The 139,806-nt window shown below is 57.3% G+C and overlaps 2 protein-coding genes across 6 annotated transcripts; both read left to right on the top strand.

Annotated features, from left to right (window-relative positions):
* The first annotated feature begins 26,855 nt into the window (after positions 1-26,855).
* SEMA6B (semaphorin 6B) lies at positions 26,856-115,209 on the top strand. Of its 3 annotated transcripts, none has more exons than XM_073324600.1 (17): positions 26,857-27,455; positions 79,579-79,712; positions 80,494-80,623; positions 88,436-88,496; positions 89,003-89,065; positions 92,325-92,426; positions 94,050-94,140; positions 95,231-95,350; positions 95,648-95,736; positions 96,712-96,929; positions 99,471-99,602; positions 100,359-100,508; positions 105,628-105,822; positions 107,332-107,472; positions 108,703-108,780; positions 110,103-110,161; positions 110,478-115,209. In XM_073324600.1, the coding sequence occupies exons 1-17, from the start codon at positions 27,190-27,192 to the stop codon at positions 111,485-111,487; spliced, it is 3,039 nt and encodes a 1,012-aa protein (XP_073180701.1). In that variant the 5' UTR covers positions 26,857-27,189; the 3' UTR covers positions 111,488-115,209. The 3 variants fall into 3 exon arrangements, with proteins under 3 accessions (XP_073180702.1, XP_073180701.1, XP_073180703.1); XM_073324602.1 differs by having other exon boundaries at positions 27,360-27,451; XM_073324601.1 differs by lacking the exon at positions 92,325-92,426 and having other exon boundaries at positions 26,856-27,455.
* Positions 115,210-131,898: 16,689 nt separating this feature from the next.
* Positions 131,899-137,163, top strand: LRG1 (leucine rich alpha-2-glycoprotein 1). 3 transcript variants are annotated; one of them, XM_073323853.1, is made up of 2 exons: positions 131,899-131,928; positions 134,711-137,163. In XM_073323853.1, the coding sequence occupies exon 2, from the start codon at positions 134,712-134,714 to the stop codon at positions 135,819-135,821; it is 1,110 nt and encodes a 369-aa protein (XP_073179954.1). In that variant the 5' UTR covers positions 131,899-131,928; position 134,711; the 3' UTR covers positions 135,822-137,163. The 3 variants fall into 3 exon arrangements, with proteins under 3 accessions (XP_073179954.1, XP_073179953.1, XP_073179955.1); XM_073323852.1 differs by lacking the exon at positions 131,899-131,928 and adding an exon at positions 133,679-133,843; XM_073323854.1 differs by lacking the exon at positions 131,899-131,928 and adding an exon at positions 134,184-134,436.
* The last annotated feature ends 2,643 nt before the right edge of the window (positions 137,164-139,806 follow it).

The raw sequence follows: 139,806 nt of genomic DNA, 5'->3' as shown, positions 1-139,806 counted from the left end.
GATTCCTTCGCCTGACGGCAGTGCGGGGTAACAGCTGTAGAGGAACGGCGCCGTTTATTAGTGGCCTATTAATCTGTTAATCATTCAGTGCAAATGAAATGAGTGTGTCTATGCAAATGCCAGGTCCTTTGCATACGCCTGTGAATGCCTTTTCCATTCATTAATGCCGGGGAACCATAGGCCTGATGTCTAGGAAAACACAGCAGAAATGTACATTAAACAGCCAATTAAAAAATTAACAGATTCAAACTGAGCCTGATTTGCATGTGTAAATTAACTTAATTACCACCATTTCTCCCAGCCTTCCAAAGCGCAGCTATGGAAAGGGGCTCCCCACGGCATCTCGAGCGGGCAGGTATCTCCTTTAATGTTATTAACCCATTGCAACAAACAGCTAGTGTGCCCTCCACTGCACGGAACGGGAATTGAAGGAGCATTTGTCTCAGCCCCTGTACTGCGATGCCGGGGTGGCGATTCTCCAGCACTTCAGCTGGTTGGGGCCTGTGCGTTTGGTGCGCGAGAGGGAGAATCTGTACTGCAGCTCCTGGGAGGACCAGCGCCTGACGGTGGGGGACAAGAGAGGTGGCGTGGGGCAGGGAATAACCCCCTGGTGTAGGGTAGCGAGCAGCCGCGATGTAATAAATTGGTTAGTCTGTAAGGTGCCACAAGTCCTCCTTTTCTTTTTGCGAATACAGACTAACACGGCTGCTACTCTGAAAGATGTAATCCAGCTATGCTGAACTCTGGCAGTGGGGGGAACTCTCCCCTGAGAATCCCTGAACCTCCCTAGCTAATGCAAGGGTCTCCTCTGCCCCTGCTCCCAGCCCCAGTGTTGTGAGCATGAGGGGGTTGTCCCGATTGCACTGTACTGTGGCTATTTGCTACATCCCCAGGGTCTGTGGGGGACCGTGGGCACAAGAGAGGCAGCTTGTGCAGCAGGAGCTGGGTAGCTCCTTGTGCTGCCCCAGGATATGGGGAGCTGCCTTCAAGCCACCTCCCTGCATCCCCGTCCCCCATGCAAGTGCAGGGCCGGGGTGACCAAGGCTCAGGCCAGGAGAAGAAATTCCCCCCGGCATTTAAAAATCTCCCTCTCACCCTTTCCCCTCCCCGTCTCCCAGACACAGGTGCCTCCCATGAGCCTTTGCAATCAGCCATGTCAAGGCTCCAAAGGGAGCATGGGGGTGGAGGTACCTGGCTGGGCCAGGTACCCTGGAAAGGAAGCAGCCAGCCCAGCCTTCCAGCTGCAGCAGTCGTTTCCAGCTAGAAGAGGAGCAGGGGTGAGGGCGGCAGAGCCCGGGGCCAGCTCAGGAAGAGAAGGGGGGTGGAGAGGGAGATGATGACACCTGATGCTCTGGAGATGGCCTAGCTCCTTCCAAAGCTGTTCCCCACATTTCAGACGCAGAAAGGGGAAGAGATTTGAATGCTGGATTTGTCCAGCCTTTCTGAGCCTTGGTATTAAGGGTAAGGGGCCTTCTGAAGACTCAGGCCTTGGATTGGTAGGTCACTCTTATTATTATCCCCATTTTACAGATGGGGAAACTGAGGCACAGAGCAAGGCAACGACCAAGGATCTACAGAGATTCAGTGGCAGAGTTGGGGACTGAACCCAAGAGTCCTGACTCCTAGCTCCATGCTCTGATTACTAGACCACACTCCCTACTAGTGCTGGGGATGGAACCCAGGAGTCTTGATTGCCACTCCCATGCTCTGGCCACTAGCCCACAATCCCCATCTTTTAATGGCAGCAGAGCTGAGCCCTATATAACTTCAGGAACCCCAAGAAGGAGTGAGACGGGCTCCTTCCCTGTGCCTCCCCCTACACTGAATAGGGGTTCAAACACATTTACTCTGCTAATTTGATCATCACAGTGTTGCCAACTCTCATGATAATTACTGTTTTCCTTAAAGCCCCAGCTCAAGGAGTCAGGTGGATCTGTGATGCTTTCAGCCTTCGTTCTCAAAGAAAAAGTAAGTTTCTAACCCTCGTGGCTGTGCAGAAAGCATCAAAATGTGAACTGGAAAGGCCCCAAAAGCAGGAGGCCAATAAAAAGAACACCATGGCTAGTGTTTTTAGAAAATCTCATGATTTTAGGTGAGCCTGATTCCTGATTTCTGAACATTTGGGGTTGGCAATGCTGTCCTCCCCTCCTCATGCACGAACCAGCCAGAGCCCTGCTCCCTGCCCGACCCTGCCTGGACATCTCCCCTCTGCGCGGCTTGGCAGCTGAGCCCACGGCGTGCCCCCCCCGCCCCGGGCCTTGCGCCATGGAGATCTCTCTCGTCACAGCCTGGCTTCAGCCACAGGAACTAATTAGGAGCGAAGCTAGGAGATGGGGAGGGGAGTAGCGGAGCGTGGGAGCCTCTCGCGGGTGCTGCTCCCTGCACTTGGACAGATCCCGGCCCCATTTCATCTCCATCCACCCCTGGGCTTGGCATTAGACTGTGAATCACCAGGCCGATGCACTAGGGGGGAGGCTGGGCACCAAGGACTGCACCCAACCTTCCCCCGGCTGACACCCCCTGCTGCCCCCGGCACAGCATCTCGATCCAGCGTGAAGCCCGGTTCCCCTCCAGCCGCTCAGCTGCAATGCACAATGATTTTGGCAGCCATGCGGTGGAAGAGCGGAGCTGGAAAGGGGAAGAAGCTGGAGGGGCACCTTGCGAGCTCCCCCTAGATATCCCCAGCCTGCCCCAGGCTCTCTCTCCCCTGCCCGACACTTCCGCCTGTAGACGCTTTGTCCCAGCCTCACCTTACCCTGGCTGGGCTCTGTTCCCTCCCCTAGTTCGAATTGTGGGGCCAGAGCTGTTTTATCTGTCCGCTGGAGAGACGCCTTCCTCCTCTCTGAGCCAGGCTCCCCCACCCCATCAAACACATGCAGGCCCCCGTTCAAACACCACGGTCCACATGGGGTCCGACCTGGTGATTTAATGATCCCTTCTGGCCTTTGAATCCATGGCTTCATGGGAACACACCCACCCCCCCAGGTGTGCTAACCCGCTGGCACCTTCAGCCTCACGCCTGCACGCAGGTACGCCCGCTTCCATATCACACACTGACGTCCCCCCGGCGAACACAGCCACCAGCGAAACACCCACACTGTGCCCCCCAGACACACACTGGCCCGTTCTGAAAACACCACAAGTGCACAACCCCAAAGGGACGCTCACAGGCACGCCCAAGCATGCCCACGCACCTACCGCTCTGCACACGCGCACAGACGGGAACTCCCAAGTGCACACACACGCCGCCCTGCACACACATGTGCACTCCCCGACATACACGCACCCTCTGCATACACATGCCATGCACTCCCCAGCAGCCCCAGGGTGCCATGGGTGCCAGCAGGGACCCTTTGTGCCACCCAGCCTGCCTCGGCGTTTGAAGTGAGTGGGCTGGTTCCCTGCCCAGGGCCGAGCCCCAGGTGGGTGGCTCTGGCACGGCAGTCCCAGGATGAAAGGCACCGAGCCCGGGGAGGCTGAGAGGAAAGGCAGGCCTGACTCACACACACGCAAATTCACACTCGCGGATGCCAGCCCGGCCCCCTTTGGCTGATCTGCCTTGGATGCGGGCAGCGGAGTGCCACCGGCGACGGGCAAAGGGGCTGCGTGCCAGGGCCAAGCTGCGTTTCCCACGACGGTGCCGGGGACCTCGTTTTTTCCCAGCTTCTCTTCCCTGCTCCCAGCTGTGGCAGCAACCACTGATATTAGCGGCTCCCCCCCAACCCCCCCGGGACTCCCCCCTATTGCTTTACAGACCCTGTCACCCTGCTGTGCTTCACCATGGAGATTAAAGGTAGCTGCTTCTCTCCTCAGCTGAGCCATGCTCCGCCATTTCGTTAGGGAGGCTTCCCTGACAGCCGGGCTTTGGAGATGGGGGACTAGAAAGGAGAGCGGCTCTGGCAGCCTCTGGGAAGGCAAGGGAGGCGAGGGACGCTCAGCGTGAAAATTAATCAGCACAGAGACATAGCGGGGCTGAGCCACAAGAAATCCCAGGTTTCAGAGTAACAGCCGTGTTAGTCTGTATTTGCAAAAAGAAAAGGAGGACTAGTGGCACCTTAGAGACTAACCAATTTATTTGAGCATAAATTAAAGAACTAAGAATTAAAATTAAGAAATCGCAGCTAATGGGCCGGTGTCCCAGCCCCCAGCCTGGCACCGCGGATGGGTTTCTTCACCCTCCTCTAGCCCCTGCCATCCAAGGATCTCGAAGCACTTCACAAGCAGCCATGAATGCAGCGACCTGGCAATAGGAAAGTGTCGTTATCCTTCTTTTCCCCGGGGGGGGACTGAGGCAACAGAGCAGGGAGACGAGCAAGTCACAGGACCCGAAATGGCTCATGCCTGGCTCTAACCACTAGACGACGCTCCTTCCCTGTGTCTCCTTCTGCCAGCCCCACTGCTGTCTTGCAGCCCTGTGTTATCATGGGCATGTGTTATTTGTATTGCGGTCTTGAGGAAAGGCTGATGAATTCACACTGGCTTTGTGAACACAAACGAGAATTGGCGAGGGTCAGAAAACCCCCACAGGGTCACCCAACCCTTGTCCAAATACAGAGCCCACTCCAGCTGCCCCTCGCTCCATGGGCTGACGGACCAGGCCTCTGCTTTCATGCGTCTGGCTCAACACTGTGTGGTTCCTAAGTCAGGGCATTGGGTTGGGCTTCGGGAGGCAGAGATCCTCAAAGGTACGTGGGCTCCTAACTCCCAGTGAAATCAATGGGACTTGGGCACCCAAGTGAACCCTAGCATCTGTCCCAGATCTGTGTCAATGGGGCAAAGCCCTTATGGAACCAGGAGTGATGGGAAAAGAGCTGATTGGCTAGACAAACTGTCAATCATCCAGCAAGACAAGGGCGGGACTTTCCTTCTCTGCAAAGGGTTCTGGGTAGGGAAGCTCTCTATAAAACCCCTGGCTTCTGGCTTGCTGGGGCATTGGAGTTGTGAGGTTGATGAGGCAGGTTGTTGGGGTCTGGTGTGAGGCAGAGGGGGCACGGTGGATGAGTGAATGGACTGATGTTACCTTATGGAACAATATCCTTTGTTGTTCTTTTGTCTGTAGGTTATTAATGTTTGTTTTTTTCCTAAACTCCTCTGTACTAGGTCCTTCCTGCAGGTCTGTTTGGGCCACCTGGCTGCTGTGGCCTTCCAGGGGAGTCAGGCGCTGAGATCCCTTTGCGGGACTGAGACTGTCCCAAATCTGCCATTGGTCTCCTGGGTGACTTTGGGCAAGTCCCTTCCCCCTTTGCTTCCGTCCCACCCCTTTGTCTGCTTAGACTGCAAGCTCTTGTGGGGGGCTGGGGCCGTCTCTCACCATGTGTCTGTGTAGCATCTTGGAGCCTACAGGGGCTACTGGAGAATAAATCCTAGTGCTAATAACAACGCACCTGCAGACACGAGTCTCTGACGTGCGCTTTGTGAGCCAGAGCAAGCTGCTGCCCTGGCCGTCTGGGCACGCACAACAAACTGCATGCAGATGACATGTGGGTGTTTCACATGTATGATCCCAAATCTCTCAGAGGGGAGCGCGCAAGCAGCCTCAGGGCAGGCTCATGCCCCAGCATTTGGATGTGGATTTCCAGCTCCCCACAATTGAGGGCTGCTTGAATCCAGGGCCTTTTGCACCAGGCTCCTCTGTAATCCATATGCCTGCACCCAGCACCTGCTTCCCCCCACGCCAGGCAGGAAGAAGGGGGGATGTGGCGAGGGAAGGTTTGTCTGGCCTGAGCAGAGAGCCTGGCGTGTCACCTTGATGCATCTAATGCCGGGTCTGCTCCCGTGGGTCTGCAGCTGCAAGGAGGGAGCCCATTAAACTGCCCGCTGCCTTCCTCTGCCGACGGGAGGATAAGGCTGGCGAGCCTCTAGTGACCAAACCAGAGAGGATGGCACCCCCAGAGGGGAGGACTTTTGGCAGGAGGCTCTTTAAGAAGCTGGAGATTAGGGAGCTGCGGATGGCAGGCAGGTGCTGCCTGTCCGGCCCTGGAGCCTGGGACTCGGAGGCAACTCAGTTTGAGAGGTTCTGGCTCCTCTCAGCACCGGCTTTGCCTCGCAGCATGACTGAAAGCCAAGCCGGCGCGCACGCCTCCCAGCCGGTGCCTCAGTGCTGTCCCCCCAGAGCGCAGCACGGGCCATTAGCCTCGCAAGCCGGGAGGAGGTGGAGAGAAATCCTGACCTCAGCAGTTAAGCTACATTGGGTTTCTTTGGAAGGACGCACAGGAAAATGCCGGGCAGGCAGGAGAGGAGGGTGGGCTACCATCCAGCAGCCAGGAAGTAGAAGAAATCCGCTGATACACCGCGGGAGAGCAGTAGATCCAGAGGACTTTCTCTGTCCATCCTGACACGTACTCCTTGGTCTATTCTTCCCCAGACTACCTGCAGGGACAGCTTTGTCCCAATGATGCCCTAGGGGAGGCAGAGTGGAGTTAACCCAATTAGAATGTGCCCAGGACATGAGGTGTGATGCATGGGATCCTGTCCCGTATCGCCCCCCACCTGGAACAGTTTGGACACCCACAGACCCCTCCTCCTCCCCCAACCCCCCAAGCTGAAACTCAGGATCTCGGCCCTCCTGTCTGGCAGGAAGTGTGATGGGATCTTTCCTGACCCTGAGTCCCTCGTGGGAAAGGCGGCAGCACCGCGCCCCCCTAGGACCACATGGGGGTTCGGTACTGGCTCAGAGGGCCCCACTTTTCCCTCCCAGGCTCGACCAGGCCCAATGCTGCTTAGCTGGGGCCGGCCCTGACCCTCAGGACTCATTGGAGAATGCACGTAATGACTCTGGATTCTCTGTAACTGGAGGTCTTTAAATCCTGTTTTGAGGACGGCAATAACTCAGTCAGAGGTTAGGGGTGTGTTGCGGGGGGGGAGGGGGGCAAGGGTCTGTGGCCTGCGATGTGCAGGTCAGACTAGTGATCACGATGCTGCGTCTGGCCTTAAAAGTCTAGGAGACTACTAATCGAAGCCTGGGAGTGGGGTCTCGAGCAGAGGGCTGCTAACGGGAGCCACCACATAGGAGTACACCACAGTAGGGCAGGGCAGTGACCCAGCGAGGTGTGTCGGGGCAGTCCGCATGGAGGCAGAGGGGGAGGCCGCTTCCCCTATCCGCTGGAATTATCTCTGCCTAGCGCAGCTCTGGCATCTGCTGCTCCCTGCAGGTCTGTGCCCTGGCTAGGGGCTCACCGCCCTGGGGCTGGCTGGAAGGATGGGGAAAGATGCCCTGAGTGACCCGCTGGAGCAGCGGGCCTGCCTTTGTGCCTTCTCTTTCGTGGAGAGCCTCTCTCTTTTCAGCCCAGGATGGCTGGCAGGTCGCGGGACCGCAGGGACCTTTTCCTAGGGAATCAAGCCAGTTCTTGGGCCTAATCCAGGACCAGATCCCCACTGGTGCTGCAATTCCTATGCAAGTGGGTGGGCCACCCTCCCCCAGCTTCCATGCCGGTTGGAGCTCAGTGGGAGTTGTAGGTGCTGAGCAGGTGCCTAGCACCTCAGGATTCAGCTCTGTAGGTTGCATGTCCCCCAGCCGGAGATCTGGTGGTTTCCCAGTGCTGGGAGCTGTAGATGGAGCCGTCCTTAGTGCGCGAGGCTGGCACCCGCAAAGGCCCGACTTAGTTCACTAGCAGGGCGCAGTATAGACACTACGAGCGGGGACCTGCCTGCGTCCTCAGAGCATCGCTCCGTGCAGAATGAACAGCAGCAGGGAGCCGAGGTGGTGACCCGGGAGGAGTTGGGGCAGGACAGATCCAGCGGGGGCTGCTGCAGGTCAGGCTGGGATGCATTAGCAGAGTGTGTGGGGAGCCCAGGGCTGGGATAGCAGGAGCTGTGAGCCAGGATTGGGGTGCACTAGGACAGGACCAAGTAAACGTAGACCATCTCTGACAGGGGTTTGTCCAGCCTGTCCTTAAAAACCTCCAGTGACGGGGATCCCAAAACCTCCCTGTTCCAGAGCTTAACTACCCTGAGAGTTTAAAAATTTGTCCTAACGTCTAATCTAGATTTCCCTAAATCAGTGCCATGGTCCATCCAGTCTCACTGGGGTGCTGCAACTGTGGGTTCTATCCCAGGCTCTGTCACTGACCTGCTGGGTGACCTTGGGCAAGTCACTTCCCCTCTCTTTTCTACCCTAGGTAGATGTAGATTGTAAGCTCCTCGAGGCAGCTGAGGGGCAAACCGCCCCCAGAGAGCAACCTCCTGGCCCATGCTAGCTAGGGGGTGGCGTAAGCCCTGGAGTGGGAGAGTTTATTGCCCTGCCAATCAACAAAAACAGGCATGGCCCACCAGCCCCATTTGCTGGCTGCATTACAGCAGAGGGGAGTCCTGGACAGGGTCCCTGTGGGAGACTCGGGGGATTGACACAAGCAGGCTCAGGGGATTGACACAAGCAATGGTACTGTAAAGGAGTCCTGTAGTGTTCACAGGAGCCAATGGGGAGAAGAGCGGGGGGAAGGGAGTGTGCACTGCCGGTGGGAAAGGCAAAGGGATACAAGTCTGAGAACATCACCCACCTCTGAGAGACAGGGCCCCAGGGACCGAACCGCAGGGGCGGGGAGGATGCTGCATGTGTCTGGTGGAGAGACCTCAGTCGTCCTCAGCTCCTACAGGGGGAGAGGAGCAAGCAGAGAGCTTCTTCAGGGACACCGTCTACCAGGCACCTACAGCAGGCCCCTCACCACGGCACCTGGCCTTCCCGCTGCTGGCCACCAGGACTCTTGTTTTGCATCAGTCCAAACCGTCTCCATTTCGGACATTGGTTTTCCCTGAGCAAGGAGGTCAGGGTGGAGATTGGCTACCAGCAGCTCTCCATGGGCCAAGTTCAGAGCATTGGGCCCCGTGAAATACAGGCCAGGTAGTGCAGGGAAGTCCTAGGTGTGCGTCTAGCTCAGGGAGCCAGGGCCCCCTCGGGACATGCGCTGCCCCCAACAGGTGAAGCCAAGAACTGCAGACCCCACTGTGCCAGACTAAACCTGGGTTTCCCTTCTGCCTCTGCCTGGTTGGAAGGAGACCAGTAGGAGTTAAGGGAGCTCAGCACCGTGCTGGGGACACCTGGAACCCTGCAGGATTGGGCCCGTAGGGGGTTAGCAGTCTGATGTACAGTGCCCTACGTCGGGGGGAGGGAGAAGCGGCTCAGGCCAGTCCCTTAGAGCCTTTGATCAGAGGAGGTGTGTGAGTGGGGAGTAGCCCAGGTAATTAGGGAAGAGAGGTAGTCTGGCTGTTTCTGCAGATCCAGCAACCTCCCCAGTAAGAGGGAGCTGGGGAAGATGAAACCCAAGCACGGTTCACAAGGCATCACTCCGAAAGGGGGCCTGGCTTTGGCTGAAGGATGTTTTCTCTGTCAGCATCCCTAAACAGAAAAGGCCTCCCGGCCAACAGAGGAAGCCTCCTCTGCCCCAAGTAGCCAGCCAAGAGCTAATGAGGCCAGGACCCCATTGTGCTAGGCACTGTACAAACCCTGAACACAAGGATAGTCCATGCCGCAAATCTGTATCTGCTCTGTACATGTGCTTATCCCCCTCCCCGTTCTCTGGGGCAATCCTCCTTTCTCCAGGGGGAGCCCACAAGACAAGAAACACCCACAAGACAAGAAACACCCACAAGGACCTCATAGTGTCTCCATGTTGCCTGGCAACGTGCCACCAAGCGACAGTATTGGGCCCCCCTGGTGCCCCCCCAGGGTGAGAGGGTGGGGTGTCAGTTTCGGGACAAGTGACAAGGTGAAATCAGAGATGGCATGACATGGTGATGGCGTGATGACATGCAGTGATGCTGCGTTGTGTCACAATGCAACGTGGTGACAATGCAGAGGGATGCAATGGCATATGGCAGCATCCCCCCCAGGGCACGATATGGTGCCCTGGCAGTGTCCCACTGACACTACCTATAGGACTGGAGGGGACCTGCTGGGTCACTGAGTCCAGGCTCGGCTATTGCAGGCTGGCCCATATTGGAGGGATCATGCTGCCAGTTAATACAGCAGCTTGTTACACAGGAACACCGGTGTCCAATGCTGGGAGACAGGATGGCTTTATCCAGCAGGACAAGGAGTCCAGAGAAAGGCTGGCCTTGTGAGTGAGGGACCCAAGAGATCTCAATCCATGGACTCCCTGTGTGCCATTGGGAAAGCCACGTGGTTGGGAAAGCCACCATGCCTCAGTTTCCACACCTACAATGTTGGGGATTGGTCCCGCTTTGAGCAGGGGGTTGGACTAGATGACCTCCTGAGGTCCCTTCCAACCCTGATATTCTATGAAAACAGGGCTAATAATCCTTCCTCCCCGCACCCTTAGCCTTCCTTGGCTATTTAGGTTTGAGGCAGGGAGTGTCTTGCTCTGTGTACGTACAGCACCTAGCACAATGAAGCCCCGATCTCAGCCAGAGTCCTATAGGCACAACTATGGTACAATGAATTAATCTAACGGGGGTGCCCTGGCCACCGTGCCTGGGTCACGGCTGGGTGCATGCTCTGTTCTTCCTCCTGCCGGGCTGGAAGACGGAAGGGATGCTGCTGTGTTTTCCAGCCAGAGTGTTAACAGAGTTGGGCCAAGGCCCTGCTCCCTGGGCTTGCGGAATCCCTGCTCCCGAGCTCGCTGTCCAGATGCTGCTCCGAGTTCCAAATGCAAAGAGAGGGTCAGCCAGCGTGAGGAGATCCTGGCTGGGATCAGATCCTAATTAGCTGCAGCCTCTGCCTCCCAGCTCCCTCGGGAGGGCGCCGGATAATGGAACAACTTGTTTGGAATTATCTTGATTTTTTTCCCAGTTTTCACTCAGGGGTTTATTTATTTCCCCTTCCCTCCCAGGCCCTCGAGCACCTCGGAGCCCTTTGCGGGAAGGCGCCAGCTCCCAGGGAAATGCATCTCCCCTGCTCACCTGGCCAACAAGTGCCATCTCCATTTCCCAGGGCAAAGCCACCTCCCGTACCAGTGGAGTGGGTGGAGGTATTGCAAGGCTCCAGCCTCGCCCAGCAGGGGGCGCTGCGGGAATGGTGGTGGGGGTGGGCTGGCTGAGCGGGAGCCCCTGACGGCGGGAGCCCTAGCCAATGCCAGCAGGGGGCGCTGGTCAGGGGCAGGGCAGGAGTGCTTGCTGCGGGAGGAGGTCCCCTGGCTACTCCAGTCCTGGCCTCTCCCAGCAGGGGGCGCTTGTCAGGGGCAGGGCAGGAGTGCTTGCTGCGGGAGGAGGTCCCCTGGCTACTCCAGTTCTGGCCTTCCCAAGCGGTGTGTGCTGCAGGGAACACTGGCTCTGCGGGGAGCTCTTGGCTACTCAGGTCCTAGCCTGTTGCAGCAGGGGGCACTGTAGGGAGCGGGGCAGGAGCGCTGGATGTGGGGGGCAGCTCCTGGCTACTCCAGTCCTGGCCTCTCCCAGCAGGAGGCGCTGTAGGGAGCGGGGCAGGAGCAACTGCTGCAGAAAAGAGATAAAAATGCCTCCCTAGAGGAGCGACCAGCCGATGCTTAATTGGGTGCGCAGGATCCACTGGCAGACATCTGCTCCCAGGGAGGGAGCCATCAGCAGCTACTTAGGAAGGAAGCAATTAGCGGGGCCAGGGGAGCAGGAGGCTTCTCCAGCAGGGTGCACAGCTGGGGCTGAGGCAGGGGGTGGCTGCCCCATGCCCAGGAGGATGGTGAAGGTGTAGGCTCAGCAGGGGGTAAACTGATGGCTCTGCCATGGACCTGGAGGGGCCACAAGCAAAGGCCAAAGCACTTTGCGGATCCAAATCTTCCCAATTGGATCGGGCCCTAATTCCCAGCTCCTTCTCCTGCCCCCCTGGGCTGGGCCTGCGCCTTCCTGCCTGAACAGAGCAGGACGGGAACGTGGCCCAGGGTGAAGGCTGCCTGTGATCCACCCAGCCTAAGGCGACTGTCCCAACAGGCAGCGGGAACCCAGGCTGGCCGCCCGTGCTGCAGGCTTTGCCCACTGTGGCTCGGTGAATCCCAGGCGTAGAGACGCAAGAAGCTACTTGAGCCTGTGTCCCTGGTCTGGGCTCGGTACTAGAATCCCACAGGGCCTCATAGGGCAGCTAATTGAGTGACAAGGGTGACTGGGGCTCCCACCCTGGCATGGCCTGGGGGGGACAGCCAGGCCCAGCTGGGGCTGCCCTCAGCACTCACAGGGGGCTCTCTCTGGGCAGTGCTGGAGCGGGGTCTGCCAGGCAGCCGGGCTGCATGCCTGGGTCAGGGAGGGCTCCGAAATGGAATCTGGCGTGATCTGTACCTTGGCGAGGAGACTCCATGGAGCCAGGCAGCACCGGCTGCCCGAGGTGGGGTTTGGCAGGAGACGGGGGGTGTCCCTCTCTGCTCGGGTGGGTGGGCTGGCGGCTGCCAGGTCTGTGCAGATTTGGGGTGCGCTGGGTGAGTGGGCAGGGCAGAGCTAGTCTAAGAAGAGAGCCACAGGTCAGGACCGAGGGGCAGCGGCAGAGCTGTGGGGACCCCAGAAATGGAAGGGCAGAGGGGGCTGTGGGTCAGGATCGGCCGCGCTGCGTGTGGAATCGATGACAGAGATGAGTTTGCTACTGAATCTCCTGGGTGCTGGGCCATCAACCTCTGTTGCCCAGGGACAGAGCACCTGAGCCCCAGATCAACACCACCAGGCCCCCCGGCAATCCCGTCTTGCGGGGAAGATAATCGGGCTGTGATGCTTCCCAGGGAAGAGATCCCTGGGGCACCGGCTGTGTTCTGAAGGAGGGCCTCGTCGGCAGGGGGCCAGGAGGAATCTCATTCTCTACTCAGACTGATGGAGAGGATGAAAAAAATACCCATCCACACGGCAATCATTCCTTGAGGCTTCACTCCATGCAGCCACCACCCTGAGGGCTCCTGGCTCTAGATCCTCCAGCATGAGAATCACAGGAGGCTGGAAATCTGAGCTGGGAAAGACCTACAGGGTCCTTTCCCCATCCCCCAGGAGCCACCGCTGGATTGTTGTTATCATGTATGCCATGGTAGCACCAAGAGGCTCGGGTACCAGGTGCCAGGCGCTGCACAGACACAGAATGAGTGACGAGCCCTACCCCCAAAGACCTCCACGTCTAAACGGAAAAGGCAGACACAGGAGGGGAAACTGAGGCACAAAGTGAGGAAGTGACTTGCCCAGGGACATCTAGGCAGTCAGCGGCAGAGCCGGGAACAGAACCCAAGGCTGAGATCCTGGCCCCATTGATGACAGTGGCAAAACTCCCTGTGATTTAAATGGGGCTAGAATTTCACTCCAGGTGCCCCGTGTCCTTGTCCAATCCCCTACCCACTGGGTCATGCTGCCGCCTCATCTGAGACAGGCCCAAGGGGTTAGGGGGCATCTCTACAGCTTTGCTCCTTACCCCCAAATTAGAACTGGAGCTTTGGAACATGCTGGCCAAGCCATGGTCCGGGTCCTGGCTGGTGCAGGAATAGCTGGGGTGAGCAGGGAGGTGTGTGTTCCTAGGGGATAGTGAGCAGTAGGTGAAAAAGAACGTGGGTTTTACGTGCTTCTCCATACATGTGGGTGTATGGCCATGGCCTGTGCAGTGGGGCCTGTGTTAGAATACACTCGACATAGGTGATGTGATTGGGACTATGCGTGTGTCACGTCTGTGGGGATGTACATATGGGCATTGCAGGTAGTAGGTGTGTGAGTTCATACATGCAGGGGTGAATCTATGCTTGTTACACGCTTTGCACACCTACATCCCCATGTAACACTTTATTGTACATGATGTATGGATATGCACACAGGAAGGGTCTTCCCCCAGGTGGCACGGGTGGGGATGTAAGTGTGCAGAGCAGGCCACCCGTGAATGTACATGTGACTTGATGCGTGTAGCGTGTGTGTAGGGACACGGGTACAGTTGCATGCGCATGCAGGACAAGGCCTGCCAATGTGATTGAGAGCTTATGAGCATCGAAAGCTGCTCCGGCTTGGTGACCCAAGAGCCATCCAGGGCCCCCGGGCGATTTCCCCAGGCCCTGCTCCCTCCCTCTCCAATTACTGCATGCAGATTGCCAATCAATGCTATCGATTCCCTTCCTCAAAACTGTATCTCGCTGCTGCCTCCTGTCCCAGCCGGGAGCAGCTGTGCAGGGCCCGCGTGCTGGCCTGAGCCACCCCACCACACTGGGAGCTGGGGAGAACCTGACCCACTCGTTCTGCCAGGGACCGACTGGGCCAGACTGCCGTCCTGCAGCAATGCCATGGTGCTCCCGGCATCCCCGAGTCCCCTCTCACAGCACTTCCAAACCAGCTTTGCAGACCCAAGAGGCTCAGGATTCAGCTCCCCTCCCGAATTGGGGGGCAGGATTCTCTAATTTGACCCTCTGTGGCTGCAAGGGCACCGTGGCAGCTGTTCTCCCTGCTTCTAGCATCCATCTACCATGGTCACTCATGGGAGCAGCCCCGGTGAGGCCGAGAAGGGCTGCCCCAGCCTCTGCTGGGCATAGGTGTGCACTTGAGGGCAAGGGGCATCACAAAGGGTGATGGGGGGGAAACCTCCCCTTCCCCCAAGTTTCAAGTGGCCTGTGCAAGTTGGAGGCACAGCCGACAACACAGGGCCGCCCTGCAGAGCTGGGACGCTAGGCTGGGCTTGCCTAAGGGGCAGATGGGCGTTAGGTTCCCAGGTCCCCATGGAAATCCAGTGCGAGTCGGTCCCTATGGAGATCCCAGCCCAGAGGCTGAGCAATACCTGTTACCCACAGAGAGATGCCAACAGAGCCCGTCCCTGGCCTCCACTGGTTTCTGCTGGCAGACCGGTCGCCCTGCAAAGCTGTTGGCCTCTTGCTCTGCTCCAAAACTTAGAGGCCAGCTGGGAGCAGCAGGACCCCCCTGGAATCCACCCAAGCGAGGACGGGCAGGCTCTGACCGAGTTCCCCTTGGTGGGTCCCTGGCCGGGGGAAGGCGGGGGGGCATTTCATGCCGCATCCCCGCACAGTTGCCTCTTGCAGGCTCCGTGTCTTTGCATCCCCTCCCACGGGGGCCTGCGGGTCCCGAGGCTGAGCCAGGCAGAGAGTAGCTGCTGCGGTCCGGGTGGGAGCATGGGGCCAGCTTGTCAGCACCCAGCAGCTGCCACCCATCTCGGTGCTGGGGGGTTGGTCTCATTTGCAACACGGGGTGGGGAGGGATCTTTGTTGTTCTCTGTGGGGCTGTTGCAGGCGGGGGATTCTCCACTGTTCTCAATGGGATTTGCTGGGTGTTGAACCCTTCTCTAATGGGGTCCTATGTAGCCCAGTCCCGCTTTTCAGCCAGGCCCAGAGATCGGCTGAGCTGAGCAGAGGTGGATTTGGCTTTGGCTTATGTCTGCTGTTTGCACAGCTTGGATTTCATTTCATTGGCCCCGAATGGCCCAGGAGAGTGGAGTGTCTGCAGATCAGGTAATAGACGAAGAGAGTGGGGGTCAGGGACCTCTCGCAGGCTGGTTCAGGGGTTAATTGCTAGAGCCCCGGGAAGGCCAGGGTGGAAGGAACGTGGGGACGGGGCACTGTCTGGGGACAGGCCCCAAGAAATACCAGCAAGTGTCTGAAAAGTCCAGCCTGGTACTGCTCTCCCAGGGATAACTCCCCACCCTGTTTTATTCATGGGACCAATCCCTCCCTGTGAGTCACAGGCTGATCCTTTCCCCATTAGGGCTTGGGAACACTTTTCAATCCTAGTGAATGCTCTTCAGTGGCTCTTTATTGGCAACAGGTCACTGGATATTAGACTGCAGATAAGGCCCGACCTTTGAAACGCACAGCACATCTTCACCCTGTGCTGGGGGATGCCCATCCTGCCGTCCCACCCGCAGCTGAGGGGCAGAGGGGTGACACGCACGGCTGCTGTGTTATCTCTCACTCGCCAGCACTTATTTGTCTTTAACCCACCTTTCCTGCCTTGCTTTGATCTATTGATTTCCTTTTGCTTTCCATGATCCCTTCCCAGATCACTCTGTACCTGCCTTTCATCCGTGCCTCTGGCGAGAAAGAAATTCATTGGGACTGTAACAAACTATCACTGGCAAAGGGGTTAACTCACCTTTCTTCTAACACTGAGACCAAAAGTTCCCTCCCCACACCTGCTCCTGTCATCAACTCCACCTCCCTGGGTTTGCAGAGTCCAGGTCCCTGGGGCTGGTCAGTTTTGCTCTGTCACCATCTCCTCTCTCTCTCTCTCTCTCTGCTCCCTGTCTGTCTCCCCTGTAATGGGAAAGCATAGAAATGAGGTAATTTACAAGGTAATTTATGAGTCAATGGGCTCATCTGCTGCCTATAATCCTAGCTGGCAATTGTGTGTAGTTTATTTTCTCAGATGCAAGCTATTAAAAAAAAAAGAAAAAAGAGGAAAGATGAAGACCAAGCACAGGATCTGAGCACAGCAGGCTGTTGGTGTTAATATTATGGTACCAAGGAGAGGCCCTGTTGTGCCAGGCACTGCACAGCGAGACAGTCCCTGCCTCAAAGCGAATACAGGTTAAATAGACAACACAAGCCCAGAGTGGGAGGGGAGGCGACTGCCCTAAAGTCACCCCCCAGGTCAGAACTAGGACTAGCTTCTAAGTCTGCTGAATCCCAACCCAGTGCACCATCCTCTAGCCCACCCTGCCTGAGGCTCTGCCAAGGTCTTTGCTTAGTGAATATCTCCTGTTACAGATTTGGTTCCACCTCCTTGGAGCTGTGGCGTGTAATCACTGCCCTTCATTTAAGACAGCTGTAAAAACGATTAAGCTCCTTTATAGCAACCCCCACCGAAAACAAAGGCCTGTGTGAGTCAGCCCAAGAATTAGAACTATGTGAGTAGAGGGCTGGGCTGGGCTGGGCTGGGCATTGGTCTGGGTAAAGGGGTGTGTGTAAGGGCTACACACCCAGGAAGAGACTCAGCAGAAGCTCTGGAGGCACGGACAGACCCTGGAGAGAAGCAGACAGAACCAGAGAAGGAAGGTGCAGACGCATCTGGTGTGCTGGCTGGAAGAGGCTTTTTGGGTTGTGAGCACAGCAAACCATCTCCCGTTGTTTGGTCCCCCCGTGTTCAGGGAAACTGGACTTTGCACAGGCTTTGTAGATAAACAGGATTGCATCAAAGGCACCTGACTCCATCCTCGATTTCTCCCAGCTGGAACCACTCACAGGACCTGGATTTTTGTCTAGCTGCTCAGTTCAAAGGGAGTAACAATCCACATGTGTCCATAACACCATCAAACAGATGGCCCTAGGCTGCCCCGTTCACCCAACCCATCAAGAATCCTAGTGCTCCTTTCCTGAAGGGCTTTGTGAGTGTAAAACGCACCCGTCACACCCTCCTCCCAACCCGTGGTCCTCCTGTCTGCCTGGAGGGTCAGGCGCCGGCATTGGCCTCGGGTGCTCTGGGTACAATTCCCGGTTCTGCCACACACCCCCTTGGGTGAACCCTGTGACTCCCAGTTGCCCTTTGCCGCCTCTCTGCTAGAAAAGTGTGGTTACACTAGAGCCATTTGAAAATCGCTGGCGAGTTACCAGGAGGAAATTGACATGAGCAAAGGGGTTAAAGTGTGTCTTAACCCTGCAGGCCAGGTACCCAATGGGGGGGGTACAGCCTAGCACCGGTGGTACCGGCCACTACCAGGCTCTGACGGGCTCCAATTCCTAATAAGTCACTTCCTGCCTTCGCGCACCCTTTCCCTATTCTGAGCAGCTAATCAAGCCCATAGCAAAGATACGAGGCTATCTTGCCTCCATCTTTCTAAACCAACAGCTGCCCCTTTAGTGTGGGGAAGTTCACCCCAGAAGGCCAATGCTCCCATGGACTTTGAGGCCTTCTCCATGCCCCGGGCACCCCCATAATAAGAAGAGCAATGATCTGGGCACTCCCAGTTCACCGAGAGGGGATCCCTGGCCCCCACCCGACACCATGCCAGCCCTACTGCTGCTTCATGGGCCTCCGATTGAAATCATCCCTCCATCAATTTCCAGGCCAGCCGAAGGAAACTTAAGCCAGGCCACTGAGATAGCAGCAGGGCTGAGGCGGGGGGGTGGGATGGATTCCAGGATGCCTGATGGATGCAGCTTATTACAGCTTTGAAATATAATTTCCATTTACACCTCTGTTTATGTTTTCCTCATAAATAACGACTGCCTCATAAAGGCAGAGAGGAGCGCGCCCCACTCCCGTGCCAGCTTTAATTGTAAACAGGGCCATCAATCCTCAGGACAGCGCCGACGGAGTTGCTGCCTGGACAAAGCCCTTCGCCCATGCAACAGGAGATACTGACCAGCGTTCTTCTGTGCAAACTCCCCCCAGCCCAGCCCATCAACATCAGTCTTTGAATCCCCTGCTATTTGAGTCTGGGGCTACCCCTGCCCCTAGCGTTCTGCCAATGCTCCTCAATCCCAGCCTGCAGCCCCACTATCCCCGTCCTGGGCTCCCCACACATACAGCTTTTATTGATGTTCCTCCATCCTGACCCACAGGTCCCCTGGCATATCAATCCAGGGTCTTCCCGCTAGTGCCCCTCCATCCCGACCCATAGCCCTATCTGCTATTTCAGTCCAGGGCTCGCACAACTGCAAATGCCCATCCATCCCAACTCACAGCTCACAGCTCACAGCTCCCCTGCCATTTCAGTTGGGGGCTCCCCCCACCCCAGCTCTGCTGGTGCCCCTCGATTCCAACCTGTAGCTTCCTCCCTTGCACTCCAGCATTCCACCCATTAGCCCTCACTCCCTCCTCTAAGCATCCCGCCCTTGCCTTACTCAAGCCAGCCAGCGACCAACCAACCTATGCCAAGCACTTGTCCGACAGACACGGCCAAACGTCCCCTGGATTGGAAGCAATGGCTCTTGACTGGAAAGTTTCCCTTTCAGGGCTGCACTCGGTGGCAGGGTAGGAGCTGTGAGGTCCCAGCAGTGGAATTCATGCATCAGGCCTCCAAGCAAAGCTAACACTGAGCGCTCAAGCACCGTAGGGACCAGGCCAGGCCTGCAGAGAAGGAGCTGTCACTTCCCGTGGCTCAGGTTCGGAGGGAGTTGGCGAGTCATTGGAAGAGGCTGGGAGTTCAGACCCGTTTACCCTGCCACCCAGGGAGAATTTTGAGCAAGCCAATTAGTTCCTCTCCCACAATATATATTTCCAAAAGGTCAAATAAAATCCACAGGCCATGAATAAATCTCTCTGTGCAGGCTGTGTACAATAATAGCCCTCTCGACGCTACAGTTTCCAGACTGCCAGCCAAACTCAGACTTGGGCGGATTTATATAACCATCACAATTCCACTTTGCATTTATATAACGCCTTTCGGCCAAGGCTCTCCAGGCAGGAGGCAGCTTGTAACCATCTATCTCACCCACGGCTGGAATGCAGCCACTTCTGGGGCCGAACGCAGACACTGTTAAACGGCCACACTGCTGCATCTCAGAGGAGTCGTTCAGCCAGGAAATGCAGCCACCTCTGGGCAAGGGTGAAGCTATTGTCTGAAAGCCCCATGACAATTCAGCTTAAGGGTCGCTCACTCAGGGCAGGTCTACGCTACAAACTTGCATCGGCTGCATGCAGCTACGCCTCTGCTGCACTTCTGGTGAAGACGCTCTGAGCCAATGGGAGAGAGCTCTCCCGTCAGCATCATTACTTCGTGAGGGGTGGTGCCTACCTCCCGCTGACATACGCAGGGGGTTACAGTCAGTATACCTGCATCGCCCAGGAGGATGGATTTCACACCCTTGAGCGATGTAGTTATACCAAAGCAAGTGTGTAGTGTAGACCTGGCCTCAGTATTGAAATGCAGCCACCTCTGGGGTGCAACGTGGCAGCTGTTTAAGAGCCACCAAGCAGTTCTGCAGAGGGGCCACTCACCTACCATTAATGCAGCCACCTCTGGGGTGCAACGTGGCAGCTGTTTAAGAGCCACCAAGCAGTTCTGCAGAGGGGCCACTCACCTACCATTAATGCAGCCACCTCTGGGGTGCAACGTGGCAGCTGTTTAAGAGCCACCAAGCAGTTCTGCAAAGGAACCACTCACCTACCATTAATGCAGCCACCTCTGGGCTGCGAAGTGGCAGCTGTCTAACAGCCGCCTAGCTGCAATGTGCTGCAGTTTTAGGATAGGGAGCAAAGAACAGTTCATTCAGTTGAAATAATGGGGAATTTAGGTCAGCGGAATGTAATTAACCGGATTGGAATTGGGCCAGGACGCCGCTCTTAACAACCCTCCCTGTGCGAAAAAGGGCAGTGGGCTCTGTAGCGCCCTCTAGCACCCCACTATGGCATCAGTTCAGCAATGACTTCAAAGAGAAGAGCTCAGCACATGGACCAACACAGTTCTCTACTGCAGCCGGGTTTTCCTTGGCCATCTCCCATTCAAGCCCTGACCAGGCCTAGCCCTTCAACCACTGGCTGGGCCTTCCCTTGTGCTGACAGATACGCCCACGGTTTCCAAAGAGTTAATTTCTTCAGGCCTGAGAGAGGCAGTGAGGCTGGTCTCTAGCGGGCTGTTGAGACTTGCCCCAGGTGGCAGTGCTGGCCTGTGGCCTGTAGAGGGAGCTGTATGTGTTCCAACCATCATGCCCCAGCACCTTAATCTGAATTAAGTTGGAGACTCATCCAGGTTCCCTGCTATGGCAGAGCGTGGCAGGGAGCTGATAGCTTTCTTCCTCCTCGGCTGGAGGCCTCACTCTGCTCCCTTACGTCTGAGGGGAGATGCAGGCGGGGGCCAGGCTTGGGGAGAATAGGAACCAAATGCAGGACTGCAAAGGAAAGCAGCCAGAAGGGGAGGCAGTGGGAAACTCCTGTCTGAATCCCTTCCACAGCCCCGTCCTGCTACCAGCAAGGTCTGGATGGTGTCACCTTCCCAAATGCCCATGGGGTCCCCGATGTGAGGATTTGGGGTGGGGAGTGGGGCTGGCCCCTGGTGTGAGACAGCGCTTGCCCTGTTGGGGCCTATACAAGCCACGACCAAAGAGCTGAGCGAACCCAGCAGGGATGGGGCCATTCCAGCTGGTTTCACCCAGCCACTGAAGATGGAGAGGAAATGGCAGAAGGAAGGGGATGAGTGAACACTTCCCGCAGGGCCCTATTTTGAGCCCAGCATGCCTGGAAGCCGCAGGGCGGAAATACAGCTTTGTAAAGACTGTGAGGCCCTTCCTAACTGGAGCTGGCTTTGTGCCTTGTCTGGCTGCCTGAGAGGGACCCGGCCAAGCTGTTTGCCTGGAAGGTTGGTAAGAAACGGACCCTAAAAATGGCTTCAGTGTAGCCCACAGTTTCCTTCAGAGCTCCCTGTTTAATGTGAATGCTCTGCATTTCCATCACCCCTTCCAGCCAAGGAGCGTGACGGGCTTTGCCAGCATTTGTTAGCCTGGCCTCACAACAGCCCGCCTACCACACGTCTGGCACACCACTGCAATGCAGCCACCTCTGGGCCGGCGTGCGACAGCTGTCCACCAGCCACACGGTGATGCTTAAGGACCAGGAAGTGCAGAACGCTCCTAGCCAGCTGTCATTGAGACAGGAATCGGGGGGCGGGGAGGCAGGATGGCATCACCTGAGTGGGAATTCAACCCAGCTGGCAGGCCAAATGAGAATCCCCTAGGACTTTTGGGGGTGGTCCCAGCTATGGTGCTTCCAGCAGCCCAGTGCCCCCTAGCACCACGCTGGGGCATTAGCTTATTACTGACTGAGAGTGAAATCTGCCCCTGGAGCTGGGCCCTCTGCACAGGAGTGGATTTCACCCTCAGACAGACATTGCCCGGTTTCCTGCTGCTCAGTTTTGAGAGGTCTCCCAGCATCGCCAGGCAAGGAAAACCCCTTGTTATTGCTAGGACATGGAAGAAGCAAGGAGGTCATCACCTGGGGCAAAGAGACACCAAAGAGAGTGTGCGTGAGCACCCCCTGCTGGGGTGCAGCTTTCCCCTGCCTTGCCTCCTCCCTGCCTGCCGATGCCTGGTCGCGCTCAGGGCATAGACAGAGAAGTGAGCAGCCAGGCGCCGTGCCCGTGTTGGTGTCTCGGCTCTTACAGGTACAGGAGAGGGGGGCAGAGGAGAATCAGTGTTAGCCAGGAGGCAGGGTGGGAATACGTCTTATTTTCAGGCAGCAGAGTGGGATTTAAAAGCAGCAGAATGTGCAACAGTATCTATTTATATTGCAGTGATCACTTAGCACTTGAGCTCCTTGCTAGAGACCTGATTTATTCCATCTTCCATTCCAATGGGCTGTGCATTGTACGAGCTTTACAGTGCTCCGCCCAGTCTCTGTGTCTGGGAAGCTCAGCCCTTAAAGGCACCCCAGGACCACAGCAGTACCACCCACTAAGATCAGGGCCCCATTGTGCACATACACATAGAGAGAGGCAGGCCCTGCCCCAAAGAGCTTGCAGTCTAAATGGACAGGTCAGACAAAGGGGATGAAGAGAAACTGAGGCAGAGCAGGGAAGTGACTTGCCCAAGGTCATCCAGCAGGTAGGTGGCAGAGCTGGGAATAGAACCTAGGTCTCCCAAGTCCCAGCACAGTGCCCTGGCTGGCAGGAGAAGAAAATGAGATGTGCTATAAACTGACAGGACCCTTTCAACATCTCCCTGCGTGTTAGGGGCGGCTGCGCTGATACAAGTGGCTCAAGGTGGCTTGGGGGTGGTGGGGGAAATGAAAGGTCATTCTTGAAACAGATAATATAAACATTAATTTTCTGCCCAGTGGTTTTTAGGGGTTTGACACTGGTGGAGTTTGACAGGACTAGATCCGCTGGCCCGAATGCGGGTGATATACGACCCCTCGCGCTAAGCCATGTCGGCATGGGAGGCCTTCCAGAAATACCCTCTCCAAGTCAGTGCTGATCTGATGCCCCAAAGCAGTGCCAGGGGGCGCTGTGCTGCCAGAAGTGCCGTTTTCAAAGCCAGCTGTGAAACCCAGGTCTGGCCCACCGATGGCCACTGAGAATTTCAGGGCTCTTTCCATGAGAGTCAGGGTGGGAAGCCCTGGGGGTCTGAGCCAGACCCAACCATCCTGCCTCTAAGATTCCCCTGCTGTTCGCCTGTCCTGACCCTGAGCAGCACCCCCGGTAAAACGTGATGCATTTTTCACAGGAGAGAGGGCTGGAATTCATCTAGCGGTTTGGCCCTGACGGACAGTCCTTGCAGAGAAATCCCACATCTAAAGATTGGACGGCCACATGAATAAAGTTTCCCCCCTTATCTTCTACAGGGGTAAGGAGTTCAATCTATTGGCCACCAGTTGGAGACAGATTAAACTACTAGATACTAACAATATCTAGCATTGTTCAAATGCTTTATATGTTCAAAGCCCTGTACAGATATGAACTAATTAATCTACCCAACACGCTTGGGCCTGGGAAGCATTATCATCAGCTATTCGATGAGCTTCTGGACAAGACTTCGTGGGGTATAGTTGTCCTCAAATATATGGGGTCAAATCCCATTGGCTGCATGAACTGGGCCTATTGAGTAGATATTGTTCCACTCTGGTTATTCCAGGCCTCCTACAGACTGTGGGGAAGCCCAGAGATCTCCGTGGAATTGGCCGTGACTCACCTACTAGTCACTGGCTGACGTCTGTACAAACTGTTTCTGAGTTTGCAAATCAGCAGCGACATTTACATTTGGTCGTATGCTTTCAGCTAGCGTGAGCTCCATAGCCAGGGTCTGCAAGCAGGTGAATAAATAGATGGAATAGATCCAGGACCAAGAGGTAATATTACAGGCAGTGCAGGTAATGCCACCTATAGTTAAGGTCGCCCATCATTTGCCATGATAAGATCCTGTTTTTAGTTGCTTACAGCTTTGCTAAACTTTAACTGGTCAGGCTGAAATTTTCCATGGCCAGTGTCTGCCTTAGACTGATGGATTGATTGATTTTTGGAACGCTTCAGCTAAAACAGGCCAGCTATTGCTAAAAAGGAGGTTAGGGGGGAAATACCTTGTTTTCCCATTATTAAAAAAAAATTCTTCCAATTATTTCATGAGATGCTCAAGCACCTCTATGCTTTGGAGCGGGGATGGGAAATTTGGCAGGGAGCTCACCTTTTGCTATCCCCATGAAAATCCACCCAGATCTGGCCCAGTTAGAAGAGTCTCTGTTTGCACATGCTCAGAGAGTTAGAGTCAGGCAGCTAAATGCTCCGAGGAGTCCGTCTACAATGAGTGTGCTCCGTCCCCACCCAGCTCTTCCAGGCATGCGCCATCCCTGCAGGGTGGCTGACTGTGCTCCATCCTCAGCGTGGCAGGAGCTGAGCCGGACTCTCCCTGCAATGACTTCCAGAGGCTGCCGTGGCATCGCATTCAGGCACGGACCATGGGACGCCGTCTCTCCTGTGCACTCAGTGGCCCAGCCCCACCCTGGCACATGGAACCCAGGGAGTGGTGCAGGGGAGGAGAGGAGGAATCTGCCTGACTCAAAGGCAGAGGGGTGAGGAACCGGGGGCTGGGGGAGAGATGCAGGGCAGAGGGACGGGGCAGAAGCAGGGAACAGGAGCGGAGGGGGACAGAAGACCCAAAGTGGGAATAGGCTCAAGAAGGGGCTAGGGATAGTCATGATAGGAGAAGGGCCTGAACTGAGGAGGGAACATGGGTGGGAACAGAAAGGGGAGGCAGGCAGGTGTCAGGGGAGGAATAGCAGCAGGAGGGGACAGGAGTGGGGGAAGGGGTGGATAGGAGCAGAAGGGGATTTGGAGGAAATGGGACAGAAGGGTCTGTAAGCACCAAAGCACACTCCTCTATAGAACATGGAATGAACCCAGGAATCCTGAGTGTCAACATTCCTCTGCTGTCAGCAAATAGCGGGGAAGCCCACTAGCAAAGTGTGTCTCATCTTTCTCTTCTGCACAGAATCGAGCACTCCAGAGTTAGGAAATACCAGAATTCGGGTTGTCCATGCAACCTTAATTCAGCCTTCTTGTGCATTTACCAGGCCGTTATGATACAGTCCTTAATTACATGATCGCCAGTGATTTTTCCCACAGGCCCCCTGCCTCAGCCAGTGTATGGGCTGGACCTGCTCTGGGGATGACTCGGGGCTGTCCACCGAAGCTGCCTCTTGGAGCCCTGCGTCGTTTTTGCAGAAGTTGGGAAGTGTGCAATGAATGAGGTGGGGGACTGCGGGAAGGGAAAAGGATTCCTGGCTAAGAAGGCAGTGGAATGCCGTCCTGGACAACCGGGTTCCATCCCTGCCTCTGCCACGGAGTTCCTGGATGGTGCTGGGCAAGTCACTTAAAGCAAACTTTTCACAGCAGCCATTTTCTGGGTACCCAACCTGAGACACCTTGGGTCTGCCTTGCAGAAGTGCTGAGTACTCACAGCTGCCACTGAGGTCAACGGGCACCGTGCTCTGAATAATGAAGAGCTACACAATGTTTTGCAAAAGATCCTACACTTGTCAAACTGGGCCTCCAACCTTCCTTGGCATTTTTGGCTCTAATGGCTCAGTTTCCCATGTGTGAAATGGGGATAATACTGTGACCTCACCACCCCAGGGTGTCACACCAATAAATTCATTCATGTCTGTAACGGACTAAGATCCTCCAATGAGAGCAGCATGGAAAAGTCCACGGGGAAATTTAATAATTCTGTATTCAGTTCAGGGCTTGGCTGCTGGGCAGTGAATAATGCCTGGGGCCATGCACTGAAGCATGAGGATAAAAAGGAATATTGAAGAGAGACCCATTCAGTGAGCACCGTCCATCCTGAGCACTGAACGAGGCAGGGGGCTGGGGGAAAATAGACAGTAGGTGTAAGTAAAGACTGGATCACAATGCATGTGCCCGAGACAGCTGAGTTAAGGATGCAAAAGCTACCTTGATCCTGGCACTTCCTAACATTTGAGTGCTTGATTTTGCAACCTTCACATCCTTTGCATGTGGTTTGCTGTATGAAATAGCCATGTGCGTTCCATAATAAAGACGGGCCGTAAGGGATCGTCTATTCTGTGTTTCTGCAGTGCCTAGCACAGGGGTTCTCAAACTGGGGGTCGGGACCCCTGAGGGGGTTGCGAGGTTATTACATGGGGGGGGTGGCGAGTTGTCAGCCTCCACCCCAAACCCTGCTTTGCCTCCAGCATTAATAATAGTGTTAAATATATAAAAAAACGTGTTTTTAATTTATGGGGGGGTCACACTCAGTGGCTTGCTATGTGACAGGGGTCACCAGTACAAAAGTTTGAGAACCTCTGGGGGCCTGGGGCACGACTGGTGCTGCTCGGGGCTGCGGTAATACAAACAATAATAATACCCGGATTGCCAGCCTGGGATCAGCTCCCAGCTGTGCCGGGTGAGCAGGGCTGTAGGAAGGCAGTCTGGGGCCCTGGGCATGTGGCATCCCCAGAGCCCTACCTAAAGATCATGGCCTGGCCCCTACTTAGGGGGACAGCAGGTTTGTCTGTCTTGTCTGAGATTTGGGGCAAGAAATGGCTCGTGCTGTGTGTTTGTACAGCGCCTGGCGTCACCTTGGTCAGGACCTCTTGGCGCCACTCCCGTACCAATCATAAATCAAATACTACCATCTCATAACTAGCTCCAATGTAGACACAGTGCCCCGTCTGGCTACCACAAAGACCTAGGAGGAGTACCGAGGGCTGCGATTGTGTCCCCATTGTGCATACAGAGTCGGAGGCGGCCCCTGCCCCGAAGAGCTTACAGTCCAGGGGGCGGGGATGGGCAAAGAAAGAGTGCTCCTGATGCTGCAGATGGGGGAAACTGAGGCACGGAGCGGGGCAGTGGCTTGGCCAAGGTGGGCTGGGCTGGCAAGTGGAGACCTCGCCTCTGTGGCCTCAAACCAACCCACCCCTGGGCTGGCCAGGAACGAGCCTCCCCCTGGCAACCGGCCTTCAAATCCTCCCCCCGCCCGCTCGGAGCCTCTCCCCCCCCCCCCCCCCCACGCCAAGCGGGTCCCCCTCGCGATCCGGCTCCTGCCGGAAGCGCCGGAATCCAGCCCTGCTCTTGCCGGGAGCCCGGCGGGCTGGGTGCAGGCTGGAGCTGCGGCGGAGGGGAGATGCAGCCTGCAATGTGCGCGCTCCTGATAACGCAGGAGACGGAGCCAGCAGATAGAGCCAGCGCCTGGAGAGAGGGGGGACGAGACCCGCTCTCCGCCCCCCGCTAGCCCTCCCCCCCCCAGCAGGCTGACAAAGGCAGCAGGGAGGGGAGGGGAGGGGTGGGGTGGGGGGGAGGTAGCAGGAGCCCTCCTCCGTCCAGCGAGCTATAGCCCCCCCCCCTCGCAGGAGCCCCTGGCTGCAGCTGTTCCCAGCCCCCCAGCGCTGTTCCCCTGCCCGGGGGGGGGTGCTGGAGAAGAAGCTGCCGGGGTTTGCATGCACACAGCTGGTGGGGAGCTGCATTGCACCGGGGGGGGGATCTGTCAGGGGGGACCCTCCCCGTCCCTCCCCGCCTGCCTGGTGTGTGTCTCTGCGCCCTGGCTCCGGAGCTGGGTGCGTGGCCAGGATGCCAGGCGGGTGCGAGGCAGGGACAGGTGTGAGGGGGAGAAGGAGGAGCGCCGCCCCTTAAAGGAAAGAGCCGCTCGGAGTTGCACGCTGCAGACAGCCCCAGCCTGGCTCCCGGGGAGCCGCCGGCACGGTAGGTGAGGGCGCCGGGCGCTGCCGGGGAGCGGGGGGCTTTGCCTCGGCCGGGGGGGGCTTTTCCCCTGGGAGCCCTGCAAACTTTGCGGCTCTCGGCCGGCGATCGTCCGCTTGTGGGGGGCTGGGGGAGCAGCCCAGGGCAGGGGGGGCGTGGTGGTGGTGCGGGGGGGCGGTGTCGATTTCAGTCGTGGGGGGGGGTTATCCCCTGCCAGGGCAGCAACGTGCCTTTGTGTAGTCGGTGAGCAGCCCCTGCCTTCCCCATCCGAGCCGGGGAGCGGGGGGGGGGGACACACAGAAGAGCCTGCAGCGAGCTTTTGTTACGGGCTCCAATGCCGAAGGGAACCTTGAAGGGTCACTGGCTCTACCCCCCCTCCCGGGGAGCTGGCATTTCCCAGCAGCTGGTGGGTACCGCCGGGGGGGGTCTGTTACAAAGGGGGAGGGGCAGGAGCGGCGAGGACCCCCCCCCCAGCCGGAGTTGTTCTACAGGGGGCTGGATGAGGGGCAAGGTGAACGAGGTAGCCGAGTGGCTGCCTGGGTTTGTTTTGTCCAGCCCCAAGCCCCTTGGTAACCGCCTGGGGGGCGAGGGGGCAGGACGGGACCTGCCCTTCACCTGGGGTGCAGCCCCCACTGTCAGGCAGAACCTGTCTGGGGTGGAGCAGGGCGCAGACCCCGCCTGGGGACCGGGCACAGGGAGCTGAACCGCCCAGAATCCAGCACACGGGTGGGCTGGGGAGGGCTGCCGGGGGCCCTGGCATAGAGACGGGGTGGGGCAGAAAGGGTGACACTGACCCCTCCCCGGGGAGCAGTGCGAGGATCTGAGGTTTGCCACGGCTGGAAAGGTTGGCCTTGCCCTCGGATGAGGGGCGGAGGCTGGGGAACGGAGCCTTCCCCCCCATGTGGGTTCCCTCTGCCTCCGGGTGCTGGGTGGCCTCTGGACCCTGCAGCTGCAGGGAAGGTGTCTGCCGGGCTGTGGGTCCTGGTTTATGACATTTCTGCTTGAGGAATAAGGTTATTGGCAGGAAAGGAGAAAACAGCAGGGCACCAGGGGAGTTTAATACTTTTAAATGCGGGGGCTGGGCCCTGCGATTTCCAGGGGTGGGGGTTCAGCAGTGGGGAGCCCGGCTCGAGAGAGAGCCCTGCTAGACGTCACTCCACTAGGCACTTCATGGTTCCATGCTGGGCATCAACCACCCTCACCCGGTCCTGTGAAACCCCTGTTCCCCTGACGCTGGTCACACTAAAGATAGCCCACCTGTGTTCCTGCTCCTATCGGGGGGCCCATCCTGCAGAGTGCTGGATAAGGGCTCTGAGAGACGAAGGTGCTCAGCGCAGGATCGGGCCCCCCGAGATCCTCCTGGCTGGTTTCCAGTTGGCCTGACGTCTGTGCTAATGTTGAGCCCCTCCTGTTTTCTGCTTTGGGGACAGTCACTGCCAAGGGTGGGGGACAGGGGCAGGGACCTGGGTGCCGCCTGGCATGTGGCTGAGGACAGGGCTTTGCCTGCTAAGCACCTGGGGCAGTATCCCAGCTCCCTGTGCAGAGACTGCCTGCCTCCCCCTTCCCTAAACGCGCACCCAGCCTCCCACATCATGTGGGATCTATAGAGACACAGCCATGGAATCTGGAGCCACCCCGGGCATCGGAGCGGCAGGGCCTATCAGTGCATCCACTCTCCTGTCTGGGGCTCGCAGGGAGCACGTCGGCTCTGCCTCGCAGACAAGGCTCTCCCATCTCCCTTTCAGTCTCCCAGGGAGCAGGAGCGGTTGGCTTGGGGATGGGAAAGTGGGGCGGGCTGTCCGGTGCTCCATGCCAGTGCCCTGAGCCCATCGTAGCAGCGGGAAGTGGAATCTGGCCTGGAGCAAGAAGGTGATTGCTCATCTCTGTGCAGGTTCGTTAGCACTTGGGATCTCCGGAGTGCCGTACAGCCCGGAGCGTGCCGGGAGGCAGCATGGCCCAGTGGGTCAGTGCAGCACCCCGAATGGGGAAGTGGGGGGACCTAGGTTCTGTTCCCAGCTCTGTCATTGTTCTCTCTGCATGACTGTGGCCCTGTCATGTCCCTTCTCTGCACCTCAGTCTGCTTGTCTGTAGAATGGGGCTGTTGGTATAATGAGAGCGTCTAGGGGTCTCTGCTGAGATCAGGCCCTTCTTGTGCTAGGTTCTGTACAGACACAGTCCCTGAACCTGTGAGTGTACAGTCTAAATGGACAAGGGCAGGAGGGGAAACTGAGGCACAGGACGACTGCCCAAGGTCACAGAGCCGAGAGCCCAGGTCTCCTGAGCCATCACCCCATGGGCTGTCCACTAGCTCACACTGCCTCACTTTACCTAGCTGCTAACGATACCAAAGCCCCTTGAGATTGCTCCTCCAGAGGCCCTTTTCGTCCAGCAAAGTGTTATTAACGGATGATGAATAACAGTGCTGGGCAAGGACGCTGTCCGGGTGAAAATTCCATCAGAACAAAACTTTTCTGATCTGCGTCACTGGTAAGAGTTCTGCCGAGAGATTGGGAGAGGACATCATACAAGCAAATACAGGCCTGGCTTTGGTGCTGGCCTGTCCCCTTTTCCAAGGTCTTCACTTAGTTTCACTTTCTGGGCCAGACCCTTCGGCTGCTGGAGATGGAGTGAAACGGGTGCTCTGCTGGCTGTTGAGAGCTCACGCTGTAGCCTGCCCCGTGAATAATAATGAATAATCTTAACCCATTGTCCATTTCACCTCTGGTTCCTGTCCTGTGGCGTTGGGAGTTGCCCGTGCTGTAAGGGGAACGCAGGGCTCCAAGATTCAGTCTTCATTGGTACGATCATCGGAATAAATAGTGTTTAATGCTAATAAAATCGGTGCCGTCTAAATCTCTTTCACGCACCCCTCAGCCCCATCATCTAGTATTTTGAACCTAAATGTAGGGCATGGACTACATGACGCTAGGGGGCAGATTTTCAACTGCATAGCACCCAGTTGCTGCCATGATGCCGGCACTATCCGTTTAAAGGATAAGCATGGGCCCTTCACCTGCAGCTGGTGCAATTGGGGGTGGAGGGTGGGTCTTGAGAACATTGGTGTGCTTGTTTTTTCTTTTGTGCTTTTAATTTGAAATCGGGCAGGGTTGTGTTTGTGAATGAGGGGCCCAGTCCTGCCAGGTGCAGAGCACTGTCCGGCCCCGTTGAAGTCAGCGAGGGTGCTCAGCAGCTGCCCGCCGGATCAGGCCTTCCTATGGAGCGTGTACTGTGCGGGGGTGCGGGGGGGAGGCAGGCTGCCCCTTTGCTGAGTGATGCAGGGCTGTGTGGATGTAACATGGATGCAGTTGTCCTCCTTTGTGGAGGGACGCTGGCCCACAGCCTGCCCCCGAATTTCGCTCCATTCTGATGGGTGGGATGCCATCCCCCTGGAATAGCCAAACCCAGGGCTCTGCCAGTGGTCGATCGATCAAGGGGTCAGAGCCAGGGGGCTCCCAAGTTGTCTTAGCTGCCGCTCCGGATTCTTTTGCAGCGTGCAGGTGGCGTCTGGGCGGTGGCGAGTCATGTGCTGGAGGGCGGGAGGGCTGTGCCGTGGGGTAGCAGCACCATGGGGAAGGCTGCCTCATAAGAGAGAAGATGGGGGGGGGGGGGCAGGAGACTATGGAAAGGAGGAAATAGAGGGGAATATTTCGGGGGGCATCGTGAGGTAGGGGGCAGTATTCATTGGGTTGCTATGGAGAGGGGGAGAACTGGCGGTGTTTATAGGGGTTTGGGGCTGGGAAAAGATGGGGGTGGTGGGGGAAGGAGGGATGGACTCCCCTTCCCTGCCCCGCCCCTGCAAAGGCAGCACTTTACTGAAGGCAGCTGGGAAACTTTGCCCTGGCTCCGCGCGCCGAGGGTACCAGCTCCCAGCTGAGCAGGTGGTTTCAAGCTTGTATGCTGTGACCACAGTCACCGCAGACCCTGCCTCGGGTGGTGCCGCTGGGCTTTGTGCCGTTCTGTGACCAGGATCTCGCCCGGGTTCGGGGTCAGTGGCTTTTGGGGAGCGGGTCGTTGCAGGGTTCGTAGCCTGCTGCGGTTTGGGCCGATCCTTAACGGCAATGTTTGCAGACCGGCTGCACGGGTTGTTTTATCCCTGCAGCTTTGCTGGCTGTTTGGAAAGGTCACCGTGTGTGTGTGTGTGTGTGTTTTATGGCGTTTTCAGACCCATTTTTCACCCGCTCTGGCCATAAAGAAGCTGGCCGCTTTGCGGGAACCCAGCCTCGAGTGCGCCATTCCCACCTAGACCCAACCCCGCTGGCTTATGGACGCTGCTTCTGAGCCAGACTAACCGGGCTGAGCAGGCTGCTGACCTGGGTCGCTCTCGAACTCCGTTTCCTACTGTTGGGCAGGAGGATTGAACTCCCCTGCCGGCCATCGGCAGCGCCCGGGGGTCACTAGTGATCAACACTTGCCTCCTGCTTCCGCCTTCACCCTGAGGCTGTCGGTCCTTGGGGAAGGGAGGGCTCGAGGAGAGAGCTTGTGACCTTGTCGCTGGGCAGCACAGGGCCCTTTGTTACTGACTGCAACCGGCTGCCATAAGCAAACCTCCAGTGAGACTCTGTCGCCCTCTAGAGGTGGCTTGGACAATCCAGGATCGCCCTGGGGGCCGTGGCAGTTGAGGTCACTGAAAAGGAGCAAGATCTTGCTTGGAGGGGCTGTCCCCTGCAGCTAGCATGGGGAGTATTTTATTAATGAAGTATCGAAGATCTCTGCCCACCTTCCTGTTTGGCCACTTTGTTCCTTCTGTGGCTCTGGCCTTTGCGTGAGTGGTGCGCAGAAGGGGGCCGGAGGGGTGGGGAGGGGCTCTTTAGTATGCGGTGTTGCAAGAGTTGGCAGGCTTCTCGGCCAGACGTGATCTACTTGGAAAGGGAGCTTGGGGATCTGATGCTGAGGCTTTCCTTCCAAGGGGGATGGGGGGGGTGGGGCTGGTTTCTCGGAGAAACCCGAGAAACTTCCCAGCGTTCCGCTTGGAGGCTGTTGAATTTTGCTGCACACATCTACCCTCCTGGCACGTGCCCCTCTGGTCTGTCTCTGTTCACCCCCTCTGACTCTGTCACTCTTGCAGCCCCATACCTGCCCCTCGGTCTAATCTAGCATGTGTCTGTCTCCCATATCGATTGCCCGCTCACTCGTGGCTGGCCCTGCATGGATGAGCTGGAGGGGGGAGGCATTCAGCTACTCCAGCGTCGATCACCTCTCCTTGGGAGGCAAAGGGGGTGCGTGGAGCCCCTTTGTCCCCAGGGCACCTGCTCAGGAGGTCACTGTAAATCTGGCCACACGGGCTGGGGAGCACAAAGGGGGGAGACCTGCTGATGCTGCCCCCAGCACTCGCTGGCCTGGAGAGGTCCTAGTTTCACCCCACTTTGTTTAGGGGAGTGGGTGGAGGACCCAGGGGAACTTGTTTTTGAAAGGACAACCGGATCGACTGCTCATCGTGCGCCTCCCGAGTGCCCAGGGGAGTGCTGCACAAGCTCTCTGCTTGGTTGCAGGGCCTGATCCTGCAAGCCAGGGCCTCCCTGAAGCAACTGGGTCAATCTGGGGGAGGAAGGGCTGCTCCCATGAGCCAGGGGGAAGCTCTCATTTGCTCCAGGTATTTTCAAGGCCTGGCTGTTAAACTCCAAGAAGCGGTTTATTACCCTGGTGCTGCAGCTCCTCTGGCTTGGGATCCGGGTGGAAGCTGCCATGGGCCCGGTTGCCTTGCCCGGAGCCCACAGGAGCTGCATCCTAGAAGCTGGAAAGAGGACTGGTCTTTTCTCCTACACCCACGCTGCCTGGAGCCTGGATCCCATGTCAGCCAGGGAGCCGCTTGTAAATACGTTTTTGTTCCGCCCTGCCGTTCAGATAAACAATGGGAAATTAATGAATTCAAACCCCGAGCAAGTAAACCAGCCCGAAGCCTCACACCTCCCGCAGGCAGGCAATTCAGAAGCAAGGCTGAATGACTCCATGCTTGTGTGCCCTGCTGTAATGCAGGGAAGGGGATGCATGGTGCTTTTCTCTTGGGGCAGGATCTGTGAGTTACTCCTAGCAATGGCCGACAAATTCTTTCCTGGTTGGGGTCGTGGGGAAGGCTGCTCCCACTGCAATCCAGTTTAAGGTGCTGAGGGGTAATTTTATTACTAGTTGTGAATGTTTATCTGATGGGCATGACCAAATTCCCCGATTGTGCAAGGCGCCGTACAGACACAGAAGAGACAATCCCTGCACAATCTAAGGCCCCTGTTCAGGGCAGTGCTTATGCACTCCTGGAATTCCCAGGAGATTGAAATCAATGGGAGAGCATAGATTTTTTCCGGCCAAAAGGGACCATCGTGTGGATCTAGCCCAAGCCGCCTGCGTTCACACCAGCCAGAGAACATCCCCTGGCGATTCCTGCATCAGTCAAAGCCCAGAACTTCGGGCTGAGCTAGAGCTTGTCTTTTGGAAAGCCAAGCAGGGCTGGATCGAAAGGCTGCAAGCGCTGGGGAATCTGCGGCATCCCTAAAGTTATGCTCCTGCTTAAGTGCTGCCCTGCATCAGGGCCTGAAAGGAAACTCTCGAACAATGGGGCCCCGTTGAGGTTAATGGAGCTATGTCCGTTTACGCCAGCCGAGGTGCTGCCCCTCGGAGACTTGTGGGAGCTGTAGTTGCAGGGGGGGCGCCAGCTTTGCCTAGACTGCCGAAGAGCGAATAAAGAATTGCTGCCTTAGTGCTAAATTCTCTGATGTTTCTTGGCTTAATGTTATCAGATGGCCTTGCGGTTTGTGTAATTAATGATACCGGTGTATATAAAATTTGATTTAGCAATCGCTGGATACGGATGCCTATATCTAGGCAGGAGATAGGGACAGAACTAGGTCAGTTAGTGCCTCCTCCACGCCAGGGCAGGACCCCTCCTTTCCCCCCCGCAGTGTATCTTCGAGTCTTTTTTTGAGTCTAGTTTAAGAGGCAAGTTTTGAAACCCACCTCTGCTGTTTGCACGGGCAATTTACGCACCCACTTATCTGCACGGACACGACACTGTGCAACCTGATGGAGCAGCTGTTCATCTGGGCTGTACTCAGGAGATCGGGATCCGGTTCCCAGTTCAGTCGCAGGCCCCCCCGCGTGACGTCAGGCAAGTCCCTGAAGGGAATTCTGTACTCCTGGAAGGCAATGGGAATCTTACCCCTGACTTCCTTTCTCCCACCCTCTGTGTTATCTGTTCGGATTGTAAGCTCTTCAGGGCAGAGGCTGGCTCTTGCTCTGGGCACATGCAGCACCTAGCACAGAGGGGCCCTGAGCTCTGCACACGCTGCTCATAATTGCAACTCTCTGGAGTCTGGCAAGGCAAAAGTAACTCTTCTCCTGGGAGTCTCAGTTTAGTCACACTGCGTCTCCTGCCTCTTCCATAGCATACGGCGTGCATTCGTCAACATAAACACTAGTAAAGAAATGCAGGAATCAAAAAGACTACAGACGCACTGCATGGCTGAGCGAGGATGTTTAACTCGTTCATTTCCTGCCTGGAGAGGCCACCTCCCTGCTCACCCTGCCCCACTGCGTGTGTGCGTTCTGCTTCAGGGACCGATCCCAGCCCTGCTTGCGAATCTTTCCATTGACATAATTATAGTATGTAGTGTCAAGATGGCCCGGCTGAGATCCGGGCCCCAGTGTGCTAGGCTCTGTACACCCACAGCAAGAGCCAGTCCCTGCCCCAAAGTGCACACAGTGTGAGTGGGGGAAACTGAGGCACAGAGCGGGGAAATGACTTGGCCATGGTCACCCAGCAGCTCCATGGCAGAGCCAGGGATAGAATCCAGGTCTCTAGAGGGTTAGCTCTGGGCTCATTCCACTAGCCCATGCTGGTTCTGGTAATGACTTCAGTGGGCTTTGGATCAAGCCTTAACTTTACAGATGCTGCGTGTGCCAGCAGCTCAGCAAATTGTTAATGCAATTTTGGTTCTCTTAGTAAAGGGAGGGGGAGAAGTAGAGTGAACTCCCAGCGGGGCTGGATTGAGCTAACAGGATTTCACTGCCTATTTAATTATAACTTTGTAAAATTAAAAAAGCAAACCAAACCCCCCCTTGTCTCCTTCTGCATGTCTCTGCCTGCCCCTGGGAGCCTGGCAGAGCCTTCGCCTGCTGAAGGGAGGTGGATGCTAACGAGGACACCCCCCCCATTTCTTGGAGAGCTGGTGGCAGCGGTGGGAGCTGGCAAGGGTTCCTGGTGGAGCGCGGCACCCAGGCTGCATGTCCCAGAAGCCCAAGGAGGCTGGGCAGACTCCTTATGGGGGGGCAGGAACTTGGTCGCCGTGACGGATCAGGCGTCTCTTAAGCAGTAGACGCAGGTTGCAGCCAGGGTAGAGGTGCGATGCAGCCCTAGTAGTAGAGATGCCCACCGTACTATCCCTCCTCCAGCCGCTCCATCTCCCCGGCACGTCTCAGCCGCTCTCAGCTTTCAGAGTGTTTTCTTGGGCCTGTGAGTGCGAAGTGTTTCCCAACTGCCTCCTTCTCCCACACAGGCTCCACAGACCCGGGTCTGGCATTTCTCTCCCCAGCGCCGGAGCTAGGATCTCCAGGCTAGTTTAGCCGCTTCTTTGGCAGAACAGCCCGAGTGCAGCTTCAGCTGTGTCCCGCTGGCTGCCTGCAGCCCGAGCAGCTCCTCGAGCCCCGCACGGCTCAGGCCTTGCTCTCAGAGGGCAGACTTGTGCCCAGGTGACCCGGGTCAGGAGGGCATGGGACCCTTCGTGGGTGGGTCACGCTTGCTCTGCAGCCTTGAGCCCTGGGCATAGACGGAGGCAGCCGGGGCGGCATTTTGATGCGCTGTGGCTAATCCACGCACCGACATGGATAATCTCTGGCCCGACGGCCCCACTGGTGACCTCAGCCGGGCCGCAGCATGGACGTTTCCTTGAGTTGCGTCCCAGGTAGGTGCCCAGGATGGGTGACGCCAGGCACAGCTGTGCAATCACGGGGGCGAAGCGGGGCTCCTAGCCGGCAGGGGGGATTGCTCCCCCTGGCAGACCAGGTGCATGGCAATCCGTGGGCTGCTGTTCTGTGGCCCAGCTCCTGAGGAGCTCGGATCTTGTCGGGCTTTGGTGTCTATTTCCCTCCTTCTATTTCCCTCATTCCTTTGTCCTTTCACTGGGTTTATAACTCCGCTGGAAAATAATTTTTGCCTTTGGGGCCGGGGTGGGGAAACTCATTTTGGGTGATGGGACTGAGGACGGGGCTGAATCCAGGCCTCCTTCCCAGACACCTGGGAACTGAGGAAGGGGATTTACCCAGTACTGCCCAGACGCACTAGCCTGGCAGGAAACTAGAGGTGGTTTCCAAAGAATTCAGATAGGTCCTCGAAACATTGCTCCCTCTCTGCCTCTATTCAGCAGCATTTGCATCTGGGGGTTGGATAGCAGGGCCCCCATCTCCAGGGGACTTAGACTGGGATTTTACAAGGGCGTAAAGGAGTTAAGTGCCCAAATCCCACTGATTTTCCAAAGGGAATTGGGAACCTAGTGCTCGCCTTAGTACGATAAGCAGTGGCCAAACTTGACCCGGCTCAGCTGGCTGCATTTGAATGAGCTCGGCCTCTTTAGTCTGGAAACAGGGACTGAGTGGGACACGATCAGGTGTCATCAGAGCGTGTTACAAAGGCGGGTGGGGTCTCAACCCCATGTGACAGATGGGGAAACTGAGGCACAGAGCAGCGAAGCCGCATGGCCCAAGGTCACTCAGGAGCAGAGCTGGGGATAGAACCTGGGTCTCTTGACACCCGCTCTCCCGCCCTGACCAGAAGACAATGCTGAAAATGAGGACGGGGTGGGGGGTAGGGAAGGGAAATTGTTTTGGAAAGTTCCATTAAAATCTCTGTATCGGGTCTCCGCTTGCCACGACCATTTCCCATCCCTCGCAGCCTCTGGTGCTCTCCCTCCGAGTGCCGCCGAGGACGGAGTGACGTGTCCTCGGCTTATGGGCAGCAGGGGAATCCCATGCTGGGGTTGGAGGGAGGGATCCAAATGCAAGAGAGACCTTTGCCTTTGGGCAGGGAGCACCCTGCACTCAGAAGCGCCCCCTGCTGGCTCCTCTTCAGCATTGCCTAGCTCGCCAGGATGGTCTCCCAGGGCAGGGTGAGGATGAGGTGGACACTGTCAGAGGCCAGGGAGGCAGGACATGCCCTTCAGGGGAGGGGGATTGGCGGTGTCGCCCCAGCGGCCTGGCTGCGTCAGAGGAAGCAGCAAATCCCGCTCCAGTGTCAAGCGGTGGGAACATAACTCTTTTTTTATTATCCGCCCCATTCATCATCTCTCTGCCAAGGGACATTGAGATAAAGTGCCAGTAAATTAGAAAGCGTTAAGAAGGCGATTTGGGAGGCTGTGAGCCTGGGGTGATTAGAAATCCTTCTTCTTGCAAAGCTGGCCCAGGAACAAGGATGTGGCAGGCCAGCCCATGGCCGCCAAGCCACGAAAACACTGCCCCTCCACCTTCAAGAATAGCCACTAGGTCCCCGTGCCCAGCTCCCATGCCACGGCGCTGCCCATGCCTTTGGTAGCTGCTCGCAGGCCTGGCACCCTTTGTTCTTGTGGCCAGGAGGGTGTCCACCCAGCATTGATCATAGGATTGGAAGGGACCTCGAGAGGTCATCTAGTCCAGTCCCCTGCACTCAAGGCAGGACTAAGTATTCTCTAGACCATCCCTGAGAGGTGTTCGATGTCCCATGCTGGTTTCCTTAGGGCGGAGGATGGCAGCGTGAGGCACAATGGGGAATGGGATCCTCTCCAGTTTGGGGAGTAGGCGTGGCCTAAAAAAGACTACATTTCCCATGATGCATCATAAAGCCTGCACACGCCCGTGTACCTACACCCCTGGCCTTGAGCCGCTGGCCTGGCAGAGGCCGGTTTCAATCCGTTCCCGGCCGGTAGTTCTCAGGAGTGGTTACTGTCGGGTACCCGGTGCGCTCGCTGGCTGGAGCGACCCGTGGGACAGGAGGCTAGAGGTTCTTGGGGGAGGTGTGTCAGCGACACACCAAAGCCACCTTGGCACTCACAGGCCCCATTGCAATCAGGCCAAGAGTGAGCGGGCAAACTCGCCTCTCTCTGCCGGGGCGGTCCCTGCGGGCCCCGGTTGAGGCTCATTGATGGAGAAGCCGGTTGGTTGTGAATGGGTTTGTCTCTCTTCCTGGTAGATTGGAGTGGGAGGCTGGGAGCTCGGGTCAGTGATGGAAAGGGAGAGCGAGCAGAGCTCTGCCATCTCCCTACCAGGCAGGATTCCTTCCTCCAGGACGTTCTCCGGCACTCCAATGGAGCCTGCGCCTCTCTGGTCCGGGGGCTCAAAGCACAAGGCCGAGCCTTGGGCTGCTAACGCCAGGCCCCCGGCTAGCTCTGCAGCCAATCCTGGAAAGAGCCACCCCGACTCGTGAATTCGGTCCAAGTGGTGTCATCAGATCTGGGCACCACCCGCTTTGCTCCACGGGCCAAATTCAGAGCGGAGTCTTGGCAGGTGTAACTGACTCCCTGAGACCCCCTTCCATGGGCACCCTGTCTCAAGTCCCCTCTGCGCTCAGCCCAGGGAGTCTGTTTGTTGCAAACACCTTTGCCCCAGGAACCCAGCTCTTTTGATTGTTTTTTGGTCTGGGGCCAGATCCCCAGGTGCTGCAAATCAGCCCAGCTCCACCCAGAGGCAAGGGAGATTTATACCCGGCGGGGCTAGGGCCAAAGAAGCAGCAGGTTAATCAGTGTGGTTCAGAAGGGGTGTGCTCCAACCCGGGCAGGCCGGCTGGCCCCCATCCTGCCGCATGGGAGTGCCTGCTGCAGGGCTGCGTAATATCCATCGTGTCATCTTTAAGAGGAATGCTCGGACTTGGAAGGATGAGGTCAGTGCTGCGAATAGACACGTAACCGCCCAGGGCCCTGCCGGTCCCAGCCAGCCAGGGGAGCAGCCCCCGTGTGCCCTGTCGGCACCAAACGACCCTGCCCTCCAGGCAATGGTTACCCTGGGCGTCCTCCCCTGTCAGCATCATCCTCGGGCTCCCCAGATCCCACCCCCATCCCAGAGCACACCCCCTAAATCAACCCTATCCATCCACCTGCATGTGCTTGAACGTCAAAGCCCCCAACACTGTCCACTCCCCCATGTCAAACCAGCCCCCCATCTGCCCTCTCACCCCTGCATACTGTCTGCTCCCCACCCAGTCAAACCAGCCCCCTCCATCTGTCCATCCACTTCTCAGTCCCCCAGCACCACTACCAGCCATCCCTAGACAGTCCCCAGCATTGCCATTCCCGAGTGTGTCAGATCCTCAAAGGCCTGCCTTGCCCGGGGGTGTGTTCTCATCTCCGGGTGCTGGGAGCTGCACGTTTAATCCCTGTGCATGGAGATGAGGAGCTATCCCAGAATGCTCTGCTCCCTTGGTTCTCTCCCACCCCTCGCTTCTCGTTTGCTGTAATGGACTCGTTTTTCTGCCCAGTTTGTCCACCCATCTGCCCCCAGAGAGAGAGACACCCTCAAACTGCACACACACGCATCCCCCCCACACACACACACACAGACGCAGCCATGCTCCTGCAGGCACACCTGGTACAACACCACAAACACATGGATACCACACACAGTGACGCCACGGCACGCGCCACTTACCTGACTCCTGCAAACAATACAGACCCCCAACACACCCAGAGCCACGCTCGCGTACACCACACACCCATGCTGCGCACACCGCCCACACGTGTCTCACGCAGCGGCCGAGGGAATACAGCCAAAATTGGCCCTGAGCAGCCATCTGACTTTGGTAACAAGCTCCCTCTCCCCGGCCCCCGCCCCCAAAGCCCTGCGTTCGCTTTCTAGCCATTGTGGAGCGAGCGCCTTTTATTAGCAGGCAGGTCATCGTTAGCGGGTCACGAGAGGTTTGCACCTGCGTCCCGATTCAAGGCGCCTTGCTCATCCCGTCGGGGGCAGAAAGGCAAGGCCGTGCGACCTGCACGTCGGGTCAGATTGGCAAAGTCACAGCCCCGGAATGAGCGTGTGGTGAATTTTGACTGACGAATAAATGCGGGCCCGCGGGGATCGGTTCGCAGGCAGAGCCGGAGGTGAAAGTCATTGAATAAAGCCTCGATTCTGAGTGACCCACCTCTCCCATACGCAGCCGTGTGCAATCCACGCAGCTCCTCACTATAGCACACCCGGACGCTCCCCACCCCTGTAAATCACAGACGTACAAGCTACCCGGGCTCAAAGCCCCATGGCTAAGCGCGCACCCGGACACCGATCCACAGACACATGCAGGACACAGGTACATATCCTTGCAAGCCACACAAATACACACTCTACACGCAATGGTGCGTGTGCAACACACATATATTTGCGTGCACAACCTCCCAGCAGACCACACCCCCACAAAGGGTATATGCATCCACACATATCCTGTACACACCCACACACCCCCCGCCCCCACGGATTGCGCACGGTCACACTGCAGACCCACAAAGACCTCTGGGGACGTGCGTACACACAGCTAATGAAGCACACGGGTGCGCACACACTGATCTCATCTCTGCGCTTTCCCAGTCCCTTTGAAATCCTCCTCAAAGGCGCACTGGCTTTGAACCGTTCCTCCCCCCCGCAAGCGTGAATTAATAATATTCTTTTGCCCTCGTTTCTGGGGCCTGGATCAACACACTTGGCCAGCCCTGCACATCCGCTTCACGACCCCGCCCTCCACAAAGCCAGGCCAAGGTGGGGCGGCGCGGGGAGACCCCCGCTGCGGAGATAAGGAAGAGCATATTGTGGGGCAAGTGGCGAGAGAGGCAAGGCGTTGAAATTTTTTTTTTTACCTGGTACCTTAGCATCTGTGATCTCTCTTTGCCTCTGAAGTGTTCTCGGGGAATGGTCCATGCAGCTGAAAAGTGTGTGGGGGGGGAATCAGTGTGCAAAGGGAGGATGGGGTTTGTGTGTGCGGGGGTGTGGGTGTGAATCTATAACTGATTTGCAACCCCCCAGCCTGCCCCCAGCTGGGTTCCTTTGAGGTCTCTCCAGCCCTGCTGTCCCTGACCCCGTGTACTCAGAGGAATGGGGAGCTCACAGATGTCCCACCAGTGCCCCCCCCACTGGACCCCACTTACGATTGGACCCCAGGTAAAAGCAGAAAAAGCAGCTGGGGCAGAGGGAGAACATCCCAGTGGACCTCTCTCTTGGAACACAATAGCACTTGGTTCCTGGGGCACTAAAGGGTTAATTCACCAGGGGCCCTTGGCTGCCCTGGGGACACCCCCCCCCACCTTTCACCCTCCCTAACTCCCCTCCACTCCCTCCCAAATTCATGCCCAGCCCTCTCCGCCCAGGGCCTTCATGCCCATCCCCAACCTACGGCTGCTTCAAAGACAGCAAGGCGAGCATGATAAAGAGAGTTCAAAGGGCTAATTAAAACAGGAATTGCCCCCCACAAAAATTATGATGCACCCAGCAGAAAGGAGTGGTTAGAATCAGAGGGTGGAAGCCAGGACTCCTGGGTTCGATTATCAAACTCTGCCACTGATTCAGTGTGTGGCCTTGGGCAAGTCTCCTCTCCGCTGGGTGCATCTGCTTCCCCTTCTGCAGCAATGCCTGAGCAGGGCTGTGGTTTCTGTTCGCAGGACGCTGTATGGATGTGAAGGGATTAGCAGCTAGAGGGCTGAGCAAATGCCAGTGGATCATATCAAGTGGAGTGCCCCAAGGGTCGGTCCTGGGGCCGGTTTTGTTCAATATCTTCATAAATGATCTGGAGGATGGTGTGGATTGCACTCTCAGCAAATTTGCGGATGATACTAAACTGGGAGGAGTGGTAGATATGCTGGAGGGGAGGGATAGGATACAGAAGGACCTAGACAAATTGGAGGATTGGGCCAAAAGAAATCTGATGAGGTTCAATAAGGATAAGTGCAGGGTCCTGCACTTAGGACGGAAGAACCCAATAGACAGCTACAGACTAGGGACCGAATGGCTAGGCAGCAGTTCTGCGGAAAAGGACCTGGGGTGACAGTGGACGAGAAGCTGGATATGAGTCAGCAGTGTGCCCTTTGTTGCCAAGAAGGCCAATGGCATTTTGGGATGTATAAGTAGGGGCATAGCGAGCAGATCGAGGGATGTGATCGTTCCCCTCTATTCGACATTGGTGAGGCCTCATCTGGAGTACTGTGTCCAGTTTTGGGCCCCACACTACAAGAAGGATGTGGATAAATTGGAGAGAGTCCAGCGAAGGGCAACAAAAATGATTAGGGGTCTGGAACACATGACTTATGAGGAGAGGCTGAGGGAGCTGGGATTGTTTAGCCTGCAGAAGAGAAGAATGAGGGGGGATTTGATAGCTGCTTTCAACTACCTGAAAGGGGGTTCCAAAGAGGATGGCTCTAGACTGTTCTCAATGGTAGCAGATGACGGAACGAGGAGTAATGGTCTCAAGTTGCAGTGGGGGAGGTTTAGATTGGATATTAGGAAAAACTTTTTCACTAAGAGGGTGGTGAAACACTGGAATGCGTTGCCTAGGGAGGTGGTAGAATCTCCTTCTTTAGAGGTTTTTAAGGTCAGGCTTGACAAAGCCCTGGCTGGGATGATTTAACTGGGAATTGGTCCTGCTTCGAGCAGGGGGTTGGACTAGATGACCTTCTGGGGTCCCTTCCAACCCTGATATTCTATGATTTCTGGGAAAGGATTTCATAGATTGCACGGTGATCGTCTAGTCTGACCTCCTATCATTTAGCCAGTTTTTAATCCATTTAATGTGTGCCCTGTTAATTTTCTATCACTCTATCAACATGTTATGAGGTACCAAATCAAACGCCTGAGAGAAGTCTAAATATGTTATCGCAACACTATTACCTTTATTAACCAAACTAGTAATGTCATCCAAAAAAGATAACAAATTAGTTTGACAGGATCTGTTTTCCGTAAACCCATGTTGATTTGCATTAGTCACATTATCCTCCTTTAATTTGTTGTTAATCAAGTCCTGTATTAGCCACTCCATTATCTTGCCTGGTATCAATGCCAGGCTGAAAGGTTTATAATTACCCCAGTCATCCCTTTTACCCTTTTTAAAAACTGGCCCAACATTAACTTTCTTCCAGTCTTCTGGAACTTCCCAAGTGCTCCAAGACTTATTGAAAATCAACATTAATGGTCCAGTGACCTCATCGGCCCGCTCTTTTATAACTCTTGGATGCAAGTTGTTTGGACCTGCTGATTTAAAAATATCTGAGTTTAGTGGCTTCCGTTTAACATCCCCTAGAGATACTAGTGGAATGGAAAGAGTGTTATCCTCACCACATGATGAGACTGTATCGTGTTTTTTCTCCAAATACAGAAGAGCAATATTTATCGAACTCCTCTGCCTTTTTTGCCTTGTTGTTGATAATTCTACCATTTCCATCTTAATTTAGCCTTTCAGAGAGTGTGATTTCCCTGAGTTTTACAGTTATGCATGTATTGGACTGAGATCTCTCTTCCACACCATGGCTTGATTGGAAATATTGGGATTGGTCAAACAAGGGATTGAGTGATGGGATTGGTTGGATGAGTCACACGGTATTAGTTTTGTTCTCTGATTGGAGGAGTAGGCAAGTGCTTCTGGGAAAACTCCAGCATGTGACTCAGTGGCACGAATACTGATGCAAAGCCGTACAGACAGGGGCTGCAGCGAATTTGCTGTGCAACGTGACCCTTGCCTGGCACTGGAGCGCCTCTCCGAGGGCAAAGCTTTGCACACTGCCCCAGCCACTACAACAGCCCCCTATTTACTCCCCGCTGGTTGAGTTGCGCCTTTATCTTAGGGGTCCAGGCTGGTGGCTTTTGGTGTGGAATGTCCCAGGTTTGGTCCCTGATCTCTGTGTGATGGTGGCCATCTCCGTTGCATGGTGTTCCTAATGGGAGGTCATTAATGAAAGCCACAGTTGGGGTCTGTACGAGCAGTTGGGGAATGACTGCCGTCGGTGACAGCTCAAGGCTCCTTCCAGACTGGATTCCCAGCTCCTGGCAGAGAACAATGAACTATTTCTAGGCCTGCAAGGAAACAATTCACTTTCCAGCACAGGAGCAAAGCCGTAGGCGGGAGGCAGCTTCATGCAGTTGGATTCCTAGAACAATATCCCTTTGTTCCCATGTGGCGTTAGCAGCCAGCAACCTGGCCTGTCCCGGAGCTGCCAGGGCCATCTGAGCACGTCCGCCTTCTCGCATCCGGATGGAAGTACCTAGTCGCCTGGGGCGGTAGGTTCAAGGCCCAGCAGGGTCAATATTATCCTCTGGGTCAATGCATTGCATTCGAGGCAGTTCCCTGCATAGGTGATTTTCACAGAAGACTTCAAAAGCCAAGCAGGAGATTTTACAGAGCGCATTCCAGTTTCTCGCTCCAATTTTATTTGTTCCTTTGAAAATCTCCTTGTCCAAGCTTGTACTCTGTGCAGACATGAGGAGGCCCTGGCACGGTTAGGGGGATTGTCCCCAGTTCTTCTGTCCCTTCCTCTCGCTGTTATATGCTGTCTTCCACCCTAGAGGTGGCTGCATTGCAATGATGGGTGACGTGATTTCTGGGTGTCCTCGAACATCCACAGCTGCTTTGAGATCTTCACCATCTGTCACGCAGCCGGGATTAGACCACTTGAGCTCAAGAAGATTCTCCATATAAGGTATATGACACACAGTGGAACAGTTCAGATTGCACCCAGCAGAGGGCAGTGTGCTAGATCCTACTGGAGGGTGGTACAGTAGCCAGCGCATTACATTACTGTGGACAGAATTCTGTAAGCACTTCAGGATCCTTAAGATAATATTTATTAACACCAGCTGCTCTCCTGTCTAGCGGGCGCGGCACGGGACTTGCCATGGGTAAGGAGCAAGACTCTGGGGTCCATTGCCTCAGGAGATCATTTGCAGGTTCCCCATTCCCACCTTGGCTCTCGAGATTCCTTCGTCTCAGTGTCGTTCACAGTTATTACAAAGCCGGGTGTCGCGTGCCTCATTGGCTGATGTCCCCGTCTGGGGCTTTGATTTCCCTGCAGCCCCTGTCGTGAGCTCCCCCAGTCAGTAATGGAACGGGATCTGACAGCTCACGGGGCAGACGCCAAGTTCAAAGCCTTTGAAGTGGCGGCTGCGAAATATAGATCTAGATCTGTGGTGTGCCCCGGAACGGAGACCTCGGAGCGTTGGCTCCTGGGGGAGGCTGGCTTGGCCTGGCGGGGCTGCAGCGTGGGAAGGACTAGCGGTGCCTGGCGTCGCAGAGAACTCCTCGTTGTTAATACACCCCAGCTCATCGGAATAACAACAACCATCTCCCGACCTAGTTAACAAGCCTGTCTTACATTGGCACGTACCTTTTCATCAGATAATATCAGTGTTTTGCAAGCAATGCATGCACGGATGACGCTGCTGGAATGCAACCATCTCAGGTGTGGGGCAGGAACTGCCAGGCCGCCCACAGGGGACAGTGTTTTGGGCAAGCCTGCTGCTCTTGCCATGGGGTCTTTGTTGTTCCAGAGAGGAGCTGGGCTGATGAAGTCTGTGGTCACCTGCCAACCTGGCATTAAGCTGTCGCTTTTCCTGGTCCCACTTGCTTCCTGGTCGCCCTAACCCACTAAAGATGGGGCTGAGCTGGGGCAGCCTGGATCCAAACTGCAGCAGCATTTGGTAGCCAAGCGCTCGGCTGATTGTGCCCTGGTGCCAGGTACGTTCCAGTCTCTTGATGCCAGTTTGGGACAAAGCTGGGGAGGGGGATGGGATGGGGGAAGCCCTGGCAGGGCAATTCCAGTCCCTTGGCTTGGTTGGTGAGTTGCTTGGTTATCTGTGTTGTTTTGGGCAGGGCTGGTTTCCAGTCGGTTTAGAGCGATGGCCTTGGGGCTGGGGATGCTGCTGTGTGCCGAATGCTGCCTGCTTCATGCTAGGGACAGGTTTGCACACGCGTGTGCGTACACACACATGCTGTGCTACCCTGTTATTTTCGACACGCTGACTCGAAGCGAGCTAGCACAGGTATGTCCCCTTGAGCTAGTATTTCCGCCTCTGGCTGGCAGTGCAGGCCTGCCCTTGTCTCTCTGGGTCTCGCTTCCCCACCTGTATAATGGGTAGAATAGCCCTGTCCAGCTCCTAAAGGGGAATCCAGTGAAGACTGTGAGGCACCCAGAGGCGCAGCGATGGGGCCATAGATGGACAGTGCCCTGCCGGTGCCAGCATAAAGCCGTTTGTCTCCCTCCTTAACCCCGCGTGCCCTGATCCAGCCGCCTCGCTCGTCCCGCCAGGCAGGAGCTGCACCGGGGGCTTTGCTGCTGTTTAATATTCTTCCAGCTGCTCGGTCGAGGTGGTGGATCAGGTGACTCGGCGGTCGGGGCCTGGCGCAGGTGACGGGAGGTCCTCTAGAGCTCCTCCAGCAAAGCCGACAGCACCTTTGTCCTCGCTCCCCTCCCATTTGGGTCTCCATCCTTTCACCCAGCCCCGGGCTGTTTTCAAGAGCTCCGGTGGATCCTTCATCTGACTTAACTACGAATAAGTTTTTTGGAAGTGTCGAATTAAAGGGGACTTTTTCCTACCCAGAGCCCAGCAGCCAGGCAGGACATGGTGCAGGGGAGACTAAAGAAGAAATAAAAACATCAGCAAAATAAATGGTAGGCTTCAGAGTAGCAGTCGTGTTAGTCTGTTGTTAAATAAATAAATGTTATTAGGGCTTCAAATAGTGAAAAGGATGAAGAGCAGCATATTGTCTCTGGTTCTCTCTCCCGGCCTGCTTCCCCCCCCCCCACACCTTTCTCATCCTTGGATTGGTTTCTTAAAGTTTCTGGTTGCTTGTTCGCTCTTGTAGAGTTTCCTGTTAGCTCTGTATTTGTGTAGGCTGGTTTGTTATTGTAGGGTTGCCACAGAGTGCTTGGGGCCGTGGGCACGGTTTTGTTATCATAGGGTCAGTTGTCAGCACTGGGGCTGTCAGGCTGGTTTGTTGTTCCCGAGTGCTGGGGCTGGGTCGGCTGGTTTGTTATTGTAGGGTTCCCTGGGAGCTGGGTTCCAGAGTGGAATTGTTTGGGAACACAGCGTTGCTTGTTACCTTAGAGCTGCGCTCCACTGTGGGGTCCCTCGTGTTGCTCTGTTGTAGGGTTTCTCCGGGGATGACAGGAAAATAAATTGGAGGCGAGTTCTCATACGGACCCACCTTTCCCCCATCTGTGGCTTTCCCAGCCGCTCGCTCCCACTTGTCTAAAGGAAAATGCAGGATCCAGAAGGAAGCGGGGTGGAAATTAAGCAAAGGGAGGGCTAATGCTGCAGGAATTTGAATGGAATTTCTTTCCACGCAGGGATATTTATTAACACATAGGCCAGACTGGCCCGAGGCGGCGAGACACGGAAATGCTTCCACAACGGAGCCGGAAGAGTACTTAAAGGAGACAAATACTGGGGATGCAGCCCAGCCCTGGGTTCTCTCCCCGGCCTCCAGAGAAGGAGGAGCCTGTCCTGGTGGTCAGAGCAGGGGGGCTGGGAATCGGGACTCCTGGGTCCTCTTCCAAGCCTCAGCAGAGGAGCGTAGCCTAGTGGTTAAAGTGGAGCGGCTAGGGAGTCCGGACTCCTGGGTTCCGCTCCCCAGCGGGAGTATGGCCTGGGGATTTGAAGCGGGGGAGAAGCTGGATGGCAGAACTCCTGGAGCAGCTCCCCACTTGCCTTCTCTGCAGCAGCCGCCTTGTTCTCCTCCCCTCCTTGGGGACCTTGTTAATTCATTGTTCAGTGGCTAGCTCCTCTCTTCAGAGCCCGGCACTCTGCTCCCTGTGCCAGCTCTGGCCTTCGCCAGCCCCTTCCATCTCTTCGCCCACCCTATGGGACAGGGGGAATAAGACCCAGACCGAACCCCGGTGGATCCTCAGAACCAACCCTCCAGGAAGGAGTGGGGAGGGGAAGGGCCAGGTGCCAGGACTGCAGGCTGTGTTACAGACACTCCCCAGGAAGTGAGTCAGAACCATCCTCCTCATTTCAGGGAAAGGTAAACTGAGACACTGAGGGGTGGAGTGATGTCACCAGGGCGTGGGCAGCTGAGCTGTGAATGACACCAGGAGTTCTAGCTGGGCAGATGTAGGTGTCAGTGCAACGCGGGTGTGCAATGCTCCCGCAGCATCCCAGGAGTGTCCTGTCCCCCATGTCTGGGGGCGAGGACTCTGCGGGGTGCATGGCGGCAGGGAATCTGGGCCGGTGCTTTTACAGAGGGGGAAATCTAAGGCAGGGAGAAGTGAAGCAACCTGTTCATGCCTGTAGTGAGAGAGCTGGAAATAGAACCCAGGAATCCTGGCTCCCAGTCCCCTGCTCTAACCAGTAGGCCTAGCATATAATCCCTGCGAGAAGTAGACCGCTGAGCCCATCATTACAGGTGTCTCCGTCATTCATGTGAAAGGAAGCCAGGCTGCGTTTATAAGCCATCCGCTCCCCCCGTGTGCCCACCCCTCACCTCCCCGAGCCAGTCGCTCGGGCCCCTTCCCCCGCTCAGCCCTGTTAATTGTACGCTCGGTTTAAATGACACTTTAATTTCCTTGAAATCATTCCCTGAGCTCTGCAAGGATTTTTTTGTTCCCCCTAATTGCAACTCACCGTGGTTGGATTCTCAATCCCCCCCACCCCCCACCCCGCCGCAAACCTGCCCAATTTCCCAACAGTGAAAGACGGTAATTAAAATTAATTAGCCACGGAGCCGGCTGCATCCAGCGAGCTGCTAGGCGGGGAGATCGAGCGGCCTCCTGAATTATTTACGGGCCCTGCCACGGAGCCGATTGAGGACCTGTTGCTGCCTGGGCTGGAACCTCAGCCTCGGGCTCATGAATTATAGACCGCCGAGCGTGGCAGCACTGGGGCTGGTGGGCGATGGACGGGCGGGGGCCCAGGCGGGAGCGGTATGTCCTGGGCTTGGGGCAGAGAGAGCGGCGTCCCCTGGAGGGGAGGGTTCTTGCGGTGGGGAAGGGAGGAGAGGTGTTCTGGGGGGAGCAGTGTGCACTGGGCGTGAGCTTTGCAGCCCAGCCCCCTCCTGTCCCTGCCCAGCAGCATGCAGAGGAGTCACTCGGGGCGTCATCGGTGTGATGAGCGGCCAGTCCCCTGAGCGAGGGGCAGCACCTGGGATCCTTCTGCTGGGCCGATAGCAAGGACCTGGTGCAGTGGGGAGCCCCCCCTTTATATCCCCCTCCTCCTCAGGACCAGCTGTGGGCCAGGATCCCCTGCAGCATGGGCTGGTGGGCAGGTGGCGGTGTGGGCAGGGGACTCCACTTCCCACAGTGCTTTGTTCTGTGGGAGGGCCACCATGCGGGCAGGGCCAAGGCGCTGGGGAGCCAAACCCCACACCCAGTAATGGCCCCGTAAAGACTCACCTGGGAACGGGCTTCTCGTACGGCTGCTTTGTGTTTATCTTCGGTGCAAGTTCATGATGCTTCCTCCATGCAAATTGATCCTTAATATGCAGATTGATGTGTATTTAATATGCAAATTGGCATGCAGCTCTGGCAGGCTGCCAAGGCCTCCCTCCGCGCCGTGCCGCAAGGACTGGGCAGCCCCTGGCATGGAGAGCGAACCTACTGCTTGCCGGCCTCCGGCTTAGTAACCAGGGGCCCTGGCCTGGGGCAGGCCCTGGCTCCTTTCTGCTGCTCTGAGGACCTAAGGGGGCTAATCCAGCCCTGGGGGAATAACCCTGGGCCACAGGGGTCTCTGGGTAGCAGATTGGCGTATCAGGGGACCCTTCTCTGTTCATGTCCCCTGTACCCTGGTTGCAAAGTTACTGCAGCGTGCAGGGCTGTTACAGTCTAATACTCTAGTATTACAGTAGTGGGGGTGAAATGGTGCCGGGGGGGGCTCTGTTGGAAAGGGGTGGGGCATCTTGCCCCCCTATTCCAGAGAGCATCCGGGAGCCATTTCAAATCCACTGGGCCCCTATCGAGTAATGCTAGCAACCCCTGACCTGAATCCCAAGGGTCCCCAAGGGCGATGGGTGAGAGGCGCCAGTTGGGGAGGTGGGGGTGGGACTGGGACCCTGGCTTTGCCTGAGTTTGGAGAGGGTGGGGGTGTCCACCTACCAATGTAATGCAGCCACCTCTGGGGCAGCGCCTGGCAGAGGAGGGCACAGGGACACTTCACAACTGCCAAGCGCAGAAAGTGAGGAAGAAGGCTATATCCAATAGACACCATGGCAAAGTGTGCCTAGAAGGGAATCACCTGAGATGGACAGGACACCTGGGTTCCCCCCTTCCCCCCATCCCAGTTTCATTCTTGGTGGAGGAAGGCAGGCCGCGGGATGTGATTAATGTTTTATACCATGCCTGACAAGTGTGGGGGGGGGGGAGGGACTGCAGAGGGGTGTCCTATAAACAGCAGCGGTAAGTGGATCCTGTAATCGGATGCGTGGGTCCCTGGCTCCTGGGGCTGTCTGGCCTGGGAGCTGGGTCATTCGATCCAGCCGGGAAGTGTCAGAGGAGAACTGGCTACATGCTGTGTTTGCAGGCCCTCCGCCCGAGCCGGCCCCCTTTTGGACACAGCCCATGGTGTTAATGAGCTGCCTGGGCCATGGGCCGCCACGGGTGGGAGGCGGGAGCCTGGCAGGGCGGCTCCGGGGAGTCATGCTTCCCAGCCCCCTGCCCGAGTGGGGCGAAGCTGTTCTCTGAGTCACGGAGCAGCTAATCTAGGCTCCCCGCCCCCCACTGTCTCCCTGCTTTTGGGGGGATGCTCCTCTGAGCCACTGAGCAGCGTCACTCCAGGCCTGATCCCAGAGCCCGCTGTGACCCCTTCAGTTTAGGGAAGGGGCATCCCCAGCCTGCCTGGCATCGGGGTACTCTGCATCTGTTAGGACCCTGGCCATCCTGGGGTTCGTAGCCCTCCGTTGTAGGGGGGAGAAAGCAGTAAGGCTTGATTGGAGGGGAGGTCGTATGGCTCACCCTGCCAGCTGGTTGGGGTGACATTCCCACCCTCCCAGCATGAGAGCAGCTGCTTCCTGGCCCTGCCATCTGACCCGTCCCTTGACGGCAGGGCCGAGTCCGGGCGAAACGGAAACCTCTGAGCCCGACCCTCCCTCCCTTTGCTGCCGAGGCCTTGAACTGGGCACCTAGTTCCCGTGACAGAAGCAGCTGGGCCCCAGGCTCCCCTCAGGATTGTTAGCACCTTGTGGGGGGCTGGCAGGATCGCTGTGGTGGGGGAGGCCCCATGGCCGGCTCCCTTGTCTAAGTGGGGGGGGGGCGGGCTGGTTGTCCTCTCCCCACTGGAAAGCTCCCATGATAGAGTCTCCATGAGGCTCCCTTCATAGAGAATCCCCCAGGTTCTTCCCTGGGGAGATTTACCCCCTTGAGGGAAATTGGGGGCTATTGGACCCAAATCCCTCCCCCCCCCGGCCCCGGCACCATCCCTAAACAAACCCTGATATATTGCCAGGTGGTTATAGTAACATACCACCCATTGCTCATGTGTAGTCCCCTTCATCCAAGGATCTCAAAGCACCGCATGGCCATTATTTAATTAAGCTTCAGTCCGTCATTAGCTCTGTTATGCAAATTGGGAGACCAGGAGGCTAACGGGACTTGCCCAAGGTCACAGAATGAAACAGTGGCACAGCCAGGACTAGAACCCAGGTGTCCTGTCTCTCCCCCTCATTCGACCACCCGGCCACTTTCGCAACCCAGAAACGACTTAGCGGGCTACGCACACCCTGAGCTTTGCCTGGCACAGTTGTGGTGACGTTCCTGCATCTTTACATGTGCGATAAATAGTATCGGAGGCTTGCGCTGCGTAGGGCCTGTCACTCTGGAAGATCTCTGCGTGATTTACAGACGGTAGTGTGTAGAAATCCCTTCACCGCCGTGGAAATGCAGCCACGGCTGGGGTGAAATGCAGCAGCTTTTTAACAGAGCACAGCAATGCTGCAGAAGTGACATTCTTGTCAGTTCACCTAGCTGGCTATGTGCCTACCCACTCTCTTGTGCTCGCTTTTTCTGTACAGTGTCTCTTTCAGCTCCTGTAAGTGTGTACTTTCAGCTATTCATTATGCGAACATTTACTTTTGGTGCTTATAAGGGACTCATTTGCATACATAATTGCTGCCTCTCTGTCGTGATTTGTGCTGATTTCTTTACCAGGTAACTCATGCCAATAAAAAGAACAGGAGGACTTGTGGCCCCTTAGAGACTAACAAATTTATTTGAGCATAAGCTTTTGTGAGCTACAGCTCACTTCATCGGATGCCAATAAGCAAGTTACCCTAATCCTCAAATACAATCCGTATGAAAAGAGAAGTCCTTTAGATATTTAGATAATATGTCAGAGCCCCCGGATATGGTTTTGAATAGCGTGTCTGCCGTCGGATGGCTCCTCACTAACCAGTGTATCTTTGGCGGATGGCTTTGAAGTCTGTTCTTGGTGCGGCTGGAAGATTTCACATGATTACAGAGCACGTTGGGTTTTAAGGAACGAGATGCTCTTCAGGCCCGTGCGCCTGCGTGTGTTCTCTCTCCTTTTTCTTTTTTTCATGGTTTTTCTATTTTGAGGCGGAGTGGATAAAAATGTCATCTCCCTAGAATGGATAGAAAATTAGCCAAGGCTTAGTCATCGTCATGCCCGGCTTCTAATCACGGCTGTAGATCAGGAGGGAAATAGACACATCGGCCGGTTCGCCGCCGAGTAGCAGCGGTAAGTTACTGCTGGTCGCAACGCGCCTATGGCTAAAAAAGGTTACGGGTGATGAGCCGTTAGAGGCAAAGCCAAGCTTTTAAAAGCCACTCTCGGCTGCAACTTGGCCTGCAGGTCATATCGCCGTCTAAATCTCCGGCTCAGTAATGGAGCTGCTCCCATCTCCCTCCGGATCGTTTACCCTCCTGGGCTGTGGTCCCGTTTCTCCCGAGCCAGTCCCCCGGGGGCATTTTCGCTTCTAAAAGGAGCGAGAGGAGGTTGGCAGCGCACGCGTCTATAATAATGTCGAGGGCTTCCTCGCTGCTGTCTGCGTTCCCCCGGCTGCCGTGCAAGCTGCCGCCACGTGGAGATGGAGAACCGGGCAGCAGCCGTCGTGGGCGCGCAGGGTTTTTACACGCGGCTGGCAGTGCCGGGGGGATAGCAGCTGTTTGAAATGGGTGGCGGGCAGGCCATTCTCTGCGAGGGCACTTCGGCCTGGCGTGGGTGCTGAAGGGAAGATTTTACTGATGCAAGGGTGATAAGGGGGGGGGGGGCTTTAGAAGAGGGAGCATCCAAAGATCAGAACAGAACTCAGGAGTCCTGACTCTAACCACTAGACCCCACTCCCTATCCAGAGCTAGGAATAGAACCCAGGCGTCCTGACTCCCAAGCCCCCCCTGCTGTAACCACTAGGCCCTACTCTCCACCCAGAACTGAGAATAGACACCAGGAGTCCTGATTCAGAGCTCTCTGGTCTGTCCACTAGCCCAGGGATCTGGGGTCACTCCCGTAACGTTATATTTTTTTAATCAGGGAGCTCACACCAAGTGTGTGTAGGGGTGGATGTCATTTTCTTCCTGCTCCCTGCTGTCACCTGCCCCCAGGGACCATCCCTGTCTGGAGGCCCCATTAGAGCGAGGCGGCTTTCTCAATCCCCCATTGTTAGACCCTCCCAGGCCAGGGGCCTCTGTGGGACAGGGTCCGTGGTAATCTTATTCCTCAATGGAAGGCAAATTCCTCCGACGTCACCGCGGGAATAAAAATCAAACCCGTTTCTGTGCAATGCTGACAGCTGCCATTAGCGCCGGGTCCGGTTACACGGTGACATCAGCGCTACCTTGCCACCTGCCGTGGTGCGAGGGGCCCGGGCGCATCTCCTGGCTCCCTTTCCAGCTGGAACCGAGTGACAGCTGATCAGCTGGGGCCTCCCCCAGGGGTCTTCCCCCCCCCCCCAGGCAGCCCACGCCTGCCTCTCTGGGCATGCAAACAGCTTGGCCTTTTGTGGGAAAGAGCTGCCTCCTATGAGCGCTTGGGAGGGGAATCAGTAGGGGGGGGAGGCCATACTAGGAGGCAGGAGGGCACCTCACCTGATTCCTTCACCCCCTCCTGCTCTAACCAATAGACATGCTACCCCTTGCCCCTGGCCTGGGAATGGGAGCCAGGAGTTCTGATACCCATCCCCCTTGCTCTGACCACTCAGTGAAATCCAGGGCCATGCCACCTCCTGTCGCTAACCCACTAGACCACACTCCCCTCCTACCTCCAAAGAATAGAACCCAGGAGTCCTGACTCCAGCTCTCACTCCCCTCCCAAGGCTGGCATTGCAGGGAAGAGTAATAACTTTCCCAATAAAGCCAGCCCACAAGGCGCTCGTGAGCAGCCCGCGGAGCTCAGGTGGGGAGAGCGGTACGCTGCCTTGTTGATTTAAGGAGTCGTGAATCAAATCTCCTGGCTAGCGCTCACTTAGCCCTGATATTAAATCTAAACACATTCCCTGGTCTAGACAGGATCAGCAGCAAGCGGCAGGGCCTTTGGAAGCTGCCAGGGTTGGGCTGATCGCCTGGCCCAGCCGGGAGTTTGAGTGCCCCTGTGTCTGGCGGGGAGATGAGGGTTCTTGTTCAAAGAGCAGAGAGGAAGCAGCGTGATCGCCAGGTACTGGGCTGGGCACTGCCCCTGCCCTTTGCCCAGTGTCCAGCTAGCCATGATCTGGGCTGGGCACTGCCCCTGCACCTTGCCCAGAGGTGACAGTAGCCTTAGCTGGCACATGACGTTTCAGCCCGCTCTGGAGAAATGATGAATCGGGGCTGGTCTACATGAGAAGATCAGATCGGCACAGCAACATCACTCAGGGCTGTGCAAAATCTATCCCCCTGAGTGACATAGTTAAGCCAATTCAAGTCCCCGGATAGGCAGCACTGGGTCGACAAAAGAATTCTTCCATCCACCTGGCTCCCGCCTCTTGGGGAGGTGGATAACTACAGCGAGGGGAGACCCCCTCGTGTCGGGGTGGGTAGAGTCTACGCTGGGCCCAACTGGCCGGTTGACAGGGGTAAAGGAGGGGCTAGCTGCTAAAGGAGCCGGCGCATTTGACTCAGACGACAAAGAACTCTCCGTGTGTGAATCAGCCTCTTAATGGAAGCACCTGCCCCCTGGACACAGCACCTGGGAGGGGGCGTGGCCCGCTTGCATCACATGCTGGCCTGGGTACCTCCTAAAAGCAGGGGCTCCTCAGCTGATAGTCCCCCATCAATAACCCCTAGCTCCTTTCCCCCAGAGATCTCCAAGCGCTTTACAAAGGCGGGAGAGATCATTATCCCCTATACGACAAACAGAGAAATTGAGACACAGGGAGAGGAAAAATGACTTGACCAAGGGCAAGCGCCAAGTTAGTGCCAGAGCCAGGAGCAGGCCCAGCTTCTGGATCCCCAGTCTGTCTCCTGGGCCCGGCTGCTGCAGCACCCTCTGACACATGCACAGAGCCAGCCGCGCTGATGACATGGTGCTGAACTGGAAGGGGGTGATTTCTTAGGTATCGATTTTCAATAGGTTTTGACAGAGATGGAACATCGCCCAGCCAGGGAGAGGGACTCTGGCTGCCTAATGGCTTAAGGGTGAAGGAGGGACATGGGCAGCTCCCTGTGTGAAAGGCGACAGTTAAAAATACATGAGTCTAGGATGGGGGGGGGGGAGGGAGTCCTCTGATAAATGGCAATAAATAGACCCAATTTTGGAAGTTCAATTTACTCTGGTTTTTATTTCTTCTTCCTAGCAATGGGTGTTACGGGAGGTTTGGAAGCAGGGCCAGATCCTCAGATGATGCAAATTAGCACAGTGCTTGCACTGATTTACACCACCGGAGGATCTGGCCCAGAAAGTTTCCAGTAGTGCCTGGGGCCCTAATCCTAGACCCAGATCCATTGTGCTAGGCATTGTATAAATAAGGAAGAATACTTCCTTCTCTGGTAGCAGTTTCTGTGTGAGGCTCTGGTCTCAAAGCACTTTACGGACAGGGATGGACCAAGGCTTCTGGCTCTACCCTGTGGCAAGGAACGGTTGCCATCCCCATTTCACAGATGGGGAAACTGAGGCACAAAGTAGGGTAGTGACTTGGCCAAGGTTGCATGTTGAGTCGGGCCATCTCTGTGCAGCAAAAGCTATACACAGACTAGCCCACCTGACCTAGCTTGAATCCAGCTAGTGAGAGTAACAATAGCGGTGAGAACATGCTGGCCTGGTAGAACGAGCCTGGCCCAGGCCCCGGGTATGTAGTTGGGAGAATTAGCCCTGCACACGGCTGCTGTGCCACTGTTAAAGCAGTTGCTGTACTCCACCCCAGAGGTGGCTGCATTCCACTGATGGAGGTGAAGTGATTCCTTCACGTACACTGTTTGAAAGGCATTTTGGGGTCCTGGGGGGTGAAAAGTGCATTGCCAGGGAGAGGAGATGTTTGCTCTGAAATTGCTGTCGGGCTGGTAGTATCATGTCTCTGGATCCTGTTGGGATCAAAAGCCAAACAACAGAGGCCAGCCCCGGAGGGAGTTCCCGGGGCCCCAGCCCCAAGCTGGGATCCCACTTTGTGAGGGCGTTTGCCAAGAAAGGCATGCAGGCGGCGCCGGGGGCTCCTGTCATTTACCCATTTAAACCGGGTGTGCCGGGCAGATGTGACCTATGGGGCGGCGTGACGGGTCCCTCTGCTCTGGGGCCAGCCCCATGACCTTTCTCCCAGGGCTGTCACTCACCCGCTCTCGCCCGCCCCCATCCCTCCCCACTTCCCCCTCTCCCCATGCCTCCCTGCTAGGGCCCGTAGAGGGGTGTGCAGTGGGGGCTTGCGGTAACGAGGCCGCCAGCTCTCTCTGCCCGTGGCCAGCTAACGGGGAGAACAGGCACGGCTCCCGATCGGAATTCAATGGGCACTCAATAAGGAGCGGGTGAGCCAAGCAGCCCCCATTAAACACCCTGCAGTTAATTAGTGTCACTGGTAAACACCGAGTCAGCTAATTGATACTTGGTGCTGGCCTAGCTAACCTCAGCAGAGCTGGCTTCCCAGCTGCAGGGCTGGGGGCAGATCATGGTGCTGAGCAGGGCTGATGGGGGAGGGGGGTCTCTGTGCCCCCCCGCCCCCCGAGATTGCCCCTCTGCTGGTGTATGTGCCACAGCAACCTTGGCAGGGTGGAATTGGAGCTGCTGAAATGTGGGTGCCGATGTCCCCCCAGTGGTGGAGATCTTACGGGGGGGGGGGTGAAACGTTTGACCCAAATGGCTACTGCTCTGGGGGGCTTTGGTTGTTGGGCGCCTGACCGGAGACACCTGAAAGGTGCCAGGTGCGGCCCCGCCAACGTCACCCCCAGCTTTGGGGGCCGACTCCGCCCCAGATCTCTTGCTGAGCAGCCAGAAAATGGCAGGAGCCAAAGGGAGCAGCTATCAGGCTTAACAGGGCCAGTTTCTGGAGCACCTGCTTATGTGGCCCATCTCCCTCAGAAGTACCCCAAGCACACTGCTGTCCACACATGCACAGAGAGAGAGACACACACACACAGCTTGAGAAAGAGAGAGAGAGACACACACACACACACAGAGCTAGAGAGAGACGCACACCTGCAAACACACAAAGCTACAGACAGACATAGACAGCCTTGCATGCAGTTATCGAGACATCCATGCGCACACACGGCTAAAGACACACACACAGCGCTGTATACGCGTGCGCACACACGACACATAGTTATGTACACACAGAGCTATAGACACACAAACACACACAGCCGGATTTGCAAAGCCACCTAGGGAATTAGCCCGGGAAGTTCCATTATTTCTAGCCAGCTTTGCAAATCGCCTTGGTAACGGCTCCTTTTGTGGTGTCAATTCACTGGCTCGGTCCAGCACTGGCTCTACCTAAACAGCCAAAGGGCAGGAGGGGGAAACTGAGGCACGCAGCAAGGAAGTCTTTTGCCCAAGGCCCCCCCCGGTCGGTGGCAGAGCTGAGGGGAGAACCCAGGTCTCCACCTGGTGCCCTGTCCACTAGACCATACTGCCCTACAGCACATACTGTCTTCGCACTGCACCCACAGGTGGGCGCTCATAGAAGTGGTAGAAGGTGTGGTAGAAGACCTAGATGGGCAGAGGCTAGGCCTGCCCTGGAGGGACAGGTGATGTGACTGGAGTTGAGACTCCAGGCTAGATCCTCCCCACTGGATCGCCATGGGAGTCAGTGGGTCTGTATCTGACACCTGGTGCTCTTTCCAGTGCAGGCTTTCCCCCATAGACGTTGCCCCTCCAGGGAACACCAACCCTGGCAGAGCCCTATGTCGTTCCTTCCTAGAGAGGCTTGTGGTGGCTGCAGAGACAGCATGGTCTAGTGGCGAGAGCATTGCTCCCTGCTCTGTTGCTGACTCGCTGGCTGACCTCGGATAAGTCATTTCCCCATGCCGTGCCTCAGTTTACCTACCTGCACGATGGGTTTAATGATACTTGCCTGCCTTGCGTGGGGGATCGTGACACTTCTCGGGCCAGTCCCGTGGGGTGCTGTGCACCCCTCATTCCCGTTATCCTTGTGGGATTCAGGCCCTTCACTAGTGGCTGCCTGCCAGGTGCTTTGAGATCCTCGGATGGAGGGAGCTAGAGGAGGTCGGAGCACATCCATTCCCTGCCTGCCTCCCTAGCGCTTGGGGCGACCTGCAGAACGCACCCCCGAGGAGCGGGGAGAGCTCCTTGCGTTGGCTTGCCATCCCTGACACGCAGCTGCCATGAACAAACCCGAGCCCTCCCCATCTCTCCACAGTTGCCTTTGGGACCCAGCCGAGCTGGGAATAGGTCCCTCTCCAAATGGGTTCGGCCATTCACAGGCTGTTTTTTCTCAGCTCTTCTCTGTTTTTCTCTCTCTCTTTCTCTTCTTCTTTCCCCTCCCCTCTGGCCCCTTTTCACAGTCTCTCCTTTCTTTGCCTAGACAATCCGAGGCATTAACGTCTCGCTCGAGGCTCATGTTACCCCTCTCCGTCCCATTCTCCTGCATTAAAGTGGGGCCCGTATTCCCAGCCCAGCCATTGCAAGAGCTTCACAGGACACCCCCAGGGGGGCCGGGGGGGGCTTTTCCAGGCCCAGACAGCATTACAGCCCCTCCCGCCAGGCTCTGGGCTGTTGTTCTGGTTGAAATTTGCAGTGGCTCCGAGGGACGGACGTGAGACCACATGTCCTTGCTGAACTCCCCACGGTTCCCTCCCCAGAGCACAGCTAGGGGGCGCTAGATGAAACGGCAGTTTAAGGCGGTGTCACATTAGCAGGGCTCGTGCTCCCTGGTGGGTTGCAGGTTCCCATCCCATCTGAGCCCTGGGTTCTTCTGAGCTAAGTATGTTGAGTTCTGGGCAGCTTGCATGGAGGCCTTTGCAGCCAGGTCTGGTCCGGTCTGACATTGTAGGATTCCCCGGGAGGGTAAAGCTGCCCATGCCACTGGTAAGATCTTTGCCTTGCAACCTGAGTTATTGTAACGGGTTTGCTCAGCAGGGCAGGGCACCCCATGCTGGCCTGTTAAAGGTAAGGTTGCTCAGGAGAGCTTTGCTCTGCACCCTGATTGATGATACAGGCTTATGTTCATTTGTTATGGTAGGGTTGTTCCTAAGGGCTAGCCCCTGCAGGCAGCTCTGTGAATATGGTGGGGTCGCCCTTTGATTTGCAGCATTTTGCTGGTGGAGACAAGCAATGGTGTGGGGTTGTGCTTGCTGGAAGAGAGAAGGAAAAATAAAACTGCACAGACTTCACAACTGGATCAAAAGAAATCGTGTTAGGGCTGGTATGAATCTCCTCGACATCGCTGTTCCCTGTTTAATAAAGGGCTGGGAGAAAATCCCAGGGGTTTGCTGGGCTGGCGGCTCCGGCGGCGGGAGTAGGAGCGATCTAATTAAGCAGAGCCCATGGAGCATTGTGCACATGCAGGGCTGTTGGAGGGGGACATGATTTACCCAGACTGAAGGAAGCTACCGACACAGACGCACACAAAAGGCTTATTTGCAAGGTCACTGGATTGCTGCGGTGCAAGATGCATGTGAGTGGATAAAGATCAGGCTTGAACATGGAGGAGGAGGAGGCGGCGGTGGGATGGGGGTTGGCCAGCCATTGGAATCTGCATTAGGAAGGAGGGAGGTGACGGGCGGTTGGGCTTTAAAACCTGGCTGGGTAATTTTTATGACTGTTAATAACATTTTGTGGCTGTGTGAGCCAAGGCAATGAGAAGGGGAATCAAACCGCATGCTTCAGAGCTCAGGCAGGCCGCTGTGGGGGAGTGGTCAGGAAGGAATCTGCTCTCCAGTCTCCCCCCTCCCCCTCCCGCAGCATTGCCAGGGGGCTATATGGGGAGGAGGGAAGAGCCTATCTCCCTCGGAAGCATCAGTGGGGGAAAGTGCTGAAGGTGGGATGCTGAACCCATGGGCTGAGCCAGTGTGGAGGCTTCTATGTTCCCAAAGTCAGCGTTGCCTAGCTCTTTAAGAGAAGAGACGAAGGAAGGAAATGAACAGGAAGAGGTAAACTGTGATGAGGGGGATCCCTGGTTTTCCGGTAGAGATCTGGTATATCGAGGGGGCATATGATGGCCCCGTATCCTTCCGTCTGTGAAGACGGGCTGCCCAGGGGCTTGATCTTATGCTGGGGGGATCTCAGCCATCCCGGCTGAAAACGCTGGGAGAAGGCCTTGGGGTGCTATCCTGTAGAAGACCGGGGAAGGGCTTGTGAGTTAAATGTAGGCTCTAAGAAGCCTGTTGTGGTTTTGTTTTCTATGTAACCATTTGTTCCCGCTATTGTGACTTTCCCTCCTTGGAATCTCTGGTCGTTGAGAAGAAACGGACTCTTGTTTTCACTCGAAATAGATCTGCGGGCTGGGTGTGAAGTGGAGTGGTGATCCCGGGTCCGCTGGCGTGTCCTGTCCTTTGGGAGCGGTGGGTATGAGGGCTCGGTGAGCGTCTGGTGGAGCGGGATGGGACGCTCGGAGGGCTCGGGGCCTGGGGTGCGACTGGACAGAGAGAGACAGGGCTGGGAGGCCGTGCGGGTGTCGCCAGAGGCTGGTGGAGTCAGGGGGGCACAGCGGGCACAAACAAGACGTCCTCGCGCTAAGGGCTCATGGGAGCGAGGTGCCTCCCGACCCTGTGTACCCCCAGGGAGCCTCCCGGGATGAAGGGGGGCAGCTGGTTCAGCGCCAGCTACCAAGTGTGCGCCCTCCTCTTGGCCGGTGTGTTCAATGCACGACCTGCACTCCGTACACGTTGGTGAGCTCTTCTGGCCTGTCACCCATCCCGTTCCCCCGCGTTTGGCCGGCGCCGTGTGTCGCACGTGCACGCTCGTGCCAATCCTGGGTGCACCCGGGCACTCTGTGCTCTTGTGCATTTGGGGCAGTGCTCTGTGAGGTGCCCCCCCGTGCCCGTGCGTCCGCATAGCTGGTGCCTTCTGCGTCCCTTCGTGGGTGTGGCCTGCACACACACTCCTGTGTTTTGCAGGCATGGTGTGAGTCTGTGGTGCACACGTTCCTGCACACGCGCGGCACGGCCCTTTCCGTGTGCAAACTCCCCCCGGCACCTTGCCAGGCTGCCTTAAGCCAGACAGGAAATGAAGACTAGCGGAAGAATGGGGCCAGAGACGGAAGGAAGGATGGGGGAGAAGTGGTGCTGGGAAGGAAGGAGCGTGGAGGGGGGGAGACGAGAAGATTTAAGTGCGCACTAATTCCGAGCAGAAGCTCTCGTTTGGGTAACGAGGAGTCTCAGGCAGCTAGTAAAAGGCTGCAGGTAAATGAAAAGACGGCTGCAGTTTCTCCTGGGGGGCCCATTGAGAGGGGCCAATAATTCAGCACAGGTGGCAAAGGCCGGGAATGGCCACCCTGGGGGAGACACTGAGCCTTTAATTATTGCAATTAAATTGATACTGGCTTTGTTTAAAAACGGCCCAGGCAAAGAACTAGTCTCCGGGCTGGGGTCCTGGGGGAGCAGGTGGCTCTCCAGCTTGGACATGGCAGAGCTGCGGGGAGCAGCCCAGAGCTCCAATTCTTTCCCAGCCGTAGCCACTCCCAGGGTCTGTCTGGGAGCCAGGAGGGACCCACTGAGCAGGGGGCAGCCAGAGAAGCCACCCGGCAGCTAAGCAGTCAGGAGAGAGGGACAGACAGGGACCCCGCAGGGGGTAACAAGCCAGCGACATGGTCACAGAGGTGGGGCTTGGCCATCTAACAGCAAAGGGTCGCCTTGTGGTTATGGCCCTGGGCTAGGAGGCAGGAGTCCTGGGTTCAGTTCCCTGGGTGACCTTGGTCACATCACTTAGCCTCTGTTCCCCACTACAATGGGGCTTCCTTCCGCTCATTGGTGATCCTTGCTGGGTGTCTGTGCAGCGGCCGAGTTTGAGCAGGGCCTCTTGGTGTGACGGTAAGACAGGTAACACCACCACTGATTGTGCGGGTGGAAAGATGTAGATGATGCGGGACTGGTTTGAGAACGGCCAGGTTGTCTGTGTGAATGCGTTGCCTATAAATGAGTCTGAGTGTGAGAGAGAGGCTGTGTGTGTGTGTGTGTGTGTGTGTGTGTGTGAGAGAGAAAGCTCAGCTCACCTGCTGTTGCCGTATCTCTATCCGCTCCGAAAGGTTTGGCGTCTTTCCCAGACTGCTGAGCCCCACTCTGAACTGGTGGAGGGGGCGGCTCCCTCTTGCCCTGGTCCCTGCGGGTGCCCTGCAAATCGTGCGCCAGGCAGTCAGAGACGCCAGGGAAAACGGGAGGGAGGGCAGGGAATGGACGGGCCAACGGGGGGCTGCTCGGCCCCTGCCCACCCCGGGGGGAGGGGGGTTTTGTGCCTATTGTGGCGGAGGGGCGGCCGAGCCAGATTTGAGCGGCCTTGCGACCTGGCTCACGAGGCCACTCGCCCAGCGAGTGCCGTTCTCTCGGGTCGTGGGCAGATCAGCTCCGGCTGAGGCTCGCTTTGCCATCCCCGACAGAGCAGGGCCTGCTGCTTGGGATGGGAATTTACTGCTGGGATGTGTCGGGGAGGGAATGTCACTGCTGGGTATTTTTCCCCTTCTTTCGATTTCTTTCCTTCCATCTCTCCCCCTCCGTATTAAAAAGCCAGGGCTCAAAGTGTGTGTTGGCCCAGGGCTCAATGATGGGCTAACCCGGCCCTGTCTGTTCCTCTCCTTTGCTGGGTCATTACACAGACGAGGTGCTGACAAACCGGGTTCCGGTGCTCATGGAAATCCCTGGGGATGGGATCAACTTGGCCGGGTGATGGAGCGGGACATGACTTACACGACAGCCACAGAAAGGGATGTGTGCGGGGAGAGCAGACCTCCCGGTGCCCTCCCAAATATGCGTGTGCTCGTGGAATACACTCACCGTCCACTCCCAAAATACGCACCCGTGTCTGGAGTACATTTACTAAAGTACACCGGAGTGCATATGCAGTGCCCCCGCCAGATACCCCTGAAATACTTCTGTATGTGGAAGATGTCGATGAAGTGCCCCCGTACACAGACCATCTATGGCAGTTGCATGCCTGCGCACACGAGACGCCCACCAAATGCACAAGTTTGCCTGGGAAGTACCCGCAACACAGCCAGGTGTCCACTAAGCATAGCCACCCAGAGAGTGCACACCCCACGTGTGGGTGCACAAAACACGTGCACAAGCATGCACAAGCGTGCACAGAATATTAAACTGACGCAGTCGATGAGTGTGCGTCGAAAACCTGCCAGACATGCTAACTGAGCTCACAAGCGTGCATTGAGCACACCCCCACGTTCCCTGAGTGTGCACATGGTGCTTTGAAGCTGTACCCGCAGAACACACACATGTGCCCCCCCAATGTCGGAGTGTGCACTAACGCACCCCCCTTGCACACTCACAGAGCATATGTATGTGTAAATGACCCCGAGCACCACAAATCACAGGCCCACACACGCAAAGACAAACGGCAAGGCCGTGTGGGTTGGCTGATCTCAGTTATACTGGTGTAAATCCGGAGTAACTCACAGTACTTGCCGGGTAGCATTAACCAAAGTGCACTCTGGGACTTTCAGTGCACTGCAGCAGGGTCCACACGGTGCGTTGGTCCATGGCAAGCTAGTGCTCTGTAGATTCATACCCTGCCTTGCCACACGATAATGATCTGTGTAGACAAGCCCTCAGTTAATGACTTCTAGGTTATTCCCGTTTTCAACTAGTGTGAGATCAGAATCCCTGAGTGTAGGCAGAGCCGCTCCCCGAATGGCCTGTTCTCAGCAGCTGGTCAGCTAAGCTTGGGCGGGATCGATGCTGCAGACCCAGGCAAGTCTCTTTCATCCATCTCCTCCTGCCCCTGATGAGGACAGTTAGAGAGTTTCTCCTCCACTCTGCAGATCTAATCAGCCTGGAGGAGGAACTGGCTGCATCATGGCTGATGGGACTCCCTGACAGATCACTGAACAGCAGCGAGGTATCTGTCTGCCATCTCACACCCTTCTAACGAGCTCATTAATTAAAGGCTGATTTCCCTGTCAACAGAACCCCCACCGCCCCACACATGCAACACCCCCCCACCACCACTTCCTCCACCTCTCAGATCCCCCATCCCTCTGATTTAGAAATTAACCAAGCTGCCAGTCTCTGATTCCGCAGGCAGCCGAGTGTGGCGTTCCTGTCGGGCTTTCCAAAAGCGGAGGGGGTGGAGAGCAAAGAGACCGGTGCTTGGGTGACTTTCAAGCCAAGGTGTCTATTCCGAGGCGGCTCTGTCCGCCAGCCCTTCATGCTCATGGCTACGTTCCCTGGCGCCTGGCAATTGCAAGCCCCCAGCTCTGCGCTGGTTCTGTTTATTCACACACCTACCCCGTGTTTACCCTCCCTGGCTCCACGCTGCCCAGCCTCGCTCAACGGGACACGTGCCAAGCCTGGCTGTCTTCTGGTTACAAGAAAAGGAGTAGTCCTCCTTTTCTTTTTGCCAATACAGACTAACACGGCTGCTGCTCTGAAACCTCTCTTCTGGTTGGATCTCATGTGCTAAGCAGGGTGGCGATGGCGTCTGGCCTTGGGTCTGGAGGCCTCTGAGCAAAACCTCTCCCGCTGGGAATCCGTGCTGATCTCAGCGCTAAGGAGGGTGCCATGCTGCAGGCGGTGGGGTGGATGGCTCAGTAGGGGGCGCTCTGCCCTGTGAGTCGGCTGGCCCTAATGCAGAGGTAGGGGGCGCTGTGCTGCACGGGGCGGGCGGAGTCATTGTGCAATAAGACTCCAGTCCCTAGTGAGGCTGTGCCTCATGTCATTCAGTCTCTCTCACACACGCACACGCGCATGTGCAGTTACACATATGCACTCGCACACACAGTCACGCCTTCCCCCGCTCCGGTCTCCGAGCGCCTCTCTAGGCAGAAAGGAGGGATTTGGGGTTAAGGAGACCTGGGTTTGATTCCTAGCTCAGCCACCCATTTGCTGGGTGACCCTGGGCAAGTCACTTAACCTCCTTGTACGTCAGTTCCCATCTGTAACATGGGCCCAGCCATCCTTCCTTTGTCTGCTCAGACTCTGAGCTCTTCTCTCTCCTATGTGTGTGCACGGCAGCTGGCAGTGGGGCCCTGATCTTGGCTAGGGGCTCGTCTGGGGCAAGGGGAGATGCCGTGGGGGTGCCGGTCCGGATCCCGTGGCGGAGGAGACGAGAGGAGGCTCTAAGCAGGGTGGGCGTCTCGCACACACAACTTGCGTTGCTCACGTGCCCGGAGAAAGCTGGCAGCAGGGTGTCTTGAAATCCCTCTGCCCGGGCGCTTTGTGTGGCGTGTCTGCTGGGGGCACCTGAGAGCTGCTCAGTTCCATTTCCACAGGTCACCCGACAGCCATCAGAGGGGAGCGGAGTTCCCCTGGGGCTGGGCTGGCACCAGTGACCTAGAGGCAAAAAGCTGTCTCACCGTGACCCAGAGCCATCCTGCCCCCTGCACCTATAGAAGTGCCCTGCCTGGGCAGATCAGGCTCTGGGCCTCCAGGGACGGCCAAGCCGCCAAGCCGTGGTGAGCCAAGAGCAGTTGCCCCAGCTGAGAGAGATCCATATGTGTACCCCCTGGGGAGGGCAGATTTGGACAGGAACCTGGCCCCTCTCTATGCACGCCTCTCCAGGGGCCTCCCTCCATTGCAGGAACCTTCCATTGCAATGTCAATTTCTCACACACACACACACACACACACACACACTCAGTACAGCCTGCTCACATTCCAGACTAGAGGGGGTGTGTGTGTGTGTGTGTGAGAAATTGACATTGCAATGGAAGGTTCCTGCAATGGAGGGAGGCCCCTGGAGAGGCGTGCATAGAGTGTGTGTAAAGGACAGCACTACCTGTCAGGTACTAAAGGGGGTGGATCAGACGTGAGAGGGAAGAGGGAACTGGAGAAGGAGTGACTCATTGCTAGTGGGTTGTGTTATGTAAGGGGGCAACGGGGGCTGTGTGGAAGGTGTGGGGTGTTTTGCGTGGGATGTGTCATGTGAGGCATGAATTGAGTGTCCATTTGAATTGAGTGTGTGTGTGTGTTACATGAGGCTAAACAAGGCATGCATGTTGTGTTATGGGAGGCATTAAGTCTTGTGGGGGTGTTTTGAGTTGTTTCGGACGGAGTGTGTTTGTGGTGTGTGAGGCATGGGCGTTGTGTTATGTTTTTCTGGGTTTATCGAGTGGGGTGTGTTTGCATGGCAGGTGGGAGGGTTGTGTATATTGGGTTGGGAAGGTTGAATATATATTGGGCTGGAGTGGGGGTTGTGTATATTGAGTTGGGAAGGTTGAATATATATTGGGCTAGAGTAGGGGTTGTGTATATTGGGCCAGGGTGGGACTCTACGGGGCTGTGTGTATTGGGTTGTGGAGAGGGAGTTGTGTGTATGTTGGGCTGGGGGTGGGGAGGTTGTGTGTAGTCGGGTTGGGTGTTGTGGGGTGAACATGTTGAGCTGAGGTGGGTAGGGGGTGGGTGTTGCGTTGTGTGTGTTGGCCTGGGGTGGGGGTTGTGTTCCCTAGAAGGCTGTTTGCCCCGGCGAGACCCCTCACTGGGTGCTGATGCACCCCTGGGTGTGTGTGACCCCCATCTCCCCAGTGCAGGTGCTCAGCCAGGGGAGGGGTTGGCTGTGCCTGATCCAAGCCCCCTCCCCCACTGCACAGGGAGAACACAGGATCAGGGCCCTGGGGCCAATGCTCCCTTCATCTCCTCAGCTCCTTTCTTCTCCGGGTGCTTCGAAATCCATCCGCTTCCCTCCCTCCCGAACCGCAGCCGCTAATGAACTGCGCGGCCTGTTTGCCAAGCGATTTCAAAGGGGTGATGCAGGGAAAGGAATCTGGTAAAGACACGGGGAAGAGATACCGCCAGCCTTTAGTGCCCAGACCCAGAGCTTTCATGGACCTCCCTGCCCCCTTTGGCTGCTCAAAGGGAGCTGGGCAGTTTTGCAGTTTCCCAGGAGTGTGTGAGACACTGTATGTGTGTGAGGGGAGGGGGTCCATGTGCGAATGTGAGCAGGAGTGCACATGCTGTGCGCACCTGTGAGCGGGTGTGCGAGTGTGCATGAGAATGTGTGAGTTTGTGCGTGTGAATGTAGGCGTGGGAGAGTGGGGGGGTGCGTGTAGGTGTGCGCACGTGTGCATAGTTGTGGGTGCGCGTGGGTGTGTACACGTCTGTGACCGTGCGTGCATGTGTGCAAATGTGTGTCTGCGAGAAAGTGCTTGTGCATGAACACGCATGTCAGTGCAGGTATCCATGGGTGAGTGTGTGAGAGAATGTGGGGGTGCAAATGTGTGTGAGTGAGAGTTTATGTGCATGCATGTGAAAAGTGAATGTGCCTGAGTGTGAGTGTGTGTGCAAGTAGGTGTGTGAGCGTGTATCTGACACCAGCGCTGCTTCAATAGCTGCTTTAATGAGTCAGATCGGCTTTCAAGCAGGCAGCAGCTTTGCTCCACCTTGCTCTGACCCACCGGCAGGTGCTTTCCCCTGTGGAGACTGTCCCCGAGCTCCTGCCCCTGGCTCTTCAGCAGGGCGTAGCTCCCACTTGCTCTGTTCTTGCGGCTGGTGCTGCCCCGCCTCCCAAAGCATCCCCCATCAGGGAGCCTCTGTGCTCACGCCCCCCGGGCTGGGCAGAGCCAGAATCACAGGTGGGGCAGTGATCTGAGCAGAGGGCCGGGCGCCAGGCGGTCCTGAGTTCTAAACCCTGAAACTCCCCGTTCCGGGCACGAGAGGGGAATTCAGCCGCTCCAGCTCATTCGGATCTTGGCCTCCCGGCTAACAGGCCCCATCAACCGCTCAATGGCAGAGGCTTCTGGGTGCCGTACAGAAACAGAGACCATAGTGGACCACAAGCTAAATATGAGTCAACAGTGTAACACTGTTGCAAAAAAAGTGAACCTCATTCTGGGATGTATTAGCAGGAGTGTTGTCAGCAGGACGCGAGAAGTAATTCTTCCGCTCTGCTCCGTGCTGATTAGGCCTCAGCTGGAGTGTTGTGTCCAGTTCTGGGCACTACATTTCAGGAAAGATGTGGACAAATTGGAGAAAGTCCAGAGGAGAGCAACAAAAATGATGAAAAGTCTAGAAAACATGAGCTGTGAGGGAAGCTTTGAAAAACTGGGTTTGTTTCGTCTGGAGAAGAGAAGACTGAGAGGGGACATGAGAACAGTTTTCAAGTACATAAAAGGTTGTTACAAGGAGGAGGGAGAAAAATTGTTCTTCTTAACCTCTGAGGAGAGGACAAGAAGCAATGGGCTTAAATTGCAGCAAGGGAGGTTGAGGTTGGACATTAGGAAAAGCTTCCTAACAGTCAGGGTGGTTAAGCACTGGAATAAATTGCCTAGGGAGGTTGTGGAATCTCCGTAATTGGGAATTTTTAAGAGCAGGTTAGACAAACACCTGTCAGGGATGGTCTAGATAATACTTAGTCCTGCCATGAGCGCAGGAGACTGGACTAGACGACTTCTCGAGGTCCCTTCCAGTCCTGTGATTCTGTTAAAAGCTGATGGGGCCTGCTAGATACCAGACTGAGAACAGCTACACGCTCCAAGCAGCCACCAGACGCGACTGGCATTCATGCCCAAGGTGCGTTTGAACTGGTGAGCCAGAGACAAAAGGCTCCATAGCCCCCAGAAGCAGTGGGAAAAGGCTGAAATTTTCCCAGCTCCAGATGTTGGCTATTTGAGCGTCACGTGGAAACAATCATAAGCTGGCAAGGGCTCAACGGTTTGGCACGGAGTTATTTCTGGGGCAGCTTTTGTATTTCTACAAATGCCATCGGAGCATCTTGCGCTATTAGAAAGCTCCACGTTTTCACTCCTTTTTTTATCCTCTTCAGAATAATAACCCCTTGGAAACATGAGTCTGAAATCTCTTTGTATTCCCCAATTCTCAGTTTGTTTCTTCTTCTACTTTGCTGGTTTGTTCGGGTAGGGTTGCTCCTAAATTCTGGGCCCTGCGTCCTGGTTTGTTGGTATAGAATAGCTCAAGAACAGCTGCACTCTGCATCCCGTTGCTTGGACGATCTGTGTTCTGAGTCCTAGTTTACCACTGTCCGGCTGCACAGAGCAGAGGGGCTCTGCGTTGTTATTGCAGAATTGTAATGATGTCCAGGCACCTGTCAGTTAGTTAGTTTTTTTTAATGGAAATTTTTTTTAAAAAAAGAGCAGCTGAAGCTGTGTCTTTGTGGTGGTGGCGGGGGAGAAATTCACATCCTGAATTGCACAGACTTTGCAAAGAGACAGAAGATGAAAACAAGGCAGGTCAGACCTCGTGCCAGGCCATCTCTTTTTAAGTTGTTACTTAAACTTTGAGATGCGGTCGTGATAACAAAGGGGGAAATAATTGGCATGCAAATGAAGCACCATGGTTTTTATGGCGCTGGGAGCTGCGTTGTGAATTCCACTGGGGATTCGTTCACATGTTTTTATGTTTAAAGTCAACCCTGGACGCTTTGGAGAATTAATTCAGTTTCTTTTACAGCCCTGGGTACATCAAAATGGTATGTAAAAATATACCGCACTGTGTCACCCTCCATCTGACAGCTCGTAATTCCCCCTTTGTAAAACATTAAAGAGGATCTGCAATCCGAAACGAAAGCCTAGCAGCCTGAGCATGGCTGGGGGAAGTGAATCTGACGCTCTAGAGTGCTTAGGGATGACTAGTATCTGAGCACCTCATAATGTATTCATCTTGTGACATAGGGCAGTGTTGTTGTCCCCATGTTACACAAGGGAAACTGAGGCACAGTGGGAGCCTATTGACTTGAGGCCAGGCCCCAGTGCCTTTGCTACTTCCACTCTGCAGGGTAGGTGAGTAGGGGGGACAGGTCACAGTTCAACATACCCATTCCCAGAGGAGCATGCCAGCTCTGAATCAATGCAGCTGTAAGGGCTTCAAGTGTGGAGGATGGGCAGGGGTGGCATTTAAAACCCCACAGTGTAGACATACCATGAGTGACTTGCCCAAGGTCACAGAGACAGTCTGGGGCAGAGCAGGGACTTGAACCCAGGTCTCCCTAGTCCGGAGAGCTGCCCTAACCACTGGACCACCTTCCCTTCCCGTGAGTATTACACGAAAAACATCCTGATGCTGAACTGAAGGAGGCTATAGGCTCATGTCCCCAAGGGAAGGGCTGGGAACCCCATTGCACAGGAGAGTAAAAAGAAGTGCTCAAGATTTTCAAAAGTGACTAGTGATTTTGGGTGCCCAGCTTCAGAGCCCATAAAGGGGCCTGATTTTCAGAGGTGCAGATGCTCAGCACTTTCTGAAAACCTCCTCTGAAGTATCTGACGTCAGACGAGCAGCACTGGAAAAGCTGGGCCTAGAGTGATCGACAAAAATGTCTTTTTGAACACGGCACACAGTTGGCCTGTGGAACTCATGGCCACAAGATCCCATTCCAGCCAGGAGCTTAGCAGAATTCCAACATGGGACTGAACATTTATATAGGTGATGAGAACATCCAGAGTTATGAGAGTAAATGAATAAATAAGTGTATTTGAAAGGATATAAACCTTTCTGCTCCAGGACATATGCCAACCTCTAACTAATGGGAGAAGGAGAATTTCCCCTAGATTATCCCATAACTGCCTGCTACAGGGTTCTCACACCTTCCCTGAAACAGGTGCTCCTGCTCATATTGGACACAGGATACAGGAATAGAAGGTCTCTGGGGCTGACCCAGTCTGGCAGTTCCTATAAGCCAGACTGTAGGCAGCAGTCCTGCCCTGGCTAGCGTGGTTGTGTGTGCCTCTGTGATATCATTCCATACGGTGACTGTCCCAAATGATACCCGACTAATCGACGGGGGCAAGGGATCGAAATGTTCTATTAATCACAATGATCTCCTAAGTAATATTCATAGTCAGCCCTTCTGTCCCTCCCCTCTCGGGTCACTCCTAGCGCCTGGGGGCAGAAGGGTTGGTAGCCCTGCGTGCTGCTTGTTAGGAGCTGACAGGCTGTTTTCGGGAGGTGAGTGGCCAGGGCTGGCTTTGCTTCACACATCCCATCTGGGAAGCCCGCCTGTCTCGCGAGGGGGGTGAAATATCGACTCCGCGTTCAGTTGGCTGATTGCCCGGAGTCCTGTATTGGAGACCCCTTTGTGAGAAGAGGCAGCTTTAATTTCTAATTACGCCGGTTCTTTCTCGCTGCCTGTCACGGGCGCCCGTATCCTTAACGTCCCCGCATGGCAGGGGAGGAGGGCTCGGGGCAGGGCGTTGGACAGTCGGGAAGACAATGAAGGGGGAGGGAAGACAGGGAGGTGGGAGTGAAGGGAAGGGTGGCTGTTAACAGCAGAGGAGGTGCACAGGTGACAGGGTGCAGTGCATGGTGGCCTGCGTCCAGATCTCGACGTGAGGAAGGATGCTGGCGCTGGGCAGTACCAAAGGTGCCAGAATTAGCTCTTGGGGTGCTGGAGGTTGCAAGGGCTGGGATATGGCAGAGGTCTCGGGACGCACTTGGGTCTCCTGGCTGGAGACTCCCAGGGGCTGAAATATAGCATTTTCCTTTCCTCCCACGGGAGTCATCAGACCTCAGCCCTGGCCCAGGACTCCCCAAGATGGACTTGGCTGAAAGTCATTGATTTCTGTGCTAACAAGTTCTGTTCTACGCTGTGTTCCTGTCGAACAATAAACCTTCTGTTTTACCAGCTGGCTGAGAGCCACGTCTGACTGCGGAGTTGGGGTGCAGGGCCCCCCTGGATTCCCCAGGGGCCCTGCCCGGGCAGACTCGCTGCGGGAAGCACACGGTGTGGAGGCAGCCTGTGTCTTAGCAAATACCTCCTGCTGTGTTAGAGGAACCGCAAAGACAGGGTGGGGGAGCGGGGGGGGGCATCTGTCCACCCCTAAAATCCCTCTGCCCAATGCCCTGTTGCAGTTTGAGCTGCAAGAACTTTCTAGGTGCGTCTCCTCCCCGCCCCACTCCTGCATCCTCTTTCTCCCCCCAGGGAAGGGCTGGGGGTGGTGGTCACACCATGGTATTTCAGGGGCTGTTGTGCAATTTCACCCTTGATGGCTTCTTCTGCCTAGGACACAGGGGGGAGAAGGCGTTTTGATTTAACCAGAGTCTCAGCTCGCTGGTTACATGAAATTGACTAATCAATTAAATTGTCGCTTACTTGTTAATTACAGCAACTGGACAGCAGCCAAGGGCCCTGGGTTCAGTTCCTTCTGCTTCCCCCGTACCCCGAGTTCGGGGCAGCCCCAGACTTGCCTGGTGAATTTGCTCTTGCTTCCAGAGAGCTACCGCCAGTTGGCTGAATGGCTCCGATGGGACACGGAGGGAGCCTTTCACCCCCAGGAGGTTCGGCTCTTGCAGAGGGGAATGAAGGCAGGGGGAGGGGGAGTTAAGCCGTCCGTTGTAGGCTCCAGTGTATTTCAATTGATTTTCCAACACTCTGTACATCCCGATCTGATTGCATTTCAGACAAGAAACAAGCACAAAGCAGCTTTGGGTTACAATGAGAAAATATCACTCCCTGGCTTCCTTGCTCCCACTGATCCGAAAGGCAGCAGGATTACTGTATGAGGCAGGAAGGATGATCCAGTGGTTGGCACACTAGCCGAGGATTTAGAGACGCAGCTTCAAATCCCTGCTCTGTCACAAACTTCCCCTGTGACTTTGGGCAAGTCACTTAGCCTCTCTGTGCTTCTGTTCCCCGTCTGTAACAAAGGGCTAGGGGTGTTGTAAGGATAAAAGCATTAAAGATTGCGAGGCGCTCAGACACTACTGTAATGGGGCCGGATACATACCTTCGATAAACAAAACCAGGTAGGGCTGTGGGGAATCTTCAGGAGATTCCCAGCGGAGAAGCTCAGCCAACGTTCGTCCAAATGTATCAGGAACTTTTGAGGTTTTCCATTGCACCAGCAAGGGAAGAGTTAATTCATAGACTCTTAGAACGGACGGGGTTTGTCCAGCCTGCTCTTAAAAACCACCAGTGCCGGGGATTCCACAAGCTCCCTTGGGAGCCTGGTCCAGAGCTTCACTCCCCTGAGATTTGGAAAGTTTTTCCTAACGTCTCCCTTGCTGCAGATTAAGCCCATTGCTTCTTGTCCTGCCTACATGGAGAACAATTGATCACTGTCCTCTCTAGAACAGCCCTTAACGTATTTGAAGACTGTTATCAGGTCCCTCCTCGGTCTTCTGTTCTCAAGACTAAACACACCCTGTGTTTTTAACCTTTCCTCTTTAGCATGCACAGTTGTGGAGTACCTGTGTGCGTTGCTGTCTTCCCCTTGGCTAAAAAGGCCCTGGAAAAGGTAAAAGATGATAGGCACAATGTTGCAACCAGCAGTGTAACCTGCACCTGTATTTACTCACCTTAAGTGAGAAAAGAGAGCAGCGGCTTTTGGAAGCTGCTTTGATCTTTGCCACCTCGGGACATCTCGTCTAGGTTTAATAAAAGATTTTGTTCAGGAAATCCAAGCTGATGCTTCTTCGATACACATGGCTTGGCTTCTCTGTATCCCTTCCTGCCTCGTTTTCGTGGGGCCGGATTCTCCACAGTGCTCTGTTGTGACACTCAATGGTGACAGATTTGGGGCTGGGCTCGTTAGGAACTCAAGGCCCCTGGGGCTATGTTGGGAGCTCATCCCATCAGATTCTTAGTTCAGGGGCCACATGACCCAAGCCCTCCCTGTGGAAGGCCATCAGAGGTCTCCACATAAAGGCTAATGGCTCTTGTCCGTCTAAATTGGGTAGCATGAGTTTCGCCTGCAGTGGGCATTAAGCTGCAGCTCAGAACCAGCTGGCAATTAATCTGGAATGCCAGTGAATGCTGGAATGAACTGGGGAGAGGGGAGTGGAAGCCAGCATGGCTTGCCCTGTAATCAACGCAGCCTCTGGGGCAGGGGCAGTTCCAGGGATGGGCCCCTGCTAGGGTGATGGGAAGCGGGGGCTTCATTCTTGCTTCTTTACCTGCTGTGTCTCTCTCTCTCTCTCTCTCTTCATCCCTTCCTGTATCTTTTTCTCCTTTTTTTAACTCTCCATAAGTATGTTTATTAATCCTCCACATTAGCTCTTAATTTCTGAGCTGCATTAGTTACTAAATGATGCCATAAGAGTGAGCAATGGAACTGGGTGCTGCGGTGAAAGCGGTGAGCAATTCTAGTGGGTCGGGCAATCAGTGTCAGAAGCAGGTGTTCAGGCAGGGGTGGTGTTTCCTAGGGGCCAGAGGGGTTTGTAACGTGTGGGTCCTCGGCTGTGCTTCGAGCATGTTGGGATGCAGGGTTTTGGCTTGGGTCCTTCGACGTTACATCACGCCACGATTGCAAGGGATGGGGGTTTTATGGGCACTGTAGGTGGCCGGTGGGGAAAGCTGAGAATGTACAAAACTTGAGGTCGTGTTCCTGTGTGTGTGTTGAGAGGGTGATGTATTTGTAGAGGGTGCAGAGAGTAGTGTGTATAGAGGAGGCGGTATATGTGACTGGCACACATGTGTGTTTCTGTGTAGAGAGTGGGAGGGGTGTGTATAGAAAGAGTGGATCATGTGTAGGGAGTTGGGGGGGAGTGTCTGTGTGCCCAGAGAGTGGTGTGTGTGTGTCTTTATGGGTACCCAGTGGGACGGATGTATGTTTCCATGCGGTGGGCCGTGTGTGTACGTGGAAGGACTGGGGAGTGGGGGGTTAGTGGGGGCAGGTGTAGGGGCGGAGGGGGTGTATAGATTTCACTTTTCCATCACCCCACCCCAGCTGCTTGCCACGGGGCAAACCCATGCCCTGCTTCACCGCCTGGATGCTGTGCTGATGGGACCCTTAGACCCTTCCATTCCCTCTCCCTCCCTCACCCAGTTCATCTCTCGAGCCTCCCATCACCTGCATCCCAGTCCTTCTTCCCCATCGCCTGGGGAAGCAGCAACCCGAACTGCCACGGCCCACGATCACCTCTCCCTCAGGGCCCCAGGAGGCTGCGAAGCCGGTGGCGGAAGGGTCACCGCTGGAGAGCATGGCCTGTCCTTTGTCACACCTCGCCAGTTTCTCCTCGTAGTCAGAGCACCAGGGCAGCATAGGAGCCTTTTGTCTGTTGGGGAGAGGATCTCGCGGCCCAGGTGCCATCCGCAGCCCAGCGGATGCCCAAGAGCCTCTTCCTCCCCAGCTGCCTCTGTCTTTCTGCCTACCTGCGCTGTGCGTCTTTCCTCTGTCTCCCTGGAGCAAGAACCGAGCGCCTGATGGCCCACGCGAGGCCGTGCCCTGGCAGGGCCCTCATCTGTAACGTGGCCCCCGCGCCGGGCAGCTCTGGGGAGTTACACTCAGCCAGGATGCGACCCCAGACGAAGGTGTCCCTGTGGAGTGGTGCATCTGCCTGGTGTTTTTGTGTGGGTGTGTGTGTGTGTGTGTGTGCCCTTACATACCTATCTGGCCTGTGGTCTGCGGTGTGTGTACGGGAGTGGAGTGTGCAGGGGTTGTGTTTGTGCACTGCATGTCTCTTGGGTTGGCGTTGTGGCTGTGTGTGGGCAGTGTCAGTGTGTATCTTGGTGGTTGCGGGGGGTATTGTTCTGTCTGTGCAGTGCCTGTCGCTTTAGGTTGGGGGTGAAGAGGGTGTTTCACTATATTGCGTTGGAATGATGCGAGTTATTATTTATTATCCCACTGCGCTCAGCCCTGTACAAACGTGGAACAAAAAGACAGCTCTTGCCCCAGTCTAAGACAAGAGACAACAGGTACAGACAGACAGATGGGCAAACGAGGAAACCAATGATACGATACGGGTCAGCAAGATGGCCGGATGTCCCAGCCGCCGAACTGCTGTCTAGTTTCGTGCAGGCCTCAGGGCAAAGGAAGGTTTGGTGGCGGGACTGAAAGGATTTTGTGGATGTTTACGGGGAACGCCTGCCCAGTGACAAAGGGGCTTGTCTGGAGATGTAACGCGTGGGCCGATCGGAGGCAGGAGTTGACATCTCGACAGTGAATAAGGGCCAATGGGTCAGTGGGGCCAGGTGGTGAAGAGCCGTGAAGGGGGAAGACAAGCAGCTTGTGTCTGATGCGAAGGGGATGCAAAGAGAGGGGTGACCTGGTCAGAGCCACGATCATCGCAGCCGCATTGTGAACGGAGCGGAGTGGGGCAAGATCACGTGTGTCGAGGGCAGAGGGCAGGATGGCGCAGCGGAGATGCGAGATGATGAGAGGCTGGATGAGCGGTTCGGCTGCGGGGATGGATGAGAGAGGCCGGATCTCAGAGATGGTCCCCGGAAAGAATCTTCCCCAGCCTGGGTGGGAGGCCCTAGAGGGAGGTCTGGATCCAAGATGGCACGCCGGTTATGGGCCTGAGCGACCAGCAGGATGGCGGTGTGGGCCACAGTGACTGAGAAAGGAGTGGAGGGAAGGCTTGTGTGTCGACATAGCAGGGTGCGTTTTGTGCGTTTGGGGTGTCCTGTGTGGTTTGTGCTGCTGTCAGAGCAAGGGGTTGTGTCTCTGCAGTGGGTTGTGTCTGTAGTGTAGTGTTCGTGTGCTGGGGTCTGTGCAGTGGGTTGTCACGGGGCGTTGTGCTGGGCTCTTCACAGTGGGTTGTGCTGGGGTGTTTTGCTGGGGTCTGGGCAGTGGGTTGTGTTGGGGTCTGGGCAGTGGGTTGTGTCACGGGGCGTTGTGTTGGGGTCTGGGCAGTGGGTTGTGTCACGGGGGGCGTTGTGTTGGGGTCTGGGCAGTGGGTTGTGTCACGGGGGGCGTTGTGTTGGGGTCTGGGCAGTGGGTTGTGTCACGGGGGGCGTTGTGTTGGGGTCTGGGCAGTGGATTGTGTCACGGGGCGTTGTGTTGGGGTCTGGGCAGTGGATTGTGTCACAGGGGGCGTTGTGTTGGGGTCTCGGCAGTGGGTTGTGTTGGGGTCTGGGCAGTGGGTTGTGTCACGGGGCGTTGTGTTGGGGTCTGGGCAGTGGGTTGTGTTGGGGTCTGGGCAGTGGGTTGTGTCACGGGGCGTTGTGTTGGGGTCTGGGCAGTGGGTTGTGTTGGGGTCTGGGCAGTGGGTTGTGTCACGGGGCGTTGTGTTGGGGTCTGGGCAGTGGGTTGTGTCACAGGGGGGGTTGTGTTGGGGTCTGGGCAGTGGGTTGTGTTGGGGTCTCGGCAGTGGGTTGTGTCACGGGGGGGTTGTGTTGGGGTCTGGGCAGTGGGTTGTGTCACGGGGGGCGTTGTGTTGGGGTCTCGGCAGTGGGTTGTGTTGGGGGGAAGGGAGGTTGCGTGGCTGTCCCTGTGCGCTGCCCGTCTCTGTCACTCACCTACATGTTGATTTATGCCGCTGAAATGTTTGAGCAAAATCTAAAATGACCCCTGCTTAGTGCCTGGGTGGGAGAACACTAGGGCCTTGGCAACCCAGCCAGAGCTTCCCCCTGAATCCCCAAACCCAGAGAGACCCTCCCGCGACACTGGGGAGCACAGGGAGGGGGAGGCAGGGGAGGCTTTTCGAGCCACCTGCACGGGGTTCGCGTTCCCTGGTGCTGGCTGACCAGTGGCTCCAGACTCCTTGTGCTCAGTTCTGATCCAGCCCCAGGGGGTGAGGGTCACACTTGTGCACATGGGGGTGTCTGGTGCTCTGGGGAGGAGGCTTCTGCTAGCCAAACCTGGAGGGGCTAGCAGCCTGCGCTGCATGATGAAGGATGCCAGGGAGGAGGCCCCCAGGGCCGTCCGGTCCATGCTGTCTCTGCAAAATCAAATTCTCCTGTTTCCTGTGGTCCTCCTCTGAGCCCATCAATCCTGAGAGAGAGGGATGGGGAGATCGGAGGAGAGGGCTGGGGGCAGAGCAGGGGGTTGGATGACAGAGGAGCAGGGGAGAGAGGGAAGGGGGAAGTGGAGGAGAGGGAAGGAGAGCGAGGGATGGGGGATGGATAGAGGGGGCTGAGCGGGACTTGGAAAGAACAGCGTTTCCCAGCATATATGGGATTCTTTCGTCTGGGAATGACCCACTTTCCTTCACCCTTTAAAGAAACAATCCCCTCCCACCCAGGGCCTCCTCCATAGGAAAAAGACAGCTGCTCTTGCCCCCCTGCCCAGTAGCCTCTGCCCCAAGCCCCCTCACCCAGCCCTCGCGGTGTGCCAGGGAGCCTGTGCTCTGGTCTGGGATCAAGGGCCCCGGGAAGAGCAGTGAGTTTTCCAGCCAGGCCTCCAAATGCCCCACCCTCAGTGAGGAGGGTTGGCAGCCAGCCTCAGGCTCCCCTAGGGATGGGATGCTGCTCAGCTGCTGCCAAGAGGGGTGCCCGGCAGTGGGGCTGGTGTTTTGGGAGCACAGGAGTCCGGGATAACGGGGCAGTTCCCAGTCACCACCATTTTGGCACAGAGGGGGAAACTGAGGCATGGAGGGGGTGGGACTTGCCTGGGGTCGCACCATGAGTCAGTGGCAGAACTGGGACTAGAACCCAGGAGTCCTGGATCCCAAGCCCCCTTGCTCTAACCCCGAGATCACTCCTCTGCCGGAGCTGGGGCCTGAACCCCAGGGTCCCCAGCCCCATGCCGCCTTCCCCTATCCTGGGGACCCAGGCAGGAGCCGAGAGCTCAGTGCAGAAGGGGCCCTCGAACAGTAATAGAGCCGAGTGGGGGTGGGGAGCGTCTGTCTGACTCCCCCTAGCCCCCGCCTCACTGGCCCCCTGGGCAGGGGGAAACCCGAGCCGTGCCCCCACCCCACCCCCCTGTGGCGGGCCGTGATGGGGCCAAACAGCTGCTTTCATTAGCGCCTTTGAAACAGGAACAGCCAGACATTCCCTCCCGGTCCCCTTCTCGCCTTTTGGGGGTGGGGAGGGGGTGTACAGGGCGGGTGGGGGGTTGGTTTTCTCTGCCTGCCCCCTGCTGGCTGCTGACCACCCCCGTGCCCCCTGCCTCTCACACCCCCGTCTCTCTCCTTGTGCCACCGCAGGTGTGAAGGGTGCCCGTCCCTCCTGGAGACCATGACGCCGCCCCGTGCCCTGCTCATCCTGCTGCTGCTGGGGGGTGCGGCCGAGGCCGCGTTCCCGGAAGAGCCCGGGCCCATAAGCCTGGCCCCCGGAGACTGTAAGTGAGGGACTGTGGAAGCGAGGGGGGGCCGGGCAAGGAAGAGTTGGGGTGGGGGGGGCACAGCCTGGTGCCAAGCTGGCCCAGAGGGGCCCTCAGCCAACCCTGTGCACCTTTACAGTGCGGGTTCCTCCCCCCCACCGCCCCTCCGGTTTCATGTTGAACATTGGGTCCCATTTCGGGGCAGGTGCAGGGGAGCACAGGGGGCTGCCCGGCAGGACGCTGACAGGACAGGGGGCTGCATCGGAGTGCAGGTGGCAGCCGCTCTGGGACGCAGGGGGAAGCTGCCTTGGAGCTCAGGCAGGATGCGTCCGATTGAGCAGGTGGCCCTGGCGTGGGGCGGCTGCGTTGGTACTGGACGGGTGGGGCACTGGCATGCAAGGGGGCCAGTCCTGCTGAGCAGGGAGGAACTGCGCCAGCAGAGTGGGAGAGGGGCATCCAACTCGGCATGTGGCATGGCAGATACATTGGCATGCCAGTGGGGGTTGCTTTGCAGGTCATTGGCAGAGCGAGGGGCGGGTGGGAGGCTATTCCAAGCCAAAGATGGGGGTGCCTTCAGGTCGGGATTGTGGGGCATCGGCAGAGCTTGGGGGCAGAGCCTCGCTCCTGACCAGTCAATCAAACCGATTTGATGGGAGAGAACCCCTGGCTCAGCTGGGGCTGCAGAACTCAGCTCACCCCTGATCTGGGCAGGATTGGCGCAGTGGGTCCAGGGGCGGGGAGGGCAGCGCGGGGGTGCTGTTGAAGAGGGGAGCTAGCGGGCGCTGCTGTCCCCTGGCAGATGTGAAGCACTACTCGGTGTTCGTGGGCAGCGGGCTGAGCCGTTTCTCCGGCCTGGATGGCGGCGGGGCGGAGCGACTCCACATCCAGCGAATGTTGAAGGTCAACAGGACTCTGTACATCGGCGACAGGTAACGCACTCCACTCCGGGCTGGGCACCCCCCTCGGACGGGGGCCCACGCCCCAGAGATCTCTGGCCGCCCCCTCCCCAAGATACAAGACACAGCGAAGAGAAGAGTTCCAGGGAGCCAGGGCAGGAAATGGGGGAGCAGCACAGGAAGGAGGAGAGGGATCGGAGGTGTGTGTGAAAGGGGATTGGGAGGGTCAGGGGAGCAGTAGAAGATTTGGGTGCAGATGGAATTAGGGGGCTGGGGGGAGAAGTGGGGGCAAGAGGAGATCTCTGTGCTCCCAGCTGTCCTTTCTCCTTCCTCCTCCTCCTTTCCTGCAGGCTGATGTGGTGGAGGGGTAGGGGGAGACCCAGAGGACCAGGAGGTGAGGCCAGGGGGGAGGGCATGGGACAGGTCGGGGGTGAGTCCCAAACAGGCAGAACCTGGGGAAGTTGCACCCTGCCAGATCGCCATAGCAACCCGCAGCCTACGGGAAGAGAGGGGGAGAGAGGATGCTGGTGAGAGTGGAGGATGGGCTGAGGTCCCCCGGAGATGGGGTCCAGCCCCCCATGTGGTAATGGAGGTGGGGGTGCAGTGCTCCATTGCATTAGCTCCCCCCTGTGAGTCATTAATGGGCCTCTGCTGTCTGGACCTCCAAAAGGGGTGCCCCAATTGTTGGTTCTGACCTGCTGTCCTCTGTCTTCTCCCTTCACAGAGAGGACCCCAAAACCTGCATCTCGCACACCCCACCATGTGACTCTCCTCCCCTCGCATATGAGTCTCACAGCTCTGTGACCCCTTCCCTCACAGGGGGACCCTAATATGTGGCTCACTGTTCTGTGACCCCTCCCTTGTAAAGGCTGAAAGCCAGTTCTGAATATACAACTTTATCTGTTATGGCTCAATCATGACTTTGAACTGGGCTTTCCATCTCAGTAGCTGGTCAATGAAACACACAACTATCGTTTGTAAACACAGCGGCGAATCTGCAATTCTGGGCTTTGTGTGTTGGTTAGATGAACACGATTTGTTGGGGAAGAGTCAACATGGTTTTTGTAAAGGGAAATCATACCTCACCAATCTACTAGAATTCTTTGAGGGGGTCAACAAGCATGTGGACAAGAGTGATCCAGTGGATATAGTGTACTTTTGAACTTCAGAAAGCCTTTGACGAGGTCCCTCACCAACGGCTCTTAAGCCCAGTAAGCTGTCATGGGATAACAGGGAAAGTCTTCTCATGGATCAGTAACTGGTTTAAAGGCAGGAAACAAAGGGTAGGAATAAATGGTCAGTTTCAGAATGGAGAGAGGTAAATGGTGGTGTCCCCCAGGGGTCTGTCCTGGGCCCTGGGCTGTTCAACATATTCATCAATGATCTGGAAAAAGGGGTAAACAGGGAGGTGGCAAAATTTGCAGTTGATACAAAATTACTCAGGGTAGTTAAGACCAAAGCAGACTGCAAAGAGTTACAAAGGGATCTCGCAAAACTGGGTGACTGGGCAACAAAATGGCAGATGAAATTCAATGGTGCTAAATGCAAAGTAATGCAAGTTGGAAAACATAATCTCAACTATACATACAAAATGATGGGGTCTAAATTAGCTGTTACCACTCAAGAAAGAGATGTTGGAGTCATTGTGGATGGTTCTCTGAAAATATCTGCTCAATGTGCAGCGGCAGTCAACAAAGCAAACAGAATGTTGGGAATCATTAAGAAAGGGAGAGATAATAGGACAGAAAATCATACTGCCTCCATGGTACGTGCACACCATGTGCAGATCTGGTCACCCCATCCCAAAAAAGATATTTTGGAGTTGGAAAAGGTCCAGAGAAGTGCAACAACAATGATTAGGGGGATGGAACAGCTTCCGTATGAGGAGAGATTAGTAAAACTGGGATTTTTCAGCTTGGAAAAGAGGCGGCTGGGGGGGGGATATGATCGAGGTCTATAAAATCATGACTGGTGTGGAGAAAGGAAATAAGGAAGTGTTATTTACTCCTTCTCATAACACAAGAACTAGGGGTCACCAAATGAAATGAATAGGCAACAGGTTTAACACGAACAAAAGGAAGTATTTTGTCACCCAATGCACAGTCAGCCTGTTGAACTCTTTACCAGAGGATGTTGTGAAGACCAAGACTATAACAGGGTTCAAAAAAGAACTAGATAAGTTCCTGGAGGATAGGTCCATCAATGGCTATTAGCCAGGATGAGCAGGGATGGTGTCTCTAACCTCTGTTTGCCAGGAGCTGGGAATGGGCAACTGGGGATGGATCACTTGATGATTCCCTGTTCTGTTCATTCCCTCTGGGGGCACCTGGCACTGGCCACTGTCGGAAGACGGGACACTGGGCTAGATGGACCATTGGTCTGACCCAGTGTGGCTGTTCTTATGGTAGAAACACAGCGTCCCTGCTTCACCTGAGCCACCCTGATGGGAGAGAGCAGAGGACCGTGATTACTGCATTAGTGTTGGTAGCACCCAGACTCCCTGCCACAGGTCTCTGTGTAAAGCAGGGGTCTCAAATACGCGGCCCGAGGGGTTATTTTCTGCAGCCCGCCAAGCTCCCCGCACCCCCAGAGTTATTTCCTGTGGCCCACCAGACTCCCCTCCCCCGCTCCCCTTCCCCCCCCCCCCAGCGTGCTGTGTCCCTGCTCCTCTGCCTACCTGCAGGCGCTTCCCACTGTCAAACAGCTGTTTGGCGGCACTTTGTGCTTTCCAGGAGGGAGGGGGAGGAGCGGGGAGCTGCGTGCTCAGGGGAGCAGTCAGAGAAGAGGTGGGGCAGGGGCGGGGATTTGGGGAAGGGTTGAAATGGGGGCGGGGCGGGGCAGGGGTGGGAAGAGGCGGGGCAGGGGCGGGGCCTCATGGAAGGGGTGAACTGGGGCGGGCGGGTGTCAGTGATGCGGCCCTCAGGCCAATGTACTAGTCCTCATGTGGCCCTCGTGGTGATTCGAGTTTGAGATCCCTGGTGTAAAGAGAGGCCATATCCACGGATGGCCATTGACCCACCGCCTTGGTTTCACGACTGGCCTTTGGTAGCCAGGCTCACCCTTCAGCCCTGTGGAGCCATGGCGGCCAGTGCAATTTCAAGCCCATCCCAGTCTGAGCCCTGATGAGGTGGCTGCCTCATACAACTGCGGCTGCAGCCGTCAGCTTGGCGAGCAGTGGGGTGTGGGACTGACTGGGCCCTGGAGGCTGATGTCTCTAGGGCAGAGTTGTGGCATGGTGGCCAGGCAGTTAGTTGAGGGGAATCTTGCCCTGCTGCTGCCCAGACTGCACCCAAGCTGGATAAACAGAGATCTAGTTGCCGGGGCACTCAGTCATTGCAGCAAACAGAACCTACGGAGATCTAGAATGCAGCCCGTGGTCCCAGCATGCAATGCTCCGCCTAGACCTGAGCGGGCGGTGTGTGCCCTAGAGTCTACAGGTCCCAGCATGCAATGCTCCGCCTAGACCTGAGCGGGCGGTGTGAGCCCCAGAGTATACAGGTCCCAGCATGCAATGCTCCGCCTAGACCTGAGCGGGCGGTGTGAGCCCCAGAGTATACAGGTCCCAGCATGCAGTGCTCCACCTAGACCTGAGCGGGCGGTGTGAGCCCCAGAGTCTACAGGTCCCAGCATGCAATGCTCCGCCTAGACCTGAGCGGGCGGTGTGTGCCCTAGAGTCTACAGGTCCCAGCATGCAGTGCTCCGCCTAGACCTGAGCGGGCGGTGTGAGCCCCAGAGTCTACAGGTCCCAGCATGCAGTGCTCCACCTAGACCTGAGCGGGCGGTGTGAGCCCCAGAGTCTACAGGTCCCAGCATGCAATGCTCCGCCTAGACCTGAGCGGGCGGTGTGAGCCCCAGAGTATACAGGTCCCAGCATGCAGTGCTCCGCCTAGACCTGAGCGGGTGGTGTGTGCCCCAGCAATGACAGGTCCCAGCATGCAATGCTCTGCCTAGACCTGAGCGGGAGGTGTGAGCCCCAGAGTATACAGGTCCCAGCATGCAGTGCTCCGCCTAGACCTGAGCGGGTGGTGTGTGCCCCAGCAATGACAGGTCCCAGCATGCAATGCTCTGCCTAGAGCTGAGCGGGAGGTGTGAGCCCCAGAGTCTACAGGTCCCAGCATGCAATGCTCCGTATAGATCTGAGAGGCTTTTCTGCTCAGATTGAGCAATGCATGCTGGGAACTGTAGTTTCTGTAGGTTGCATCTGTGTTAAAACAGGAGGGCTACATCACGTTCCACTAAAGTAGACAGCCCTGGGCCCTGCCCAGCATATCCCTTGGCTGGGCAACGTTTGGGCCCCCCCTGCCGGCCAGTGCCGAGAAGGGAATGCTTTCCAGGCACTTTGTTGTCTGGGGGCTTTGTGCCGGGCCCACCAGCCCAGGAGCATTGGAACACAAATGAATATAAATGCGTATTTAACTTGTTCATTCATTAGCCCAAAAGTATCAGTTTTTGCCATCCCAGTTTAATTGAGATGAATAAAAACAGAGCTAGCCACTCGGAGCATAAATTACCCACTCACCGATCGGCTCCATGAATCATAATTTTGCCTCAGCCCTTACACACCGGCAGCTGCACTTAGAGGCGAACTTTTCACATCCAAGGCTGCCACTTAACTGCACCGATTATGGTGGAAACCAGCCCCGTAAATCAGCGTAAAAAGCCAGATTGAGAAACAAATTGCCAGCGAGAGCAGCGTGATTTCCCCCAGAGCTGGGTCAGGCGGGGCTGGAGCAACGGAGTTGCCACGCGCTTGGGACACTGTGGATGCATGGCCCAAGAGTCATTCACTTTATCCCATCACTCCACACCCTTCACGTCCTCACCCTTGTGTCCCACCCTGACACCAAGTGGCAGGACCTACTTCCCCCCACTTAGGGTGGGGAGCCCCGGTGGGCCAGCCCATGCTCCACCCTGGTCCCGCGGCCCGCTGGGGATATTAGTTGGTGGCTCCTTCGCAGAGCTGTGAGCACAGGTGCGTACCTGGCACGGTTCCCCACCTCCCCCAACATCTGCCCCTTCTGCTGCAAGAGGGAGACCCTGGCGGGCATTTACATCAAGGGCGCCAGTTGCAGGCCTTCTTCTGGCTCCTCCACAGCCTCCTTCTCTTCTGGTTCTAGCTGCACTTTTCCCTGCACCTCCTAATTTATGCACACCCCGTCCGTGGCCCCACGAAGTCACAAGACCTCCTCGTCAGCCTCCTCCGGGCGCTGGTCAAGGTGGCCGTCCACCCTACCAGGAGGAGGAAGTTGGATTGGGGGGAGGGGAGGGATCTTTCCTCAAGTCACGTCTCCGGGCGGCATTCCTCTGGGCCGTGTCCCCTGGCTCCCTGGCCACCTTCGAGGAGCAGAGGGCGCTGACCGGTGTCCCCCTCTGCATCCGTGCGTCTGTCCCTGTCACTTTCACTCCCGACCCTTTTCATTTCATGTCCCCTGGAATGATTGGATTACTGGGTCTGGGTGTCTCCCCCGCTTTTAGATGTGGACTTTTAGATGTGGGCGGGCGTCTGCCCATCCCCAGGGATTCCACAGGTGCTATAATACCCCTACCCACCCCACTGTCTCTCAGTGGCAGGTCACAGGTAGCCAGCCAGTGACTGTAGTCTCTCGACAGATGTAGGTGGCCCACAGTGTGCGCTAAGCTGCCTTAATGGGGCGGGGCCAGTCCCACGTTGCACAGAGCAGGGAGCGATTGCGTCGTGTGGGCAACCTTTGTACAATATTTTTGGCAAATATATAACAGTGGTTGCAACAGTGATCTGTACGGTTACAGATCCTGCCAATAACGCCCAGCCCCCGCACCCCCATCTTCCGCGCCCGCCCCTTCCCCCCTCGCATGCACCCTTGCAGCAGCCGGCTCGGCAGCATTAAGTGGCCGGGCCCTGATTTGTCACCCAGACCCCATCTCCGAGGAGGCCCCAAACGGGTGAGCGTGACTTGCCCCCTGTTCTCTCCATAGGCTCCTTGTCTGGCACTGGGGGGCAGGAGGCTGGACGAGCAGGGGGTGATGCAGCTTCCTCGGAGAGGGAATTTTCAGCCACCGGCTCCACATCCCTGATGGGGCTCAGCAGAGTGACCTCGGGGCATCTCCTCCCCGCGGCACGCAGGGCCTCTGCCTCTAATGAGGACCTGGCTCTGCTCCTTTGCCAGAGCCCCGGGAGGCAGCAATTAGGGGGAGGTTTCCCAGAGGTTCATTAATGCACCATCACTTGTAATTGATGCAGGAGCCAGGCAGGTGGGGGAAGAGGGGGGGCACTGTGAACCAGCTGTGGGGGGGATCGGGAGGAGTGGAAGGGGCATGGGGACCAGCTGGGTGCTGGCAGGGGCCGGCATGCAGGACTGGGAGAGGGGCCAAAGGGCAGGAAAGGGGGCAGGGACCAGTGACGGGGTGGGGGCATTTGGGAAGTGTATAGTAGCCGGTGGTGGAAAGGGGGAGGGAGCTGGGGGGAAAGGTCCCAGGAAGGCATCTCTTTAAAATAGCCATCAGCTGCGATCCTTAGCTCCACGAGGGAGGCTTGGGACCCAGGGCTCCCCATCTCCCCACCCCACTGGGACCCCTCCTCCCTTCCCTGGTGAAGACCCCTGGTCCCCATGGGGATCCCCCCTCTTGTCCCTGGAGAGGAGCCCAGTGCAGAGCAAGCTGCGGGGGAGTGGGTGGGGGGGGGGATTGTCACGGTGACGGATCGGCGTAGTGTCCCCCTCCTCAATGGCAGGCGCGTGTGGGTCAGAACACACTGGCGGGGGGGGGGGAGCCTCCTGAGGCCGGCTCTCTGCCAGCACAGAAGAAGCAGCAGCCATGTCCCTCCGCCCTGCTCTGCGAACCTTCCTCTCACCTAGCCTTGGGTCCCCCCTGCCTCTCCTTGCCCTCTGCACGGACAGCGCCGGCTATGGGGACGTGGCATTGATCAGGCGCGGCGCACGGCGCCCTGCCGGCCTGCCTCAGCCCTGGGCTAGTGCCCTGCTCTGCTGCTGACCACCTGGAGCCTGCGTGGGCCACATGGGTGGCCCGCTCTGGCAGCTGTGGGCATCCCTTCCTGCTGCCCTGGCATGAGTCTGGGACACAGTACCTGCGGGGGCTGGCGGAACTGGTCCTGCGCTCCCCCAGACCCCGCTGCCCCTTTCCCATCACAGAGACCACGTGCCCGACAGTCGCTCCAGGACGGAGTGGCCAGTGGAGTGCTTGGGAAAAGCTTCCCATGTCAGACGGGGAAAATGCCCTCAACTCGCCAGGGAACCAGCCTGCCCCACCCACCAGGCCTGGCTCTTACACTCATGCATGGGTGTGGGTGTGTGTCAGGGGGTGGGGGAGGAAGGGGTGGTGTGCGGGGAGCATTTTTGTTTGGGGAGTTGGAGTTGTTTAGGAATGTGTGTGTGTGTGTGTGAGTCTGTGTGTTAGGACAATCCTAGAGATTGTCATGTGTTGGGGAGGTATTTGTGTTTGAGAGGTGTGTTATGAGTGGGTGACTGCTGGTGACCTGTTTGCTGTTTGTGTGTTATGAGTGTGTAGGTTTGTAGGGAGGGGTTGGGAATGAATTGGGGTGCATACGGGGGAGGTTTCATGGGGGGGGGTGATTCAGGGATGTGTGTTGTGAGTGGGTAGGTTCGTAGGGAGGGGTTAGGAATGAATTGGGGTGTATACAGGGGTGTTTCTTGGGGGAGTGATTCAGGGATGTGTGTTGTGAGTGGGTAGGTCCATGGGGAGGCGTTGAAGATGTTTTTGGGGATGTGTGATGGGGAGCCGGCAGTGTGGGTTGGGGAGTGTTTTGTGTAGGTTTTGTAGAGCTGTATATAACATTCACCCCCATGGCCTAGCACTCTCTCAGGCGCCTGCCCCCCTTCTCCCCCCCAGAGATAATCTGTACCGGGTGAGCCTGGAGCCTGCCACAGCCAGCGAGATGCGCTACCAGCAGGTAAGTGCCAGCCCTTGGCGGCGCTGCAGGTCTCCCCCAGGGGCTGCTAACCCCCAGGGCCGGCTCCCCATGCCTCCGCCAGGGACCAGCCTCACTTATTCATGGGTTCAGAACAAAGCCGCTGCCTTCAAGTGGGAGCCTGAGTGCAGGATCTCTCCAGGCAGCTCCAGGAGCAGGTCACACAGTCCTGGGGGCTCCTAGCAATTAGAAGCCCTGGGCAGGTGTCCGAGGTACAAATGTCAGCCCAACCCCTCAGGCCACCACTGGCACGCAGGGGGCAGCATGCCTGGGCCGGTCTCTTCCCTCTGTGCATAGAGATGCTCATGCAGCTCTCAGCAATGCACCAAATGCAGGGAGCTGAGACCCAGCCAACTCATCTCACTGATGGCTGCGGTGGGATGGGGCTAACTCGGTGCAGGGGGAGCAGCTGCAGCTACAGCTGCAGGACATCTGGGCCTTTCACTCACCTGAGTTTGACTTGAGTTCCTTGTTGGTTTTATCCCCAGAAATTGACTTGGGGGTCGAACCCACATGACATCAGCATCTGCCGGATGAAGGGGAAGCACGAGGTAAGGGTGCAGCCTGCCCTGCTGCCTGGCCTGCAGGGGCGGGGGCTGGGGGGAAGTGGTGTTTCCCCGGCACATTGCCCCAGCACTCTGCGCCCCCCACTCCTCTCAGGCTAGGACTCCCAAGGTGCTTGCCATTACTCAAAATAGTGGCACCATGCTATGCACACTGGTGCCAGGATTCACGCTCCCAGCTTGGGCGTGCACCAGGATCCACACCCCAGCTCACTAATGCCAGTACACCCACTCCCACAACTGTCCACTGAGCACACTGGCCTTGTTTGGTGCCTTAGCTCTCTGGCCAGCTCCTCCCATTGCCTCCCACTCGCTGTGGGGTGGTCAGCGTGGGCCCCACCGTGAGCTGTGTGTGTGTGTCATATTCTCTGCCTTTTAATGCCCTGCAAACATTTGTGTCAAATGTGATTTATTAGATGCTAGTATAATTGGCTTTGTAATTAATTATTTCTGGTCTGTTGATCAGAACAGACACATCTCATAATCGGTAAGAAATCCAATTTCCAGATTCCATTAATGCCTCTTCAGGCTGAAAAAGGCAGAGCACCGGGCTCCCCAGGGAGTGCAGACCGGGTGTCCCGCTGGATCAGAACCCGGGACAGCAGGAGCTCTGGCTCACAATTACAGCCAGGAAGTAGAATAAATCAGCCTTAGCTGAATGGGGCGCTGTCTCATTAAACATCTGAGGGCCAGACTCTGAGCTTCCTTACACCAGTCTGAATCGGGAGTGGATCTCTTCACACACAAAGAATTACTCCAGATCGACATTAGTGTAAGGGACGGGAGAATCTGACCCACAATCTTCCTAAAACATGGGAGGTCAATGGTTTCAGACGTGGGGGTCTGAGAGTGGGATTTTCAAGAGTACCGAATGGAATTTGGCACCTAGTTCCCACGGAATTCCCGTGGCACTTGAGTTCCCAGTTCCCTTAGCCTGCAGCCGCAAATCCGTACCTAGACACCCCCGTACAAGTGGCCTCAGTTTCTGTGGTATGGAATAACTGCAGCATCCATGCAGTGGAAGTTGTGGCTGATCAGCGCGCGCTATCTCCCGCCCGGCCTCCCCAACCCCCAGTTTCCATTCTTCTTTCCCACTCCTCTCCCTACAGTGTGTCCTCTTTCAACGCCCCCCTTCCCAGTCTCTGTATTACCCTTCACTCATGCGTCCCTCCCCAACGCAATCCAACGGGTGCCTGTGAGAATCCAGCGCTGTTATTTACATGGTAATCTCAGGGTCCCTGTCCTGTTTGAAAATCCAACCTCAAGCACCTAACCGTAGGCACCCAGGTGTGGACGTTTTGCCCATCTTGGGGGAGGCGTTTGCAAAAGGCATAAATGGGAGCTAAGCACCCAACTCCCCTAGACTTTCAGTGCGGGAAGGGCACCTAACCTTCCCTTTCTGCCTTTGATAAGCGCCCTCCTTGTCTTATCCATGTGACAAATAACACCCCAGCTCCAAACACAGAGAGGGTTTGAACAACCAAGTGGGCTCCTGGGAAGAAGGAAAACAGGCTCGTCAGTTTTAGGGCTCTTCCTAGTCAGTTTCATTTTCAGCTGCCCAGCCCTGGTTACAAGGCAGCTGGGATTGGGGCTCCCAGGCTGCTGGGGAAATTTTACTTCTTTATTTTTTTAATGGTTGCTGCTTTTTTTTGGTTAATAAACCATTTCTGTGATCTGAGGGTTTCTAATTTTTTGAGCCTGACTTGGGGCACTAGTGAGGGTTTAAAGGACTGTTGCCCTCCCCAGCCCCCACCCCAGCCCCAAACTGGGCTCAGTTTTTATTCCTTGCGCATTTGGGAACCCTCATCCACAGTAACCTCGAACCCCTGGCAGGTTCCTGAGCCTTGCACGGGCACACACCCGGCCCCCCCACCTCTCCCGCACCTCCGAGCTTTGCAAAAGCATTTCCAGCCGTTTCCATCCACCCCTGCCCTTGCTCACGTCTTGTCTTTCTGCCCAGGCAGCTTTGCAGGGTTTCGGCCTCTCTTTGTTTCCCAATCAAAGCGCATGAATGTGTGTTTCCATGGTTTCCTAGCAGGCCTGGAAAAAAGAAGCTTTAAGGTGCTTGGTTGGATTCTTTTTTTTTTTTTTCCTCCCCTGCACACTTTTGAAGGCCTCGTTCCTGGAGCTTTGGTTCACAAGGGCCAACCGTGGGGTGTGCAGGTGGCCATCAGCCCCTAAACGTGCAGCCTTTCTGTTTGTGTCCACCCTGCCGTCTGGAGCGGCACCTGGAGCCGGCTGGAGGAGCCCATCTGTATCCAGCCACTGACACCTCTGTGCAAGGTTAAAAGCCACTGTCAGGTTACAAATCCTGCATTCAAAATCTTTCCCTCACCTGGGCAGCCAACGGCGTCGAAGATGATTAAGGCTGGATGAATTTTTAACACCTCTTTGTTGCCTCTGTCCATGCATATTGTCCCCTTTTGGCATTTCCCTCCGACTGGACAATGAAACTAAATGAAGCCTTTAACTAGTGGGATGTCTGGGTTCCCAGGTACTAGCCCAGTCACGCTGCAGTGTTCCCAGTGCAAACCCTCCAGGGCGTTTTAAATAGAAACAGAAAACTGTTCTAACCTAGATTTAAAAACAAAAGCAACCGGGAAACATTTCTAGCTAGATGACTAGATAGATAGAGGAGTTTGCTTAGAGATGGGTGGATTTTACAGAGGAGAGGGATAGATGGGGATGCAAGTGAAGGGAGGGACAGATAAAGAGATGGATAGACAGAGGAGCATGGATAGCTAGCTAGGTAGGAATGCATGGGGGTAGATGTAGGGGGAGGCATGGGGTGGATAGATGGGTGGATGGATAGATCAGATGGGTGGCTGGGTAGATAGGATGGATGGATACAGGGGGTGCACGGTGACTTAGAGAGATGTACTTCTTTACCTGAGCCATAAGTGGGGCGAGGCTCCCTGACCATGTCCTTTGAAGGTTGTGCTTTCCCTGATGTACTGAGATGGCCGCATGGTGCGGTCCTCGTCCCCTGGCACGGTGCTGGGCCCACGGTGGCCGAACCAGCCCACAGTTTGGCCATCTGGGTGCATCAGGCCAAATGTTGCTCCCCGATACCAGGCCCCCCGCCCCACACCCATGAGTTCTAAGAGCAGGGATGGGCCCGTCGTCCCAGGCTGGCCCAGAACAACGTTTCCCAACTCCGTCCTGGACAACGTAATCCCAGCGCAGTGAGCGGGGCTGCTCGAGCAGCCCCTGCCGCTGGCTCTGACCCCCCCCCCCTCCTCTCCAGGCCGAGTGCCGGAACTTCGTCAAGGTGTTGCTGGTGCGGAACGAGAGCACGCTCTTCGTCTGCGGGACCAACGCCTTCAACCCCGTCTGCGCTAACTACAGCGTGAGTCCCCCCGCCCCACCCCGCCGGGGACGGAGAACGTGCCAGCCAATGGGCTGGGGCGCGTGTGTGTGTGGGTAGGGGGCGGGGGTGGGGCGGGGCGGGGGGGGGACCTCTCTGTGCGCAGCATCTGCCCGTGTCTGTCTGGCGCTTGCACGGGTACGTGGGGTGTGTCCCCCGTGTGGAGCGAGCGAGCGCGTGTGGGGCACGTGCCCACGTGTTTAGCATGGAGTGGAGCCTCTGTGTACCGTACGTATGCGTGTTCCGGTGGGTGGCATGTGCCCTGCATGTGTGATGTGTATGTAGTACGTGCCTGTGTGTAGCAGGTAGTCAATCGTATGGACATGTAACATGTAACATGTATGTATAGTATGTTCACCTGTGTAGCGTGGACCCCTGTGTAGCGTTTGTGGGTCTCTGTGTCATTTGATCGCTGACTGGGCGGGTGTCTTCCCCTGACCCCCCTGCCCTGCCTGGGGACTCTCCCCTCTGGGCACGCGGCGCCCTGGTCCCCCGAGGCCTGCTTTCCTTACGCTCCTCACAGCGCCGGGAGCAAGGCAGCTGGCAGTGGGGCCGGGCAAAGTGCAGGGCGTGAGCACACAGTGCACCCCCCTCGCCCTGGGGAGCAAGGGGCAGCCCCAAGGGCCCGGCCCCAGGGGAACTGCTCATGTTGCGTGGGGCATGGTTCTGGGATGGAGCAGAGCTGGCGGGAGGGTGTCAGTGGGGCAGCACAAGGCAGCAGGGGCAGCCAGGGGCGCAGTGCACTGGGGACATTCCCCCCTCAGGCCCGGATCCCTGCATCCCCCACTGGGGCTCTCCCTGCTCCCTGTGCTGAACCCCGGTTGCCTCCGAGCCGTTGCCAAGCGGACCCCAGGGGACAGACACAGCGCAGAGCTGATCAATGCCAGCTCTGCAAAGGTCCCAGCCCAGTGCGAAGGAGGCCAGGCTACCAAGAGCCTGGGAGGGAGCGGTGAAGCAGGGAGCAAGGCAAAGAGCCGCAGTGTATCCAATATTGAGGGGAACAGATGACACTGACCCGCACTGCTGTCATCCCCTGGCACAGCGGAGCCAGGGGCCAGGGAGCAGCATGTTCCAGGGAGAAGCCAAGGAGGTGTCCGTGGTGGGAATCCTAAACGGGTGGTACCTAAACTAAAGAGTGGCCCCAGCTCAGGCGTGGATCTGACGGCACCGGGGTGATGGGGCAGGAGCCTGGGGAACCTCCTGAATCCAAGAGGGGATGGGGGTGCAGGCTGTGTGAGAGGCAGCCTGGCACAGCCCGGGACTCAGGAGAGATGGGTTCTACTGCCGTCTCCGGGGTGTGACCGTGGACAAGTCATTTTGCCTCGCTGTGCCTCAGTTTCCCCTCCCTTGCCCATTTAGACTGTAAGGTCTTTGAGGTGGGATCGTGTGTGTGCCCAGCGCCCAGCATGGTGGCACTCCCCTGGCAGCCAGTAGGAGTCGCAACACTCGGCACCCCGACAGGCAGTCATTTAATGAGGTGCCTGGTTGTGGATTTAGGGGCCTTGCTTTAGTCCGTCCCTGAGTTTGCTGTTCGTGGGCGAGTGCGGGGAGACTGGGAGCTGTCAGGCCCCGGCACGAACTTACCACCTCTCTCTCTCTCCTTAGATGGACACCCTGGAGCCCATTGGAGACAGCATCAGTGGCATGGCCCGGTGCCCCTATGACCCCAAACATGCCAATGTCGCCCTCTTCACGGGTCAGTACTACCCGGCCTGCTCCCTGCTCTCGGGAGGGTGGGGGAGGGCGTCTCTGCTTGGACTCAGAGTGATGAGCTCCCTGCTGGGAGCCTGCCTGGCTTGGGGGGCCAAATCCGGGGGGTCACTGGCTTTTTGATTTTTTCCTTCCTTCTTCCTTTTGTTCATTTTTTCTTTTGCTTTAGCTGTCTTCCTTTTGTCACTTTGTCCGTCTACTCCAATAAATACCCATTTATCTGTCTGTCTGTCTGTCTTGCAGTGGTGTTGTAGCCGTGTTGGTCCCAGGATATGAGAGAGACAAGGTGGGTGAGGTCATATCTTTTCTTGGACCAACGTCTGTTCGCGAAAGAGACGAGCTTTTGCGCTACACAGAGCTCGTCTTAGCTTGCTGCAGCTCGGAAGCGTCTCTTGCACCAACAGAAGTTGGTCCAATAAAAGATATCACGTCACCCACCTTTTCTCTCTCATTCTCTATCTATCTATCTATCTATCTATCCCCATATACTCCCTATATCTATCTATCTATTTATCTATCCCCATATAACCCCTCTATCTATCTATCTATCTACATACACACCCCAATATCTATCTATCACTCCAATATCTATCTATCTATCCCCATACACACCCCAATATCTATCACCCCAATATCTGTCTATATATCTAACTACATACACACCCCAGTATCTATCTATCACTCCAATATCTATCCCCATCCACCCCATCTATCTATCTATCCCCATACACACCCCAATATCTATCACCCCAATGTCTATCTATCTACATACACACCCCGATATCTATCACTCCATTATCTATCTATCTATCCCCATACACACCCCAATATCTATCTATCTATCACTCCAATATCTATCTATCTATCCCCATCCACCCCATCTATCTATCTATCCCCATACACACCCCAATATCTATCACCCCAATGTCTATCTACATACACACCCCAATATCTATCTATCACTCCATTATCTATCTATCTATCTATCTATCTATCTATCTATCCCCATACACACACCCCAACATCTATCACCGCAATATCTATCTATCTATTCATTTCCTCTCTCTCCTTGGCAGGCGGGATGCTGTTCACGGCCACGGTGACGGATTTCCTGGCAATCGACACAGTGATCTACCGGAGCCTGGGGGACAGCCCCACTCTGCGCACCGTCAAGCATGACTCCAAGTGGTTCAAAGGTGGTTTCCCGTCCCCACAGAGGCCATTCCCAGTGGGGTGCGCGGAGAGGGAGAACATTCTCTGCTGGGGACCAAGCTGGATCTGATGTGGGGGTTCTGTTACCTGCTGCCTTAGAAAGTTTCTCAGCTTGGAGGCTCCTGGGGCAGCTCCCCCTATGCCACTCCCGCCAGGCCCTGTCTCAAGGCGAGGGTGCCCCCGTAGGGAACACGCGCTGCTGACTCTCATCAGGTTCCCCCCCTCTCCGCTTCCTGTAGCTAGGCCCTGACCCCGTTGTGTTCTCGCCCTTCTCCCACCAGAGCCCTACTTTGTCCACGCGGTGGAGTGGAAGAGCCACGTCTATTTCTTCTTCCGGGAGATCGCCATGGAGTTCAACTACCTGGAAAAGGTGAGGCACCCTTCCCGGGCTGCAGCCAGCGCTCTCCAGGGGCAGGGCCGCCCAGCCGGCGTCTGCTCTGCTCCTTCACTTCCCTAGGTGAAGTCTTGGGGACAAGCTAGGGTGGAGAACGGAGATCACAGGCCTTGGGAGCACATGGAGGACCGATGGTTCTGTGGGCAGTGGATGCTCCTGACCCGTCGATACTGATTTACAGGGCAAAGTACTGGGAGAATTGCCTTAGCTTCAAAGCAGTGCACGAAGGCTGCAGCTGGGCTCAGGATTCTATTGTGCAAGGCGCTGCGAAGACACAGGAGGAGACAGACCCTGCCCCAGCTGAGATCAGGGCCCCCACCGTGCAGGGCGCTGCACAGATACAGGGGGAAGACAGTTCCTGCCCCAAAGCACATACTGTGTAAGCGGGCGAGCCAGACAAAGGGTGGCAGGGAGGGAGAGGCACAGAGAGGGGAAGTGACTTGCCCGCGGTCACCCAGCTGGTCAGTGGCGCAGCAGGGAATGGGTCCCAAGTCTCCTAAGTCCCAGTCCCGTGCCCTGCTCCACCCTGCTGTCTCTCCAACGGGGACCTAGCGCGGGTCTGTGGAGGCAGGTTCTGGGCAGAGGTGGAGGAGAGGCGGCAGCCTGGGAAGGTGGGGCGTTCGCACTGACTGGCCTGGGACCTGGGGATGGGCCGGACAGAAGATCCACCCACAGAAGCGTCTTCAGGCCAGGCTGTAACTGGGGTGGGGCACAGAGGCCGCTGCATGGGAGATAACCACAGTGTGTGCCACGCTACACCCCCCCAAAGCTCAATCCCTCTCTTCCCCCCTCCACGATCCTGCAGTGAAAGGGCTACTGACTAGCCAGGGGGGCGGGGGGCACAGCAGCTCCGGTGTGGGCAAGCGGGGTTGGAAGACGGCTCATTGGCTGGGCTGGGAGGGCGGCAGGGGCGGGTGCCTCCTCCCCGTGACACCCTCGTCCCCGCGGCAGGTGGTGGTGTCCCGGGTGGCCCGGGTGTGTAAGAACGACATGGGCGGGTCGCAGCGCGTGCTGGAGAAGCAGTGGACGTCCTTCCTCAAGGCCCGGCTGAACTGCTCCGTGCCGGGGGACTCGCACTTCTACTTCAACGTCATCCAGTCGGTGACGGACATCCTGTACCTGGACGGGCGGCCCGTGGTGCTGGCGGTCTTCTCCACGCCCTCCAACAGGTCAGTCCTCTGCAGCCAAGGGGCAGGGAGGGGCCCCCGGCACCGTGTCCAGCTGGGGGGGTCTCTCCTCACTGCTCATTTCGCCCCCAGCTGATGTTCGCGCCCCCTTCCCAAAGGAGCAGGCATGTGCCCTGGCCAGCTTGGGGACCTGATCCTGCAGACTGCCTCGCAAAGCTCCCACAGGCTAGTGGATCTCAGCGTTGGGCCGATGGCTCCCACGGGATGTCTGCAGAGAACCCCGACGTGCTGACTAAATCGGGCACGGATCAGTCCGTCCCCCCCTTCTGAAATTCCACTTGCAGTCTCTGCACACGCACACACGTGCACACCCTCGCACGTGGGCCTGGGGGCCTGCACACGTGCACTTGTGCACACATCCTGCATGAGCCCTGAGGGCCAGATCCAGGTAGCTGAAGTCAGTGGGAGTCTCTGCATTCGTTCCACTCGGCTTTGGATCAGGGCTGCACGGACACCCGCACTGTTGTCCCCCCAGCCCTGCAGATTTTCCACGCAGCCTCGCTGAGAGGCCGCTGCGCCTCAGGGAAAACGCATGCACGCCCGGCTTTGGGCCTGATCCGGAGCTCAAAGACTCCCATTGCCTTGCCCTGGCCCTGGATCAGGCCCATCGTGAGTTGCTCCTGGCACTTGGGCTCAGACTGTCCCTCCCATCCACCAGCCGTGCAACGGGCTTCGCGTGATTTAGGGGGTCATCGTGCATATTTCACACCCGGGGGGCTCAACTCCCGGCTCTGTCCCAGGTCCCACCACCACTCCACTGAGGCCCCCCCCCGCCTCTTCCTGACCCCGCTCCACTCCCACCTTGCCTCTTCCTGCCCAATTCCACTCTCTCCCCTCAGCACACTGCATCCTCGCTCCCCCCCCCCCAGCCTCCTGCCTGCCATGAAACCGCTGATTGCGGCGGGCAGGAGGGAGGGGGCGGCACTGATCGGCAGGGCCCGCCAGTGTGCGGGAGGCACTGGCGGGGGGGAACGGGGATAGAGGGGCTGCCGGTGGGTGCTCCCCACCTATCCGCTCCCTAGCCAAGCCCACTGGGGTCCTCCTGCCGCGTGGCACCATGGGAACCCACGGGGACGTCAGTTTCACCCGCGAGGGTCCATTCCATGGCTGGGATTATGTGCAAACCTGCGGGGGATGGCGGGGGAGAAAAATCCAGACGTGCCCCTTCTCCGGGGAGGCCAGGGCATCTCCCGTCACAGGCCCAGGAACATCCCTGACTGCTGCGGGCGATTGGTATGCGCTGCCTGTTGAGCCCAGGGCTAGGGGGCAAGGGCTGATTGTGCAGTGGGGGGTCCCGGCTCTTTGGGTCTGGCGGTAGCTTTGGTAACAAGTCTGCCATGGCGAGAGCCGCCCAGGGTGGGCAGTGGGTAGAGAATGGGTTTTTTTCTCTGTCTTTTGGCTGCTCTGAAGGCCTCCCTCCCCTGTCTGAGCCATGCAGTCTATCCCTTCCCCGCCCCCCACCCCGAGCCTTGGCAGTAGCCACCAAGAGGGGCAGGCAGCTCGGCCCCCTCCGGGATGTTAGCACCCTGAGCCATGCCAGCTGCAGAGACCTCCCCATCTCCTGCCGCCACATTGGTTAAGGTGCCAGGCACGGACGGGGCAGGCCAGGGGTCCCCCGAGGTGTGAGGATGCTGCGGTGTGGGTCTGACACAGCTTTGTGTGACTGGGAGCCAAGTAGCTGCTTTCAGATTGCTCTGCGGAGAACCTGGCCTGGGCTGGATCTGGATCCCAGACAGAACCCAGCCCAGGCTCCAGACTGGATCCCAGATGGAACCTGGCCCAGACTGGATCCCAAACAGAACCCAGCCCAGGCTCCAGACTGGATCCCACGGAACCTGGCCCAGACTGGATCCCAAACAGAACCCAGGCCAGACTGGATCCCAAACAGAACCCAGCCCAGGCTCCAGACTGGATCCCAGATGGAACCTGGCCCAGACTGGATCCCAAACAGAACCCAGCCCAGGCTCCAGACTGGATCCCAAACGGAACCCAGCCCAGACTGGATCCCAAACAGAACCCAGCCCAGGCTCCAGACAGGATTCCAAACAAATCTACATCAAGACAAATCCCATCCATAGCTCAACCGAAACTAGATCCCAAACAGAACCTGGCTCAGATCCGTAAGCAGATCTCACGCAAAACCAGACTCAGAAGCCAAACCAAATCTGAACGGAATCAAGCCCAGACACCAAACTAGATCCCAAACAGAACCCAACCCCAAATGGATCCCAAACAGAGCTGGGCCTAGACACCAAACCAGATCCCAAGCAGTACTAGATCCCAAACAGAACCCGACAAAGGATCAGCGCAGAGTCAAAGCGGAATTCAGCCCCAGCCCCAGACAAGAAACGTTGGGACACCCAAAAATATTCACCCAAGTCCTTAGCGAGCTGCTCAGCCCAGGCCCGTAATGTCCTCTGTGACCTTTGCAGGGGGGTCCCGTGCTGTGCAGGAGGAGTGTGGGAGTGGGTGCTGGGAGGCTGGGCCGGCGACATGGCTCTCATGGCCCTTGTGTCTCTGCAGCATCCCCGGCTCAGCGGTCTGCGCCTTCGACATGGCACAGGTGGCATCTGTCTTTGAGGGGCGCTTCCGGGAGCAGAAATCCCCCGAGTCCATCTGGACTCCCGTGCCAGAAGAGATGGTGCCGAAGCCGCGGTGAGTGGATGGCACGCACCCTGGGCAACGGCCTGTGTGTATCGCCAGGACCCCGCAGCGGGCTGGCTGCCAGGGCAGAGCACCCAGGCTTTGTGTGGGCAGACCAGGAGCGCTGGCCCAGCAGAGAGCGGGAATGTGGAGCGATGCCCATGCAGAGAGCATGGCCAATTATCAACCCTCTCCCACCCTGTGTCCTGGGGGTCCCTCTCCTCCCCTGCGTCCTGGGGGTCCTTCCACTTGCCCACCTTGGTCCTTGTGTCCTGGGTTGTCCCTCCCCTTCCCCATCCTCTGTCCTGGAGTGTCCTTCCCCCACCCTGGTCCCCATGTCCTGGGGTGTCCATCCTCTCCCTGACCCTGGGTCCTGAAATGTCACCCCTCCCAGCCCAAGTCCTGGGTTCCCACCCCATCCCCCACCATGGGCCCTGAGTCTTAGAGTGTCCCCCTCACCGCCCCACCTCCAGTTCTAACTCAAGAGTCACCTGTGGCCCATGCAGTCAGATCGAGGGTTCGGGACCAGCCCCTGCCTGGAGGTTAGGGGGGCGACAGAGGGAACGATCCATTCATGATCCGTTGGTCACACCCCTGCTCAGGTAGGCAGGGCCGCCCCCCTGCCCCGGCTTCCTGCTCCCCCGGGCCACTGCTAGCAGCTGCACCCTCCGGGAGGGACACACAGGGGTGGGAGGGGTCAAGGTTTGCGGGCGAGAGGAAGTGGGGGGGTCTGTGCCACTCAGCCCTTGCCTCCCCCTCTGCCCCCAGGCCCGGGTGCTGCGCAGCCCCCGACATGCGCTATGACTCCTCCAGCTCCTTCCCGGACGAGATCCTCAACTTCGTGAAGACGCATCCCCTGATGGACGAGTCGGTGCCTTCCCTGGGCCACGCCCCGTGGATCATCCGCAGCATGACTCGGTGAGAAAACCCGCCCGCTCGGCCGTGCTTCCCCCTCCCTGGCGCCCGGGGGGGCCCAGGCCACACACACACCCCACCCCGCAGGAACAGGGGGAAAGCCAAGGAGCAACACACGCCTCGAGCCGCTGGCTCCCTGGAGGCCTGGCCTGGGTGCTCCCAGCCAGGAGCAAAGAGCCAAGAGGTGTGGCCGGACTGGTGTTTAGGGAGGGTGGAGTGAGTGTTAGGCAGGACTGGATTCCCCCTTCGTTCCCCTGTCTCAGCTGCCTGGAGCAGATTTAGGTTGGTCCTGGGGCCGGTTGTGTTCAACATCTTCATTAATGATCTGGAGGATGGGATGGATTGCACCCTCAGCAAGTTCGTGGATGCCACTAAGCTGCAGGGAGAGGTAGATACGCTGGAGGGTAGGGATAGGGTCCAGAGTGACCTAGACAAATTGGAGGATTGGTCCAAAAGAAATCTGATGAGGTTCTACAAGGACAAGTGCAGAATCCTGTGCTTAGGACAGAAGAATCCCATGAACTGCTACAGGCTGGGGACCGACTGGCTAAAAGGCAGTTCTGCAGAAAAGGACCTGGAGGTTACAGTGGACGAGAAGCCGGATATGAGTTTGCAGTGTGCCCGTGTTGCCAAGAAGGCTAACGGCATATTGGGCTGCATTAGTAGGAGCGTTGCCAACAGCTCGAGGGATGTGATTATTCCCCTCTATTCGGCACTGGTGAGGCCACATCTGGAGTATTGCGTCCAGTTTTGGGCCCCCCTCTACAGAAGGGATGTGGACAAATTGGAGAGTCCAGCGGAGGGCAATGAAAATGATCAGGGGGTTGGGGCACATGACTTACGAGGAGAGGCTGAGGGAAATGGGGTTATTTAGTCGGTGGAAGAGAAGAGTGAGGGGGGATTTGATAGCAGCCTTCAGCTACCTGACGGGGGGTTCCAAAGAGGATGGAGCTCGGCTGTTCTCAGTGGTGGTGGGTGGCAGAACAAGGAGCAATGGTCTCAAGTTGCAGTGGGGGAGGTCTAGGTTGGCTATTAGGAAACAGTCTGTCACTAGGAGGGTGATGCAGCCCTGGAATGGGTTCCCTAGGGTGGTGGTGGAATCTCCATCCTTAGGGGTTTTTAAGGCCCGGCTTGACAAAGCCCTGGCTGGGATGATTTAGTTGGGGTTGGTCCTGCTTTGAGCAGGGGGTTGGACTAGATACCTCCTGAGGTTCCTTCCAACCCTGATCTTCTAGGATTCTATGATTTTCCTTAGAAGGAGATAAACGATGCGAAGGGTGTGTGCACAGGTGTGTGTGCACTTGCGAGTGTGCGAGTGTGTAAGTGCGTGTGAATGCATGCAACTGAGTGTGTATGTGCACATGGGCCCTTCTGAGGGGGTGTGTCCATGTGTATGTGTGCACTTTTGAGCGTGGACATGTGTGCATACATGTGAACTTGTGAGTGTGTCTACACTTGTGTGTGTGCGTGTGAACTTGTGAGTGTGTCTACACTTGTGTGTGGACATGCGCACTTGTGCGTGTGTGCAGTTTTGAGTGTGGGGACATGTATGCACATGGGTGTACACATGCCCTTGTGCGTCTATGCATGCTCTTGCGAATGTGTGTGCCGGTGTGTAAATGTGCATTTGTGAGGGGGTGGGTGTCACATGTGCACTCGTGGGTGTGTGCGCACATGTGCCTGTGCGAGGACTGAGGGCACCAAGAGGCTTGATACATCTTCTCAACTGTGCTGCCGAGATTGCCTCATTCTAATTAAATCTGCCTTAATTGCTGTTTTATGTGGAATTAATCAAGCATCACTCCCTGGCTCTCAAGCCAGAAGCTCCCATCCAGAGGCTCTGGGGGCTCCTGTTGATGGGCAGATGCATCACTCGCTGGGATTCGAGGCGTTGAGAGGGGAAATGCGGCGGGGTGCGGTGGGGAGTGTGCACCGCACGTCGGGGGGGGTGCATTTGCGGGAAGCTGGGAGGACGGGGACAGGGACCAGTGCACGTGCCAGGGGGGCATGCGGTCGCCAGCCGGGCCCTGATGGCGCGCTGGCGGGAGGGAGCAGGAGGGGGTGGGGAGCGCAGTGCTTCCCAATCCTCACCCCATGGTACCAGCACTGAAAATGCAAACCAGCCGGAGTTCATTGGTGCTGATAATTACAGCTGTGATGAGACAACAGAAAACTTATTCTAATTGACCCTTTTGGGGGGGTGGGGGGGTGGGTAGGGACAAGGAGCTCTTGTTTAGCTGCAGCTTTCTGTAAAGGTTGTGATACCCACCAAAATCTCTTCCTCTCCTCTGCCTGGCCTTGGCTCGGCCTCTGGGGGCCTTTCTCGGGGGTCTGTCTGTCCATGGGTTCATGGGTCTGTCTGTCTATAGCTGTGTGGGTGTATGTTGCATAGCAAGGAAACCACTGAAGTGGTGCAGGGGTGTCTGTGCCCACACGTGATGTGCAAGTGTGTGAACATGTGGAAGCAGGGATGTCCCTGTGCGGAGAGGGATTGTGTCCAGAATGCAAGTAGAATCTGTGCATTTCTGCTCTGGATGTATGGTGCATGGGCTTCTGGAGTCTGTATGGATGCCGGGGGGCGGGGGGTGTGGGGGTGTGTACATGTGTGTATACCTTCTTGGACTGTTGTTTCTTCAGGTTCAGTTTGGGATGTGGGTGGGTTCTGATGGGGATCTGGGTTGGGTTCTGATGGGGATCTGGGTTGGGTTCTGGTTAGGATCTGGATGAAGTTCAGTTTGGGATGTGGGTGGGTTCTGATGGGGATCTGGGTGGGTTCTGATGGGGATCTGGGTTGGGTTCTGGTTAGGATCTGGATGAAGTTCAGTTTGGGATGTGGGTGGGTTCTGATGGGGATCTGGGTGGGTTCTGATGGGGATCTGGGTTGGGTTCTGGTTAGGATCTGGATGAAGTTCAGTTTGGGATGTGGGTGGGTTCTGATGGGGATGTGGGTGGGTTCTGATGGGGATCTGGGTTGGGTTCTGGTTAGGATCTGGATGAAGTTCAGTTTGGGATGTGGGTGGGTTCTGATGGGGATCTGGGTTGGGTTCTGATGGGGATCTGGGTTGGGTTCTGGTTAGGATCTGGATGAAGTTCAGTTTGGGATGTGGGTGGGTTCTGATGGGGATCTGGGTGGGTTCTGATGGGGATCTGGGTTGGGTTCTGGTTAGGATCTGGATGAAGTTCAGTTTGGGATGTGGGTGGGTTCTGATGGGGATCTGGGTGGGTTCTGATGGGGATCTGGGTTGGGTTCTGGTTAGGATCTGGATGAAGTTCAGTTTGGGATGTGGGTGGGTTCTGATGGGGATCTGGGTGGGTTCTGATGGGGATCTGGGTTGGGTTCTGGTTAGGATCTGGATGAAGTTCAGTTTGGGATGTGGGTGGGTTCTGATGGGGATCTGGGTTGGGTTCTGATGGGGATCTGGGTTGGGTTCTGGTTAGGATCTGGATGAAGTTCAGTTTGGGATGTGGGTGGGTTCTGATGGGGATCTGGGTGGGTTCTGATGGGGATCTGGGTTGGGTTCTGGTTAGGATCTGGATGAAGTTCAGTTTGGGATGTGGGTGGGTTCTGATGGGGATCTGGGTGGGTTCTGATGGGGATCTGGGTTGGGTTCTGGTTAGGATCTGGATGAAGTTCAGTTTGGGATGTGGGTGGGTTCTGATGGGGATCTGGGTGGGTTCTGATGGGGATCTGGGTTGGGTTCTGGTTAGGATCTGGATGAAGTTCAGTTTGGGATGTGGGTGGGTTCTGATGGGGATCTGGGTGGGTTCTGATGGGGATCTGGGTTGGGTTCTGGTTAGGATCTGGATGAAGTTCAGTTTGGGATCTGGGTGGGTTCTGATGGGGATCTGGGTTGGGTTCTGATGGGGGTCTGGGTTGGGTTCTGGTTAGGATCTGGATGAAGTTCAGTTTGGGATGTGGGTGGGTTCTGATGGGGATGTGGGTGGGTTCTGATGGGGATCTGGGTTGGGTTCTGGTTAGGATCTGGATGAAGTTCAGTTTGGGATGTGGGTGGGTTCTGATGGGGATCTGGGTGGGTTCTGATGGGGATCTGGGTTGGGTTCTGGTTAGGATCTGGATGAAGTTCAGTTTGGGATGTGGGTGGGTTCTGATGGGGATCTGGGTGGGTTCTGATGGGGATCTGGGTTGGGTTCTGGTTAGGATCTGGATGAAGTTCAGTTTGGGATGTGGGTGGGTTCTGATGGGGATCTGGGTTGGGTTCTGATGGGGATCTGGGTTGGGTTCTGGTTAGGATCTGGATGAAGTTCAGTTTGGGATGTGGGTGGGTTCTGATGGGGATCTGGGTGGGTTCTGATGGGGATCTGGGTTGGGTTCTGGTTAGGATCTGGATGAAGTTCAGTTTGGGATGTGGGTGGGTTCTGATGGGGATCTGGGTGGGTTCTGATGGGGATCTGGGTTGGGTTCTGGTTAGGATCTGGATGAAGTTCAGTTTGGGATGTGGGTGGGTTCTGATGGGGATCTGGGTGGGTTCTGATGGGGATCTGGGTTGGGTTCTGGTTAGGATCTGGATGAAGTTCAGTTTGGGATGTGGGTGGGTTCTGATGGGGATCTGGGTGGGTTCTGATGGGGATCTGGGTTGGGTTCTGGTTAGGATCTGGATGAAGTTCAGTTTGGGATGTGGGTGGGTTCTGATGGGGATCTGGGTGGGTTCTGATGGGGATCTGGGTTGGGTTCTGGTTAGGATCTGGATGAAGTTCAGTTTGGGATGTGGGTGGGTTCTGATGGGGATGTGGGTGGGTTCTGACGGGGATCTGGGTTGGGTTCTGGTTGGGATCTGGATCAAGTTCAGTTTGGGATCTGGGTTGGGTTCTCATGGGGATCTGGGTGGATTCTGGTTGCGATGTGGGTTGGGTTTGGGTGGGGACGTAGATTTCCCATACACACTAGCAGGAGGGCCGTAAGTGGTAACTCTGCAGTTCTTTTCTAGCTACAGAGAGTCCGATCCACGCTAGGTGTGTTAACCCCGGGACACTATCCCATCTCCCCTTCCTCCTGCCTCACTCCCCCACATCTGATGGCATCACCTCTTCTCTGGGGCTTCTCCTGAACCTCAGCCATCATGAACAATAACGAGCAACCCCACTTCCACCCCACACTCTGCAGGTATCAGCTCCGTAAAATTGTGGTGGACACTGCGGCGGGGCCCTGGGGCAATTGCACCGTGGTCTTCCTGGGCTCCAACACTGGCACCATCCTCAAGTTCCTGATCAAGCCCAACATCAGTGCCAGCCGCTCAGCCATCAGCGCCGGGAGCCAGAGCCTGCTCCTGGAGGAGTTCGAGACCTACCACCCCGGCAGGTAGGCGGCTAGCGCTTTCGGAACAGTGGCACCCAGGGGCTGGGAATGAAGTTAAACAGGATGGAGGGGGTTTGGGGAACATGCAGTGGGCTTTGGGGACACAGAAATGCCAGTCAGAGAACAGGAAATGCCATGGGGGCGGGCATGGTGTAAGCACCTGGACGGATGGATCCGAGTCTCTGTGATACTAAGGTGAGTCCCTACGGCTTTCTCACAGCAGCAGGGAGTGTTGTTTGTGCCCACCTGGGGAAAGTCTCCCCAACTATCCAGAGTTACACTCCCCAGCTTCTACTCTTGTGGCACGGGAGTGCCCAGTCCCTTGCGTCTGGACACCCGCAGCGCACCCCAGGGTACTGGGTTCATCGTGGTTCTGCCCTCTCCTTAGCATGAGGCATGTGGACGTGTCTGTAGCAAACCCAAAGCGAAGTGTATTTCACAGAGCTTGAGACAGAGACTCAAAGAGCAGCAAGTACAAGGATTTGGAAACGTAAGGTTACAGGTACAACCCAATCTAGAGCCTATACTTATTAACAAGCTGCTTTCCTGTCTAACAAGGTATTTCTCACCCAAATGGTGAGTCCGTGCAGCACTTGTCCAGTCCAGAAAGCTGGGATCCACCTGGAGCTAGCGTGTCTCCTCCATAATGGATAAAATCTTGGGCCCTCTCTTCTCCTGCAGTTACAGACTCTTGTCTCTTGGCCCAGGGGGGGTCCCCTATTTTCTTGGGGTACTTGGGTCTTTGTAAATCCTCAGGCCTGCAGCTTAAACGGCAAACTCAGGGCGGCTGATTCAGTCCGCCACCTCGCCACTGGGGACGAGCTTCACTTCAAAGCTGATCTCCTCTGTGTTACGTCTCTCTCCAATGACTTCCTCTCCAAACATCTCACCCTGACCATGACGATCAGCTAGTTCTTAGCTTGCGGCAGAGACCCTGCATGACCCCCCCACCCTCCCATGGTGAACAAGTGAGACGATGGTGCGACGCGGGTACTAGACCTGCCTGGGCAGGTCTCTGTCACAGTCTCCCATGTAATTCTCAGGCCCTGGTGCAGAAGTTGGCTTCCGTGAGGGGGCGTCAGATTCACAGTGGCTCCCACACGCACTCTGAGTTCACGTTCCGTGTCCGCACAGGCCTGCCCCTGGCCCTCCACGTCCACCCAACGCAGGGTGTGATCAGTCCCCAGGTGTCAGGCCTCCCTGACAGTGATGCAGAGTGAATCCCGCCCCATGGTCCATCGGAGGACCTCCCCATCTCCTGCAGTACAAAAGGACCTCGGGTTCCTTGCCTGACTTGGCACCTTCTCAGAGGTGTGGGGAGGAGCGTGGGGCTTTGGTTCTGTTCTCTGTCTGTTGGGAAGGATGCCAAAGGTCCCTCCGCCCCATGCCCTTCTGGGGACCAGTCCCAGTTGCACGCTGGCCACCCCGCACAGTGGCAGCCCAGGGTCAGGGCGGGCAGGCTCTCCTCTGGGACATTGGGCGGACTGAGATTTCCCCTGGGTCTGTCTGCAGGTGCGGCCGAGACAACGAGGACGAAAGGAAGCTCTTGGGCATGGAGCTGGACAAAGCCACGGGGTCCTTGCTGCTGGCCTTCCCCCCGTGCGTGGTGAGGGTGCCCACTGCCCGATGCCAGCAGCACTCGGGCTGCATGAAGTGAGTTTCTCGTCCTCAGCTCGGGGGTTGTGAGTGGGCGGGGTTTGGGGTTGTGGGCGGGGCTTGGGGTCCGTAGAGCATCCTTCCCCCGCAACACACAACCCTCTCCCTGGTTTTGCATTGAAACCCCTGTCTCTCGTCCCCGCTGTCCCATGACTGTGGTTCTGGGGGGTGAGGGGCGAGTTCCTCTTGTAGGAGCCAAGCTGCCCCGCAAGTAATGCCATCCATCACACGTGGTGGGGCCCGAGGGCCGGTGCCCACGTCCTCACCTGCGACATTCCCCAGCCTCATTATCAGAGCCCGAGACACAATTATTCAGAACGTCTCGGCTTAATACCTGGCCCCTTCGGGAAGCTCCTGGCAAATTAAAGCTCTGGCTTCTAGGAAGGGACTGAGCTGAGGGCAGCATGTGATTTTTCCAGGACAACCACCGCTTTGTCCATCAGCTCCTGGGCTTGAGGGGGTCTCCAGGGGCATTCTGGGCCCCTTCCCTGCCGTCAGCTCCAGCTTGGCCACAGGCCAGCTGCCCACCTGAGCAGACGTGCCCTCCGTCCCCTGGAGTTGAGAGTCGACCGAGAGCTGAATGAAGCAGGGGACCTTATGTTAAAAATAGCACGTGACCATGAAAACTGGGACCCTAATGCAGACTTACTAGGGCACTGGATTGAGGTAATGCGGGCATTAATGCAGCCGCTTCCTGCCTTGGGCGTGCTGGACAGTGTAACCCCCATGTTCTTCTAATGGAGCTTTTCGGAGGTCATTATTTGTATGTGGCCCCATTGTGCCAGGCGCTGTGCATAGAGCGAGAGACGGTCCCTGCTCACAGACAACACAAAAGATGGGAAGGGAAACAGAGGAAGTGACTTGCCCCGGGCTCCCCCAGTAGCAGAGCTGGGACGAGAACCCAGGCGTCCTGAGGCCCTGCCCAGCTCCCCACCCACCAGCCCACGCTGCCTGCATACATGCCAGCCTGTGTTCCTTCGCTATTTAATAGTCAACACAGCTTCTTTGCCGCCCCGGATGCAGCATTCTCACGAGTCGCATCCAGGTTCTCAAAGACCCCATGAGCCAATTTCTTCGCCACGTGACCTTGCTGGCTCCAAGGGGCCTACACCAGGGATAGATTTGGCCCAGTAAACTGTCCCACCCTGACTATGGACTAGGCGCCCGCGATCCACCGTGCCAGGACGTGGACTTCTCTAACCAGCCCCCTTGCCTGCCGGGTTTCAGGAACTGCCTCGGGAGCCGGGACCCTTACTGCGGCTGGACCCCCGAGGGCTCCTGCATCTTCCTGGAAACCAACACCAGGTAATACTGGCCAGCGAGGACCCCTCCAGGGCTGGGGGTGGGGAGCCGTCTGGATGGGAGTTGGCTGCTGCAGGTGGTGCTGGGTTAACGGCCCTAAAGACCGGAGACCTGGGGCAACCCAGGCTGTGGGATGAGCCTCCGCCTCGCTGCCCTGCTACTCTGCCTCCACCCTGATCTGGTGGGGCCACCTCCCTGTGCCTTTGACCTCTCTGCTGAGCCAGCCAGCCTGGGGTACCACTGATTGCGCAGGTGGGGTTTATGCTGCGACCCTCCTAACAGCTGGGCTGAGAACCAGCAAACTCATCTCACGCCCAAGCCCCGTCAGACGGTAACGGCATGTGGTCCCCACCAGGCGGGGCGGGAATTCGGCGCCCAGGTGAGAGGTTTTGCCCAGACTTCTGCTGCCGAAAGAATCCCGGGATCTTCTTCCTCATGCAGCATCTCAGCCCTCGCCCTGCCGGAGACCCCGTGTCCCTGCCCCGTGCTAGGCGTCTGGGGATAAAGGAGAGATGCTCAAGAGGCCAGCAGCTCCTCGGGGTGTACTGGGGAGTAGCTCCCTCCTGGGGTGCTCCACGGACATAGGGCTGGACCAAGCCCCAGATTACGGAGAGGGGAGGGATTTGCCAGTGGGGCCTATTGAGACCCAGAACACGAATGGGGGACCATCCACCGAGCATCTCCCTTCCCCTGGGAGCCCTTTGCTCCCATCCGACCGTCTGCTGCTGCATTCCCCGGCCCAGCCCGTGCTGAGCACCCCCACCCCAAGGGTCGTGTCATTTCCATGTGGCGTCACTGGAGGAGGTTAGGGGGGTGGAGGATGGAATTCCCTCCCCTGCAGGAATCGGGCCAGGGCTGGCATCTGGCCTTGGCGCAGGAATGCCCCGGGGTCTGTAATGACCAGACTCGGTTCCACGTGTCAGCTGCCATGGGGCCCCCAGCAGCCCAGCCCGGGGCCCCCAGCACCCCCTGGCACAACCCTGGGGTCTGCACTGACTGCAGGGGTGAAGTGTCCCCTATTCAGCCAGCCTCCCTCCTATTCCCAGCCCCCGCCCCCAGCACTGTGCCCTGTATTGGCTGAGATGGGAGCATGCCCGCCCCTTAGCGCTCCGGGTTTGCTGTCTCCCACCCGAGTGCGGCCCCAGCCAGGCCCCGTTTGGTTCCCGGGGCAGGAAGCACACGGCCAGCAATGAGCTGGCAGCTGACCCCTCAGCATGGCATCCCGCCCCCGGGCAGCAGTCATGCTCAGGTCCCAGGGAGCACGGCAGCCTTGGCCCATTTCCTCCCTCTGACTGATCCCTTCCTTCCTTGTGGCCGTCCCGCAGGGCTGTGTTCGAACAGGACATCGCCGGAGGCAGCATCTCGCACCTCGGGGAGTGTGAGGGTAAGGGCTCGCTGGCGCAGGGGGCCGGGGTTGGGGGGAGCTGCCGTGGGGAAGCCTGCATGGCTGGCCTCCCAGCTGGCATCGGTGCGGGACTGCCGGGGGGGAACTCACGGGGTAGGACAAGCAGCTGGCCTGGGCAGGGCACTGCTGTGGGGAAGCTCAAACTGCCAGATCCCAGCTGGCACTGTGGTCCTGGTGTGGCCCTTTGGACTCTCTGATTGCTGGAAGCACCGGGCAAGCGCACGGTGCCAACGTGCCAGGCAGCCTGGCCTGTGCCCCGCGCCCCATACGCTCACCCGCTCCTCCCTCCCCCTAGGGCTGGTGACCGAGAGCTTCGTGGAGGAGCCAGACGGGCTGGTCTCCGTGAATCTGCTGGTGATCTCCTCCGTGGCTGCCTTCGTCATCGGGGCGGTGATCTCCGGCTTCAGCGTGTGCTGGTTCATCGGGCACCGGGACCGCAAGGAGCTGGCGCGCCGCAAGGACAAGGAGACCATCCTGTCGCACAGCGAGTCGGTGGTGAGCGTCAGCCGGCTGGGCGAGCGCCGTGCCCGCGGGGGCCCGCCCGAGAACCTCCTGGCCCCGCTGATGCAGAACGGCTGGCCCAAGGGGCTCATCAAGGTCAGCCAGCACGACCTGGACTCGGGGGTGCTGCCCACCCCCGAGCAGACCCCCCTGCAGCAGAAGCGCTGCCCCGGCAACCTCAAGAACTGCAGCTGGGAGCAGAGCCACAATCTCATCAACGCCTCCATCCGCGAGCCGCCCTGCGCGGGCTCCTCCGTCATCCTCCTGCACTCCGGCCGCGCCCAGGTGCCCCACCACCTCCGGGCCGGGCGCGCCATCCCCATCTGCCACTCCAGGCTCATGGACCAAGAGCTGGAGGACGAGGCGAGCGACTCCTCCACGGACATGCACTACCTGCCGGTGAGCGGGGGCCGGGAGCACGGCGAGGGGCCGAGGGCCCAGCAGCAGCCGCCCGCCTCCCACCGGCCCGGCTTGGGCAGGAGCTCGTGCGGCGAGTTCCCCGTCACGCCGCACGACAGCCCGGACCGGCGCCGGGTGGTGTCGGCACCGAGCGGGCAGGCCGGGGACTACGCCGACGGCAGCCACTGGAAACCCGACAAGCTGAACTTCAACAGCAACAACGCGGCCAGCAAGGCGGCCGCCCGCCTCAAGAGGAACCACACGTTCAACAGCGCAGAGAACCCAGGGGTGTACAGCCGGCACGCCGGGCCCCCGCGGGCCCCCACGCTAGGCAGCCAGCACACCCTCACGGACCTCAGCCACCTCCTCAAGTACAGCATCGAGCGGACTCCCTCCGTCAAATAGGAGCCGGCCGGGGAGAGGGTGTGGTTTGGTTTTATAGCCTCCTCTTGGGGGCGGGGTTTCAGTGGAGGGGGCGGAGCATAGGGAGCCTCGCTCCCATCCAGGGAGACACGCCTCAGACCCAGGTGTCTCCAGCAAATGACTGTAGGGGGCGCCAGAGAGGAGCCGGTTGTGGGGCCGGGGCGGGGTCTCCGCGTTTGCTCTGGCAGCTGGTGCTTCCTCACTGGACTCTTCTCCCCTTACCTGCCCACTCGCTCCTTCTTTTCGGTGGGACCTAGGCAGGATTGGGGCCCCTCCAAGCAGGATTTCATCATCACCCTAGATATAACAAAGCAGCCATGAGGGGATGGAAGGCAGCTGGCTGGAAAAGGCCCCAGTGAACCTGGGGTTCCCCCCACCCCACCTGGCTCGTCACTTCCTCGTTTTTGTACTGTAAATGGTGGGGGTGTGAGATCTTTTAATGAGTGGGTGACTTGCTCCTTGACACCCCTGGCGCAGAGCGGCCTCCCCAGGATCTCAGAGCTCTCCGCTCTCCTTTTGGGAGGGGCCAAAGCCAGAGTTCCCCTCTGGTCCCCCCCGTCTGACACTGCCAGGTCCCTGCCAGTGCCCAAAGTCCCCCTCTGCCTCTTGCTGGGAGGGCACAGGGCCTGGGTTTCCCTTCTGGCCTCACCTGGCAAGGGCTGGGCCCGTTCCTATGCGTGCGGTGGGCAGCGCCCCTTCCGCCCCATGCTGGCAGGGATGGCACTGGGTGCAGCGCCCCCGCTGCCCTGCACTGGCAGGGAGCAAGACCCCCTCTGTCTGTCCCAGGACAGGGCTTCTGTTGCGTGGTCCGGAAGGTCTGCGACCTCCAGTGAATCAGGCCTGTTGGCTTCCCGGCCAGCCCAGCTAGGACTGGGATCTGGTGTGATGCCCGTGGGCGCTCCACTGGTGGACCGGCAGAGAGAGGGGGCCGGGGGTGGGGTGGGGGGGATGTTCCCTTTCCGCCTGGCTGGGGCCAATCTGTCCTGGCTCCCCGATGGCCTGTCCAGCTACCACGCTGCAGAGAGAACAGCACTTTACCCGTCACCCCGGGAAGCCCTGCCGGGCTCACGCCAGCGGGTGGCATTGGGCTGACGCTGCAGCAGGGTTACCGCTGCGCTCCCCGGAACCACCCATCCTCCTTCCCTACGGCATTTCCTGATACTGCCCCCCAGCCGCCTCCCGGCCCTCCCCTGGGCTGTTCTCCCCACGGCCCATTTCGTGCACTCCCGAGTGCAGGGCGGGCACTGGTCCCTGGCAGGGCGGGGGGCACAGCTCACTCGGCCGGGGCAGGCGGGGCACGCGCTGCCGGGCAAGGCCAAGCAGCCCGCACGAGGCCCCTCTGAAATGTCTGACGAAACAGTTCCCCGGCTGCCTCCCCCGCGGCTCCATCGCCCCCGTGCCTTGATGCAGTCGGTCACACGCCGCCCGATTCCGGCAGGAGCCCTTCGCGCGGGGGGGGCAGAGGATTGGCACAAACGTAGCCTTAGGGATGGTGGAGTCCCCCAGGCTGGGGGGGGGGCTGGGGGGGCGTATGTCTCTGGAACAATAGGAAGCACAATTTTTCTGTCGTTGTTTTAAACCCGTTCAGGGGCTGGTTTTCTACCGACCACCAGGCGGGAAGGGGCCCCGGGGGTGTGGCTTGCTCTGGCTTGGCGCGGATTCCACCAGGACTTCCAGGATGGGATCTTGGCCTGTTTGTATTTTTATTTCATTGTGGGGGGAGGGAGGAGGTGGCCTTTCTTTTTCTTTCCTTTCCTCTGTCACAAATTGCACAATCCCTCCAGCGCGGAGGTGTCTCTCGGGCCAGGGGTCAGGAGTGTCTCCGGCTGGGGCAGGGCAGCGGGTGGGGTGTTGCCCCTGCTGGTCCCCTCCCAGGGCCTAGCTCTGCCCACCTGCGGCCAGGCAGGGAAGGGGCTCTCCGGGAAGTCTGGCTCCTGCCCCCCCCCACTCCCCCAAAGCACAGATTGGAGCCTAGCTGCTGGCACGATCCCGGAGGCGGTGCGGCGCTTGCGGGCCCGGGGAGCGGGCCATAACACGGGCATGCGTCGGCCTGTCTGTATGCATGCCTGGCGCTGCCCCCCGCGGGCACGCAGCCAGCCTCTCGGGGCCTGAGCTGCGGCTTGCAGGGGCGCCTCCAGCTCTCATCTTCCCCAAGGTCTTGGCGGGAGGCTCAGAGCTGGGGGTGTGGGACCAGCTCTCGTCTACACTCGCTCCTGGTGGCGGCTAAGCCGGTGCAGCTCCCCAGGCAGGTGGGGACCGGTGAAGGTTGCGGGGCATGGGGCTGGTTCAGATGGTTGCCCCAATGCTCAGCTGCTTCTCCCAGCCTCTCTGGGGGGTGCAAAGTCCATGGGGAGAGTGGGGGGAGGATTCACTTGCTCCCCAAGTACGCTGCACCCCACTCAGACCACAGAGCTGACAGGGATGGCTTCCCCTGCTGCATTTCGGCACGTACAGCCACAAGCACAAAAGCCACTGAAACGAGGTCCCCAGCCCCCTTGGGGCCGCAGGGTCTGGGCTAGGGGCGGGAGCCGGGTTCTTGACCTCTCCGAGCCTGTTAGCTGGAGCATTGGGTCCAGGGTCAGATCCTGCTGCTGGGGGCGGCCTTGCTGGTCCCAAATGAAGAGGCTTTGCCTGGGGGCTGGACCCTCTGCCCACCCCAGTGAAGGGGAAGGACTGGCAGTGTGGGGCCAGGGCAAGGAAAGACACCTGAAGGAGGTGGTGACCGCCTTGGTGCTGGATGGGAAGTGGGGAGAGGCAGCAAAAGGTGCTCGCAGGGCTGGGGAAGGTAATGTGGGAGCAGCTGCCCCCCTCCCTAGAGCTGGCCTGCAGCCTGCCCCCCTACCCACACACACTTGGCCTTCTCCACCAGGGTTGGCAAAGCACAGCTCTCGCCTGGCACCGTCTTGGGGCTGGAGCACCAGGCGAATGGGAGCTGCTGGGGGCTGGGCACTTTGTGCGAATTTAGCCACTTCCTTTAGGTGCCTGAATGGGAGCTGAGCTCTTGTGACAATCAAGCCAAAGGGGCCTGCAGCCCCGTGGGTGTGGTGTGTACCACGCACCGGCTGCAGCCCCATGGGTGCAGCGTGTACCATGCCCAGGCTGCAGCCCCGTGGGTGTGGCGTGTACCACACCCGGGCTGCCAGCCCGGTTAGCCCGCATCTGGACGGATCCTGCCCACACGCTGCCCAGGCCAGCTTAAAAAGGCAGCCAAAGCTCTGGGAAGATGGAGACTGCTCAGCAGGGCTTCTGCCCCGGCCCGCTGCGGATCCTGGGCCCCGCCAGCCGGGCTCCTGCTTTCCCAAGGGAGGCTGGGGGGCTGGATCCCCACTCTGGGGAGTTTGACGAGGGAGCAGAACCAGGCCTGGGGGAAAAGGGGAGGGGACCGGACCGTGGCGACGTGGAGGGTGGCAAGACAGCTGTGATGGGCTCCGCAGAGAGGGGCAGGCGTCTCTTACTGCCCCCAGGGGAAGCCGGGCCGCCCGCTACCCACCACTGTAAATAAGGTGTGCGAGGCATGCAGCCCTCAAGGAGACACCCCACTGCCAAGCGAGTGGTCAGTACGATGCAAGTTCTCTTGTGACCTGTACCCCCCTGTGACCTTTCTCCTTTGAACCCACACAGCCCATGCATGCTACAGCAGTAAACTCTTCTCTGTATAACTCTGGAGTTCCCCCTGCCAATAAAGTTCTGTTCACAAGACTGGACCCCTCTGCCCCACACCCACGCCCACTTTCTTTTCTCGCTTTCGTTGGCCCCGGGGGTTCCCCAAGGGTGGGAGGAGGGGATCCACAAAGAACCAGGTTGTGGCTTATCCAGTTCTGGGATTAATCCAGTGGGAAATGCCCCTGGTACCTCGTCCTTGCCATCTGTGCCAGCTTGACTTTGCCATGGCCAGTGGGGCTGAGATCTGCCGTGACTTAAAGGGAGTTTGCAGCGGAGCACCTGAGAGCAGCGACTAAAGCACTGAATGCAGGGCCAGGGGAAGATCCCCCCTGCACCCCTGATGTGATGCCCCATCCATACGGACAATCCCGCCCACAGGGCAGAGCAAGTGCCAGCTTTCCCCTACCCCCTTCACTGGGGGCAGCGTGTTTCCTTCAGGCCTCTGCTACTCCAGGCGCAGCCAGCCGTGCTGGTGGACAATCTCCTGACCAGCTAGCCTCGGGGCAGCTGGCTTGGTCCATGGAAGCTCCTGAACGGCATCGATATTGGATGGTTGGTTGCTCGCTATTAGCCCAGAGGGGGTGCGAGCCAGCAACCTGGAGGTGACGCACCCCATCCAGCCCTGTGCACTTAACACTGGCTTCAGATAGGTGCCCAGTTGCTGCGGGCATGGGAAGGATGTGGATTTCAGTCCTGCCTCTGCCACATACCAGCTGTGGGTCCTTGGCCAAGTCACTTCTGCCCAGAACTCCAAAGGAAGTTAGGCAGCGTAAGCCCTTTGGGGATCTGAGCCATCCCGGCCCTGAGCCTGTGAAAGAGGGATAGAGACTCTCACAAGGGCTTGGCAATGGCTGGCCAGCAAGCGTCTGGGTCGGAGCTGAGTGGTAGGAATGACCATAGTCCTCTCCTCTCGGGGCAGAATGGCCTCGGTCGTACCAGCTGAGCTAGCTTGAAAACTATGGCCTGGAGCCTGCAACCCTTGCTGGCTGCAGTGTTCCCAGCCCCATGGCATTCAGCGGGGTCTGTGTGCGTCCGCTCACCAGCTGCCTGAGCACTGCACAGCCTAGACACAAAGACTCCTGCTTTACTGAGCTCAGTGGGAGTTGGGTGCCTAACTCCCTTAAGTATCAGGGGGTAGCTATGTTAATCTGTGTCCACAAAAACAACGAGGAGTCCGGTGGCACCTTAAAGACTAACAGATTTATTTGGGCATAAGCTTTCATGGGGAAAAAACCCACTTCTTCCCATGCAACATCAGAAGAAGTGGGGCTTTTTCCCCGTGAAAGCTTATGCCCAAATAAATCTGTTGGTCTTTAAGGTGCCACCTAACTCCCTTAGGCTGCACGGACAATCTCAGCCCAGCTCCTGGTGCCGTGTGAACGGAGCTGGCTGCTTAGAGGCCCTGTGTGCTCCTGCCTGATGCCGTTGGTAAGCAGGGCAGGAGATGAGCGCAGCACGTAAAGCCAAAGGCTAAGGAGCCGAGTCTCCAAGCACCAAATGCTGCCAAGTAATGCCAGTTGGGTCAGGCCCCGCGGGACCGTTACGAGCCTCCCATCTGATCCCCTGCAGAGCACAGGCCAGAGCACCTTCCCTAGTGAGCCCTGCAGTCAGCCCGTAGCTTGGGGTTGAGCTGGCACGTTTGGCTGGTTGTTTCGAATGTTGTCGTGGTGGCAGCCGGGCAGTTTTGACAATTGGGCTGCCACGGTGACTTCCGATGCCGAGTCTGTGCAGCCTGCTGCCCTGCCTGGAGCGCACAGCCCTTCCGGCCAGCGGGTCGGGTAAGCCGGCCTTTCCCAAGACCCTGCTAATGGAAGGGCACCGGCTAAGCTACAGGCAGAGGAGAGGGCTAGTGAGGTGTTTGGCATACAAATGGAAGGACAGCCCCGTTTTATTGGGCCTAACTCACCTGCAGACCTGGCTGCAGGTTGAGTCTTTCGCCCTTCCCAGCGAAGCCTTTCGTTTGAAGAAGAGTGAGCCCGTTTTAGAAGCACAGGGAGGCGCTCTGGCCGTGCGGTCACTTGCGCGGTGCCGCTAGGAGGCAGTGAGGGCTAGTGGATAGAGCACCAGGCTGGTAGCCTTGTCACCGGTGCCGGGCTCTGCCATTGACCTGCTGTCCCTGGCCCTTCCTCGCTCTGTGTGTTTGCTTCTCACCCTCGGGCTCTCTTGGCTGGTGAGACTGCGAGCTCTTTGGAGTAGGAACCAGCTCTCGCTATGGTCTGTACAGTGCCTAGCACAGCAGCGGCTTGAGCTCATCTGGGGCCTCTCGGAGCTCCTGTCATACGACACATAGCAAACACTAGCCTCCAGTACGTGGCTAGTGGCCAGCACGCCCAAGGTGTGTACATAATGGCTGGCGAATACACACCCTAGCTGGCCCTTCTTGCTTACTATGGGCCTCATGCTGCATTTGCTAAGGCATGACTGTCACAGAGTCCCCGGGCGATGCTCTGGAAGTGCTCCCCACGAAGCCAGTCAGGACTCTGGGGAAGTCTCTTTTCTGTGAGCAGCCTGTCTGCAGGACACCCAGCTCACACGGCTTCCACCTTCCTGGGTCTGACCTCGGACCATTCAGCATCCTCTGCCCCTCCGTGCGCTTCCCCCGCTCAGGCAGGGCTCCTGGGGAAGCCAGAGGGTCCTGCACCCCAACTCCGCAGTCAGACGGGACTCTCAGCCAGCCAGTAAAACAGAGGTTTATTAGACGACAGGAACATGGTCTAACACAGAGCTTGTAGGTGCAGAGAACTGGACCCCTCAGCTGGATCCATTTTGGGGGGCAGTGAGCCAGACAACCACGTCTGCCCTTCACTCCATGTCTCCAGCCAGCCCCAAACTGAAATTCCCTCCAGCCCCTCCTCCTCTGGGCTTTGTCCCTTTCCTGGGCCAGGAGGGCACCTGATTCCTTTGTTCTCCAACCCTTTAGCTCTCACCTTGCAGGGGGGAAGGGCCCAGGCCATCAGTTGCCAGGAAACAAGGGTGTCGGCCATTCTCTGTGTCCAGACCCCTGCACACACCTGCCCTCTAGGGCTCTGCAATGATCATACACCCTTATCTCACCCCCTAGATACTTAAGAACTGCATAGGGGAAACTGAGGCACCCCCACACTATTCAGAGGAAACATTAAGGACAGTCCCGCTTCATCACAATGACATGAAACAAATGCATTGTCCGTCACTTTCTCATCATCTGTGCCCCCCGGCCTTGCTTTCCTTGCCTCTGAAATGCAGCCACCTCTGCGGTGGAGCGCACCAGCCCTGGCGCAGCTCCCAGCAGTGCCGCAGCCCAGGAGGCAAGGTGGCATGTGCAGGCCTGGCAGCATTTGCGGTTGATTTTTTCTAATTGCAACAGATAATATTGACGTTTCTTTTTAAGCAGGTTTTTATCCATTTAAATGGTCACAGCTGTGCAAAATTATGAGTTTTAAGCATTTTTTTTCCGTCACTTTAAACGTCCACAGTTGTGGGAAATCAGGGGTGAGGGAGTTGGACAATAATTGTTTTAAGGCCGGTAGATATTCAGATCCAGAAAGTTAAAGCTACCTAAATAGCAGCCCCTCTGGCCAGCATTACAACATGATTCATACATATAAAGGTGGGACCCCAGTAAGGTGTCAAACTCCATTTTCCCAGCTCTCCATTTCAATTATCATCCAGGGCGCTGTCGGTGCGTGAGTGTCCTGTGAAATCCATGTTTACTGCCATTTACCAATAAAAACCTCAGCCTTCCAAGCCGAGGTAGGAGAGATCAAACTGGACCAGCAGGCAAGCTGTAATTACCGACACTGGAATTTGTCCAAGACATTGGGGTTAACATGCCTGCTTTTACAAGAGGTGCTGGAGGATCTTTAATGACCGCAGGCGTTCAGGACCTTGGGTTTGCAGGACTCATCCCTGAGACAACACTTCCAGTGGCAGGGTGCCTCCTGGCCTCATTAGCTCAGTGCTACCACAGAGAGTACAACGCTACTTACCAGATTTCCACCACCGTCTCCTGCAGCATGCTCCAAGGTCTGCCTGCTAAATGCTGGCCAGGCCTGACCCTACTTAGTATGGGAAGGACTGATGAGCACAGAGCCAGAGGGGTTATGACTCATTTGAAGGTAAGCAGGGTAGTCCCTGAATGAAGCCTAAGCTTAGACAAAAAGGCTGTGGGTGTGTGTGTCTGTGGGTGTGGGTACGAATGCCTCTGTGTGTGTGTGTCCGTGTGCATACGTGTGTGGGTCCACATGTGTTTACGTGGATGCATGCATATGTGTGACGTGCATGTGTGTTTGTGTTTGGTTGCGTGCATACCTGTGTGTGAATGCATGTGCGTTTGTGTGGCTACGTACAGATCCCCGTGGCTCAGTCCAACGCTGGCTGGATCTGTACTGGCAGCCGCAAACGGGTCTGTAGCCTACCCCGTAAGGGTGACCCTGGGGCAGGAGGCCTAGGAACCAGTCCCACACAATAAGGCTCAGCGTGGCAGATGGTACTTGTGGCCCACAGGGGTCATTTCACCTCCACAGAACAAGCCTGTACCTGACCGGTGCCGACATAACTCACAAGCCGCATTAGCTTCCACCTTCCGACCACATCTTCCCCCCCCAAGACCTGCCTTCTGAACAAACACGTAAAACGCACAGAGCCGGGGAAGTGATTTGCCTGCGTGAGAGGCTTTAGCGAAGTGTTTGAGTCAATCTGGCAGCCAGGGTGAGCCTGAAAACAGAACTGGTCGGGAAACATATGCCCCCCTTCAGCCTGCATGCCTGGGCAGTCCAGCCACATGCAAATGGAGACCTGGGCTTGTAGGGATGTGGCCACAGCCCCAGCCTTTCCGGCATCGCCAGCACGGGCCTGGGGGCAGATGTCAGCTTTGCCACTGGCTGGCTCCATGATCAAACGCCTTCTCTAGGCTGACGCCCTGATCGGCCATGCGAGGCAGCCTTACGAAGAGCCTCACGTGCCAGAGGCCTCCTGCCACGCGTGGGGATCAGCAGGGAAAAGACAAAACTGGGGCTTTTTCAGCAAAGCCATCAAGCCCACCTTGGTATTGTAGAGCCAATGGGTCTGATCTGGCTCCCATTGCTCCAGCTGGGAGCCAGGAGTAACTCAGGGCAGGCTAAGGATGGACTCTAGGGTGAAAGGGGTGTAAATGAGATCAGAATCAGGCCCAATTAAAGGGAACGTGGTCTAGATCACTCTCCCCCAGACCCCGTAAGATCTATATTAGCCTCCTCCTTCAAGCTCACCTGCCTATCTTGGGTACTTATATGGAGCCCATCATTGTACCATCTGGGTAGCTCAGTCTGTATTGACCCTCACAAAGGTAAGTGACTCACCCAAGGTCACACAGGGAGCCTGTGGCAGAGGGAATTGAACAGAGGTGCTAGTGGCACGGTCTCTCTCTGCCAGTCTATTTTACAGGAGCAAACCCTAGGCACAATTAAAAGGCCCCTGAGCCAAGTCAATTGGCAGTATTGCCTAGTGGAGACAGCACTAGCCTAGTACTCAGAAGACCTGGGTTCTAGTCCTGGCTCTGTTGCTGGCCTGTGGGTGACCGTGAGCAAGTCATTTTGCTGCTTAGTGCCTCAGTTTCCCCATCTGTAAAATGGGTATAATGCCCCTGACTTCCTTTGTGAAGTGCTTTGAGATCCATTAGTGGAAAAGTAGGCACTCTGGATTAGGCCTTAAATGCAGACAGGGGACAAAGCCCCTGATGCAGCACAATGCATACAGTAGCTAGAAATTCTTTCTTGCCCATGGCTGCAGAGCAGAACTAGGGCATTTCTCTCTACTAATCAATACCATCAAAGCGACGCTGAGCTGCTAGACTCATCTTATAAGCGCTACATGCTCCTTCCACCACAAAGCCGGAGGAGATCAAAGGCGGAAATTCATGAAAAACACACTTCGCTCGCATGCGACGTAGCTCCCCGTCTTAAATAACACTGACACTAGGACCCGAACAGTCCCAGGGAGAAATGGAGAATGTTCAAACGCGCCACCCGAGCCCTAAAAACGGCAACCAGAACACAGCCTCTGGGAAGAGCAGATTTAACCCAGGGAGGGGCTAGATTGCGATAGATCCCTGCACCGTCACTTTGCTCCGGCAAATTGGCTTGCTGACATGAATTAGGCAAGGCAGAAGCCAGCCCAGAGGCAGCGAAGGCAAGCTGGGAAGTCAGCCTGGGAGATGTAAGATCCACCAGAAACCCAGTAAGGAATGATTTGTCAAACCAAGGGCTCTCCCATGCCAAAGCTGGAAAGACAGAGGCAGCACGGGTCTGGGAGATGTGCAAGTGGAGGCGGAATTAGCTTCCTGAGACGGGGCAGCCAGCCAACGGATTAAGTGAACACTCATACCACACGGGCATAGCCTGGAAAGCAGGGCAAGCACAAAGGCCTCGCCTGCAAACAGACATGATTGAGCTTTGGTAGCCCCCTGTCATGCCAGTAAAGTTTATTGAATGTAACTGACATGAAATTGACCATGATACTGCAAACCTGCATATGCTCACCTTGCTACGCTTGGCTGTATTGGGGGCGGGGGATGTGTGCACGTGCATTCACATCCATTCACAGAATTAAACTGAACCACAATACATTTACAGGTGATAGAAGGGAATACAATTTATTTTACACAAATCATAGATAACCTGTGGAACTCCATGCCACAAGAGCGCACTAAGGCCAAGAGATTATTATGATACAATCAAGGATTAGGTATTTCTGGGCAATGAGAGCATCCACAGTCATAGCAGGGAAAATTAAAAAGGCGTATTAAGGGATATAAACCCCCATGCTTCAGGGTAAAACCCAACCCCTCACTGATAGGGGTCAGGAAGGAACTTCCCTGGTGGGTAGGTTACTCTGTAATTATTCCTTGTGGGGACTCTGAGGCACCTCACACCCAGAGACTCAATTCACTGGTGGTCCAACAACTCCTGCGATCCTAGTGATCAGTTTACCTTTTCAGGGCTACCTTCCCAAGGAAAATGGCTCGGAACTTAGACTAAACTTTCCAAGCTTGGAGATTTAAAACTAGGACTTTGGCTCCATAGTTGGGTACTTTCACAGGCACACTTAGGTGCTTAAAACTGGATGAAAGGGCCTGACTCCAGGCTCATTTGAAAGCCATTGGCCTTTGTGAATGCCAGCGAAAGCTGAGCTTCCTTTGCATTTCTAATTCCCTTGAGCGATGTGAGGGCCATGCAAATGTGTGGGGCACTCTGCCTGGGGGAGCCTGCCGTGCACAGTGGGCTGCCTTTGTTCTGACCAGCGGTGGGTTGTGTTTGTTTTAGTGGGTACTTGCTGGTGAAGGTAGGTCAGGGCAGCACCAGGAGAGTAGGTGGGCGCGAGTGTGTCTGGACTAGTGTCTTTGCTGATGGCTGCACGCCCCTGTGACATCGCACATAAGGGCACGCACAGGGAAGGTCATACGCATGTTGGGAAGGGAGACAGCAGGAGACTGGGGGGGGGAGTGGGGGAGGCAGAAAAACCCTTCCCACAACAGTGAAGGCGACAGGATTACTTGTAACCATTTCCCATGGCCAGACAATGCCGGGCGGGAGACGAAAAGAGATTAGGGTGAACGGTGGCCAGCAGCGTACTCTAGAGACAAATGTAATCAGCTCTTCATTTTTGTACTTGCCATGCTGGCAATGAGCGCTACCGAAAAGCGATAGCTAGACAGACAGATAGGAAAGAGATCTGAGAGCGAGCCGAAAGGAGCGAGCGAGAGACACTGGATACACTGAACGCATCCGATGAAGTGAGCTGTAGCTCACGAAAGCTCATGCTCAAATAAATTGGTTAGTCTCTAAGGTGCCACAAGTCCTCCTGTTCTTTTTGCGGCTACAGACTAACACGGCGGCTCCTCTGAAACTGGATACAGAGAACGCGAACCAGCTAGCAAGAGCGGGAGACGATAGATGGAGGGCAAGCGCAGGAGCGAGCGCGAGCCTATCAGATTGCATTTGCATTAGAAAAGCGTCTCGAGTTTTTTAGGCAACAAATTAGCGGGTTGCAGACGGAACGAGGCACAAGGAGAAAGATACAGCCCCCCTCGCGCACACGCACATGCTCCTTTAACGGGGAGCGGGCGGGAGGACACTAAATGACCCAGTAGGGCAGCTTTGAGCTTGCACTAACAGATGGTGAGAAATAATACAACCTAATATATGCATCGCGGCAGGCTGGGGCTTAATAAAAACCTTCTCGGAATCTGCCTGCTCCCCGCCTCTTGCTCGCGTAATGAATTCCTTCAGTGTCCAATTTGCAGCCGCCGCCTGCCACGACTCATTAGAAAACAGAGACGCTGGCCCGGGTTTTAGTGGCTACACCAGCAGCAGCCCCGGAAGCAGCCGGCTTCACCTGCAGAACCCAGGCGGGAGCGGGAAGGCGCTCGGCCCGCCCCTGGCTCGGCTGGCCCGATGCTCCACTGGGCACGGGGGTAGCGGTTGCCACACCACTGGCCCTGGCCCTGCCTGCTGATCGTTTCCAGGGAGAGGGGCGCGTCTGGGTGCTGGCAAACAGGCCGCGGCCCCCTCCTGGGAAAGAGGCGTCGAGGGCGCAAGCAAGCTGGGGCAAGGCTTGACTCATAGACTCATAGACTATCAGAGTTGGAAGGGACCTCAGGAGGTCATCTAGTCCAACCCCCTGCTCAAAGCAGGGCTAATCCCCAATTTTTTTTTTGCCCCAGATCCCTAAATGGCCCCCTCAAGGATTGAACTCACAACCCTGGGTTTAGCAGGCCAATGCTCAAACCACTGAGCTATCGACGTGAGTGAAATGTGCATGCAGCCTAGAAACATGCACCGCAGGCTCCGAAGCCGGGGGGGTGCTAAGGACGGATCCTCTGGGCTTCTTTTAACCAGGGCTCTGGGAGTCAGGCACACTGCCTCAGTACTGGGGCTCGTGCAGGAGCTGCATGAATCCACCCGAAAGGCGCCTGGAGCCCCAGGCTCCAGCCAGGCCTGCGGGAGCAGCCGCCTGACAATAAATTTTGGGTGAGCCTGAGCCAGCTTCCCAGCGGGCCTGGGCCTGGTATTTCGTGGTCCTGTTCCCAGGGCCTGTAAGTTCTTCCTCTGGGTCTGTTACCCCCGAGGGAGCCGCTGCCCATGCCAGTGCCTCTCAGAGCCCCCCCCACCCACCCCCGCCAGCCTGCCACCTTGCCCCCTCCAATGAGGCCTGTCAGTGACCCTTACGGTCCTGGAGCCAGCCCCCAGCACACGCACACAGAATCAGAGCCTCCAGGCTGCCCAGTGGCTCTGTCGCCACCTCCAGGCAGCGGTGACCTGGAGCCGGTTGTTTAGGAACCGGTTGTCCCTCGCCGAGGCGGAGCAGAGGGGAGCTGCCCCAGCTGATTCACAGGAAGCCGGGGGGCGGAGAAGCAGAGCGGGGCGGCGCCTTCAGGGGAGGAGGTGGAGGCGGAGCGAAGGTGAGCTGGGGCGGGGCGGGGAGCTGCCGGTGGGTGCTCTGCACCCACCAAATTTTCCCCATGGTGCTCCAGCCCTGGCGCACTCACGGAGTTGGTTGCTCTCCTCCTAGCTTCGTTCCCCCGCCCCTAGGAGCCAGAGGGACCTGCTGGATGCTTCCAGGGAGCTGCCCCAGGTAAACCCTGCCAGGACTCCCCACCTCGCCCCCCAGAAGGTCCCTCTGGCTCTTAGGGGTGGGGCGCGGTGGGCACCCAGTACGGTGGCCCACGAGTCCCTCCTGCCCAGTTCCAGGGGCAGTCAGGGGACAGGGGAGGGGGGGTGAAGGGGGCAGGGGGGCATCAAGGAATGCCAGGGGTTGGATGGGGCAGGAGTCCCGGGGGGCAGGGTTGGGCCATGACCCCCTCGTGGGGTGAGGAGGGAACCGGTTGTTAAGATTTTGGCAGCTCATCACTGCCTCCAGGCCGCAAGCAACCCAGCCTTGGGCTCCTCTCCACCTCGGACAGAAGTAGTGGACAGGGCCAGGGCCTGCAGGGAAAGCCCTGCCGAAGCCACTTCTGGCACCCAGGGAAAGGGACGTGGGAGTCTGAGCTACGGGGAAGGTGCTGGGACTGGGCCTGGCTTTCCTGCTCCCCACAAGGGGGCGCTGTTACACTCGGCCACGCCAGGCGACGTCCGTGGACGTTGCACCGGCTCGGGCCCTGCGCTGCCCCAGAATCGCTGGCCTTGGGCGGCAGCCGGGCCAGCCACTGACCCAGCCGGCACCTGGCAGCCCAGACCAGGTCCCTCGTCTAACCCTCCGCTCCCCAGAACCGCCCGCCGATCTCCCCCAGCAGCCACACAGCGCGGCCGTACGTCTCGGCTGCGGCTTTCCCAGGTCCCCCGGGAGCCCCGCCTGGCACTGGCAGCCGCTCAGAGCCTGCGATGCTGCGTGTACAGGGCGCCCGCGTAATGACCTGTTTCCAAGCAGCTGGAATAGCCCCAGCTGCTTGTTGTGAGTGCATTAGCCAAGGCTTCCAGGAAGAACTTGACGTCTGCATTGTTCCAGCTCACCCCGGCCACTTGCGTGTAACGGACTCCATTGAAGCAGCCGGTTCCACGGGGCTAGTGTTTATAGCCTGCCCGGCTTGTCTGCGCTTGGGGGCGCGGGCGCTGCTCCGGGAAAGGGGCCCTGGGAGCTGCTGACGGCTCTGCTGAGGGGCCCGCGGGGGGGTGGCCCAGCAGCCCAGCTCCTGTAGCCGAGCCCTGGGCAAAGGGGCCAGGCTTGAGGCCTTCCACCAGCTGCTGGAGGCAGGGGGCGTGAATGCACAGGGCCACAGGGCAGGGTTTCGCACACGGTCGATAGGACAGTGACAGAGCAGAAGGTTGGTCCGGTGGCCGAGGCTCTTGACTGGAGATGTCGGTTCAATTCCCACCTCTGTCTCGCTCACTGATGCTCGCTCAGTGATTTACCCAGTAATACAGCTTCCTATTCCTCCACCCCGGTGGCTGCTCAGAGGGCAAGCCCTTCGGGGCAGGGGCCATCTCGCTATGGGTCTGTGCGGCTCCTGGCTCTGACCTCGGCTGCAGGCTCCAGCTGCAATAACAATAAGCAAGACTGGGCTGCACCCCTCAGGCTTCTCCCAGCAGTGGGGAGCGATGGGGCTAACCCGCAGGCGCTGACTTTCCAATGTGCTGGGGGGTACTCGACCCCCAGCTCTGTCCCAGGCCCCACGCCCGCCACCCCTTCCCCCAATGCCCCACCCCTGCCCCACTTCTTCCCACCCCTGCCTCTTTCCACCCCGTTCTGCCCCGCCGCCGTCCCCAAGCACGCCATGTCCTCACTCCTCCCCAGAGCCTCCTGCACATCGCGAAACAGCTGACTGCAGTAGGTGGGAGGCGCTGGGAGGAGGGGGAGGAGCTGAGAGGGGGGCTGCCGGTGGGTGCTCGTTTTTTCCCTGGGGGTGCTCCAGCCCCGGAGCACCCACGGCGTCGGCGCCCATGGTCTAACCCCTATGGAACAGCTCAGGCTGGAGGCAGAACACGCTACCTGGGGATCGGATCCTGCTTCTCTGTAATGGCCTGAGGGTCCTTGTTCCCCCTGTCAGGATTTGGGCCTGACCCCCAAGCACCCTCTGGGCCTGCTCTCCGCGCATGTAGCCAACCACTTCCCAGCCAGGCGCTGCCTTGGTCCCCTCCAGGAGCCCCGTCACCTCCGCATGCACCTCCCAGGTTGCCCGGGCCCCGGCTGGATGGCCCCGCCTTGCAGGACGAGCCAGCCAGCCACTCTCGGGCTTCCCCCGCCACCTACCGGGCAAACAGACGCTCCAGGTGATGTCACCCTCTTAGCCAGCGCCCGGGCTGCCAGCCCCGTCCCAGCGCCGGGGTTGAGCCCAGCCCCTCGGGCCACCGAGACAGGTACCGTCCAAGGAAGTGCTGAGTTGACACAGCAACGAACCCCCGGCCGGGGCCTGAGCCTCCCCCGTGGCCCTGCAGCAGAGCAAAGCCCCCGCGCCCCTCTCCCGGCCCCGCCGTGCCCATAGCCCTCCCTCCATGCCACTGCAAGAGCGGTAACTCTCCCTGCAGCGCTGCGGTGGGGCTAATGCCAGCCACGCACTTGGGATTCTTTAGGCCCCTGGGATATAAATAACCCAGAGTAACACCCTAAAGGGAAGCAGCAGCTTGGGGGACGTGTGAGCAGAGCAGGGCTGGGCACACTCAACGTGCACGCAGACCCCCATGGCGAGCCGCACAATCGCACGCCCGGGCACGCGCTCGCCCGCACAGGCACGCTAGCGTACAATTGCACCCAGACACACTCGCCGACACGCTCCCAACTGCTACCGGGCAGAGCAGCTCACGCAGAGCCTTGCTCACATGCACACGCACGTGCACACACACTCGGGTGCACAGGCACACTCGCCGACACACCCAGTGGTGCACGCCCACACTCATCAGCGTGCTGACGGACACCCACCCACGTGCCCAGACTTACACTAACAGTCGTGAACACACTCAGATACAGCCCCACACAAGAATGCACACTTGCTTATATACGTGTGCTCACCACTCACACGCATATGTGGCCAGCCATAGGCAGAGATACACCAATACACCCTCATCGCCAGACACCCGGACACGCCTTCTCGCACTCGCACACCTACTGCGTGCAAACAAAGCCAGCCAGCGGGGGCCGGCATGTCTTTTGAATCTGCTTCCTCCTTGGTTTTGCACTAATGGAATTCATGCCGGGCTCGACTTTTTGAACGTGTGCTAATTGCAAGTTCTCCAACCAGTCCATGACTCCCGTGCGCGTAGGCAGAGGATGGGTGCAAGGAGCTGGGGCAGAGGAGGCATTCGAAGGGGATGCACTGGCTAGGAGATGGCTGTTGCTCCGCGGGAAGCCAGCCACGGCATGGACACGAAGCCAAGATGACTCTGACCTAGGGAATCTGAAGCGTGGGATGGTCGAACAGCCCCAGCTGCTGCTCATCCAGAGGCCAGGGGCCTGGCTGGACTCCAGTCGCCTCTCCCGGGGTCTCCGGGGTGGCCAAGTGCTTTGAGCCGTTTGCTGCTTCCGGAGCCTCTGAGCAGCTGCAGAAGCTGGGAATTGCCAAGGTGGCTCTGCACCCTCTCAGCCGAGCACGGGAGCAGAGTGGGTTTGTGTGTGTGTGTGGGGGGGGTGTTGAGAAAACCTGGATTTGTGCTGGAAATGGCCCAACTTGATTATCATACACATTGTAAGGAGAGTGATCACTTTAGATAAGCTATTACCAGCAGGAGAGAGGGGTGGGGGGAGGTATTTTTTCATGCTTTGGGTGTATAAAAGATCTTCTACACTTTCCACAGTATGCATCCGATGAAGTGAGCTGTAGCTCACGAAAGCTTATGCTCAAATAAATTGGTTAGTCTCTAAGGTGCCACAAGTCCTCCTTTTCTTTTTGCGAATACAGACTAACACGGCTGCTACTCTGAAACCTGGTGCAGCCTGGACAATGCTGGGGATCCGGCCCAGGCGGGCTTACGGCAGGCTGGCCAAGCCCCTCTGCCTGGTTCTCCAGCCTCCCCTCTGGAGCAGGCTGGCGTCTCCTGCCCACACCGCCTGCCTCTCACCCCTTCTAGCCAGCACGAAGGGCACCCCTTTGCCAGGGGGGTCCCAGGAGGGGAGAGTCTCCAGGAGCTTGGCTAACAGACATTTCAGGCCTCTGGAGTTCAGTACGAGAGAGATCAGGGCACCCACCACTCAAACAGCTACGGCTCTGGGGCTTTGGCTGGGCCGGAGGTGCTCAGAGGGCTCTCACGCAGACAGACTGAGAGCAGGCTGGGGGAGGCGAAGTGGGGGAGCACAGGAAGGTGGGGGCCTGGGATCTTGTTGCGGAGGCTGGGAGAGGAGATGGTGGAGACTGGACAATAAGGGAGGTTGGAGGATGGGAAGGGGAGCTGGAGAGAGTTAGGGGGTTGGGAGGGGAGGTGTCAGGGGTTGGGGGATAGGTGGGAGGTTGGGAGGGGCGGTGTCGGTGGTTGAGGGATAGGTGGGGGGGTTGGGGGGGTTGGGAGGGGAGGTGCCAGGGAATAGGAGGGGGTTGGGGGTAGGTGGGGGGTTGGGAGGGGAGGTGGCAGAGGTTGGGAGGGTCTGTGGGGGGTGGAGGGGAGGTGTCGGGGATTGGGAGCAGAGGGGAGGCAGGGGATTGGGACCTGAGCCCTGGGGAGGGGCAGGCGGTGGGGGCGGAGGGTGGCTGCCTGGATGACACACACCGGAAGGTGTTACACAGATGCCAAGTATCTTGTGCTGTTGCTAATCAAGCCCCCTGCGGCCCAGCCAGGGCCCCCACCCCCGGGCAGAGCTGGAGGGCTCTCAGGGCCGAGACCTGACTCTATTCATGGCTTCGCTCCCCATGGCGTGAGATTGACTGCGTAGCTGAGCCGGGCCCCACTGAGCGGGGAGTATGGATGGCTCACTTAGTCGGGGAGGTGATTTTAGCCCTGCTGTAAATCCACAGGCCAATTGCTCCCCAGGAGGTAATAAAAGGGAAAACAATATCGGTAACACGATGAAAAACTTCACAGAGGAGCCGCGCGGCACAGACATTTGGGGGAGGGGGATGGACCTGGGAGAGCCGCTCGCCTTGCTGGGGCTGCCTTGCCTACCAATGCTGCCTTTGGCCAGGGCTCACTGATGCCGTCAGCACGTGATGCCCCCTTTGCCAGCCTCCCACGCCCCCTTAGTGCTGCTCACACTCCAGTGATGCTGGAAACGGGCACAAATCAGCTCAGCACCCTGATTTCGGAGGACCGAGGACCTCCAGGGATATGGGCAGTGGGGTCCACTGGGTCAGAGCCCAGGACTGGGAATCAGGACTCCTGAGTTCTCTTCCCAGCTGTGCCGCCGACCCGCTGGGCAAGTGTGGGTGTGTCTCAGCCAGGCCTGGTTTCCAGGGGCATCCACAACCCTCACTGAAGTCAGTGGGAGCAAGGGGCGCTCAGGGCGGCTGAAGATCAGGCCCACGCCGCCCCATGCCTCAGTTTCCCCCTCTGTGGCATGGAGATATTGATACACACTCGAGAGGGGCAGAACTGGTTCATTCCTCTCCCTCCTCCCCGGTCTGTCCTGGCCCAAGCTTTGCCTGAGGGTGCCTGTGGAAGAGCTGCAGCGGGGCACCAGCAGGCAGGAGGAGACTGGCAAAGCGAGCGGGGTCCCCGCTGGGCAATCAGAAGGAGGCGAGGGGAAGACCCACTGGCATTGGCCCTTCCCTAGATGGTCTCCTTTAAGGAGACCATTGCTGTGGCATCCAGCCACCTGTACCCGCCACTGGTCCAAAGCCCATCTTGGGCCGGTTGGGACCACGGGCTCCAGCCAGCTGCCAGCGCTTTGGTGGTGGCCTGGAAGAAATGAGTTTACTGGGTCTCAGCCTACTGCCCACTAGAGAGGGCCCCCACCCCCGGTCACAAAGGGCTGGCACTCACGGGCACAGACGGCGATGGCGGTGGAGGCTGGACGGCCCCTCTCGCTCCGAGCCGGGCTGGGCAGAGCCTGGCTTCCCAGACATTTCCTGCCCGCGGCTAGCGCTGGGAGGATCAGCAACCCACTGCACATGGGAAGAGGCCCATGCACCCCACAGGACGGGCTCTCTGGCTCAAGCCCATTCCCCAGCGACCACAGGCCAACCCCCATGTAAGCCCCTTCGGAGACCCCCCGAACTCTCTCTGGCTCCAGGGGGTTTGGCCTAGAGCAGAGACCGGCAGCCCTCCCTGCTTGCCAGCCATGGTCCCCGCTGCGGGCTGCCCCTTTCCAGCACAACGCAAGCAGTGGCCAGACCCTGCCGTCCAAGGCCAGAAGGGAAGTGGCTGGCGGGGCACTGCCCATATAGCTCTGTGGCTAGAGGGGGTCACCCGCAATACCTTCCCGCCTGCCACGCAGGATGGGTGTGACGCCTTCTTGGCCCCTGTCCTGCCCACTGAGGAGGCGGATCCATCTGTCCACGTCGGTACAGGGCTCTGGGAGAGCCGTGAATTATTGATATTCTGCGGAAAAGGACCTAGGGGTGACAGTGGACGAGAAGCTGGATATGAGCCAGCAGGGTGCCCTTGTTGCCAAGAAGGCCAATGGCATTAAGTAGGGGCATAGCGAGCAGATCGAGGGACGTGATCGTTCCCCTCTATTCGACATTGGTGAGGCCTCATCTGGAGTACTGTGTCCAGTTTTGGGCCCCACACTACAAGAAGGATGTGGATAAATTGGAGAGAGTCCAGCGAAGGGCAACAAAAATGATTAGGGGACTGGAACACATGAGTTATGAGGAGAGGCTGAGGGAGCTGGGATTGTTTAGTCTGCAGAAGAGAAGAGTGAGGGGGGATTTGATAGCTGCTTTCAACTACCTGAGAGGTGGTTCCAGAGAGGATGGTTCTAGACTATTCTCAGTGGTGGAAGAGGACAGGACAAGGAGTAATGGTCTCAAGTTGCAGTGGGGGAGGTTTAGGTTGGATATTAGGAAAAACTTTTTCACTAGGAGGGTGGTGAAACACTGGAATGCGTTACCTAGGGAGGTGGTAGAATCTCCTTCCTTAGAAGTTTTTGAGGTCAGGCTTGACAAAGCCCTGGCTGGGATGATTTAATTGGGGATGGGTCCTGCTTTAGAGCAGGGGGTTGGACTAGATGACCTCCTGAGGTCCCTTCCAACCCTGATATTCTATGATTCGATATTAACAAGGAACAGGACGGATTGTTTTTCAACTTGCATTTTCCCCGCACCCTTGGCGGGGTGGGGGGGACTAAGGGAGGGGTCCCTTTAGCCGCCCTGCCTGTGAGTCATATGGGAAGAGTTCTGGAACGCAGACTCCCAGCGGGGCCCGGAGAACAGAAGCAGCCGGGTGAGGAATTCTGGTTCTTCATATTTATTGTAGCTGGGAGAGACCTGGGATTTAACAGAGCAGCAAGGCTGCCACTGGCTGGTCACGGCAAAGGTGGCACCTGCCAGAAAGTCGCTGGGCAGGATGTTTGTCTCTTTCTGCCACCTGTGGCCCGGTTGGAAGTGGCCCAGGTTTGGGGCTTGGGAGTGACTGGCCCGGGAATCCCATTAGGGGAGGGACTAGCTGAGAAATGATCCCCTGGAGAGAGGGGAAGGGAGGAAACTAGGCAGCAAAGAGCGAGAGAGAAACGGGCCCAGCTGACTCGACCTCAGAGCAGAGAAGAACTCCATGGCCAAGAACGTATTTGATGCTGGCTCTCGGACGGGACGGGGAGCTCGGACGGGTACAGAGCAGCCCATGCACTGGGCTCTGGACTGTGCTCTGTCCCAGGGACAGAGTTCGCTCACCCCATGGGTCTCCCCACAAGAGCGGACTTAGCCCTCCCACCCCCGCCCGCAAACACTGGCCGATCCCAACCGACGGCCCCCTGCTCGGAACCTCACTGGCTCACAGTGCCGCGATCACAGCAAGAAGGGCCCTTCCCCTGTCCTTGGACCCACCTGCCTCCGGGGACTTTAGGGGAGATATTCTTGATGCCCACTTTCCCATTTTGTGGGTGCAAACAGCACCCACATGTCTGCTCCCCCCAAATAAATTGCAGGCATCAGACCTGACTCTTTGCACCAGCAGCCACACAGCGGGTTAACCATGCCAGTCTGTGCCCACAGTTCAGATTCCGGGCTGCCGCCTGGCAAACATGGCCAGTAGCTACAATGCAGGGTTGGGGTGGGGTGGGGGGGAGGGACTGGGAGAACAGACGTTCGTTGCCCTTTGCTCAATGATTTAACTGCCCGATCCCCAGAGCTGGAGGACAAGGGGTCCAGAGCTGTGTTTGCAGACGAATTGTACTTGGGGATACGGGCGAGCAAACAATCATGCAAACCCCAGAAAAACATCCTCCCCCTCTCCCCCCCAGGTTCCAACCTGAGCAAATCCAGACCCAGAGCCAGGCGCGGAGCTGAGCTGGCTAAATAAACCACAGGGAAATCAACCACAAAAGCCCTTTCAATCCGCACAGCTGCTGTCATTGTCCTGGCAATTGCATCAATCAGAGATAAACATATTCAAAAATCCCTGCCATGGTAAACACTGGGGAGGGCATTGGAGGGGGGGGGGCCCTCGGGAATGTGTTTGTCAAGTTGCACTTTGCTCACTGGTTTAAGTGTGCCATTGCCAGGTGGGGGGAAGAGCGCCTGGCGATACAGGGTCCTCTCCATCGCTGCCCTACCACCAGGGCAGTCATTTGCCCCAGGGCACAGTGGGCATGACATGCTGCCCACTCAGGATGGTCATGCCCAGCCCCTGCTGTGCCCTGCGGTTGGTGACTCCAGGGCCCTGCGAAATTGGGCCCAGGGAACCAGAGCAAGGGACAGCACAAACCCCGGCCCCTCTGGGGAGCCCTTACCCATCAGGGGAACAAAATTATGGGCGGGGGGGAGGGAGGGCTAAAAGCGATCATAGGTGTTGGACCAAATCCTCAGCGGGTGTAAATTGGCCCCAGCGGGTGTAAATTGGCCCAGCGCCATCGAATTCAGTGATGCCATTGTCCAGCAGCTCAGGAGCGGGCCCGTCGCTCCTGCGGGTTTCGCAAAGAGGTGATTTCTCAACCAGGCAGAGCGAGGGGGCAGTTCCCAGAAGGAGACCCATGGCCGCCCTGCTCCCGCCCCTTCCCTGCTCTCCCAGCCCCAGGGCTGATGGGCTGGCTAACGGGACTGCTATAAAGAGCCAGCCCCTGGCACACACAGGACAGTGTTTCCCGGCGGCGAGGAGCAGCCAGAGACAAGGCTCAGCGAGGCGGAATCGCAATCAGGGAAAGGTAGATACGGGCTCGGGGCTTTTCCCAGGCCTGGCCCCGGGATAGTGCGAAGTACATAGCTATTGATTCCGGCTGGGAGAGTTTTAACTGCAGAGCAATCCAGCTACGCAGCATGCTGAGGGGGGGAGGGCCCTGGCGGAGGGAGTCGGGGCACACCCCAGCCAGGATAATATTCAGGAGGCCCCGATTCCCAGCAAGGATCAATGTTAGGTTAGGGTTAGGGGGACGATCTGGTCCCCCGTGTAAGGTTAGAACCAGTTGCCCTCTGCCCCCAGGGGCCATTCTGGAATAGGCCAAGCAAAGAGGTGCCCTGGCCATGCCCCCTTTTCTCATGTAATGTCCCCAGGTTCTGGGGCTGGGAAAGGGTGGCCTAGAGCCTGTGTGTCCCCCAGGGGTTCCCTTACTCTAAGGGAAACCCCAGGTGGCCAACCAAGGGAGCTTCGCAGCTGCTTTGCCGTGCCGGAGCAGGGCCCAAATCTGGCCCCATGAGGGATCTGCCAGCAAGGATCTCCCCTCTCCCCTCCAGCAGAGCGTCCTCCCAGCTGGGGGAGGAGGGGAACCTCAGCAGTGGGCCTTGGGCAGAGATTAAAAAGGTGAGATTCTGAATATGGTTGGGAGCCCAGGGCTGGAACAGCAGGGGGCAGAGGGTGGAGATGGAGGGGCATCGGCAGGATTGTGGGGGGGGGTGGGGGGTAGGGGAGGATCCTAGGGCAGTGGGGCACGATTGAGGAGCCCTGTGCGGGCAGAGGGAGTAGGGAGTTTGCTCAGCACCTGGCTGACTCTAGCCTCCCAGCTCAGCCTCTCCACTTCCCAGGTCCCTTTACCGCCGACTAGCTGTGATGGCCCAGTGTGTGTTTTTCCTTGCAGGATGGGCCGTTTGGGGATCGCCCTGTTGGCTGCACTCATGTCCTCCCTTCCCTGCTGGCTGGGCGCCCCCTGCCCACCCGTGCCCACCTCCAGCAACATCACACAATTTGTCTGCACCTCCCCGTCCCTCAGCAGCTTCCCAACCGGCTTCCCCGAGGAGATGCTGATGATCTCTGTGGAGTTCACCAACCTCTCCAGCATCGGCCCAGACGCCCTGCAGAAGCTCCCCAACCTCCGAGAGCTGCATCTCTCCAACAATCAGCTGAGGAGCCTCCCCGGCAGCCTCTTCCGGGATCTGCCAGCGCTTCGGGTCTTGGATCTCACCAACAACCTCCTGGAAGGCCTGCCCCCAGAGATCGTGGACTCCCATAGCCCTCTGCAGCACCTGGTTCTGAATGGGAACAGGCTGGGGGCCTTGGAGCCAGCGTGGTTCCAGACGCTGCGGGAGCTGGAGTGGTTAGATGTGTCCAATAACCGGCTGCAGGCTCTGCCTCCAAATTGCTTCCAGAATCTGAGCAGCCTGAAAAGCCTTGACCTGTCTCATAACCACCTGGGCAGGCTGGCCCCAGAGCTGCTGGCCGGCCTGCCCAGCCTGGAGAGGTTAAACCTGGAAGGCAACCAGCTCCACTCCATTGTCGAGCACACCTTCGACCTGGTGCCGCACCTTCAGTACCTCTTCCTCCAGCACAACAACCTGAGCTCGCTGCCCGCACAGCTCTTCGGCAAGCTGGGCCAGCTGGCCCTCCTGGATCTCTCCAACAACACCCTGACCTCGCTGGCCCCCTGCTTCTCAGAGCAGAACCTGACGCTGGAGCTGGATCTGTCCGGGAACCCATGGGCATGTGACTGCACCATGCTCGCCTTCATGCGGTGGGTGGCGGGCCGCTCGGTCGGCCTGTACACCCTCCAGCACACCCTCTGCGGGACCCCCGAGAACCTCAAGGGCCAGACGGTGGCAGCCGCGGCCAAGGACGCGCTCGTTGCTTCCTGCTCGGCTGCACCCACAGAGCGCCCGAGCCCCTGCAGCCTCCCTCGGGGCCACGCTTCCCCAGCGGAGCATGGCTGGCCCAGGTGGCAGCACCCAGCTCCAAGTGGGCAGCCCGCCAGCTAGACGTGTTGAAAGCTGTGGGCACTCCCAGCTTCAACTCCCCCCCTGCCACCAGCCACTGGGCCCCCATGGCATGATGATGATGATGATGATGATGATGATGTTGGTGCCTTCCTTACCAGGGAATCCCAGCAGGGCCCACCACCTTTCCCATAGGACTGGCCTTTCCAGATCAGGCCTTTCCCCATTTGCCGCAGCCAGCTCACCCCCCAGGTCACTGATCAAAGACCTGCCCAGCTGCAGCAAGAAGGACCATGGCGCAGGAGAACACCCCCACACACACCCACACACACTCCTCCGTGCTCTCCTCCCTGACCCCTTCAGCCCCTCATCCTTACAATGCCTCAGAGACAGGGGCTACCATGCGCCTCCCCCAGCCAGCTCTCTCACGCAGCCACACGCTCGGGTGGGATGGTCTCCACTCAGCACCCAACAGATTCCCTCTTCCCCCGCCAGGAAACCCCTCCCCAGCAAAAAGCCCAGACATCTCTTAGGATACTGTCGTCCACCTGGAATTTGTCCTTATTCAGGCACCAGCTTCCGAGCTTGGCACCCAAATCCCACGCCCAGCTCTGCAATCTGGCACTGAGTATCCTTGGAGGCACCCAGGAGCCTAAATTGTGGGGGTTGGGGGGGCTCTGGAAAGTTGGTTTTATAGGAAACAGCATGGGCTGGAGTTTAGCTCTGCAAGGGGTTGGCTTGGATCAGGGTCCCTGTCCTTGGGTAAGGTCCCCACCCCATCCCAAACATCCCACCGTTGTGCAATCAGCAACACATACACATAGCTTCCTTCTGAGCTGGCTATGGCCAGGGTTTCCCTTTCCTGCCCTTCCCCTTGGCCGGCCTCTTCAGAAAGAGATCCTTTCCGCCAGGTGCAATCTAATAGGACTGACCTGATCTGGCTATCAAGAGGAGTCAGCTCACCTCAGCCACATGCCTTTGATGCATCTCCTTGTAGAAGCAAAGGCAAGCAGTTGCAGGCTGGATAGATGCTCCCCCTACAAGGTCCAAGAACATGGGTCCCCCATCCCAGGCCTCTGTTATCCCCTAAAAGGTCTTAGGACCGGGCATCCCATCCTGGTCCCAAAGATCAGAGAAGTTTGGCATTGAAAGGAAAGCATAGCTCTCTAGAGAGAGAAATGTAAGCCATGACTAAATCCAGCTTCTCTGGTCAATGTCACCCTGTCCCTGTGAATGTTCTGGCCCTCATGATATGTTGATTGCAGCCGTTGTGTTTTTTTAATTGGAAACAAAACACTGAATGTAACACGTTAACGTCTCGCTGGCAAATTTATGGCGGAACTAGGGTCCTAAGGAAGGTTTAAATTAAACTGAATTGTTTAAAGCTGCTGCACAATTTGTCCTGATTTATCACGCCAATAAAAACCGGGAGTGAGTGGTGCCTCTGGACCCCAGAGTGGGTGGCTGGGCTTTTGTTCTATAAAGAGAGGTTGCTGGTTGTTGGCGTAACTTGAAAATAATCAAGGTGAACACGATGGACACTAAGGGGTCCCTGATTCGATGGGGGAAGGGAGAGGAGGCCAAGGGCTGATGCGGGTGAAGTTCAACTAGTGGCCTTGGAAAGCCCTCCAAAAGTCTGGATCCTTCTCAGAACTTTAACCGTCTGCAAACTCAGGCTGGGGGCCTCCTAGAAGCCGGTTTGTTCTTCAGATGATCCTGAGATGCAACTTCAGCACCTGCATCTGGACCCCCAGCTTCCCCAGAGTTCAGGGGTCTTGGCTCAAGGGGATCAGTTCAGCCCTTTCCAAAGAGATGGACCCAGTGGCCAAGGTCAGCTCCAGATCTCCACTTACTTGCCAAAAGGGAGTCAGAACTCCTGGGTTCTGTTCCTGGTTCTCTGCCCCAGCCTCCAGGGCCGGTGGCTGGCTTGCTGTAAGATGAGGGGTGATAATGTCTGTGCATGTGTATAAACACTCAGAAATCTACAGCTGCATAATGCCAAGTCGATATCTCTTCTTATTGCCACGAGTGACAGGCTTTGGGGCAGGTTTCCTCCCACGATCCCACAGTGCGTGGCCCCCCCTTCCAAACTAGAGATCAGTAATAGGTGCTGTGGGGGCAGAGAAAAAGGGGGAGCAAATGAGAGTGAAAAGCGTTTGCCGTTGGCCCAGTCCCACCTACAGTTCACAGTGCAGCATCCGTGCAGGGGCCACCGGCTGTGCAGCAGCCAGCCCGCGAGGGGCTTCCAAGCCGGTGGCACGTCACAGAGCAACAGGGCAGCACATTCCAATGGGCCCGTAGCTGGGCACCTGTGCCACTGGGGAGTGGGGGAGGGTAGGAGATCGTGGGGCCTGATTCTCTCTCACTTACACCACTTGTACACCCCAGTGACTCCACCGGCTTCAGGGAGGTTGCAAAAGGCAAACCAGGGCCAATGGCTGGACCAAGCTCCACCCCTGCTTGAGCTCGTCCATGGAAAGAGATGCTGGTGCCGGGCACCCTAGCATCATAGGGAAGCTAATGGGAGTTGAGGGCATTCAGTCCCTCGTAGGATCAGGCCCCAGACGCACTAGTGCTGTTATTATTACTGGCAAACCAGCCCTTTCCCTAACCCAGCCGGCCAGTGAAACACACGTTCACGGAATCCCCAGCAATGCCCCCGAGCCCAGAAATGTCCACACCATTTCCACTGCACGTAAGAGAAACTGAAGTCCCAGCGCCAGGCAGCCACCCCCGGCTAGCCCCAGGTGCTGGTTTACTCTGTCCCTGGGCCGTCAGGGCATCCGGGTGACACGCCTGCAGGGTCTGGCAGGGGCTAGCGCACAGGGAGCTGGCCTTCTGTTGTTCTTTCCACCTCCACCTGGCTTCTGTTGGGAACAGAGCGGTAATCAGCCAGAGAGGCCGCAGGAGCCTCTCAGAACAGGAGCGGGTGCAAGACGGCCCAAAGCACACAGGAGCAGACCCTCCTCGCTCCATTGAAGGGGATGCCCCAGGGGGCCTGACCCAAAGCCCACTGAAATCAGTGGAAAGACTCGGGTTGATTCAGTGGGTCTTGGATCAGGCCTCTCATCAGGCCACACACAGTCTCCTAGAGCAGTGACTGCCCCGTCTCTGCCCCGGGAGCAGCATGTCCCCGCTAGAGCGTGGCCCTGCTCGGATCTTAGGCCCCGCGTCAAAGCTGTCCCAGGCCAGTTACACCCACAAGCCCGTCAGCACAATGAGGAATGAGGCGTGGACGGGGGACCTCTTAGATCATCCACCTGTGGGGCAGGAGGGCAGGACTGACCCCGCTTTTCCAAGCTTTGGGCCAGTCCAGTTTTCAGTGGCTCAAGTAGGGGGGCTTCTATCGCCAGCACAGAGCTCCCTGCTGCAGGGGGGTGCTGGGACACCAGCAGAGCTCCAAACTGTCCTGCGGTGGGTCCAACTCCTCCTTCGTCTCCTCTGCGATACAACTGTCCTATCTCCTGCCCCCCTCCCCCGCTGGTATCGGCCCTAGGCACCTTCCCTGCTGCATCTGGGAAGCTGCATTTCAGGGCCTTGTAGTGGAAGTCATTGACCGAGGGCCCACCAGTGTCAGCAGCAGCACCATGGGGCCCTGGGACGCAGGCTTAATGTCTAGATGTCAAATATGCCTTGGATATCTGTTGGTTATAAGTTACTTCTCTGCTCCTTTTAATCAGCAGACTGTCCCCTCTCCAGGCAACTAATCACCCCCATGCATATTCCAAACTGTTAGCTTCCTCTGACAGCTACAGACAATGGGATCTATACGCCCATCTCAGCATGGGAGACATCTTGTCTGGAGAGCAGAACGAAGCTGAAGTTGATGTAGGTGAAAGGAAAACTTCAACCCTTGCCCAAGGAGTCTTTCCCAGCTAAGACTCCATAACTGATCTGTGGACAAAACTCCCATCACTCCTGGTCTAGCTAAAGAGAACTGCTACCAGGTGACAGACAAGAAAAACTAACTGCCTGTTTTTCTATGCAAAATGGCCATTGTGTCCCTGGAAATTACATTACGTTTCAC

Source organism: Lepidochelys kempii, chromosome 25 (assembly GCF_965140265.1).
Source record: "Lepidochelys kempii isolate rLepKem1 chromosome 25, rLepKem1.hap2, whole genome shotgun sequence".
Classification (NCBI taxonomy): Eukaryota; Metazoa; Chordata; order Testudines; family Cheloniidae; genus Lepidochelys; species Lepidochelys kempii.
The sequence above is the reverse complement of the archived record's forward strand: the minus strand, read 5'-3'. Positions and strand labels throughout refer to the sequence as shown.

Excerpts from the sequence above, each read along its gene's own strand:
- LRG1 (XM_073323853.1), top strand. The coding sequence starts at position 134,712 with ATGGGCCGTTTGGGGATCGCCCTGTTGGCTGCACTCATGTCCTCCCTT.
- SEMA6B (XM_073324600.1), top strand. The coding sequence starts at position 27,190 with ATGCACACAGCTGGTGGGGAGCTGCATTGCACCGGGGGGGGGATCTGT. Across the intron at positions 80,624-88,435 it reads ACTCTGTACATCGGCGACAG|AGATAATCTGTACCGGGTGA; the intron begins GTAACGCACTCC and ends TCTCCCCCCCAG. Across the intron at positions 108,781-110,102 it reads TTCCTGGAAACCAACACCAG|GGCTGTGTTCGAACAGGACA; the intron begins GTAATACTGGCC and ends GCCGTCCCGCAG.